Source organism: Anomaloglossus baeobatrachus, chromosome 7 (assembly GCF_048569485.1).
Source record: "Anomaloglossus baeobatrachus isolate aAnoBae1 chromosome 7, aAnoBae1.hap1, whole genome shotgun sequence".
In the NCBI taxonomy this organism is placed as follows: domain Eukaryota; kingdom Metazoa; phylum Chordata; class Amphibia; order Anura; family Aromobatidae; genus Anomaloglossus; species Anomaloglossus baeobatrachus.
The window spans coordinates 97,297,293-97,441,471 of NC_134359.1; positions in this window are offsets into that span (position 1 = coordinate 97,297,293).

Here is a 144,179-nt window from a genome sequence, read left to right on the forward strand (position 1 = left end):
AGGCTCTGGCCCTGGGAACTCTAGCTGTGGCGGTAGCTGTATTTCCCTTCACGGTTGAGCGGTTGCCTTCAGTCGGGTCTTTGGCTGCTGAGGAACCCCGAAGGTTCCCGTCGCTGACGGATTTGACCGGTTTAACGGTGACTCCAAGCCTGTTCAGGGTCCGTAGGCCCCGCCGAGTGGTGCTGGCGTTTCTTCGCTCCACCGCCCGTCCCCGGTCCTTACGGTTGTACGTCAATCGGCCTCGCCTGCAGACGGTCACCACTGTCTGCCAACCTTGCTGTCTGTGCCCGGGCCACGTATCCAGACACGGTCAGTCAGCTCCACGGTCAAACTAAACTGTGTCCTTTTCCCGCCTCCAGGGCTGTGAACTCTTCGATGGGTGGGGCCAACCGCCTGGCTCCGCCCCACCTGGTGTGGACATCAGCCCCTGGAGGAAGGCAACAAGGATTTGTGTGTGACTGGTGTGCCTAACCGGGGTGTGGGGTGTGTTGATGTAGCTTCTGTGACGTCCTGGCTTGTCCAGGGTGCCACATTATTACTAATATTTTTTATAGAAGATCATTAATTTACTCTAAAAAGCTCAATATTCTAAAAACATATTATAACAATTGCAAAAAAAAAAATGAATGGTGCAAAAAAGAAGAAACAATATTTACCAGATACGAGCTTAGAAATTATAAAGAGGAAAAGGAGTTGGCAGCTGAAGATGTGTAGACACGTAGATGATATGTTAGAATACTGATTGGGGGATTCTTTAGGTCAAGTAGTATGCTATGAAGAAGAAATAAGTTTTCAGTGAGCAATGAAAGTTTAGAGGGTTAGGGGTACTTTGCAAGCTGCGACATCGCTAGCCGATGATATCCCCCGCCCCCGTCGCACATGCGATATTTAGTGCGAGCTGCTGTAGCGAACATTATCGCTATGGCAGCTTCACACACACATACCTGGTCGGCGACGTCGCTGTGACTTCCGAAGAATCCCTCCTTCAAGGAGGCGGTGCGTTTGGCGTCACAGCGACGTCACTGCGACGTCACTAATTGGCCGGCCAATAGAAGCGGAGGGGCGGAGATGAGTGGGATGTAAACATCCCGCCCACCTTCTTCCTTCCGCATTGCCGGTGGACGGCGGGCGCAGGTAAGGAGATGTTTGTCGCTCCTGCGGCTTCACACACAGCGATGTGTGGAGCTGCAGGAACGACAAACAACATCGTACCTGCGGACGCACCAACATTATGAAAATGAACGACGTGACACAGATCACCGGTTTTTGACTGTTTCACGCTCGTTCATTTTCTCTTCTAGGCGTTGCCGGCGCCGGATGTGCGTCACTTTCGATTTGACCCCGACGATATCGCAGTAGCGATGTCGCAACGTGCAAAGTACCCCTTAGACTCTGGCATGGAATTCAAATTTTTAACAGGATATCTGTTTGTGTTAGGAAACCGCACCAAATTTAAAGGCATATTCATTTTGTTAACCACCCCCATTTTCACACACTTTTCTCAACCAAAAAAGTAATGGCAGTTAAAAGTAAAACCATTTTACCCCTCTAAAGCATGCTTTACACCTTACGATCCAGCATACGATATCATATGCGATCGTAACCGCCCCCATCGTATGTGCGACACGTTCAATTTGTTGAATGTGCCGCACATACGAGGAGGGATGTTCGGCGTCACAGCGACGTCTCGCGGCAGCCGGCCAATAGAGGCGGAGGGGCGGAGCTGAGCGGGATGTAAACATCCCGCCCACCTCCTTCCTTCCACATTACCGGTCGGGAGCCGCAGGACGCAGGTAAGATCTGTTCATAGTTCCCGGGGTGTCACACGCTGCGATGTGTGCTACCCCGGGTACGATGAACAATCTGACGTTCAATTGATGAGAAATGAACGACGTGCGTGCGATGAACGTTTTACCTTTCAATCGCAATCGCACGTAGCTGTTACACACAGCTACGTGCTGTGTAATGTGCAATGTACCTTACAATGCCGGGTGTGCGTCACTTACGACGTGACCTCGCCGACAAATCGTAAGATATATTGTAGTGTGTAAAGCGGGCTTTATCCTACTTATACCTTAATTTATAGTGTCATTGTCTCCTGTCAGGTCCACATTTTTCTAGTCACTGTCAGTCACTTCTTAGTATGGTGACTAGAGTTAAATGATTTTATAATTAGTACAGAAGGTGAAAAGATGACCTCTTGTTCATCTGCCACCTCAACTGTCTGCTTCACCTAATTTCTGACCTTAGCAGCGATGAACCAAATGAGTATGATACACCGCCACACTGTAACCAGACCACATATTACCACCACATAGTAACCAAATGAGACCACATACAAGGAACAAATACCACCAGACCATGACCGGACCACATATTACCATCACATGCTGACTAAATATTACCACATACAAAGGAGAAATACTGCCATACCATGACAAGACCACATATTACAACTGATAGTGATTGAATAGTATCATATACAAGGAGAAATATTGCAACACCATGACCAGACCACGTGCACACGTAGACCCATTAAAATCAATGGGTCTGCGCTCACGTGCATGTTTTGCCATGGACTGTGTGTCCGTGTGGAGCATACGTGTACCCGTGTGCTCCACACGTAGACATGTCCGTTTTTCTCCGGCATCACGGGTGTCACACGGACTGCACACAGATCGCACGGATGTGATCCGTGTGACACGCACCGGAGAAAACACACGTGTCTGTGAAATAAAAAGAATTTCTATACTCACCCTCTCCAGCCCTGCTGTCTCTGACACCGCTGTCACTTGCTTCCGACCCCCGCTTATTATGCTCATCGCATATTCACTCCACTGCGGGCCGGAAGCAGCAGCAGCGGGGAGTCGGCAGGACCGGAGACTGAAAATCAGCACCACGGACAGCAACGCCAGGGACAGGTGAGGAGAAAGTTCCCATTCTCCGTGTGTTATCACGGATAGCACACAAAGAACACAAGTGTGTCATAAACACGGCACACGGAGGGCAATACGCACCTTTGACACGTCCATGAAAAACGTGCGTGATTTTCACGGACATGTAAAAGAGGCCTAAAGAAGTACAGATAATCCAGTGACCACTGGTGACAATATATATACACAAAAGCTCTGTATATATTGTGTACAGGTAATACAGGGATCATCAGTGACATTGTACACAGGAGTGTTGCATATAGTGTATAGTGTACCGGTAAGACAGGGATCACCGGTGACATTACACACAGGAGCTCTATATATACTATACAGTGTATGAGTAGAGGTAATACAGTGACTTAGCAGTGATGTCTGTAGTTTAAGACATTAATCTTTGCATTTTTGCTTCATCTGGTGCAGACCGCTATCACGTCTTCCTACCGGGACTCGACTCTGCAGAAAATAACACATAGTTATCTATAATTGATAGCTTCTAAAAAACATTCTCACTTTTTTCACAACTTCTACACTGCACCATATGAAGAAAAAAGTGATATAGAGTTGGCCTGCAAAGTAACAGGACCTCCCTTTTATTCCCCCCCCCCCCATGGAACACAATATGCTCAACAGTAATAATGTCTCCTATTTGGTCCCTACAGTAATTATGTCCCCCGCTTGCCACCATAAAGCAATAATCTATGTTCCTTATTCTGCCCCCTACAGTAATTATGTCACCTATCCTGGCCCCTTTCTGTAATAATTTCTTGTTTTGGCCCTATTCTGTAATGATGTTCCCTATCCTTTAATAATGTATTCCATTCCAGCTTCTTACTGTAATAGTGTCCTAAACCTTGGGCCCCTTCCTGTGAAAATGTTCATTCAGGGAACCGGTTGCAGAGAACCAGCTGAATTTCACCTCTGGTTAGGCTATGTGCGCACAGTGCGTTTTTCGCGGCGTTTTTGCGCGTTTTTCGGGTGCGTTTTTGGCCTCAAAACTGTATGACTTTGCTTCCCCAGCAAAGTCTATGAGTTTTCATTTTTGCTGTCCGCACACAACTGTTTTTTTAAGCTGCGTTTTTGAGCTTGAAAAAAAAATGGACATGTCAATTCTTTCCTGCGTTTTTCTGCGTTTTCTGCCCATGCAATGCATTGGAAATACGCAGCAAAACGCAGAGATCAAAAACGCAGCAAAACGCAGCCAAAAACACACCAAATCGCGGTAAAAACGCAGGTGCGTTTTTGTGCGTTTTTAGCGGCCAAAAACGCACAAAAACGCAGCGTCAAAAAAACGCAGCCTGCGCAAATAGCCTTAGGCTTCAATCCCATGTAGCATTTCCCACACTAGAGATGCAGCATCAATGACACCATAATCATTGCGAAGAAGGAGCTTCATAGCAGCACATTTAACCCTTTGAAAAGTAAAGGTTGAAATTTGTATTTGCATCTGCAACCTAAATTGACATGCTGCAGATCTCAAAGTCACAGTTCCTGTCAATTTATTCATTGCAATGTGTACATGAAGGTTAAGATGTACTTAAATATTGTCCATTTTGCTGACAATCTAAAAAGCAGCAGATTTTCAGCAAGTGCATACATAAATGCATTGTTTTCTCACACCATGGTTTTTATAATGTTTGTAATATATATATATATATATATATATATATATATATATATATATATATATATAGATATATATATATATATCTATATATATATATATATATAGATATATATATATATATATATCTATATATAAAATATACAATGGGTACGGAAAGTTTCATTGCAGCCATTTGGTGAATTCAAAAAAGTTCATTATTTTTCTCATTAATGTACATCTGCACCCCATCTTGGCAGAAGTAATGTATAAATGTTTTCAAATTTATTAAACAAGACAAAATGAACTATCACATGGTCATAAGTATTCAACCCCTTTGCTCAGTATTGAGTACAGTAATGGCCAAAAACGTTTGAGAATGACACCAAAATTATATTTTCACATGATCGGTTGCCCTCTGGTTTTTAATTGTGTTTGTCTGATGTTTACATCACATACAGAAATATAATTGCAATCATATTATGAGTACCAAAAGGTTATATTGACAGTTAGAATGAGTTAATGCAGCAAGTCAATATTTGCAGTGTTGACCCTTCTTCTTCAGGACCTCTGCAATTCTCCCTGGCATGCTCTCAATCAACTTCTGGACCAAATCCTGACTGATAGCTGTCCAATCTTGCATAAGCAATGCTTGCATTTTGCCAGAATTTGTTGGTTTTTGTTTGTCCACCCGTCTCTTGATGATTGCCCACAAGTTCTCAATGGGATTAAGATCTGGGGAGTTTCCAGGCCATGGACCCAAAATCTCTATGTTTTGTTCCATGAGCCATTTAGTGATCACCTTTGCTTTATGGCAAGGTGCTCCATCATGCTGGTAAAGGCATTGTTGGGCGCCAAACTGCTCTTGGACAGTTGGGAGAAGTTGCTCTTGGAGGACATTCTGGTACCATTCTTTATTCATGGCTGTGTTTTTAGACAAGACTGTGAGTGAGCCGATTCCCTTGGCTGAGAAGCAACCCCACACATGAATCGTTTCAGGATGCTTAACAGTTGGCATGAGACAAGACTGGTGGTAGCGCTCACCTCTTCTTCTCCTAATAGGCTGTTTTCCAGATGTCCCAAACAATCGAAAAGGGGATTCATCTGAGAAAATGACTTTACCCCAGTCCTCAGCAGTCCACTCCCTGTACCTTTTGCAGAATATCAGTCGGTCCCTGATGTTTTTTCTGGAGAGAAGTGGCTTCTTTGCTGCCCTCCTTGAAACCAGGCCTTGCTTAAAGAGTCTCCGCCTCACAGTGCGTGCAGAAGCACTCACACCAGCCTGCTGCCATTGCTGAGCTAGCTCGGCGCTGCTGGTAGTCCGATCCCGCAGCTGGATCAGTTTTAAGATACGGTCCTGGCGTTTGATGGTCCTTCTTGGGCGCCCTGGAGCCTTTTTGGCAACAATGGAAGCTCTCTTCTTGAAGTTCTTGATGATGCGATAGATTGTTGACTGAGGTGCAATCTTTGTAGCTGCGATACTCTTCCCTGTTAGGCCATTTTTGTGCAGAGCAATGATGGCTGCACGTGTTTCTTTAGAGATAACCATGGTTAACTGAAGAGAAACAATGATACCAAGAACCAGTCTCCTTTTAAAGTGTCCAGTGGTGTCATTCTTACTTAATCATGACTGATTGATCGCCAGTCCTGTCCTCATCAACACCCACACCTGTGTTAATGGAACAATCACTAAAACAATGTTAGTGTGACGCCCTGGCAAAGCCAGGTTGGCACAGAAAGAGTTAATCCTCCTTGGTAATCTGATCTCACACCGGTGCAGCAGGACAAACTACAGCCCCCAGTGTAAGAGAAAAGCAGAGCAGAGGGGAGGGGCTGGAGCAGAGTGTTTGGAGAGACAGACAGAAGAGGAGTCTGGAGTTGTAGCTCCCAGGCTGATAGTGAAGCGTGCTCCGAAAGGGCCGGGACAGGCTGCAGTGAGGAAGGGGCCAGAGGTAGCCGGAGCAGGGAAGTGGCCCGACGGTACCTAGGGTGACCCGGATCACTGCAGGGGAGTGGATTCCCCGTTCCCGGCTGAGGAGAAAGAGGAAGAGAGTGGAAAGAAAGGCACCTGGCTGCAGGGAAAGAACAGGAGCTGCTGCACCGTGTGTGGGACACTAACACCCCCGTACTGAAGGCTGCGGACACCGGCAATTCCTAGTTTACCAGTGACTCTGTGTGAAATACTTGTGAGTACGCCCGTGCCCTCGGGCACCGCACCGCAGCACTGCGCCCTGCTCCCTGCTTACCCCATCACCGGGCCCCGGGACAACCAACCCCCTACCCACGGAGGGGAGAAATAACATCTAGCTGCTCCATATCATCACTCCCGGGATCCCCGTCCAGAGCAGCGGTGGTGTCCATACAATCACCACAACCGTGGGTGGCGTCACGGACAAGCTCCCTTACCAACCCCCTTTTACTGTGGAGCCTGGGATCACAGACCGGGTCACGCCACCGTGATACCCACAGAAGTGACCCCGTGGCCCGGATCTGAGTACCCCTGGTCCCCGGGCGACACATTAGCTGCTCCTTTTAAGGCAGGAATGCAATGATGTTGAAATGTGTTTTGGGGGTTAAAGTTCATTTTCTTAGCCAATATTGACTTTGCAAGTATTTGCTGTTAAGCTGATCACTCTTTATGACATTCTGGAGTATATGCAAATTGCCATTAGAAAAACTTAAGCAGTAGACTTTGTAAAAATTAATATTTGTAGCATTCTCAAAACTTTTGGCCATGACTGTACACGCACCCTTTTGAGCTAATACAGCCATGAGTCTTCTTGGGAATGATGCAACAAGTTTTTCCTACCTGGTTTTTGGCATCCTTTGCCATTCTTCCTTCCAGATCCTCTCCAGTTCTGTCAGGTTGGATGGTGAACGTTGGTGGACAGCCATTTTCAGGTCTCTCCAGAGATGCTCAATTGGGTTTAGGTCAGGGCTCTGGCTGGGCTAGTCAAGAATGGTCACAGAATTGTTGTGAAGTCACTCCTTTGTTATTTTAGCTGTGTGCGTAGGGTCATTGTCTTGTTGGAAGGTGAACTTTTGGCCAATTCTGAGGTCCAAAGCACTCTGGAAGAGGTTTTCTCCCAGGATATCTCTGTACTTGGCCGCATTCATCTTTCCTTCAATTGGAACCAGTCGTCCTGTCCCTGCACCTGAAACCCCCCCCATAGCATGATGCTGCCACCACCATGTTTCACTGTTGGGATTGTATTGGGCAGGTGATGAGCAGCGCCTGGTTTTCTCCACACATACCGCTTAGATTTATCACGAAAAAGTTCTATCTTTGTCTCATCAGACCAATAGGATCTTATTTCTCATAGTCTGGGAGTCCTTCATGTGTTTTTTGCAAACTCTTTGTGGACTTTCATATGTCTTGCACTGAGGAGAGGTTTCCGTCGGGCGATTCTGCCATAAAGGCCTGAATGGTGGAGGGCTGCAGTGATAGTTGAGTTTGTGCAACTTTCTCCCATCTCCCTACTGCATCTCTGGATCTCAGCCTCAGTGATCTTGGGGTTCTTCTTTACCTCTCTCACCAAGGCTCTTCTCCCATCATTACTCAGTTTGGCTTGTCAGCCAGGTCTAGGCTTAAAATGCAGGGCTGTGCACCGCATTCCGCCAGCATTCAACACTGATAGTGCAGACCGGTGGCCTGGACCCTACGTCACTCTTTTTATTTATTTATTTTTATACCAAGATAAATGCACATAACGCCTGTGATTGGAAGCAGTCAGCTGATACGCTGTAACTCAATCTGACTGCAACCAATCACAAGCACCGGTGGGTGGTGAAAGCAGTGCATATGCCATGAATGTAATGCGCGGTCCCAGAAGTGAGTGCGCAGCCTGTAAGCAGCGTACAGTTGAATCGGGGCCTCAGTAAGTACAATGTGGGGGCGCGTCTGACTGCAACCAATCACAGGCATCGGTGGGTGGGGAAAGCAGTGCATATGCCCTAAACACAATGCGCGGTCCCAGAAGTGAATGCGCGGCCTGGAAGCACCGTACAGTCTAATTGGTTCCGCAGTAAGCACAGAGCACTTTCTCTCATCCCTATATCCTTTCTACCACCATTTTAATTCCCCATATTCTGGTCCCCATAGACTTATATGCGGACCGGAATCCGACCCGGAACGGTATTTTAAAAACCAGATAACAAAGACCTGCCGCTCCCGTTTATCTGCGAGTCCACTCATCACTACACTTGTATCTTTTCCTCTCTACTATAATTTATTTAAATCCAATTTAATTAGGTTTTCATTTATTTGACTGTGGTGGACATATCATCTGAGGGAATATACAATCACCTTCTTTCTCTGTGAACTCATAACAAATCAAATTTCTTACGAATTTCTGGAAAATTTCAGATTCACCAAAATCAGAAATATTTTAGTTACTTTATTCTCATAAATCCAGCAATATGGAGACTCACTTTTCACCATATTGTGCTCTCATCATAGTTTTATAAAGCCCTGACAACCTTCTTGAGAAGATACAGCAGATAGAACCAAACATGTAAACCTTGTACTCACCACACCAAGGACCATGTTTCCACTATTCTGATGTCTGCTTTCTGTCTATCTTGACTCAGGCAAATTTTTGGAACCAATTCTACTATCAAGATGCAATTTATCAAATATTTTATGAACCATTGAAAATGTTCTGTCTTCTATGAAGCTTTCATCTAGACTCTTATCTGAGGTGAGGTTAATGGTTCCATGGCCCATGTTTCTAATTTGAACCATTTTTAATCAAAGTGCTTTATTGGTTTTGCAGTGTCACTTGAAGGAACTTTCAAAGTTATTGTAATTAAATTAATGATGAGCTGCCATTTATCTTTGCTAAATTGTTATTAAAGACCCATCCTACCTATGTCATAACACAACTAATTGGCATTTGGCTTTAATCAGTAAAGTAAATTAATAACTGTGTATCAACAACATCTTTCAATTTTGCTGAAACTTCAAATTAAACTCTATAGACATGTGTACCCCCTAATTACTAAAATAAAGTATCATATTCACCAAAGAGCTTTTCCCCAAAACAGAATATTTCACCTATTCACAGTATATGTGATAAATGCATGATTACTTGGTGGGGTCCAAGTGGTTATTGTCCAATCAGAAGAACAGGGGCCGCATGTCCCCTGCTTTATTGGAGCACTGGGGAGCTTGTGCAACCAAGACATTAGCTGTAATGAATCAGCAGGGGGAGCTGAACACCAGGCGAATGCTAGGTATGAATTCTCCACTAGATGGCACTAGACTTAACAAACTAGCAGGGGGAGCTAGAGCACCAGGAGAGTGCTACACAGAAACACTCCACTAGAGGGCACTAGTCTCCCTAGTGGAAGAAGTGGATGGTAATACGGGCAGGAGCCAGAGCCAGGATGTCGACGAGGTACCAGGGGTCAGACGGAGACAGAGCCTAGGGAGAGCCAAGTGAGAAAACCGAGAGAGAACGTCAAAGACCGGGGGAGTGTGGACAAACAGAGTTTAATAACAAGCCAAAGTCGGGAGCCGGGAGAGCAGGTAATAGCAGGGAGTACAGGAACATGGAACAACAGAGGATGGAGGATGGGTGTCAGAGAGGAACGGAGGTGGTCAGGATGGAAAGCAGGGAGGACGGAAAGTCAGGACAGGAAGTGGGGGGAACAGGCACAGTCAGGACGGGAGGCATTGGGGACAGACGTAGTCAGGATGGGAGGCAAGATCAGAAGTTACAGGGACCAGCGGCAGACTGCAGGGCAGAATTATAACTGGCACCGCATGAACGGAAGTGCCCAGAAGATAAGTCACCGTGATCCCGGGAACGAGGCACGGAGGGGGCCCTCCCCCCGGCCACACTCCAGGGAACACTGACAGCCGGGTTATGACATTAGCATTCTCTATATCAGAGGTCTCAGTAATAGAATCCACAGTGATCATATATTTATCATCTATCCTGTGGATAGATGATATACAATGTTCAACATAAATTAGTACACCTCATTTTAAAGCAAAGATTTTAATCAATATCTCACTGAACACAAGAACAATTTCAAAAATTTTGACTGAATTTTATACAAGATATTTTTATCCCATAACATGAAAGTAAGATTAATCATATAAGTTTCATTACAAAATCTTCAGTTTTACTCGTATTATTTGATGGAAATATGAATGTACCCCACATAAAAAAATATTACATCTAGTATTTTGTATGATCTCCATGATTTTAAAGACAGCACCAAGTCTTCTAGACATGGAATGAACAAGTTGGAGACAGTGCAAAATCCATCTTTTCCCTTTCTTCAAGAGCACCCTCTTTAGAGCCTGGGTGCTGGATGGAGAGTGATGATCAACTTGTCTCTTCAGTATTCTCCATAAGTGTTTGATTGGGCTCAGATCAGGAGACATACTTGGACACTGAATCAACTTCACCCTGTTCTTCATAAATGTAACAATGGCCTTAGATGTGTGTTTTGGATCATTGTCAGGTTGGAAACATGCACGTCTACCAAGCGCACAGAGTGATGGTAGAATCTTCACTTTCCATATAGAGCATGACATTTGCGAATTCATGATACCATCAATGAAATGTAACTTCCCGACAACCATGAGCTCATGCAGCCCCACATAAGGACATTTTCAACACCATGTTTCACTGTAGGCACTGTACATTTCACTTTGTACATACCATACATAAAACCATGCAGTTTTGAAGCCATCAATTCCAAAAACATTTCTCTTGGTATCATAAGTCCAGAGTGTAGAGTCCCAGTAGTTCTCATAATTTTCATCATCAGCTCTGCCAAATTGTAGGACTTTTTTGTGCATGGGCTTTAGGTGAGACTTCCTTCATGGATGATACCCATGCATGCCATTCCTCTGCAATGTATGCCAGGGGCATAATGATTGTGGTTGCAAAGGGTGTAACCTGGCCAAGGTGAGAGGGGGGCCAGCTGATGCCGGTAACTATTTCAGCAGGATGTATGTTAGAGGATGTACATTCAGCTGAGATGTTTGTGCCATTCAGACCCACCTGGTCCCTGCATTGCGGTACATGCTGCTGACCTATCAGAGTTTGTTAGTGTCTGTCAGTGTGCCAGTCACAGGTGGTGAACAGCAGTGATATCATGATGCCATGCTACATAGCAAGCACGCCAAAACCAGCTTCCGGCCTCTACGCTAGCTATAGAAGAGGATGCCGTATGTTGTAGGAGTTACAGAACAGTGGAAGAATGGGGAACATCATACTATGAAGGGACCCATTATGGGGAACATAACCAGAAAGGAACATTACACACGGGTGAAGGGCATTTTTACTGGAAGTGGCCCAGGATGGAGGACATTATACCAGGAAGGGGCTAGGATGAGGGACATTATTCTAGGGAAGAGCCAGGATGGGGTCTTTGTTGCAGTAAGGGGCCAGGATCAAGGACATTATTTTAGGGAGGGCCCCAAGATGGGGACATTATTGCAGGAAGGGGCCCAGGATATTGGACATTATTACTGTAAGGGGCCCAGTATGGGGAATATTATTCAATTTTATTATTAAATTTTTGTATATTTTTTCTACAGTATTCTGATTGATAAGAAAATCTTTGCTGACCTTCTTGTAGCCTTCATCTTTCGTGTGTAAAATGTTTTTCTTTCTCAGGTCTTCTGACATTTCTCTTTCATGTGGTGCCATTGCCGAGAGCATGAAATGAGAAGGGATTTTCTTTAAGTAACACTGTTTTATAGTCAACTCTTTGCTGGACACCTGATTAAAGAATAATTAGACTTACCTGTGATTGAATTCTTCTTAGACTTTTGTAGTCTAAATGCTAGCTTTGTTCTGAAGGTTTTTATTGGGGTGTACTTATTTTTGCAACATGGTCTTGAGTGAATTACTTGTTTGAGGTGTGATAAATAACAAATCTAATATATAAAGCTGAATGTGTGTATGTACGGTATGTATGTGTGTATGTCCGTGATTGGCATCTGCACCGTCGCAGCTACAGCCACAAAATTTTGCACACTCACACGTCTGGACCCCGAGAGCGTCATAGGCTATATTGTGAGCCAAAATTTTAACCCCGCACGTTCCAATTTACCAATCAATTTTGCCCCTATCTACATAATGGGGAAAAAGTGAAACGAAAAGTGTATCCGCACCGTCACAGTTACAATCACAAAGTTTTGCACAGACACCTCATGTGACCCAGGGAACATCGTAGACTATGTTTTTACAGGAAAATTTAACCCCGCGCTTTACAGTTACTCTCCAAAAAACATGCCTACATTAAAGTAAATGGAGCCTGGAACTACAGGTTATTAGTAGGAGCTGTGATTGGTTGCCATACGAACAAAAGACATTCATAGTATAAGAAGCTTATATGTGAGGTAATAAGATGTCGGTGGGGAGACGAATAGAGAGAGACAGACAGAGAGACAGACAGAGAGACAGACAGGGAAAGAGACAGAGAGATAGAGACAGACAGGGAAAGAGACAGACAGAGACAGATGGTGAAAGAGACAGATGGTGAAAGAGACAGACAGGCAGAAACAGACCTGGAAAGAGACAGACCTGGAAAGAGACAGACAGAGACAGAGCTGGAAAGAGACTGACCTGGAAAGAGACTGACCTGGAAAGAGACTGACCTGGAAAGAGACAAACCTGGAAAGATACAGATGGGGAAAAAGACAGATGGGGAAAGAGACAGACAGACAGGGAAGGAGGAGACAGCCAGAGAGACAGACAAAGATAGATGGGGAAAGACACAGACCTTGATAGAGACAGATGGGAAAAGAGACAGAGAAATAGAGACAGACAAGGAAAGAGACAGACAGAGACAGGCAGGCAGGGAAAGAGACAGACAGGAAAAGACACAGACAAAGAGACGGGGAGACAGACGGTGAAAGAGACAGACCTGGGAAAGAGACAGACCTAGAAAGAGACAGATGGGGAAAGAAACAGAGATAGAGACAGACAAAAAAAGAGACAGACAGAGACAGGCAGACGGGGAAAGAGACAGACGGGGAAAGAGACAGACGGGGAAAGAGACAGACCTGGAAAGAGACAGACCTGGAAGGAGACAGACGGAGCACATTACTTGGCCAATTTAGTTAAATCTGTGTGGAATATCTGTGGTGTTGAAATATACGGTATGTTGTAAAATGCTTCTATTAGCTTAGTTTTTGCCTTTTAATAATTACTTTTCTATCTATTTGTTTTGTGGTTTTTGTGTGCAGAATAAATTTTTGTTAATACATTCTATTTTGTTAACAACAGTTATTAACCCGGGCGAAGCCGGGTAGTACAGCTAGTCTTGTATAAGAAAAAAGAAAGCAAAAAGCTGCTCAGTGTGCAGCTTTTTCCTTTGTAAACTTTTCGTTTTTCTTATACTTCATTTTTTGCAGTTTTTTTTTATTGCACCCCTTGCTGATTTTTGCATTTGGGGTGTCTACTATACATTCTTTGTTCTTCTAAATAACAAATCTTGTTTGCAATTAATGGTCCACATTTTTTGGGAGTATTTTGTAGTATTGTATCCCATAGAAAATGTTGATTCTGAAAGGAAACTAAATGGTTTTCTGACACATCTGTTGTAGTGTCCTCATTGATGCTGAACATCTCTTATGAACAACTCCTTTAATATTGGTCTAAGAGACTAATTAAGAACTATTTAGATACGTGTCTAAATGGTAAGGAGAAACGTTCTCAGGTGTGTCCAAACATTTGGCTCCAAAGTTGGCTATACACATTAGGCCTGTTTCAGACGTTAGTGAATCTGTCTGGTACGTATGTGTTAATTTTAATACGTAATAGAATCAAGGACATACGCAGAGCCATTATAATCAATGGGTCTGCGCACACATCAGTGATATTTCACTGACCATGTCTCCTTGTGGCGTACACGCGTGTCCGTGATTACCACACGGAGACATGTCCGTTTTTTTCTGGCATCACTGATGTCCCATAGAATACACTATAGTGTGATCTGTGAAACACGTACCAGAAAAAACGTACATTGAAAATAAAAAACATTTTCAACTTACCCGTCTCCAGCGACGTTGTGTTCGGCCTCTGCTCTCTGCTTCTTCCGGGCCGGTTCATTACTGTCATGCATATTCAGTTATGCAGCCAGAGCCAACCCGGAAGTAGCTGCAGAGGTGAGAGACACAGAGGCCGGATGCTGCATCGTGGGACTCTTCAGCATCACGGACAGCAGGAATAGGACAGGTGAGTTTGTCGCCATGTGCAATCATGGAGTACAGATCATGTATCGCGGATTGCACATGGACAACCCACGTGTGCCGTGAATCACGGCACAAGGAGGGACATAGGCGTTTTTAACACGTCAGTGAAAAACATGTGTTTTTCACTGACGTGTGAAACAGGCCTTAGATGGTAATCGACAGAATGATGCTTCAGCCAATTGTTGGGCCGACAGCCATCTCAGCCGACTCTTCCATACACAGGAGAGCTCCTGTGTTCTCTATGAGAAAGCTGTTGACTGACATATCAGCCGGCTGCTTATCTCCAGGAGAACAACGTGTTTGGCAGTCCAAAATCGGACATGTGGGATCAATACCTTCTCCGGCCATCAGTCTGCCGTCATCCCCATACACATAACACTTTTGGCCGCACTCTATAAATTTGTATATCTGTAAATTTGGCCGACATTAGTCTAATATGTACAGGGGCATTTTCCTTAGTGTAGAATATCTTTCTTAGCATGTAACATTATATACTTTTGTAATTTCATCAAGATAGTGATATCATACTGGCCTATATACAAGTGGATGTAATGAATAGACAGTTTATTACATATTTTTCCAATCTGTTTAAACTAAAACATTAATGCCAATCATCTTAGAACAAAGTGTCCTATTTTTCATACTGTAGAGAAATAAAACCAATTGCCAACAATCAAAGGTAATTGAAAGTTCATGGCAAGCTTTGATGACGGCTTAGCCTCCTTAAATTGAGACCAGGTTTCTAAACCTATACATATAACCAGAAAATAAACAGGAGACATGTTGGCATGGCGTAAATTTTAATAGAATAACTTCATTACTTTCCTTGTACAGTTATGCTAGGATACAAAGTAGCCAAAAATGTTGGAATTATTGTGTTATTCACAAACCATGTTGCTCCTTATAATTGCTTGGGCACCGAAACAGGAGCATAATAAGATTTTCCATATATTCGTGTGAGTACATTGAGTTTTGCTATAAATGGTGTCATAATTTAATGTCACAAGGCATGACTAAGTTTTTTTTTACACCTAACAGTAAAAGCTTCCTTTGCTGTACACTTTCCACGTATGCCTCCTATCCGATTCGCCAAAAACCATAGAGATCCAGAAATATTTATACTATTCAGTTCTATTTTAAGTTTACTTGTCACGTCTTGCATACATCCTGTATGGCAAAGTCCTTTCTGTATTTTATAGGGTTGCACATGTTGGGTTATTTTATTGGTTTGGAAATGCACATTAGTGAAATGATCAAAATTGAAGAACCCATGAATGAAATGATAAAACAAATAGCCAAAACGGTTGTGTGCTAGCCATACTGTAACAATGAACCATGCTGATCGCTTACAGACCATTGGCTTCTGGATAAAAGTTTACAGTGTTTAACATTTTTTGATGAACACCAGCACTTGATTGGATTGTGGAAGGATCACTAGGACATTGCATGAAACATTAATTTCAGCCAGTGAGAGATCATTTGTCTTTTACATGTTACTTATCACTGAACAAATGTAGCTGGTTTCAATTTCTGTAAGGATCAAAATAGGCTAAAATGTGTATGGCTACATGAGCTGGAAAGAATCAATGAATGAAGGAATTTAATATAATTTAATATTTTCAAAGTGTATGCCGACATTTTGTCATGAGGGTACCATGACAGAGCGTGGGTCCTCCTATTTTTGGTGTCAGGAGATCACAGTGTTGGGCTTCATACACACTTTCTCAGGTTAATACTACTGGCTGTGCAAATTCTCCTTTATCCAGCGCTGCTAGGGTTAAGTAGATCATCTGGTCTCCTGAACTCTGAATAAAAGCTATAGTCAGCTGTTCTCTATTGCTAATTAGCTCTGCTATAAAGACTTCCCTCCTAGCTCAGGTAATCACTGGTGATAGTTTCTGCTTAGCTTGCCTCTAGAGGGAACTTGTGAGCTGTGGATGAGGAAGCCATTCAGAGAACATTTGCTATGTGATAGCTGTGTTGAGTTTTCCATTCCTTTGTCCTTTTTGGTTTTGCCCCTCTGGCCTGTTCTTCATTACTACATTGTCATTTGGAGTGCTTTGCATGATTGTTGCTTATTTTACATCTCTCTGTCTAATCCTCTCTGTGTCTTTAACCTAGAGCAGGACAAGTGTTCCTGCAGCCCTGTGCACTATACAGGGTTGAGTTTAGGGAAATACAGTGATAGGCACGTGATCGGTGATGGGCGAAAGAACCCGTATAGGGACATTAGGGAGTGCAGGGCTCATGTGAGTTTAGGAGGTGACCCTGCTCCCCTTTCCCTAGAGCCAGGGCCCATGTTGTATCGTGAACCCTGTGTGTTTGCGGTGTGGCGCCCCTGAGGCTTCAGTCGTAACCGAGGTACTACACCTCATCCAGAGGTGTGGTATTCCATCCTGGGTATGGAGGAGGTCATCTACCGATTCCCACAAAACACAACACTGTCCCTTAGCAACACCCCATCAAACATGGCAAGGGCGTGTTGAACCTGAAGCCAGGCCGGGGGGTGGAGTCTTAAGAGTGGGAACACATGGTAGTAGAGTGTGGAGAAAGTCGGAAAAGAGAGAAAGGAGCAGTGGAGGAGAAAAAACCTGTGGTCTGGAGCTGGCGCAGCTCGACCAAGGTGCAAGACAGAAGGGGCCCTAGAGACCACGGGAAGTGCAACATACTCCTGTGGCCTTGTTCCACATACAACCTTTGAGTGGAAGGACTTGGCCTCAAATTGGGGACTGGTCCCTAGGCTAGAGGAGAAGAACCTACATACTCCGCTAATAAAACCAGACACTGAGGTGACTGCATGCACCCAGGCCACATCCGCACACGAATTCACTGGCAGGTGACCTCAAAGGGCCAAGGGATAGAGCTTCATGCCACCCAAAAGGGTCTGTGGGCACCGGCTCAGGGCTCTGTGTGTACGGGCGCAAAGCAGGAAGGAGAAGCAAGCGCAGGAAGACGACCAGGGAAGGTATACATAAGAAAGGTGCACCAGACTCGACCTCCGAACTATCCGGGATCGGCTGGAGCCCATCACAGTGAAGCCCCAGCACTCCGAAGGTGGTCACTGACATGTCATTTTACCTTGGAACCTGCTGCAGTGAGTAAAAACCTTGATACTGCACCCTTGTGTCGCTCCATTATTCGCCTGTGGCCCTGCACCCCCGCCATCGCCTACTACTACCCCCATCCGCCCTGGGGCCCACCTCTGCCTGTGGAGAGCTGCACCAACCAAGCTGCGTCACCATCTGCCCCAGAGGCCCTCATCAGGCAACGGCAGCAGCCAACTTGCCGCAAACCAAAGGTGGCGTCACGAATAAACTGTCATCCCCTTCATATTTGTGCTGACACCGCCGAGGTCACGGAGTCGGGCCTCGTCACCGCGGGTTCCAGGAGCAGAACCGCGGCCTGGTAACAAGTCACCCCAGGCCCCGGTGCGGGCGTGTCAGCGGCACTCGCCGGGGGTTCCCATGTACCTGTCGGAACCTTGGTAGTTACTGTGTGACACATTTACTCTGTGAATTGTTCAACGATCATTACATTTATTGCTGTTTCTGTAAGAAGACATTAATGATCATCATAAAAGGGTTTTTTGGAGAGATGTTTCCCAAACAGTCATTTAGCTCATCGCTATCTCTCCCGACTCCCCCATACACAGGATTACTTTTCTGAGTGCTCCTATGTTTATTATGAAATAGCCACTGCCAAACTGTTCTGGGAGCGGCTTATCTCAGCGCTGAACAGAAGCAACAGTAATGTAAATTCAAAAAGCTGGATCTTTTCTTTTTCCCAACATCATGTGAAAAGGGAAAGGTCTCATACACATTAAATGGTCTGCCTATCCTGACGAACTTGGCAGGATTGACTGACTTTTATCTTATGTGTATGAGAGCCTTTAGGGTGGTCCTGTAATTCAATCTTTGAACAAAATGTATTACACAACTTGTAGAGAAATGATTGTTCTAATATAATAATAATGATGATAATAATAATAATCATAATAATATTAATAATAATTCCCTTATATAGCGCCATTAATTCCACAGCGCTTTACATACATCAGTAACATTGTCCCGATTGGTGTTCACAATCTAAATTCCCTGTCAGTATGTCTTTGGAGTGTGGGAGGAAACTGGAGAACCTGATGGAAACCCACACAAACACGAGGAGAACATACAAACTCATTGCAGTATCAGCAAGAGTTTAAAGGAGAACATTATAGGGGTAATTTAAAACTAACATTGATTTTAAGGCTAAGGAGACACAGCGAGAAAAATGGAGCCAGTGGAATGCGATAAAAAAAAAAAAAATCGCTTCCACCAGGACCCATTGGCCATTTTTTCACCCTCTCTAATCAGACCGACAAAACAATCGCAGCATGCTGCGGTTTGAACCCGATATGTTTTTACTCGCACCCATACAAGCCTATGGGTGCAAGAGAAACATCACATTGCACTCGCATTACACCGGTGCAGTGCCACTACTAGAGTAGCGTGACAGTGGCACAACTAAACTCAGCTGTGCTGCCTCTCTCTCACACAGACTCATGTAGGTTGTTAGACCAGAAGAGCAGGGCTCTATCATTACATCTCACGCACTGAGAAACCTTCTCTAAGCTATGGTGGGGTGTGTTGTTCTTTCCCTTTAGTGTTGCTACCTGCTTATGATTGCTCAGCTCCATACAGGGGAAAAAATACACGTCCCCAGGAAAAACTGTCTGATAACACCTACTTGGACTTAAAAAAAGTGAACTCATTAGGTACCAAATACTTTGATTGCTAACATCTGTGCAACACAGAGTAGCAAAATAGAAAAAAAATTACATTTTATTACGCTTTGTAGCCACTATTACATCAAGTGTACCGTTAAACGTGAAAATTTGGGTGAAAGCTGCTCAGACCTCTTCCTGCTGAAATTAATATACTTTCCACTTGGTTAGATAAATTATGTTTGTTGTATCATTTCTAAAACCTTATTCTAGGAATTTCATTTTTGTGGGTTTAATCCGGACATTTGTATTTCCACTTATCTTGCTTTTAGGTTTTGCGACCTTTATTAGCATTGTTATTACTTCTTATTAAGTCTTTAGGTGACATCTCAATTCTAAAAGTTGCTATATCTGACACTATTGTTACTAAAGACCAACTTTATTTGTCGTTGAAAATATAAAACCTCTCGTATGTGACCAATGGCAAACCAAACATCAGAAGCAGCAATCAACTTATCTACTTGTTCCATACATGATATTTGTAGTCAGTACATTAGAAACAGTATTTGACATTTAGGTTCACAATTCCAACACCTGATGGCACCCATGTCTTTTATTCAGGACAGAAAAATTCTATTTAAAACATCTGGAAATTTTGCAGGCGCCATGTGCCTTAGAATGAGGTCACTTTTTTTCTCCTCACATCTGGATGCCTTTGATGCATCCTTACTGCTTTTAAGATGCCAGAGTCCTCATCATCTTATTATTTAGGCTCTCTAAATCCTCTTTGTGATGATGGGTCATCTGCTCTCCATATGTGGTTCTGACATTTCTTTCGAATGATTTTGAAAAAGACGTGATGGACACACTTAAGTCCTTTCGGACATTATCTTTTTTTGCTGGATTTACTAACTCTATTACAGCATAGTCAGGTCCAGAGTCGCCAATATTACTAAAATATACTGAATCCACTGGAGAATGCTGAGAATTGTCAATAAAAAGAGCCTTGTTTTAATTAGCTTTTTCCGTGATTTAGAAATAGTGTAGATACAGAGGGTAAAAGAAACAAAATACAAAAAGTTTGATGGTAAGAGGTCAAAAGACGGAGTAAACAAAAATAAAAATATATGCCCTACACCTAGATAGAGGCTGAGTGCTTATTTGGTTGGAAGCTCGCTCTACCTGTTCTTCCACACACAGTAATAGATTGGCTACATGCTTGTGTGTCTTGTATGAGGAGAGTAGAATTAAGGTCTCCATATATATGTCAGGGCCGGGAAGACTGGTAGGCCCAGGAGGTGGATCCACTGGACCATGCACCCCACCGGAGGGCAGGGTACACGGCAGCCGGAGCACTGGCTTGGCAGGGACAAGTATAAGCAGGTCACCAGAGTCACAGAGTTCTTTAGAACAGTAAAGTAAACAGGCACAGGTACCAGGGAGCAAGGACAAGAAGTCAGCAGGACACGGCACCAGGGGACCTGAGCACCTAGCTCATAGGACTATGCTACAAGACACGTTGATCAGGCCCCGCCCATATGGAAAGACCAGTCTTATATACCCAGCACAGCCTCATATCATTTCCTGCTGCAGGTGTGCTGGGCCTATAAGACCAGGAGAGTGGGCGCGGCCCGGTCCTATACAGAACCATGTGGCTAAGACTCAGAGTCAGACTCCTGAGACCAGGAACAAGACTCAGGGGAGCAAGAGCGGGAGCGGCAGCCATGACTGGTGAACACGTGGACTGGATCAGTGGGTAAGGAGTGGTGCTGGGACACGGGGAGCGTGACAGTACCCCCCCTCTATGCCCCCCCTCAGTGCACAGTACCCCAGGGGCACCCCGGATCGAGTCACCGGACCAGGACCCAACGCAAAGGCGGGGAAGGACCGCTGACCCCGTACCGCCTTCTTGGCCGCACGACGCTTAGCCGAAGATCTACCAGCAGTGGCAACGGGAAGCGGGGGACAGACAGAAGCAGGACTGGGGTCGTGGACAACCGGATCGGGCGTCTCGGACTGGGTACAGGACAGTGTCCCATCCTCAGTAGCCGGTGGCATCAGAGTCTCAATTGTCAGGGACGGTGGAACGACGCTGGAGTGCGTCGTCTCTTCTGGTTCCGGTGGCACCACAGGCACAAGTGACAGGAGTTGTGGTACGGCACTGGACTGCGTCGTCACCTCTTCCTCTTCCTGCGGCAGAACAGGTTCAGGTGACAGGGGCCGAGGAACGGGCCGTAGGCAGTGGTCATGACACAAGGGCCCCCAGCGAGTAATAGCGCCTGAGCGCCAACTAATGGCAGGGTCATGGAGTTGAAGCCAGGGCAGACCCAGCAGGAGCTCAGGAGCCATTCTTGGGATGACATGTCTCTGTATGCACAGTGCCAACCTGGAGGTTCACGGGCTCGGTGGTATACCGGACAGGTTCGTAGAGCGGTTTGCCGTCCACTGAGGCGAACCAGAGAGGCTTCTTCAGCGGGGTGACAGGGACCTGGTATTTGTCTACCGTGGCCTGGTGAATAAAGTTGCCTGCTGCCCCGGAATCGATGTGGGCCTCAGCTGAAAACCGGGTCCCCTCTGTCGTCACCCGGACAGTCTGTTTAACTGGAACCAAAGGGATTTCGGTGGCAAGGGTGGCGGTTCCCACCATCCCTTGGACCTGGGGTCTACTTGGTCTCTCCGGGCAAGAACGGAGCATATGTGAACCGTCTCCGCAATAGAAGCACAGGCCCCGGGCGAGCCGTTCTGCACGGCGTTGCTTGGCTTGGGTCAGACGGTCTACTTGCATCGGTTCTGGCGATAAGTCACAGAAAGGCAGGGACGAGGGAGCGGTAGGTCTCTGCAGGGGCAAGGCATGGCAAGGTGGTCGCATCTCCCGGACTCTCTCTTTGGTACGCTCCTGAAAGCGGAGGTCAATCCGAGTGGCCAAGGAAATCAAAGCGTCCAAGGTTCGTGGAACGTCACAGCCGGCTAGTTCGTCTTTGATGTGGCCAGAGAGACCTTCCCAAAAGGCCGCCGTCAAGGCCTCATTGTTCCAGCCCAGCTCAGAGGCGAGCGTGCGGAATTGGATGGCGTATTGGCCGACGGTCAGGGTCCCTTGGCGTAGCCGGAGAAGCGAAGAGGTCACTGTGGTAGTTCGTCCGGGCTCGTCGAAGGTGCCCCTGAAGGCTTGCAGGAACTCCTGGATATCGGTGATCATCGGGTCCTCATTTTCCCACAGGGGGTTAATCCAGGCCAGGGCTTCACCTTCCAGGTGTGACATCAGGAACGCCACCTTGGCCTGGTCTGAGGCAAACAAGTGCGGGAGCAACTGGAAGTGCAGGGAGCACTGGTTCAGGAAACCGCGGCAGGACTTGGGATCCCCTGCATAGCGAGGCGGAGCAGCGAGGCGAAGTTGCGAGGCCGTGGAGGAAACTGGTTCGGACCTGGAGACTGGTTGCTGCGTGGACTCAGACGAGGCGGCGGTCTGCAGCGTATATAACCGATGGTCCACGGACGCCAAGAATTTCAGCATCCAGTTCAGGGTTCCATGCTGTTGCGCCAGCTCCTGGCGCAGCTCAGCCAGCTCTGATTTGTGTGCCTCAGCGGGATCCATGGCCTGTGCTCCAGCGGGATCCATGGCCTGATCAAACTGTCAGGGCCGGGAAGACTGGAAGGCCCAGGAGGTGGATCCACTGGACCATGCACCCCACCGGAGGGCAGGGTACACGGCAGCCGGAGCACTGGCGTGGCAGGGACAAGTATAAGCAGGTCACCAGAGTCACAGAGTTCTTTAGAACAGTAAAGTAAACAGGCACAGGTACCAGGGAGCAAGGACAAGAAGTCAGCAGGACACGGCACCAGGGGACCTGAGCACCTAGCTCATAGGACTATGCTACAAGACACGTTGATCAGGCCCCGCCCATATGGAAAGACCAGTCTTATATACCCAGCACAGCCTCATATCATTTCCTGCTGCAGGTGTGCTGGGCCTATAAGACCAGGAGAGTGGGCGCAGCCCGGTCCTATACAGAACCATGTGGCTAAGACTCAGAGTCAGACTCCTGAGACCAGGAACAGGACTCAGGGGAGCAAGAGCGGGAGCGGCAGCCATGACTGGTGAACACGTGGACTGGATCAGTGGGTAAGGATTGGTGCTGGGACACGGGGAGCGTGACAATATAGTAGAGTAACAGCAGCTGAATCTACCGATGTTAACAAGCTCAGCCGACAGTATAATGTGTGTGTGGGTCCCCTGAGCATCTCCTGATAGATGTCGGATAAGATGAGGCTCAGGCACTGCCGATCCTTTTGGTCTTTAAGAGATAAGCCACCACCAGAGATGTTTGGCAGTGGCTTTTCATCGAGATCATGTAGGATGTGGTTGCGGCCCCATACTGTTTTATGCTATTCTCCTGTGCTATGGAAGAGGTGTTTTTACACTAAGTATATTACTTATGTCATTGAATATGAAGTATGAGCCATCGATGTAGTAGAGCCAGGACCATGTAGCGATAGGCTAGATGTTAGATAAGATAAGGTAGAGTCTAGAACAGGAAGAGTGACAGGTGGCAAGTGGGTTTGCTAAGTGGAATGGCCCTTTTGGGATGACAGTTCTGAATACAGTTCAAGTAAGAGAAGATGTGGCTACGGTTTCAGGGCCAGTCAGGGAAGCCTGACATAACCTTGAGAGATCTGGAGCATACGGCTCCCCCTGACGGGCTCAGGGCATTCATACGACTACACAGCTGTCAGGACCAATAAGCAGACACGGTGAGAAGAAGAATGGAGAAACAGATACACAGCCTGGTATCCAAGATAGTGTGGATAGGTCGTGAGAGAGTACCCCAATATGCAGTAACAGCAGAACTGTGAGAAGTTGAGGCCATGTCTCTCATAGTGGTGAAAGGAATAAACAGTTCAACTTTCGTTTGTCAAGAGAACTCCAGTGTCACGTGTTTCACTACTTTGTCTACAACAGGGACCATCAGAGGGGTGATAGACACCAGCCTGAAGGAACCAGGAAGTGTTACAGACCCCACCCGAAGTAATACACACACTGACTCACTATGGCGAGGGAACGTGTGAAGCCCTTATGGCCCAGCGTCTGTGTCTTCCTTCAATCCCTTGAGTGCTTAGGAGAGCAGGAGAGTTTGGCAAACTAGCTGCTAGCTGAATAATCTAAAATGTATAGGGTGCTTAAGCCTCTGACAGAAACCACTATTTCTACAAGAGGAACAAAAGGATTATTCGTTTGAAGTCAAATCCTTATCACTCCCACACTATGTGTTGGTGGAGAATTGTGAGTCCCCCATACATTTTAGTCTGCTTGTCCATGTGTATCAGTAATAAGCATCAAAGCTTGTTAGTTTCCAAAATAACATCCAGAGTCTTTAGTGAAGTTTCAAAAGATCAAAAGTGACTAAACTAGAGTAGGATTTACAAGGATGACAATTTTATATGGGTCAATTGGTGGTAAAAATTTTGTATGCAACAAAAACTGAATGTTGAAATTTGCAATACAATGTAAGACGTGCTTCAAATAGAACAGGATCACTTATACCGGTATGTAAGTAAAAATTACAAATATGCAAATCGTCTTTTCAGCCACTTATTGGATGCAGCAATCCTAAAAGTCATTACAACCATTTATCAAACCTTGCCACATGTCTTAGGAAAAGAAGCCAAAGCAGATCCTGCATTTGCAGACATGTATTTTTTGGGGTGTTTGCCCCACATCAGTGCATATAGGAGATCTTATTTGGATGGGTGCGAGGCCTCTGGCAGGAAACTAAGGGGGGACGTTTCCATACCAATATGATGACTGTAGCTACATGATGATAATATACAATAGACAGATTGACAGCACAACTATAAGTACGACATTATTCATGGATTAAATATATTCATAAAATTGAGCAAAAATATTCATAGAACCGTGATTAAAAATGAGATTTGACTGTATTCATTAAGGAAGAAGCACTAGTTAATCACTATGTGTCACGCTCCCCGGGTCCTCACCCCCGTTCCCCGGCTCACCTGCCACGCTCTCCGCTCCCCAGTCACCGGATTCCGTCCGTCCCAGGGCTCCGGGCCCCCGATCCCGGCGCCCGACAGCTTCCCTGGACCTGGCCGGCTCCCCTGCGTCCTCCTCGCAGCCTCCTTCCCTGGCTTCTGGCACCCGGGCGGCGCGCATGCGCATTAGGGCGCGCGCGCGGTCACTGACCCTTTCTTAAAGGGCCAGCGTCCATTAACAGGAAATGAGGTTGCACAGGTACAGGGTATATAGGGGGTCATTGTCCAAGGGGGCGGGGCCTGATCTTCGTGTTCCCTGAGCTAGGAGTCAGGTCTCTTGGTGTTTATGTGCCTGTACTCACCTATCTGTCTTTGTAGAGCCGTACCTGCCTCGCCATCCAGTCTGCCGTGTCCTGATCCCCGCACGCTGTCCGTCTGCCATCTGACAGTCCGTACCATCCCGGATCCCTGCGGTGACCCGTCATCTTGCTCCAGAGGTTCCGGACCCCGCCTGATATCACCTCGGCCTCCGAACCTGAGCTACGTCACCAAGACCACCTTCTGTGACTCCGTGGTCCCTGGGACTCCTCCGCTGCCTTCTCTTGCACGGACTGTTCTACTGCCCATCAGTGCTTCAGCTGCCGGACTCCCTACCACCATCTCAGAGAGTTCGGTCCAGTGGATCCACCTCCTGGGTCTGCCCGACCGCCCGGCCGTGACAGTAAGATCAGGCCATGGATCCCGCTGCAGCACTAATGGCTCTGCAAGAGGAACTCCAACGCCAGCGTGAAGTCCAGACCCGCATGCTGCAATTCATGACCTCCGTGGACACCCGCCTGTACACATTACAAGCATCAATGACGCCTGCGGCACCCAGGTCCCCCGCCAGGCAAGCCATGGCCCCCGCACCAGTGGCAACCTCGTCAGATGCTTCCCGACTCCGTTTGGCGTCACCTCCTCGTTATGCTGGAGATCCCAAGACCTGCAGGGGCTTCATAAATCAATGTTCCCTTCATTTCACGCAGCTGCCACATCTGTTCGCCTCCGACCAAGCCAAGGTCGCCTTTATAATGTCCCACCTAGAGGGCGAGGCGCTGGCGTGGATGAACCCCTTGTGGGAGAAGGAGGACCCCATGACCAAGGATCTTCAACAGTTCCTGCAGGCATTCCGCAGCACCTTTGACGAGCCGGGACGCGCTTCTGCCTCTGCTTCATCACTCCTCCGCCTACGTCAAGGAACACTGACGGTGGGCCAATACGCCATCCGTTTTCGCACGTTGGCTTCAGAACTCGGGTGGAATAATGAGGCCCTAACAGCCGCCTTCTGGGAGGGACTCTCGAGTCGCATCAAGGATGAGTTGGCGGGTCGGGACGTGCCCTCCACCCTAGATGCCCTGATTGCCCTAGCAACTCGTGTGGACATACGTTTTCAGGAGCGCTCCAAAGAGCTATCTCGTGAGAGACGCCCGTTACGGCATTCATCTCCTCCTCAGAAGCCCTCCGTACCTCAGTCATCAACAGCTGGGAGTCCCGTCCACGAGCCCATGCAGATTGACCGAGTGCGTCAGTCTGCACAACGTAGAGCAGAGCGGCTTGCCCAGGGTCTCTGCTTTTACTGCGGTGAGGGCACACACCTCCTCCGTTCCTGTCCGGAAAGGCCGGGAAACTCCAAAGCCTAGGGTTGGTAGGAGAGGCCACCCTAGGTGCTGGGACTCTCTCTGATCCGGTCACATGGACCGTGCAAGTGACAACGGGAGAGACGCGGTTCACGGCTGAGGCCTATCTTGATTCCGGGGCAGCAGGCAATTTCATCCAGCAAGCCACCGTGGACAAATACCAGGTGCCTGTTATCCCACTCAACAAGCCCCTGGTGATTGCCTCTGTGGATGGGAGACCCCTTTCTGACACCATCTCCTGGACCACCAGGCCGGTTGAACTGCGCATCGGTGCTCTTCACACCGAGAACATCGCCTTCTACGTCCTTCCGCACATGTCCCATCAGATCCTGCTGGGCCTTCCATGGTTACGGACTCACGAACCATCAGTCAGCTGGGGCACTGGCGAAATCACCCGCTGGGGTGCTCCGTGTCATGAGAGATGCCTAAAATCCACACAACCCATCCGACGACCTCCGGTTCCTGAGAACCTACCGGGGCTGCCCTCGGCTTATTGGTCCTTTGCTGATGTCTTTGATAAAAAAGAATCCGAGGTACTGCCGCCACATCGCCCCTACGATTGTGCCATCGACCTGCTCCCTGGAACAACGCCACCACGAGGACGGATATATCCTTTATCTCCAGCCGAAACACGGGCTATGTCGACTTACATCTCAGAGAGCCTGGCTAGGGGATTCATTCGGAGATCCTCCTCTCCTGCTGGAGCAGGTTTCTTCTTTGTCAAGAAAAAAGAGGGCGATTTACGTCCCTGCATCGACTACCGGGGTCTGAATCAGATCACTGTTAAGAACAAGTACCCTCTGCCGCTCATCCCCGAATTGTTTGACCGGCTTAGAGGAGCTCGTCTGTTCACCAAGCTGGATCTTCGGGGTGCTTACAATCTGGTGCGCATCCGCTCTGGTGACGAATGGAAGACCGCGTTTAATACGCGCGATGGACATTATGAGTACTGCGTGATGCCCTTCGGCCTGTGTAACGCCCCTGCCGTCTTCCAAGAACTGGTGAACGACGTGTTCCGAGACCTCCTCTACACCTGTGTGGTAGTATATCTAGATGACATCCTTGTCTTCTCTCCGGACCTCCCAACCCACAGAGAGCACGTACAGCTGGTTCTACGACGACTAAGAGAGAACCGTCTGTACGCAAAGTATGAGAAGTGTGTCTTTGAGCAGTCTTCTCTCCCCTTTCTGGGGTACATCATCTCTGAGACTGGACTGCAGATGGATCCCAAGAAGGTCTCCGCCATTCTCAACTGGCCTCCCCCTTCTGGACTGAAGGCAATCCAACGCTTCCTGGGATTCGCCAACTACTACCGCCAATTCGTCCCTCACTTCTCTGCTCTGACTGCTCCACTTTCCGCTTTGACTAAGAAAGAGGCAAATCCAAAGGACTGGTCGCCTGCGGCCGACGCCGCGTTTGGCTCTTTGAAGCGGGCTTTTGCTTCCTCGCCTGTACTTCACCGTCCGGAGTTGAACCGCCAGTTCACCTTGGAGGTGGATGCCTCCTCCTCAGGAGCCGGAGCAGTGCTCATGCAGAAGTCCTCCTCCGGGAAGATGGTGACTTGCGGATTCTTCTCCAAGGGCTTCTCAGCGCCTGAACGCAACTATACCATCGGGGACCGAGAGCTCTTGGCAGTCAAACTGGCACTGGAGGAATGGCGCTACCTCCTGGAAGGTGCAGTGTATCCCGTGATCATCTACACGGACCACAAGAACCTAGAATACCTGCGGTCCGCTCAGCGACTGAACCCACGGCAAGCCAGGTGGTCCTTATTCTTTGCCAGGTTCGACTTTCAGCTTCACTTCCGACCCGCGGACAAGAATGTACGCGCTGATGCCTTGTCCAGGTCTTTCATGCCCATGGAGCAGGAGGAAGAGACTACCCAACCCATCATCTGTCCTAGCAACATCATTCCGGTGGCCCCTGTTACCCTAGCCCAGATACCGCCCGGGAAGACCTATGTCTCCGATACCGACAGGCAAAAAGTGTTACACTGGGGTCATGCCTCAAAAACAGCCGGGCATGCTGGTCAGAAGAGAACATGGGGTGCGATTGTACGCCATTACTGGTGGCCATCCCTTCGCACGGACGTCGCTGCTTTTGTCTCTGCCTGCTCCTCCTGTGCCAGGAACAAGACGCCCAAACACTTGCCCCATGGCCGTCTTCTGCCTTTACCGATACCCTCAGTCCCGTGGCAACACATAGCAATGGACTTTATTACGGACTTGCCATTATCCTCCGGGCACACAGTCATATGGGTCGTGGTTGATCGATTCTCCAAAATGGCCCACTTCGTTCCTATGGCCGGACTGCCCTCTGCTCAGGAACTCGCGGAAGCCTATATACATCACATCTTCCGCTTGCATGGCTTTCCATCCCACATAGTGTCCGACAGAGGAACTCAGTTCACCTCCCGCTTCTGGAGGGCTCTATGCAAACATCTGGGAGTGACTCTGGACTTTTCTTCTTCTTACCATCCTCAGTCTAACGGCCAAGTGGAGAGGGTCAATCAAATCGTGACCTCATACCTACGTCACTATGTCAACGCCCATCACGACGACTGGTCCTCGCTTCTGCCTTGGGCTGAATTCTCCCATAACCACCACGTCAGTGAGTCATCCTCCGAATCTCCCTTCCATGTTGTTTATGGACTCCAGCCCGCCGTCCCATTGCCTATATCCCCTTCATCGGATGTTCCGGCTGCTGATACTGCAGTTCGTGACTTTGCTACCATTTGGGACTCTGTCAAAGCGTCCCTTGGGCGCGCTTCCCAGCGGATGAAGAAACACGCTGACAAGAGACGTCTGGATCCTCCGTGTTTCTCTCCTGGTGACCTGGTCTGGCTTGCTTCCCAGTACATCCGATTGAAGATACCTTCCTACAAGCTGGGTCCTCGCTACATCGGGCCGTTTAAGGTCCTCAGCAAGATCAATGAGGTATCCTACAAGCTACAGCTCCCGGCCACGATGAGGATACCCAACTCCTTCCACGTCTCTCTGCTCAAGCCGGTTGTCCTTGGTCCCTTCTCCGCTGCTGCCAGTCCGGCCCCTCCTCCTATTGCCGATGATGACATCTATGCGGTAAGGGATATCGTGGCCATGAAGACCGTACGAGGTCGACAGTTCTTCCTGGTGGACTGGGAAGGGTATGGTCCTGAGGATAGGTCTTGGGAGCCCAGGGAGAACGTGGGCACTCCTCTTATCCGTGCCTTCATGTCCCGGTTGCGGGGAGGGGGGCGTGGGGGGGGGGGGTACTGTCACGCTCCCCGGGTCCTCACCCCCGTTCCCCGGCTCACCTGCCACGCTCTCCGCTCCCCAGTCACCGGATTCCGTCCGTCCCAGGGCTCCGGGCCCCCGATCCCGGCGCCCGACAGCTTCCCTGGACCTGGCCGGCTCCCCTGCGTCCTCCTCGCAGCCTCCTTCCCTGGCTTCTGGCACCCGGGCGGCGCGCATGCGCATTAGGGCGCGCGCGCGGTCACTGACCCTTTCTTAAAGGGCCAGCGTCCATTAACAGGAAATGAGGTTGCACAGGTACAGGGTATATAGGGGGTCATTGTCCAAGGGGGCGGGGCCTGATCTTCGTGTTCCCTGAGCTAGGAGTCAGGTCTCTTGGTGTTTATGTGCCTGTACTCACCTATCTGTCTTTGTAGAGCCGTACCTGCCTCGCCATCCAGTCTGCCGTGTCCTGATCCCCGCACGCTGTCCGTCTGCCATCTGACAGTCCGTACCATCCCGGATCCCTGCGGTGACCCGTCATCTTGCTCCAGAGGTTCCGGACCCCGCCTGATATCACCTCGGCCTCCGAACCTGAGCTACGTCACCAAGACCACCTTCTGTGACTCCGTGGTCCCTGGGACTCCTCCGCTGCCTTCTCTTGCACGGACTGTTCTACTGCCCATCAGTGCTTCAGCTGCCGGACTCCCTACCACCATCTCAGAGAGTTCGGTCCAGTGGATCCACCTCCTGGGTCTGCCCGACCGCCCGGCCGTGACACTATGTTCATATTGTTACTCTGCCTTTACTAATAGCAGAAACCTAGAGAATCACTTACCAGTATTGAAAGCACTGTCATTAGAAATTGTCTCTAGTATTTGGTTTTCCATTAACACAATGTACCAAAAAATCAATGCTATATCCACACTGTCCATACTGCAGCAAACTAACCTACGGTTCCGCGTCAATCAGCCTCTCCTGCAGACGGCCACCACCGTCTGCCAACCTTGCTCTCGGTACTCGGGCCACGTACCCGGACACGGTCAGTCTGCTCCTCTACTCCTTCTTACTCCTTCTCCTTCACTTTCCCTAACTTCTCTGCCTTCCTTTCCCGCCTCCAGGACTGTGAACTCCTCAGTGGGTGGGGCCAACCGCCTGGCTCCACCCCACCTGGTGTGGACATCAGCCCCTGGAGGGAGGCAGCAAGGATTTGTGTGTGACTGGTGTGCCTATCTCGGGGTGTGGGGTGTGTTGTTGCAGTACCTGTGACGACCTGGCTAGTCCAGGGCGCCACACACCGAGCGCCATAATTAGCGTGTTTGATTAAATGTCTCTTTCAGAACTGAAGCAATGATTATTAGAACTCTAAAGGTGTGATTTGTTACATGGGTTATGTCCCCTACAAGACTATGTGCCTGGTTAATACTGTCAGGTTGGGCTGACAGATTCCCTTTAAAGAGGATGTTCAGTGACTAGAAATTACTGGGGGTTTTTTTGCTTATGAATCATAAAACTGTTTAGCTTACTTTAGTGTCTTGATTTAATTTGCTTGGATTGAGCGATTTCTGGCTTCCTGTTCTGGTCCAAAAACCTCCACTTTTTGTTTCTTCCATCTTGGGCTGTGTTGTGATGTGATGAAGGGGGCTGGCTTCCAGGCTCAGCCCAATAACTAAGCCAGCCTCCATCATCACATCACCGACACAGCCTGTATTAAAATGACCGCAGAAGTGGAGGTGCCAAGACCAGGCAATGAGTTCAGAAATTAATGAGCCAAGCAGATTTGATAAATAAAATAAATCTAGAATCATCCCCTTTTTAGGCAACTTGTGAGATTACCCATGCTACTCAAACCACTTTGGGTGGGTTCCCACTGGCTTCTCTCAATTTAATAATTTATTTTACTCACTAAAGGCCCAGTCACACACAACGACTTACCAGCGATCCCGAAAACGATGCGACCTGATAGGGATCGCTGGTAAGTCGCTGGGAGGTGGCAGGTGAGATGTCACACAGTCAGACCTTACCAGCGATGCAGGAACAATACAGGTCGCAGTAGCGACCTGTACAACGATCTCAACAGTCACTGTGACCCTGTCACACAGTGTCAAACACAGCGATGTGTCTTGCCCAGCAGGACATCGCCTTTGAAGAAAATGGCCTGGATCATTCTGCAACAACTAGAGATCTCACAGCAGGGGCCTGATCGCTGGTAGGTGTCACACATAACATGATCGCTAACGGGATCGCTACTGCGTCACGGAAACCGTAACTCAGCTGCGATCTTGCTATGTGTGATGGTACCTTTACATAGCACTATTAATTCTTTACCAACATCATTATCACTGTCCTAATTAGGGCTCACAATTTAAATTCCTTATCAGTATGTCTTTGAAGTGTAGGAGGAAACCCGGAGGAAAGCCACGCAAACACGGGGAGAACATGCAAACGCGTGACAGATGTTGTCCTTGGTGGGATTTGAACCCAGGACCCAAGAGATGTAAAACTGCAGTGATAACCACTGAGCCACTGTGCTGCCCAAAGAGGTTTAGCTTGATTAACAGTGTCTCCCATTTGTATATAAGAAGATCAATCAAGAAAAGGCTGTAAATAAATTTTAAAACGTTGTGAAAACCAAAAAGGTTTTTTAAACATGTCTTATTGTGCCCTACTAAGCAATGTGATTAGTTGTTGTGTCTCTAATGGTTTTTAATAGTGATGGGCGAGCATGCTCTGCACTGCTCTATACTTGATCAAGCATCTGGGTGCTCGAGACTCTCGATAGTATCCTGGTATTCAGGCGCAATGCTTGAGTCCCCGTCCTGCGTGTCTTGTGGCTGATTTTCAGCCACTAAACAGGCACAGATTGCCTGCCAATCACAGTAATGCCGTAGCCATGTTATATAGGCTCAATGATACCATACACTGCTCACTATACCCGGAAATAGGGTAGGGAGAGTTTCTGCTGGAGAAGGGAGAGTGTCTTGTAGCATTACAGTACCTACTGGTGCAGCATTTACACCAACAGTCCTTATCTGGGCTAATTCAAATAGATTCTATTCTACAATAAATACTGTCTGTAAAGCTCTGTGGAATTAATGGTGCTATATAAGTGAATAACATAAATAAATAAATACCGCTCTTAGCTACAATTAGTGTACGGCCAGCTGCTGGAGGAGGTGTTTTTTTCTCTCTTTTTACATTTGCTTTATATACAAGTCATAATACAGGAAAGAATGTTTCCTAAAAAAAATTCCTCTAAAAACCATATTATCTTTGTGGCTTGGTATGTTTTATTGTCAGTCCGTAAAAATGACGTAATAGTCCAACAACATTGTTACGAGCAGTGACCTGGGAAGTAGAGATGTGTCCAGGCGTCTTCCCCATGCTGTGCACATTTCATTTGAGCACGTTTTCCATCAATTTCAACCATTTTACTGCCCCCCCAAACCTTCCCCTTGACTTCCATTATACATGTTACTCGAATCGAGGACCCGAGCAGTCCGATTTGCTCCATTCTAGGGCAGAGCATTTTCGTGCTCACTCATCACTAGTTGCAACAAGTTTCTTTTGACTTTAATATGGTGAATTTTTACAAGGCTGTGTAAGTAAACAGATTTGATTTTTTCATGTAAACAGAAACATAATGATGAAGAGTTTGGTGGAAGAATGAATAAACTGTTGCTAGCCTCGTAACATCACTGGAAACTATGTGACAGATCCGCGGTCCAAGGCTTTCCCCCATACACTACAGAGCTTTGTATTAAGAATCTGCAGGTGCCAGGAAAGATTTAATAGGTTTTGGGTGGGATCAAGGAGGGATTGTGACTCACATGTGCTTCCATATAACTCCTTCCATAGCTGTCAGGGAACAGGAAATATACTCATTGCTTGGGGTCTGAATTCCAAAAGAATAGCAGGTATGTTCATAAGGTTCCTCTTCATTATAGTGAGAAAAAAAAACCAAAACAGCAAAAAAACATCTTTTATATAAAGCCTCAGCTGTGGTTTCTTTGGATGTTATTTGTCGCTGTTCAATATACTGTACCTGCAGCACAACACATTTTCCCTGTGCATCTCCATGGTGAGGCTGAGTTTACTAATTTTCCACCTTTCTTCTTCGTTGTACAGATGGAAAAAATGTCTCAGTTCCTACTTCACTGAAGACACCATAGAGCCCAGCCCATTCAGGATCGCTTCTGGAACCATCTATACCAGGGGTGGGGAACCTTTTTTCTGCCGGGGGCCATTTGGAAATTTCTACCAACCTTCGGGCGCCGCATCAAATTATCCCCTTGAAAAGTACCCTAATGTATTTTGTCAAACAATTAATTAACTCACCTCTACACCCCTATTGTGGTGGCTAGAGCTGCTTCTCTTTGATGCGGCTGTGATGTTCGGCGATATTGATCATGTTACTTCTCACAACTGCTTTTCCAGGTTTATCTCGGTCTGGAGCGCAGTCAACAGATTGGTAAATCATATACATCACATAGGAGACACTGGAGGCACATACATCACAGGAGGGGCTGGGGCATATATACATCACAGGAGCGGTTGGGGGAATATATACATCATAGGAGGGGTTGGGGGCATATATACATCACGGGAGGGCCTGGGGGCATATAAACTCACAGGAGGGGTTGGGAGCATATATACATCACAGGAGAGGATGGGGGCATATATATTTCACAGGAGGGGCTGGGGTCATACACATACCTACAGGAGGGGTTGGAAGCATATATACATCACAGGAGGGGCTGGTGGCATATATACATCACAGGAGGGGCTGGGGGCATATATATATTTTTATATATATATATATATATATATGTATATATATATATATATATATATATATATATATATATACAGTGCCTACAAGTAGTATTCAGCCCCCTATAGATTTAGCAGGTTTGATAAGATGCAAATAAGTTAGAGCCTGCAAACTTCAAACAAGAGCAGGATTTATTAACAGATGTATAAATCTTACAAGCCAACAAGTTATGTTGCTCAGATAAAATTTTAATAAATTTTAAACATAAAAGTGTGGGTCAATTATTATTCAACCCCTAGGTTTAATATTTTGTGGAATAACCCTTGTTTGCAATTACAGGTAATAATCGTCTTTTATAAGACCTGATCAGGCCGGCACAGGTCTCTGGAGTTATCTTGGCCCACTCCTCCATGCAGATCTTCTCCAAGTTATCTAGGTTCTTTGGGTGTCTCATGTGGACTTTAATCTTGAGCTCCTTCTACAAGTTTTCAATTGGGTTAAGGTCAGGAGACTGACTAGGCCACTGCAACACCTTGATTTTTTTCCTCTTGAACCAGGCCTTGGTTTTCTTGGCTGTGTGCTTTGGGTCGTTGTCTTGTTGGAAGATGAAATGACGACCCATCTTAAGATCCTTGATGGAGGAGCGGAGGTTTTTGGCCAAAATCTCCAGGTAGGCCGTGGTATCCATCTTCCCATGGATGCGGACCAGATGGCCAGGCCCCTTGGCTGAGAAACAGCCCCACAGCATGATGCTGCCACCACCATGCTTGACTGTAGGGATGGTATTCTTGGGGTCGTATGCAGTGCCATCCAGTCTCCAAACGTCACGTGTGTGGTTTTTACCAAAGATCTCGATCTTGGTCTCATCAGACCAGAGAACCTTGAACCAGTCTGTCTCAGAGTCCTCAAAGTGATCATGAGCAAACTGTAGACGAGCCTTGACATGACGCTTTGAAAGTAAAGGTACCTTACGGGCTCGTCTGGAACGGAGACCATTGCGGTGGAGTATGTTACTTATGGTATTGACTGAAACCAATGTCCCCACTGCCATGATATCTTCCCGGAGCTCCTTCCTTGTTGTCCTTGGGTTAGCCTTGACTCTTCGGACAAGCCTGGCCTCGGCACGGGTGGAAACTTTCAAAGGCTGTCCAGGCCGTGGAAGGCTAACAGTAGTTCCATAAGCCTTCCACTTCCGGATGATGCTCCCAACAGTGGAGACAGGTAGGCCCAACTCCTTGGAAAGGGTTTTGTACCCCTTGCCAGCCTTGTGATCCTCCACGATCTTATCTCTGATGGCCTTGGAATGCTCCTTTGTCTTTCCCATGTTGACCAAGTATGAGTGCTGTTCACAAGTTTGGGGAGGGTCATAGTTAGTCAGAAAAGGCTGCAAAAAGAGATAATTAATCCAAACATGTGAAGCTCATTGTTCTTTGTGCCTGAAATACTTCTTAATACTTTAGGGGAACCAAACAGAATTCTGGTGGTTTGAGGGGTTGAATAATAAATGACCCTCTGAATAAACTTTTCACCATTTAAAAAAATAAATAAATAAAGAAATAACATTTTTTTTTGCTGCAGTGCATTTCACACTTCCAGGCTGATCTACAGTCCAAATGTCACAATGCCAAGTTAATTCCGAATGTGTAAACCTGCTAAATCTGCAGGGGGTTGAATACTACTTATAGGCACTGTATATATATATATCTATCACAGGAGGGGCTGGGGGCATATATACATCACAGGAGGGACTGGGGCAGCATATGTACATCACAAGAGGGACTGGGGACATATACACATCACAGGAGGAGCTGGGGACATATACACATCACAGGAGTAGCTGGGGGCAAATACACATAACAGGAGGGGTTGGGTCTCAGAAATCACTGGGGGGCACAGACAGTACTGCCAGGCTCGGACAGCACTGGCAGCAGCACGGACAGCACTAGAGGGGCATGAACAGGACTGGGGGACACAGACATCACCAAGGGGGCACACAGCACTGGGAGGTTGGCACACAGCACTGGGGGGGTGACACACAGCACTGGAAGAGGAGCACATAGCACTGGTACTAGTGGGGGGCACACAGCACTAGGTAGAGGGCTCACAGCAGCAGGAGGCTCACAGCAGTGGAGGCAGGGGGCTAACAGCACAGCGGGAGGCAGGAGTCACACAGCACAGCGGGAGGCAGGATTCACACAGCACTGCAGGAGGCAGGAGTCTTACAGCACCGCGGGAGGTAGGAGTCTCACAGCACCATGGGAGGCAGGAGGCTCACAGCACCGTGAGAGACAAGAGTCACACAGCACAGCGGGAGGCAGGATTCACACAGCACTGCAGGAGGCAGGAGTCTTACAGCACCGTGGGAGGTAAGAGTCTCGCAGCACCATGGGAGGCAGGAGGATCACAGCAATGCGGGAGGCAAGAGTCACACAGCACCGTGGAAAGCAGGAGGCTCACAGAACCGCGGGAGGTAGGAGGCTCACTTCACTGCGGGAGGCAGGAGACTCACGCAAAGTGGGAGGCATGAGGCTCACAGCACAGCGGGAGGCAGGAGGCTCTCAGCAGTGGGAGGCATCTACAAAAGGGAGGCCGGTAAACCTGATGCTTCCTCTTCTTCTGTGGGAAGGGAGCGCAGCGCATCCTACGCTTACTCCAACCACAAAGTACGTCCTCAGCAGGCTGGCACAGGCCAGCAGGCTGAGGGCCTAATGTTATGTGCATCACACATGGTGATTTAAAGGGCCAGCAGCCGACTAGACCGCAGCTGCCGCCCGACTACTGCAGTCCCAAAGAATGTGCCCAGGGGCCGCATAAAAAGTCATCGGGGGCCGCATATGGCCCGCGGGCCGGAGGTTCCCCACCCCTGATCTATACCATGGCTGCAGATTGATATTGTTAATAATATGTTTGTGACATATTTGACAAAGACCTATTAGTATTAAAAATATATATACATTATAAAGCTGCATAATATGACATCCTACCTTCCAACCAGTCCCCCCACACAGTTTGACACCCCTAGTCCCCCCACACCGTATAATGGACATAGTCTCCCACATAGTATGGCACCCCAGTCCCCCCCACACAATATGATGCTCCTGTCTCTCTACATAGTATAATGCACACAGTCTCTCAAACAGTATGATGCCTCAACAGTGCCTATCACACCCACTGTATGATGCCACCACCAGTGTGTCCCAAACACTGTATGATGCCCTCACAGTGCCCACTACATATACTGTATGACAATGCCATAAGAGTGCCACCATACCCAGATGATGCCACAACACAAATAATATCATGCTCACAATGCTCCACAGAGACTGTATTATGTCCCCCACAGTTTCCCCACATATTATAATATCCCCAGAGTCCTTCCTCAAAAGTATGATACCCAAATCCACTTATACAATATAATATCCAAAGGTCCATCCTCACGCAGTATAATTCCCCACAGTATGAATTCCTTAGTCATTCCAAATAGCATGTTGACCCCACAATGCCCACCCCACACACATTGTTTGTTGACACACAGTGCCAACCACAAACACTATCATGTTCAAAGTGACTCACTCACATTATGATGTTGCAGTCCACTGCGTATGAACTATGAGGATGTGACGCCCTGGACTAGCCAGGTAGTCACATACATACCAATATGCACACCCCCACCCTAGGCAGTTACAACAGTCAGACAAAAACCCTTGTTGCCTCCCTCCAGGGTCTGATGTCCACACCAGGTGGGGCGGAGCCAGGCGGTTGGACCCACCCACCGAGGAGTTCACAGGCCTGGACAGCACAACATCAACACTGCAGCCGGCTGCGGGACCCGTCCATCCGGCCGTTTTGGCTTACCAGAGACTTTGTCAGTGATTGTCTGAGTGAGTACACCAGTGCCGTCCGGCACCACGCCGCGCAGTCCCTGCACCCCAGCCATCCAGCCTCCCCATTACACCACCGGGCCCCGGGATCACCAAACCCCCTACCCACGGAGGGAACAACATCCCAGCTGCACCCCACCATCTCTCCCGGGATCCCCATTACCAGCAGCGGTGGTGCCATCATCACCACGTCCCGTGGGTGGCGTCACGAACAATCTCCCTAACCAAAACCACCGCCTTTTCACACACGGGCGAGGAGCGCTGCTCGAGTCCATGGGTCCGATCCACCGCTCGAGCCACCGAGCACCAGCAGCAGAAGCTCCGGACACGAGCGTGGTGAGCGCGTCCCCTGTGCCCGCGACAAGGACACTATACTGTATTGTGAGACTGGGGGGCATCATACTGGTGAGGGGATGGCAGACATCATACTGAGTGGTGGGAGGGAACCTGCAATGCTATTATACCATGTGAGGAAATGTTTAGGGGTATTACACTGTACATTGAGATGGTAAGGTCATCATATTATGGATCATGTGGGAATTAAGCATAATAGCATGTGTGTGTGATGGGCACTGTGGGGGCATCATACTATATAGCGGGACTTGGGGCATCAAGGTTTGTGGCGAAAGTGCTGGCATCATTCTGTGTGTGGGGAAATTGTTGGGGAATTAAACTGTGTCGGTACTGTGCACATAATATTGTGTTTGGTGAGCACTGTGGGTGCAAGATACAGTGTTTGGGGTGGGCACTGTGGTGGTATTATACTGTTAAAGGCATCTGGCAAATTCATAATTTGAAGGCATGAAACTAAACAACTAAACTGTGTGTGGTGGGCACTGTAAGGGCATCACAATTTGCGCGTGGACGATTGTGGGCATATTACAATGTGTGTGGCGGGTACTGTGGGGTATGATATTGTGTGTGATGGGTGGGACAACATGTTCTCTGTCAGTGCCTAGCATGGGTTAAGTTTCTTAAAATTCAGACAGACATGAAGATAGTTTGTTTATAGACAGGGTATAAGACCCTCATTGTTTCTACAAGACTCTTAGGAGTCTAGTGTTAAGGCCCCGTCACACACAACGTCATCTCTAACGAAATCGTTGCTGAGTCACAGTTTCTGTGACGTAGCAACGATCTTGCCATCGATCTCGCTATTTGTGACACCTACCAGCGATCAGGCCCCTGCTGTGAGATTACTAGTCGTTGCCGAATGGTCCGGACCATTTTCTTTAAAGGCGGTGTCCTGCTGGGCAGGACGCATCGCTGTGTTTGACGAATACCAACGACCTCCTAACAGGGTCCCAACGCCCCCCAAGATTGTTATACAGGTCGCTCATCGTTACTGTGTCGTTGGTAAGGTTTGACTGTTTGACAATTCACCAGCGACCTCCCAGTGACTTACCAGCGATCCTTATTAGGTTGTATCGTTGTCGGGATCACTAGTAAGTCGTTGTGTGTGACTGGGCCTTTACAGTTCTTGTTGACTCATGGAATTGCCTTAGCCAGTGAAGGTCATATACCCAGACAAATCAATTATGCAAACCTCCCATTGTATTACTATGTGTATTGCTAGATGCAATGTAACTTAGCTGTCTCTCCCCCGTCTCTGCCAGAGACCATTACTATTAGGAATATTTTGTATACGGCTTCAAATCTAGCCAATAAGAGCCCAGTCTTATCCACCAATTGTGAAGACCCCAATGGTCTGAATGGAGAGCTCAGGGGTTTAAGAAGGAGGTCTATCCATTGCCCAGCTCGACTCTTGCTACATGCTACCAATCTAGAACCTGCGGATCCGATTGGCAAGCTATAAACGAACCTGGATTATAATACTATATGGACTTCAGCATCGAATGCAAGGATTCGCCTGAGATATCAAAGACTACCCAAGGAAGGAATCCAGCTTGGAACAATCCAGTCACCTGACTACAGGCTTTGCGGTCCTCAACCAGCTTCCTAAATCTGGCGTTATTCCATTCTCGATGGGTACCCCCAGAAAGCGGGGTGCTGCTGGTTTGGATTAAGTAGCCCTGGAATCTCTGAGACACGGACATTCTAATCCCTGGTGAGCCGGCGGAAGGGTGAGGAACTGTTGCAGGTTACATTTTGTGGTTTTGCTGGTTATGTGCTATGTGCCGTTAATTGTTTGAGGAACCAATAAAGTCTTAATATTGTGATTCCCTCACCCTGTGTTGTCTGAGTAGTGTTCTGCCCACAGTTAAGAAGGTCGGGCGTTCAGTTGAGCCCTGGGCCATGCTGTCTTTCTAAAGGCAGCCGAGCCAGCAGACGAGAGCACCCACTGACCTCCATGTCTCCACAATGGGCACTTTGAGATTATCTTATAGTGTCTGGGAGGGACTGTGGTGGCTATATAGTTTTTGTGGTGGGCACTATCTGAGCATCATACAGTGTGTATGTGATGGGTAATCTTTGGGTCATCATACTGTGCATACTGTGGTGACTTCACACATTGTGTGGTGGGATCTATAGGCCATTATACTGTGTGGGGAGACTATGTTGGCATTATATTGTGTGGAAGGAATGGGGACATTATAATGTATGGCGTTACTGTGGGGTCATTATACTGTGTGGGGGTACTGTGCTGCTGTGACACCCTGGCAAAACCAAGTTGTCACAGAGGTTTTCCAAATCTCTCAGGTACAGGACTCTATCCTCCTTGGCGTACCAACACAAAACCCACAACCAGGTGCACAACACCAGCCAGTAAAGCCTAGTCACCCCCCATGACAATAGAGACACACCAGTGGGCGGGACCAGGCGGATGGGAGCACCCACCTAGGGTTCCTGAGGTGTCCTCGGAGGGAACAAGACAGTCTGAAAAGAGAGTTGAGTACTGACAGTTGAAGTGAGAGGAGTGGAGTGACAGCGGAGTCAGGGGTTGGGGCCCCTGGACTACCGGACTACTGACTAGGTGGCAGACGGCAAGCAGGACTACAGGCGACAGAGATCCGGTCATGGGAGACCTTAAGTGGACAGGGTTGTAGCCCACCGGTGCCGACAGCGGGAATCCAGTCCAGAGGCCATGCACAGTCCGGGTGCCTGGACCCTAGGGCGAGGAAGGTTTTAAGTCCCTTGTCAATTGACCTAACGGGGACAAGGTTTTAGGCCTTTTTCCACGATAAGCCCAGAGAGCGAAACGGAAGCCCAACGCAGGGGATAGGGTGTCCGCCAGAACCCACAGAGATCCCAAGGGTCAGATTTCGCGGGCCTCAGCTCCCAACATACAAAGTACCTGGAGCGGATGTGACGCCCTGGACTAACCAGGTAGTCACAAACACAACATCACACACCCCCTCCCCTGATTAGGCAACAACAGTCAAACAAAATCCTTGTTGCCACCCTCCAGGCTTGATGTCCACACTAGGTGGGGCGGAGCCAGGAGTTCACAGGCCTGGAGGTGGGAAAAAGCAGTGGAGTTCAGTTTGGAGTTGAAGTAGAAAGGAGGGAAACTGTTGGTGTCTGGGTAGGAGCCCAGGCACTGTCAGCAAGGTCGGCAGACGGTGGTGGCTGTCTGCAGGAGTTGGTGCAGGTCAGCGGAACCGTAGGACCGGGGACGGGCGGTGGCCCGCCGGTACTAAGCCGGGGAGCAGATCTGAACCAAGCACAGAGGCAGGGCCATCAGACCCCAACCAGGCTAGGAGCCGCCGACAACGGTCAAATCCGATAGTGACCGGGACCCCAGGGGTTCCCTCACACCCAAGACCCGACAGAAGGCAACCGTCCACACAGTGAGGATAAAAAGCCACCGCCATAGGCTAGAGATCCAAGGGCCAGCGCCTGCGGGCAAAACGGGCTCCTTCGGTACTTACACGTCGGGGAGCGGACTACCAGTGGGAAACCATCGGAGTCAATACTTTCTACAACGGTGCAGGGAAAGACAGCCACCATCAACCTGTCCGGGGAGAGCAAAGACACTGCAGCCGGCTGCGGGACCCGTCCATCCAGCCGTTTGGTTTACCAGAGACACTGTGAATCTGTGCCTGAGTGAGTACAACAGTGCCATCCGGCACCGCGCCGCGCTGCCCCACAACCCTGCACCCCGGCCTTCCTGGATCCCCGTACCACCACCGGGCCCCAGGATCACCAACCCCTACCCACGGAGGGGGAACCAACATCCTAGATGCTCCCTGCCATCGCTCCCGGGATCCCCGTCACCAGCAGCGGTGGTGCCCATTATCACCACGACCCGTGGGTGGCGTCACAAACTATCTCCCCAAACAAACCATCCCTTTTCACTCGTGGGTGAGGAGCGCTGCTCGAGTCCCCGGGTCCGGCCTACCGCTCGAGCCACCGAGCAGCAGCAGCCCCGGACCCGAGCGTAGCGCGCGCGGCCCCTCCGCCCGCGACATGGACTTCCCCGTTTCAAGCGGAGTTGTCCCACTGAAGAAGACACAAACACTGAGTGCAGGAGGAAGGGATCCCTGTTTGCTACATCAGGGTGTGGGACCCGAATACACCCGCCGGAGGCAACCGGTCACTGGCAATTTGGTTTACCACTGGACTCTGTGTGCAATTCTTTGGAACTGTGAGTACACCATCCATCCCCGGTCCAACCCTGCATGACACTCTCCGCGGCCATCGCTCCCGTTCATCTGGGCCCTGGGACTACACCTTGCTGCCCAACTCCATCAGACCCGGCGTCCCATAACAAGGCAGCGGCGGTGTCACCAACCCTCACCGCAACCCACGGGTGGCGTCACTGACAAACTATTCCCCTGTAAATACTCCCTTCCTACGGTTGTGAGGACGGACGGCTGCACGAGCCCGGGTCCGGCTGCCACTCGAGCCACAGTAACGAACCCCTATCCGAACACCCCCTTACAGTGGTCTGGCCCCCATCCGCAACACTGCCATTATACTGTATCGAAAAATTGTGGAGGCATTAGACTGTGTTGTGGTATTGTGGGGGCATGATAATGAGTGTGAGCAGGGACTGTAGGGGCATTTTACTGAGTGTTAGGACTGTAGACAAAATATTGTGTGGGGGCCACTGAGGAATATATACTGTGACTGGGCATTATACTAAATTGGTGAAGGACTGTGGAAGTATTATACTGTGTGTGCGCGCTCGGGGAATGTGGGGGTGTGGTGCCCTGGACAAGCCAGGTCGTCACAGTACTACACCAACACACCCCACACCCCGGTTAGGCACACCGAAGCCAAACACAAAATCCTTGTTGCCTTCCTCCAGGGGCTGATGTCCATACCAGGGGGTGGGCAGGCGGTTGGTCCCGCCCACCGAGGAGTTCACAGTCCTGGAGGCGGGAAAAGAAAGCAGATTAGTTTTGAGAGGAGTGGAGTGAGGAAGAAAAGTGGTAGAGGAGCAGTCTGAAGTTGGTCCGGGTGTGTGGCCCGGACGGATCAGCAAGGTTGGCAGACGGTGGTGACCGTCTGCAGGAGAGGCTAATTGGAGCAAACCGTAAGGACCGTGGACGGGCGGTGGCCTGGCGGTACCGGATCGGCGAGCAAAGAGAAGCCAGCACCATCCGGCAGGGCTTACGGACCCCGACAAGGCTAGGAGTCGCCGTTGAATTTGTCAAATCCGTTGGCGAAGGGAACCTCCGGGGTTTCCCAGCAGTCAAGACCTGATTGAAGGCGACAGCTCAAACCGTAAAGGGAAACACAGTCACCGCCAAGGCTACAGTTCCCAAGGCCAGAGCCTGCGGGCAAAAGGGGCTCCTTCAGCACCCATCCAAGCTGGGGAGCGGGTTACCGGTGGAAACCCATTGGAACCGTACACACTACAAAGGTGCAGGGAAAGGCAGTCACCATCAACCTGCCGGGAGGAAAAACACCGCAGCCATCTGTGGGACCCGTCCATCCAGCCGTTTGTTTTACCGGAGACTTTGCATTCATCATTGGCTGAGTGAGTACCACCGTGCCGTGCGGCACAGCGCTGCCCCCGCGACCCTGCACCTCATCAGGCCCCGTAGCCCGCCTGCCAACCATCCCTACCCCTCACCAGGGCCCCGGGACAACCAACCCCCTACCCACGGAGGGGAGAACCAACATCCAAGCTGCTCCCTGTCATCGCTCCCGGGATCCCCGTCCAGAGCAGCGGTGGTGTCACAACCTCACCACAACCGTGGGTGGCGTCACGGACAATATCCCTAAACCAAACTACCCCCCTTTTACTTACGGGCGAGGAACGCCGCTCGAGTCCCCGGGATCCGGCCCACCGCTCGAGCCACCACCGAGCAGCAGCAGCCGGACCCGAGCAGTGGGTGAGCGCAGCGTCCCCTCCTCCGCCCGCGACAGGGGCATTATACAGTGTGTGTGGTGGGCACTGTGATAACATCATACTGGGTGAGGAGACAGAGGGTATCATACTTTGTGAATGGATTGTGAGGGCATTATACTAATGTTGTATAATGTACCATAAGGCTCAGTCCTCTCACATAGCATAATATTCCCACAAGTCTTATCCACACAGTATGATCCCTCTAGTCCCTCCACACAGTATAATGCCCTCACAGTCTCCCCATGTAGTGTAATGCCCCTACACAGTATCCACCACATATACTGTTTGATACCACCACAGTCCTCCAAACATATTATTATGTTCCCATAGCTTTCCCAAACTGTATAATTCACCCCATCACACAATTTGAATTCCACACAGTGGCCCCACATAAACATTCCACTTGCCTGTGTGTCCTGATTTTTTGCTGCTCAGTCTCTGTCACGCTCCCCGGGTCCCCTGTCACGCTCCCCGGGTCCCCTGTCACACTCCCCGGCTCCCCTGCCTTGCTTACCGGCTCCCCTGCCGCGCTCCGCCGCTCCCGTGCCAGGCTTCCTGGTCCCCTGCTCCACAGCCTTCCTGCCCCATTGCCTGCGGTCCCCAGGCAGCCCGGTCCCCGCTCCCGGCGTCCGATGGCAACCCAGCTCCAGCCCGGCTCTCCTGCTTCCTCCTCACCGCTCCCTCCTCTGGCTTCTGGCACCCGGGCCGCACGCATGCGCATTAGGGCGCGCGCGCGGTCATTGACCCTCTCTTAAAGGGCCAGCGTCCACTGACAGGAAATTGAACACGCAGGTACAGGGTATAAAGGGGTTTAATGTCCAAGTGGGCGGGGCCTGTTCTTCGTGTTTCCCAAGCTAGGAGTCAGGTCTCCTTGTGTTCCTGTGAGATACTCACCTCTCTCTCTTCTAGAGCCGATCCTGCTTCGCCACCCGGTCCTGCCGAATCCTGAACCCCGAACGCTGTCCATCTGCCATCCTGACAGTCCGTTCCATCTCTGATCCCTGCGGTGACCCGTCTGCTCGCTCCATCGGTTCCGGACTCCGCCTGACAACATCTTGGCCTCCGAACCTGAGCTCCGTCACCCGGACTACCATCAGTGACTCCGTGGTCCCAGGGACTTCTGCATTCTCCTCTTGTACACGGACTGTTCTGCTACCTGTAGTGCTCCAGCTACCGGACCCCTTACCATCATCAAGGAGTTCGGCCCAGTGGATCCACCTCCTGGGTCTGCCCGTCCACCTGGCCCTAACAGTCTCATAATCTGAGAATGTCATGTAACCTAATGGTCCTTTCAGGTCACTTAAGCAGGCTTTGCACGCTGCGACATCGCAAGCCGATGCTGCGATGCAGTTGCGATATCCTTGTGATAGCTGCCGTAGCGAACATCATCGCTACGGCAGCTTCACATGGACTCACCCGCCCTGCGTGGGGGCGGGTCGTGCGGCGTCACTGCGACGTCACACGGCAGGCGGCCAATAGGAGCGGAGGGGCGGAGATGAGCGGGATGTAAACATCCCGCCCACCTCCTTCCTTTCGCATATCCTACGGAAGCCGCGGTGACGCCGGTAGGAGATGTACCTCGCTCCTGCGACTTCACACACAGCGATGTGTGCTGCCGCAGGAGCGAGGAACAACATCGGACCGTCGCGTCAGCGTAATTATGGATTACGCCGACGCTGCACCGATGATACAATTACGACGCGTTTGCGCTCGTTAATCGTATCATCTAGGCTTTACATACTACGATGTCGCATGCGATGCCGGATGTGCGTCACTTTCAATTTGACCCCACCGACATCGCAGGTGCGATGTCGTAGTGTGCAAAGCCCGCCTTAGTCTCTGTTAAGACAGAATGGTAGAGCCCAGATCTAATGGTTCCCTTCTTCACCGTTGTGTCCAATGGTATCTGTGTTCTTGGAACATGGATACAGTTGAATTGAGATTATATCCCCAATGTCACTCTGGAGACTATGATGTGACTGGATAGGGACCCCTAAGCTGGCCCTCAGAGTTGATAGGTGTTACGAACCAGGGTACGATGGGCTCCTAGTTTGTCTTCTGGAGCTGTTCCTCCCCGTACCCGAGGTCGCTCTGCTCGGTCTCCTGAGCCACGGATGGTGACCAGGACTTTTTGGAATTCTGACACTAAGGCTATGTTCGCACGTTGCGTTTTTTTCCGCGTTTCTGCAGCGTTTTTGGCTGCAGCGTTTTTGCGCAAAAACGCATGCGTTTTTGATTTCCAGCAAAGTCTATGGGAAAAGCAGAAATCCTGTCTGCACTTTGCTTTTTGTTCAGCAGCGTTTAATTTGCATATTTGTGGTCAAAAACCATGCTGAAAAAGAAGCAGCATGTCAGTTGTTTTTGCCATTTCTGCAGCGTTTCCTTAACATTGGAGTCAATGAGAAATGGCAAAACGCATGTTGAAGTGAATATTCTGCGTTTAATGTGCGTTTTACATGCTTTTTACCAGCGTTTTCCTGATCAAAAACGCAGGTGCAGTAGGGAAAGAACCCAGGCACAAACGTCATTACCTACATCACTTCCTTTTTACTATAAATACAGAGCTGAGTATGTTTCAGTGCCTGCTACTATTGTGATTTATCATAATATAAATACTTTGAGCTACTTAAATTTAAAATGGCTTGGTTCCAGCGAATGAAGATCGATGTGGCAAAATTAATTTCTATGGTAAGTACATGTTTTTTTTTCATTTTTATACATATTTATCTTTAAATATAGTTTTTAACTTATTGCTAAATGCCTTTAAAAATAAACTTAATATTCCTTGACAACTACACAAATTGTTGCAATCCTACAACTACAGTAAATTGTGTGTTTAACATGTTAGAAATACATACCTTCTTTAATTGTTGAATATGTGCTATGATGTTTGTTTCTTGATTTAGGTTCAAAAATGTTATAATGATAATGTCAAGCTTTATAATCTTATAAATTTAGTAATCACTTCATTACAATTTTTTAAAATTATGTAACAGGTTGAATCCATGCCATGCCTATGGGATCCTACATGCCCTGAATATATGCAAAAAAACAAGAGGATGGACTGTTGGGGAACAATCTGTGCAGAACTGTTCCCACAATGGCATGAGGCTGATGCAGCCTTACAACATAAAATTGGTATATTTGTTGTTTAAATTAATTATTTTATAATTTTACTCTAATTTTTAGAATTAATTTTTCATTTTTGTTTTTTTTTTCCTTGCAAAATTAAAATAGAGCTTGATGTGCGGAAAAGGTGGCGTTCTGTTAAGGACAGATTTCACAAGCTGAGGAATGAGGGCATGAAAAGTGGCAGTTCACCGAAAAAACCCAATTTCATCTATTATGATGAACTGTCATTTTTATGCACAAGTCGGAAAACTAGAGAGTAAGTATTCATGTTACAGTATGTTAACATTGTTTTATAAAAATAATATTATCATCACAATAAATTACATTGTATTTAATTGATTTTTATGTTTTCTTTCCCTTCAACAGAACTTCAGGAAATGTAGCAGCAGAAACACCTGTTGATGATGAAGAAGGGCAAGAGAGCCTTCATCAACAACAGCAGGAAGGGCCATCAGGCAATATAGATCAAATTTCATCTGAACATGAAGGGGAGATAGAAATTGGTAGTGTCCCAGAGAAATCCCCACCTAGACCTACACCAATTACCTCAGGTCCCACAAAATATATCAAGCCAAAAAACAAAAGAAAAAACACCAAAAATATACAATTAGAGGAGGAAGTTATTTGTAACGAAACATTAAAATTATTGAATACTAGTGCCCAAGAAGATGACATTGATCATTTTGGCATTAGTATTGCAGGTAGAATTAGAAAAATTAAAGATGTTAAGAAAAAAAATACATGCATGACAGCCATATGTGGGATGCTGACTTGCTATGAGGAAGAGGGTAGTTTCCCTTCATCAGGCTCAATTATTTCTAAAATTGAACAGATTTTTGACAAAGTCAAAAACCCACCAGCCCAAAAGAATACTGCAACTATTGCCCCAAACCCAATCTACCTACCAAAACCTTATTCTCTAAATCAAAATACCTATAATCAAAATGTGCACCAACAATATTTGCAACAAGCCATACAAACTCAAAAACCACAATCTAGCCAAATTAATATACAACCCCCGTTAAATGTAAATTTGCATTCACAACAACAACCTCATGGATATTTCAGCAGCCAATTATTTTCGGATCATTAATTTCATAATGTTCTAATCTTATTTTTCTGTGTGCTGTTTATAACAAATTATGTATTCTTCATACATATAAATTATATGTTGCATATATGTTGTAATGTGCTTAAAAATGGCTTTGACGTTAATAAAGCTTTGTAAAGAAATAAATTAATTTTTTGCACCAAAATCTGTGTTTGTATACTTTAATTTTGCTACATATGAAGTGTTTTCATGTTCAAACTTGATGATTTTAGAGTTATCATTGCTTCAGGAAATGACATCATAACAAATTAACATAAACTAGACAGGAAAGGCAGACATTTTTGTTTTTGAATCATTTAACTTTATTTTTGAGTTCAATGACATGACAAACGCATATGCGTTTTTTAGAAGAAAAACGCATGTAAAAAGCGCTAAAAACGCTAAAAAAACGCATGCGTTTTTAGCGCTAAAAAATGGTCAAAAGCCATTTGGTCAAAAACCAAGGGAAGGAAAACGTGCAGAATAAACTGCAGGTACTCCGACGCAACGTGCGCACATAGCCTAAGGGGTACTTTGCACACTACGACATCGAGCTGCGATGTCGGTGGGGTCAAATCGAAAGTGACGCACATCCGGTGTGTGTAAATTGTTTTTGATACGATTAACGAGCGCAAAAGCGTCGAAATCGTATCATCGGTGTAGTGTTGGTCATTTCCATAATGTCGTGGCAGCGACAGGTACGATGTTGTTCCTCGTTCCTGCCGCAGCACACATCGCTGTGTGAGAAGCCGCAGGAGCGAGGAACATCTCCTTACCTGCGTCCCGCGGCTCATGCCGGCTATGCGGAAGGACGGAGGTGGGCGGGATGTTTACTTCCCGCTTATCTCCGCCCCTCTGCTTCTATTGGCCGCCTGCCGTGTGTCGCAGGGCAGGTAAGTGCATGTGAAGCTGCCGTAGCGATTATGTTCGCTACGGCAGCTATCACAAGATATCGCATCTGCGACGGGGGCAGGGACTATCGCGCTCGGCATCGCTACCATCGGCTTGCGATGTCGTCGTGTGCAAAGTACCCCTTAATGTAAAAAAAAAGCCTACTGAGCATGTGCGGGAGTCCTAAGGGTCTTTTGTTATTATCTGAGCATGTCAGTGATGTGGCAAGCTTCTATTGGCCGCAGTGACATCATCAGTGACCTGGCAAGTTTCTATTGGCCATGATAACATCATTAGTGACGTGGCAAGTTTCTATTGGCTGCGGTGACATCATCAGTAATGTGTAAAGCTCTCATTAGCCAAAGGGGCTAGCTGCACGTGGTTCCTCCATCCTGTGGGTGGTACAGAGGTGATAAATAGCCCTGACACCCACATGGAGGTGCGCACTCGTCTTTGTGCATGCAACAACACACAACTTTCTTAGATAGGGATACGCGGCGAAGTCCTACCGGACTGATTGAGGTCCAGGAGGCAGGTTAGGGGGAGGCGTCGCAGTCACATCTAGACCGAGTTAGAGTCAGAAACCGGCTAGGCTTGGCTCCAGGGATATCAGGGTTGTGCCGCTAAGGTGGTTAATCGGCTATACCCTCTTACAACCCGATATAGGAGCAATACCCTACACGCTGCCCTCTGCATATACCCAGAGCATATACTAGTGGAACACGGGTAGTGTCCTACTTTTACATCCCTATCCATACTGTGTATGTTGTATATATCTACTTCTGGGAAGTCACAGGATAGCATAGCACCTCTTCTGGGCCTGTGAGTTAACAGGTCCAGTCCTTATTATATTATTTCTCATATCGGGCCGTGTGAAGCAACGGGGTTCTACTACATTATACTGCAGCTTCTGTGTGGACTAGAACACAGAGACTGTACATGCAGGTTGTTTCTCCTTACATAGAGTCTTTGTAAACCTGTGCATACACTTGTGTGACCTCTAACACAGGTGCCTATTTATATTCTGGGTTTTGTTGAATATCAGTACAGCCTTAGGCTATCAGCTGCAGTTCTCCACCACCGCACGGTGAACCCTGACCTCTGATATCGGTTTACTCTCACCTCTTACCATATCAGTAGGTTCATCCGTAACAATAACACCCTGAGCTGACTCTCAACCCAGAGATACATTTGATGGTAATGAGGTCTGGGCCCCCAGCATGTCCCTATATCCTTTTCAAGACCCTGATTTAACACCCTGCACACCCACCACCCAAGGGTCGAGCTGAGACCGTGGTCACAAAACCCTACCGACAAACAAAACAGACAGGGGGGCAACAAAACTTGTACACACCAAAAACAAACACCAGGGCAACTATAGGGAGGTGAATAGGGAGTAGATAAGGTTAGGGGAAGGTAACAAAACAACAGGGTAGATCCACACCAAACAACTGAAGGTGGCAGAGGAAGCAGCAGTGTGGCGCCCTGGACTAGCCAGGTCGTCACAGGTAAGACGCACACACACCCCCAACCCCCCCGGAGAGTTACATTAGCCAGACACAAAATCCTTGTTGCCTCCCTCCAGGGGCTGATGTCCACACCAGGTGGGGTGGAGCCAGGCAGTTGGCCCCACCCACTGAGGAGTTCACAGTCCTGGAGGCGGGAAAAGGAGTAGTTGAGTACAGGAGGTTGAAGTGACAGGGGGCTTAAAGTGGAGAGTGTCTGGGTTTGTGGCCCAGGGACCAACAGCAAGGTTGGCAGACGGTGGTGGCCGTCTGCAGGAGTGGTGGATCAACGCAGAACCGTAGGACTGGGGTGGGGCGGTGGCCCGCCGGTACCAAACCGGGGAGCGAAGTGAAGCTAGCACACACAGGCAGGGCCTTCGGACCCCGACCAGCCTTGGAGCCGCCGACAAAGGTCAAATCCGATAGTGACCGGAACCCCAGGGGTTTCCTAACAACCAAAGACCCGTTAGAAGGCAACCGTCTGCACCGTGAGGATATACAGCTACCGCCACAGGCTAGAGATCCAAGGGCAAGCGCCTGCGGGCAAAACGGGCTCCTCCGGCATCCATACACCAAGGAGCGGGCTACCGTTTGTAACCCATCGTAGTCAAGACAGTACACAAAGGTGCAGGGAAAGACAGCCGCCATCACCTGTCCGGGGAGAGACACTGCAGCCGGCTGCGGGACCCGTCCATCCAGCCGTTTGGTTTACCGGAGAGTTTGTGACTTTCTGTCTGAGTGAGTACAACAGTGCCATCCGGCGCCGCGCCGCGCTGTCCCTGCAACCCTGCACCTCACCAACCCTGTCTCCCCGTCACACCACCGGGCCCCGGGACCACCAACCCCTACCCACGGAGGGGGAAAACAACATCCCAGCTGCTCCCTACCATCGCTCCCGGGATCCCCGTCACCAGCAGCGGTGGTGCCCATCTTCACCACAACCCGTGGGTGGCGTCACGGACTAAATCCCCAAACAAACCATCCCCTTTTCACTCACGGGCGAGGAGCGCTGCTCGAGTCCCTGGATCCGGCCCACCGCTCGAGCCACCGAGCAGCAGCAGCGCCGGACCCGAGCGTTAGCAAGCGCAGCGCCCCGCCGCCCGCGACAACTTGGCGTCACGAACAGGATCCTACCCATCTACTTACCAGTAGAAGTGCGCCTTGTAGTCCCCGCCGGTGGTGTCCGGACGAAAAATTTGAAGTGCCGCCATCTTGGGCGCGAAGATTTTCCCGCTTGAGCGTCTCCTCTGAGCAGAGGAGGCGCGAAAAGCAAAGCCCCGCCCCTAAAGAGGGAGTGTCACGAAAATACCAAGGGAGGACGGATGGCGTCCGGCCGCATGTAACCAAGGCGATAAAAGCAGGGACGCCAGGACTCTGCAAACCATCTGGTTCCTGGAACATTGCTGCACAGAATGTCCCGTCCGTCCGTCACCGCTGAAACCCCAGAGCCTACGCCCGGAACAGCGCCGTGGGTGGAGGTCCGGACCGCGCGGATGTGAAGCCGCCTGCAGGCCCAAGTGGAGTCCTTCTTTCAAGGCTGGGTGGCCGAAATGGCGGAGATGGCGGCGGCCGTGCGGAGACGCGAGGTGGAGACCGAATTGGAGGAGCGGGTAAGCGACCCACGCCCCTGTGTCCAAGCTGGACCGGCCGCTGCGGCTGAAGGGCCCGGTCTGCGCCTGCTCGCCCTGCTGCCTCCCCCGCTACCCGTGCCGGTTGCTGCTGCCTCGCCACAAGGCCAGATACCCTTACCACCGGTAGCGGAGATCCGCTTGCCCGCCCTGGAAGGCCCGCCTGCTAGCATTGTCCGCAGACGACCCGCACCGTTACCGTGGAAGATCCAGCGGGAGGTACCCGTCCGCGAGGAGAAGCCGTCGGCACCGGAAGTGGCCGCACCCAAGACCGTCCCGGCTCCGGTAGTCCGTCCAGTCCAGAAGGAGGCGGAGGCCCAGCCGGTGAGGACCCCTGTTCCCACACCCCAGGTCTCGGCTGAGGCTGCGCTGGGTCGCCGCTGTGAGGCAGCGCCCCGGGCCATGTCATCGCGGGACCTTCCAAAAAGGGCGCCAGTTGTGGGCAGCATGAAGGAAGTCCCGCGGGGCCCGACCCATGCGCGGGGGCATGCAGACGCCCCTTATTGGGACAGGGAGCCGACCCCGCTGGGCCGAGAGATTGCCGAGAGGGAACGACAAAGAGCCGAAGTGGTGGCCCGCACCATCCGCGAGAAGGACAACCTCCGCCATGCTACATTCCGGGTACGGGGCCCGGTGTATGAAGGTCAGGTCCGGAGATTTGATCCCCACCGAGGATACGGCTTCATTTACGAGCCGGGCCTGGAGGCCGAGGTGTTCGTGGCTCGCCGGGACGTGCATGCCCATCTGCCGACGGGCCACCCAGGCCGAGACCTGCTGCCAGGTGACCTTGTGTCCTACACTCGACACTGTGGGGAGAGGGGCTGGTTTGCCCTCGATGTGAAGGTGAGGGAAGGCTGCAGTTTCCAGGCAGAGTCCCAGTCCCCTCCCCCACCAAGCCAGCAGGATGTCCAGGTGGAGCAGGTCTATGAGGAAGTCAACCTAAAGTAAAGGCAGTGGACCACCGTTGCACACCGTTGTCCCCGTTGGGACCCCCAGCACCGTTGTTTAAGTGAATGAAAAATAATCCAACCGAAAAGTAACCTGATTACCGTCCGAGAAGAAGAGCCATCCCCGTTGGGACTGGAGTTGTCCCTGTTCTTCAGTTAACCCCTTCCATGCCCACATGAGAAACTCCTCATGAACATGGCTGAGAACTTGCAGGCCACCCACGAACTTGTGGGTTTGTAAATATGTTGTGGGATGGATACCGTTGCCGCCTCCGGAGAGGCTGATTTGGAGGATGGGCCTGGAGGAAAGTGATGGCCCAGGCCTGCCACTACCGTAACCGGTGGCGATCCTCCGGGGGTCAGGGGTCCCCCTTGGACGTGGGGTCCCCTGAAGTGACAGTCGGGTGCGAGTTACCGTACCTGTTCCCGCTCGGGCAGCCTGAACCTGGACTGGGGTCAAGGGGTGCTGCCCACTTCTTAGGGGCAGCATCAGGGCTAGGTTGCTTGGGTGGGAGAGCGGAAGACATCCATCCATCCGTCTGTGATTAAAAATGTTTATATGTGCAACGTTAAAGTGACCAGAAAAATGCTTATGTTTGATATGTTTACCGTTTTACATGTTATTTATATTTTTACAGTTTTGAAAATAATATAACCGGTGATGGACGGGCAGCCCGCGGACGGTCTGCATTTTACCCCCATTTTAAGGGGGAATGTGGCGCCCAGGTCGTCACAGGTAAGACGCACACACACCCCCACCCCCCGGAGAGTTACATTAGCCAGACACAAAATCCTTGTTGCTTACCCTCCAGGGGCTGATGTCTACACCAGGTGGGGTGGAGCCAGGCGGTTGGCCCCACCCACTGAGGAGTTCACAGTCCTGGAGGCGGGAAAAGGAGTAGTTGAGTACAGGAGGTTGAAGTGACAGGAGGAAAGTGGAGAGTCACTACTAACCAAGGAAAGTCCCAGTGGTCAAAAACACCAGTAGATAGGATGGGAGGAAGACCACTGGTAAAAGAAGAGACCAAGAACAAGTACTTAGTGAAATACAAAATCCATTTTTAATTAAAGTGCACGTGACACAAGGACAGACAGTAATGACAAAAAGATCTAAAATTCGTCAGACACACAGAATTGCACAAACACCACCAGCAGATATAGTGAAGCTGCTAGAGCCAAAGGGTTCATAACAAAAACCAGAGGCAAGGCAGATAGGGAAAGCATGTAATTAAGAGTAGACAAATAGTAGTCCCCAATGTGTTTACTCTCCCTTTGCAAGCGCTAGGGTGACATGTCAACTAGATATACAGTTTAAGGGAAATTACCTTGAGACATGATTAGAAATACTAGCAGGCAGGCAGGCTGGTGGCGGTGGGCGTGGCCTCGACACGCGTTTCACCGGGCGTGGCTTCGTCAGGAGGCTTAAAGTGGAGAGTGTCTGGGCTTGTGGCCCAGGCACTGATAGCAAGGTTGGCAGACGGTGGTGGCCGTCTGCAGGAGTGGTGGATCATCGCGGAACCGTAGGACCGGCTTCGGGCGGTGGCCCACCGGTACCAAACCGGGGAGCGAAGTGAAGCTAGCACACACAGGCAGGGCCTTCGGACCCCGACCAGGCTTGGAGCCATCGACAAAGGTCAAATCCGATAGTGACCGGAACCCCAGGGGTTTGCTAACAACCAAAGACCCGTTAGAAGGTAACCATCCGTACCGTGAGGATATACAGCTACCGCCACAGGCTAGAGATCCAAGGGCAAGCGCCTGCGGGCAAAACGGGCTCCACCGGCATCCAGACACTGGGGAGCGGGCTACCGTTGGGAACCCATCGTAGTCAAGACAGTACACAAAGGTGCAGGGAAAGATAGCCGCCATCACCTGTCCGGGGAGAGACACTGCAGCCGCCTGCGGGACCCGTCCATCCAGCCGTTTGGTTTATCGGAGACTTTGTGACTTTCTGTCTGAGTGAGTGCAACAGTGCTATCCGGCGCCGCGCCGCGCTGTCCCTGCAACCCTGCACCTCACCAAACCTGTCTCCCTGTCCCACCACCAAGCCCCGGGACCACCAACCCCTACCCATGGAGGGGGAAAACAACATCCCAGCTGCTCCCTACCATCGCTCCCGGGATCCCCGTCACCAGCAGCGGTGGTGCCCATCTTCACCACAACCCGTGGGTGGCGTCACGGACTAAATCCCCAAACAAACCATCCCCTTTTCACTCACGGGCGAGGAGCGCCGCTCGAGTCCCTGGATCCGGCCCGCCGCTCGAGCCACCGAGCAGCAGCGCCGGACCCGAGCATTAGCGAGCGCAGCGCCCCACCGCCCGTGACAGCAGCAGCAGACACCTCCTTTCAGCTCAAGACCAAGCTCCAAAATGAATTCTGAATAATCAGCAGAAACACCTGAGCAAGGGTAATGAAATTGCTGCTAGCAAGAAAACTGACATTAACCCCGTGCATGCCAACAGGAAAAAAACACATTTACTGTGAAGAGACTCAGATGGTAATAAGAGACTCTGAGTCTGTCAAAGGGAGATGACCGTGACACCCAACCTCCTGGGACAGTGGGACAGCTCCAAAAATTTAGGACTGTACTGCTTGATCTAGAATGGTTTGGAAGTATGTGTTATTATTAGTGATGAGTGCATATATTAAGCACTATTAGTTACTCGCGCAAACATTAAGGTATTCGCAATATCGTTTACTCGCCGACTATTTTGGGATTCACCTTGTGAGATTTGAGACCTCTCCCCAGCATGTTTGGCATCTGATTTTCAGCTTCTAAACATGCTGGCATTGCCTTCCAATCACAGTAATGGTGTAGTCAGCTTTGCTACTGGCATTACTGTGATTGGGAGATGCAGTGGAAAAAAAAAAAAAACTTATTAAGATTCCCTGCGGTTGTCACAGTACTTCCGGGTACGCTCATTAGATCTCATACATATGCACTGCTTTTCTCACCCACCATCTTTGCCGGCGACTGTGATTGGCTGCAGTCAGACTGCCAGTGTGCTGATGTCTCTCATTGGCTGCCCTCACAGAGGCTGTCTGAATCCCCTAATGGGGTGTAAAAATAAATAAACAAATGAAAATGTTGCAGGGTCTACCGAATATTGATAGCCAGCACAGATAAACCATACGGCTACAGGCTGCAGCTCCCAGCCTTCTGTGTTATCTTGGCTGTATATCAAAATAAGAGCAACCGTGTGCGGCTTTTTAAAAAATTATTTCAATAAATAGATTAAAAAAAAGAGTGTGGTCTCCCCAATTTTTATTCCCAGCCAAGATAAAGCTGACAGCTGAGCGCTGGTATTCTCAGTATTCTCAGACTGGCGAGGCCCATGATTATTGGCACCCACAGGCTAAAAATATCAGCCCTATAATTGTCATCTCTTAGATACAACAATTCCGGCGCTTTACTCGGCTCATCCCGATTGCCCTGGTGCGGTGGCAATCGGGATAATAAAAGGGTTAATGACAGCTGTGTTTTGGCAAAAATCACAGCTGCCACTAAACCCTGGATTAGTAATGGGAATGGGTCTATGAGATCCCCCTATTGCTAACCCTGTAAGTAAAAAAAACACAACAACCCTGTGAAATCCTTTATCTTAAATAAAAAAAACCACACCCTCTTTCACCAATTTAGTAACCTCCCAAACTCTCCCGCTGGTCCGTTGTAATCCACACGAGGTCCCATGACTATCTTGTCTCTGCTACATCCAGAGTCTGCGGTGGCCGATAACATGACCAAACACTGCTGACTCCGGGAAACACTAATGGCAGCCCGGGGTTACTCGGCGGTGAGAAATGGTGACAACAGTCAGGTCAGCGGAGTCACACTTGGAGCTCCCCGCTGCTCTCAGTGAAAGTAGAACCCGCTGCTGAATTGTCGTGCAGCTCTGTCCCACAAAGCAAGTTCCGCTTTCACTGAGAGCAGCGGGAAGCCCCAGTGTGACCTCTGCTGACCTTACTGCTGGATTATCAGACTGTTGTGGTGCCATGTCCCGCAATGCAGCAGTCTGGCAGCTGTGAGGCACGTAACCTTCAAATGAGCCTTTAAGAGAGCCTTTAAGTTTTTTGGGGTTCCCAGCTTTCAAACTTGAAGGCTGTGAACTCTGGTAACAGATCACAGCCTCCAGATGTCCCAGCAACTGGGAACTCAAGGAACATTAAAGCATCTCTTAAAGGCTATCTTAAAGACTTCTTTAAGGTTTTTGAGCCTCACAACTGCTGGGAGACTTGGTGGCTGTGAGCTCCGGTACTCTTAGGTTATCAGAGCTCGCAGCCACAGGGTCTTGCGGCAGCTGTCAACCCAGTAACTTTAAGGGAGCCTTTAAGAGAGCCTTTAATTTTTTTGGCGTTCCTAGCTGCTGTAGTAACTGGAGGCTGTGAACTCTGGTAACAGATCATAGGCTCCAGGTGTCCCAGCAGCTGGGATCTCAAGGAATGTTAAAGGCTCTCTTGAAGGATCTTTTGTTTGTGCCTATAAGAGAATGGATCTTTTCCTGTGTACTTATATTGTGTGTTGCTGTGCAGTAGCATAACTAGAGTCCAATGGGTCCTGGTGCAAGATGTAGAATAGGACACCCCCCCCCCCCCCCGAATATTAGTCAGATGTACAGTATGAGCTCTTGTAGCATTCTAAATGCTATAAACACATGTGTTGTCCCTAGTCCCATTATGTAGTATCACCTTGTTGTTGGTTACTGGGCTCAGATGCATTGGCCAATACATAAGCTAAGTATCTCTTTTTTCAAATATTCCTATAGCGGTAATGCTAAACCAGAGTTCCCTTATTCAATGTTAGCATTCTAGAGTGCAGCTGTATGTATTTTTATAGTTATACCGTATGCAATACCATACACCGGATGAGTGATAAATGTCTCTTTGCTGGAGCCCTCACTACTTGGACTGTAATCAATCTTTAGAACAGCCATCCTGTGTCCTTTGTTTCTTCTTAATTCCTGACCACAGTTAGGAAGGCTTTGACTTGAGTGGTGGTCAACCATGCCGAGTGCTGGTCCATTCACAGTCTATGGAACGTAAAAGCACTCTAACGATCTGGAGGTTCCCATTGGCAGGGCACTGAGTGGTCCAAGATTTATCACCTATTCTGTGGCTATTTGATAATTGGCCACTGTGATGTATTTCATCATATAGAAATCCAGAACCTTGATGATGTATAGTAAACACCAAATATATGCACAATAGAACAATCCAACAAGAGTTACAAGTATGAATTTAAGAACTGAACTTTTGTGATATTACACAATAATACAAAATGAGATGAAATATATTCAGGTCCAATTACAATAAAAATAGTTTATTTTATGTGCTACATGTCCTGGTAAAAGTAACTTATCACGTTATGCCTGGCAGCTATTGATCCGAGATCATCCAGTAGTGAAGGTTCAGGACAAATATATTCTCTCTGCTTTACGATGATGTGTCTGGCTGTTTTTCTTGAAGAGGAAATCATGTCTCCTCCCAATTGAAAAGTTTGTGTTTGTCTCTTCCAAGTTCTGAGATGGCAAACTCTCTACATAAACACTACCAAAAAATGCTTCATTTCCTATTAGGAAATACTGCTGAGAATCCATCTAAGGACATAATTATGTCCTACTCAGTATATGGTCAATGAATGTTAATAAGGGTTGTTGATATTATTGCATGAAATTCCCTCAGCTATCTCATATAGATATGACATTTTTTAGAATGGCTCATGCTAATATTAAATAAAAAAAAAAAATAGATATTCAGCATCTCAGATCCTGTCTCAACATGTTGGGAATAGCAAGAAATAGATGTTCGGGCAATTAACGATTGCAGGGGTGTACTACCTCAGCCAAATATGGGCTAAGAGGGCATTTCCTGCAAGTTAATCCAAAATCCTAAAGAATAGACCATAGGGAATCACCATATGAAGCAGGGATCCAGTGGGATTAACATGGGAAACAGAGACCCAAGGGACTCAATGTACGTAGCAGAGACCCTAAAGGATCAGTGTAGGAAGTAGAGACCAAATGAGATCATGATAAGAAGCAGAGACCCAAGGGGCTCAATGTACGTAGCAGAGACTCAAAGGGATCAGTATAGGAAGCAGATACCAAAGAAGATCATCATAAGAAGCAGAGACCCATAGGGTTCAGTGTAGGAAGCAGAGACTCAAGTGAATCAACATAAGCAGCAGAGACCGCCTGGGAAGCAGAGACAAAAGGGGATCAGTGTAGGAAGCAGAGACCCATAGGGATCAGAATAATAAGCAAAGACCAAAAGGGATCAGCATAATAAGCAAAGACCAAAAAGAATCAGTGTAGGAAGTAGAGATCCATGGGGAACAGTGTAGGATGCAGAGACCCACAGGGATCAGAATAATAAGCAAAGACCACAAAGTATCAGTGTAGGAAGTAGAGATCCATGGGGAACAGTGTAGGATGCAGATATCCAAAAGGATCAGGGTATGAAGCAGAGACCAAAAAGGATCAGCATAATAAGCAGAGCTCAAAAAGGGATCAGCGTAGGAAGCAGAGACCCATGGGGAACACAGTAGGAAGCAGAGACCCAAGGGGAAACCGTGTAGGAAGCAGAGGTCCAAGGTGATGAGCATAGAAAGAGCTTCGGTAGATCAGTGAAAGTATTATTTCTTTTCTCACTTTTTACTACTCTATGCCTTTTTAAAAGTATTTTGTCCCAATAGACATGGGACAAAATGAGGGGCCTAGAGCTTATTTTACAGACAGCAAACTGTAAGTAGAAGGTGTCAGGAATCTGGGAAAGTTAGATCAAGCTTGAATGACAGAATGATGTTGAGTGTTGGATGCTGAGTCCTTGGATTGGCCATGTGTAAAAATATTTCTATGTTGTACAAGTTGTATCTGCACTGCCTCGCTCATAAACCTCAGCTGCCTACAGTGGATTCAATCATGTGTGACTCTACTCTGTTTTTGCTGTGGGGCCCCATGAATTCTGTTACATCCCAGACCTCGAGCACACTGTCATGTGTTATTATCCACCTGTTTGTCCAGTTTAGTCCAGGATGCTGTTCGGAGCAAGCGAGCCTGGAAAATTATATGTAGAGATACTTCTGTTTTTAGTCATATCAGACTGATATATCCCTAAGAACAGGGCTAAGGGCCGGGAGGGGTGTGAACATCAGGGTTTTGGCTTCATACAGTTTCCTGCTTGAAATGTCCCTAAATCCCAAACATATAATGAACCAGTGTACTTACAAACATGTGTCCAAGAGAAGGATTAACCCATTCCACTGCTAGTGGAGTCAAGCATAATGGGGCAGATTTACTAACTCTAACTAATTTTTTGACTATAAACGTAGACTAGACTGTCTTGAAATGTATCACAGTGGTTCTTCTTTGATTCCTTAGATTGCCTAGTCTATGGGGCTGATTTATCCGTAATGGCGCTAGGGCTGAAGAAGACTGTGCACTATAAATTGGTGGCATCTTCCGGATACTCATCCGCCACGATCTGAAATCCGTTAGCGGAGAGCGTGAGCACAAGGTAGGAGAACAGGGAATCTAAGCTCTGAGCACAATAGTCTCTCAACCACTTATCTGTAAGAATTATCCCATGGCTACCAGTATTCTCCAAAAAAAAAGGGAAACAAGCCAGTCGAAAAAGGTGTTTACAAGCAATGGGATGTTAAAGTGGTAGAGTAACCCTCATTATACCGTGTTCATGAACTCCAGTTCCTCCCAAGGGTGCAGCTATCTTCCTTCACCTCCCCCCCTTTCTTTCACTATGTGTCAGTTTGATGTTTTGCAGCTGGCTGCTGGACCCAAGCCATCGGCCGCTCCAGAACCTTGCGGATGGAAACTGAGACCATAGAGGAGGATGGGGGAGACACTGGGGGCGGACTAAACATTCCAAATCTTTCTAATGTCTTGAGATGAATAATGGACTTCAAGGGGACCTGGACACTATGAGTCATCCCGAAATGAAATAATTTAGTAACAAGTTTGGATTATCTGCAATGTTTTTGTTAGTTGTTAACCACTTATGTGCCCCAAAGCAATGGTAATGTCATATTTTATTGATTTGACTTTGATTAATCTGCGCTCTAAATCTCCAATTTATTCCATTTTGGCTTTGTGGTTTTTTAAGTCAATTAGTTTTTGCCAGAATTGTGGAGTAAAAATGCTTGAAATGTAAATGGAAAAAAATAATGTCATAAATTACGACACAACTGTACATCCTCCCCTGACTTCAGTACATTTTTGGCAGTTGATTGATGTGCTAAATTCACTAAAGAGGTGCACACATCTTAATTAATTTGTCAGATCTTATTACGGTATTGCAGTACATAGTAAGAATCATGGGCTTCTATGAACACCAGTTACAGGCTGGTCTTCACATGGGTAACAATTTGGCAAGCACATTTGCTTATGCAGGCCAGCAGCTGCAATGGCAACCCATCAGCAGCCTATGATTGCATTGTAGGGGGCCGAAATTTTCCTGGAACAGTGCGCCCCCCAATTTGCACCCTTTAGATATAGTTGTCAGAAATTGACGGAGGCATTTAAGGGGTTAATAGCAACAGATGTCTTCTGTCACTGCATTTAGAGTCAGATGATGGCTCTGCAGCACAGCCTGTGTCTGCTGGTAGATGGGGACCCAGTAGATGATGTACCAGTATGTCATATATTAGGAAAGGGTTAAATACTAGTTTTCAGAACTCAGTTTTAATGTTCCAACTGTTTAATGAGACTCTAAAGCCCCAATTAATTAAGACGGGCATTTTGATGGCCAGTTTTAATGAATAAAGTGCTGGAGAAACATGCACCAAGTTCCTTTTTAAGGCTGAGACCGCACTTTGCGTTTCCACCTGCGTTTCAGCTGCTTTTTAGGTCCGTTTTGAGAAGCACCTTTTTCGTTTTGATTTTCCAGCAAAGTCAATGGAAAATGGTGATTTTCAGACCGCACTTTGCGTTTCTAAACGCTGCGTTTAATTTGCATATTTTTTGGCAAAAACCATGCGTTCAAAGAAGCAGCATGTCAGTTGTTTTTGCCATTTTGGCTGCGTTCTACACCCATTGAAATCAATAAGTTGTAGAAAATCGCTGCCAAAATGTTAAGCAGTGCACTTGCATTGCATTATTATTGCAAGCCACATGTTTTTTTTAACATAACAAAGGCACTTCTTTCGTCTTTCTCTCTCTATCGGTCGGTCTGTCGGTCGGTCTCTCTCTCTCTATGCCTCCATCTCTCTCTCAGTCCATGTCTGTCTCTCCCTCCCACCCCCTCTCTCATACTCACCGATCCACGATCACCGGCGCGGCGCTGCACGGCGTTCTCACTGTGGCGGCTTCTTCTCTTTTGAAAACGCTCATTAATCCATCACGTATTCCCTGCTTTCCCCGCCCACCAGTGCCTATGATTGGTTGCAGTCAGACACGCCCCCACGCTGAGTGACAGCTGTCTCACTGCAACCAATCACAGCCACCGGTGGGCGTGTCTATATCGAGCAGTAAAAAAAATAGATAAATAAATGAAAAAAAACGACGTGCGGTCCCCCCCCCTTTGGATACCAGCCAGGGTAAAGCCACACGGCTGAAGGCTGGTATTCTCAGGATGGGAAGCTCCACATTATGGGGAGCTCCCCAGCCTAACAATATCAGCCAGCAGCCGCCCGGAATTGCCGCATGCATTGCCCTGGTGCGGTGGCAAACGGGGTAATAAGGAGTTAATGGCAGCAGCCCATAGCTGCCACTAAGTCCTAGGTTAATCATGGCAGGCGTCTCCCCGAGATACCTTCCATGATGAACCTGTAAGTTAAAGTAAATAAACACACACATACAAAAAATCATTTATTTGTAATGAAAGACAAAAAAACACCCTCTTTCACCACTTTATTAACCCCTCAGAAACACCTCCAGGTCCAACGTAATCCACGCAAGGTCCCCCGACGCTTCCAGCTCTGCTACATCGGAAGCTCACAGGAGCGGCAGTAGAACACCGCCGCTCCTGTGAGCTGAATGCAGCAACTGAAGTGAGTCGCGCGATCAGCTGTGCTGTCAGTGAGGTTACTCGCGGCCACCGCTCTCCGGTGGAGGACTGCAGCTGTGGCCGCGAGTAACATGAGTGAAAGCACAGCTGATCGCGCGTCTCACTGCAGTCACTCAGGGGATTTGCGATCACAGGTGAGTCCTTCACGTGTGACTGCAAATCAAGCCGCAGCACACGCACAGAGCCACGCGATCACAATGAAGTCGGGTGAAGTTCATCCGAGTTCATTCTGATCACGCGGCACTGTCCGCAGCCAGCCATGACAGTGACAGTGCAGTCCCACTCGGCTCTGCTGCAAGTCTATGGGGATGCTGCAGAGCCGAGTGGGTGTGTTTTGTGAAAAATGTGCATTCTGGATGCTTTTCCCATTCTGTCTATGGCAGAGAAAGCATCCAGAACGCATGAATTCTCACCAGGAATGTCCGCACTTTGCGTTCTGCCAAATGCGTCTCAGAACGCAGCTTTTTCGGCTGCGTTCTGAGACGCACACGCAGTGACTTTTTCACTGCAGAATAGAACGCAAAGTGCGGTCTTAGCCTAAGGGTCTCACAATTTACATCTTAAATAAAGGCAGGGACAGTTTTAGTCAAAATGTGGCTCTGGGCAAAAGATAAAAGTGGGGCCCCAAATACTACCATTTTGTATCCTCACACAAAACATTTATGGTACAGTTGCACATACTGATCTTCAAACCAGGTGAGCAACTATATTCAAGTTGTTCGGGGACAGAACGATCACTAATAGATCAATCTGTTCTCATACATATCTAAAATAAATATTATGTTATCAGCAGCACATTTCCTATTTACAATGATTGCTGTAATATGCAGCCGCATATGTGACGCCCTGGACTAGCCAGGGGTCACAGGTAACAACACACACACACCCCCACCCCCAGCAGTTCACAGCAGTCATCCCCAGTGAGACCTGATTTCTTCCCTCGGGTTCAGACAGACACACCAGGTGGGCGGAGTCAGGCAGATGGGCACGCCCACCGAGGAGTCTAGCTGGCCTGAGGCAGAAAACAAGTTCAGACAAGTCCAGGCAGAGGAAGAGAGAGGAGGTGTGCAGAAAGGCAGACGCAGACTGGGGCCTAGGTTGGAGCCTAGGGCCCTCGTGTAACCAGTCAGGCAAACGGTAGTGGCCATCTGCAGGAGCCGGGAAGACAGTCTTGGTGGAACTGTAGGTAGCCGGGACAGGGTGGTGGCCCGTTCGGTACCGAACCGGGGAGCCAGCTGGAAACCGGAGCACAGGAGGAGCGTACAAGCAGGTGCAGGAAACGACTCACAATACCAACCCGGGGTCAGGGGAAAAACACTGCAGCCGGCTGCGGGACCCGTCCATCCAGCCCTTTGGTTTACCAGAGACTCTGTCATTGACTGCCTGAGTGAGTACACCAATGCCATCGGCACCGCGCCGCGCTGCCCCTGCAACTCTGCACCCCAGCCATCCAGCCTCCCCGTATCACCACCGGGCCCCGGGACCACCAACCCCTACCCACAGAGGGGACAACATCCTAGCTGCTCCCTACCATCGCTCCCGGGATCCCAGTCACCAGCAGCGGTGGTGCCATCATCACCACGTCCCGTGGGTGGCGTCACGAACTATCTCCCCAAACAAACCACCCCCTTTTCACTCACGGGTGAGGAGCGCTGCTCCCTCCGCCCGCAACACATACACACTCCAACTACCGGATGAATGCACATCATTTTGCTTGTCTGTAGGATGATTGCAGACATGTATGTCGCGGGCGGAGGAGGGGACGCTGCGCTCTCCCACTGCTCGGGTCCGGCGCTGCTGCTCGGTGGCTCGAGCGATAGGCCGGATCCCGGGGACTCGAGCGGCGCTCCTCGCCCGTGAGTGAAAAGGGGAATGGTTGTTTGGGTTTAGGGATATTGTCCGTGACGCCACCCACGGTTGTGATGATTTTTGGTAACACCACCGCTGCTCTGTATGGGGATCCCGGGAGCGATGACAGGGAGCAGCAAAGTTGTTAGTTCTCCCCTCCGTGGGTAGGGGGTGGTTGTCCCGGGGCCCAGTGATAGGGTGGAGGATGAGGGATGGCAGGCCCGGTGCAGGGCTTGGTGAGGTGCAGGGTCGCAGGGGCAGCGCTGTGCCTCACGGCACGGTGGTACCCACTCAGCCTGAGACGATGACACTGTTCTCGATAAAACACACGGCTGGAAAGACGGTTCCCACGGACGGCTGCTGTTGCTTTTCCCCGGTAGGTAACGGTGACTGTCTCTTTCCCTGCACCTATGTTCAATGTTGGTAGCGATGGATTCCCACCGGTAACCCACTCCCCGACTTGGATATGGGCCGGAGGAGCCCCTCTTTGCCCGCACGCGCTGGCCCTGAGAAACTGGTGCCTTGGCGGTGGCAGTGTCTCTCTCATACGGTTGGACGGTTGCCTTCAATCGGGACTTAGTTGTTTGGAGACCCGGAGGTCCCCTTCACGCACGGATTTGGCAAATTCACGGCGACTCCTAGCCTTGCCGGGATCCGAAAGGCCCCTGCCTGTCCGGTACCGCCGGGTCACCACCCATCCACGGTCCTCACGGCACCTCCGATAGGCCACTCCTGCAGACGGTCACCGCCGTCTGCTAACCTTGCTGTCTCAGTCCGGGGCACACACCCGGACCAACTTCAGGCTTTCAAACTGTCACTTTTTCTCTTTCACTACTTTCCCTCCTTCTACTTCAAACTCCAAACCTAATCTGCCTGGTTTTCCCGCCTCCAGGACTGTGAACTCCTTGGTGGGCGGAGACCAACTGCCTGGCTCCACCCCCTGGTGTGGACATCAGCCCCTGGAGGAAGGCAACAAGGATTTCAGGTCTAGCTTAGGTGTGCCTAACCGGGGTGTAGGGTGTGGTGATGTCATTACCTGTGACCACTGGCTTGTCCAGGGCATCACATGTACACACCTATGATCTCTCATCTGTGCTGCCGGTATTTATAAATGTGAATGCCACAAACATACACATGACACAAACTGTCACACACACACACCAGTATATCACACATACACACAAAAATATCAATATAGAACATATATCACATCATTATATAACATACATCAAATGCTCACACACGTCTGTATACACAAAGCACATATGTACACTGGCGCAAAAAAAGTGAGTTACACCCTTCATATTTTTGTAAATATTTTATTATTTCTTTTCATGGGACAACACTGAAGACGTGACACTTTGATGCAATGTAAAATAGTGTCCAGCTTGTATAACAGTGTAAATTCGTGTCCTCTAAATAACTTAACACACAGCCAATTATGTCTACACCACTGACAACAAAAGTGAGTACTTCCCTAAGTGAAAATGGCCAAATTGCGACTAATTAGCCATTTTCCCTCCCTAGTGTCATGTGACTCATTAGTGTTACAACATCCCAGGTGTGAATGATGAGCAAGTGTGTTACATTTGGTGTTATCTCTCACACACTCTCTCATACTAGTCACTGGAAAGTCAATATGGCCCCTCATGGCAAAGAATTCTCTGAGGATCTAAAAAAAAAAAGATATTGATGCTGTACATAAAGATAGCCTAGGCTATAAGAAAATTGCCAACATTCTGAACCTGAGCTGCAGCACTGTGGCCAAGACAGGGTTCACTTAGAACAGGCCTCACCATGGTTGACCAAAGAAGTTGAGTGCACATGTTCAGCAACATATCCAAAAGTTGTCTTTTCAAAATAGACGTATGAATGCTGCCAGCATTGCTGCAGAGGTAAAAGTGGTGGGAGGTCAGCCTGTCATTGCTCAGACCACATGCCACAAACAGCATTAAATTGGTCGGCATGGCTGTTGTCCGAGATGGAAGCCTCTTCTAAATGTAGGAGGTGGTCGATTCGCTCCCACTCCCACAATACAGTGCTGTGATGTAAATATGTTTAATGCTGAATGTACATTAATACGGCTGCTGGCGATGTAGCAGAGGCGACTGCTAAGTTATAGTGTTTTATTGAATGAGCTATATCAAACAGGAGGCACAGTTTGGGTGTCATAGGAAGAATAGTGTATAGAGTGTAACTTGTTTTATATAACGTTTTTATTACAGGGAATATTGTAATGTTTATTATGTAAAGTACAAGAAGAATAATAAGAATATTTTAGATAAGGTTTATTGCAACATAGGGACAAGTGTGCAGGAGGGGAAGTTAGTAGCAGATAGAGTGTTAGCAATACTAAATGCAGGTTCAACAGACTAGAAATTGATACACTAGTAGCCTAGGAGACAGCAGTGGGTGAGTAAAGAGCGAGTTGATAAGGCAGAGAGAGCAAGGAAAGGAAGTCAGTTGAGTTTAGTTAAGTGAAGATGCAGTAGTGTTCTGCACAGGAGGTCCTGGGACCACGAGCTCTGTATCAGGATTTGCTCAAGCTTCTGGAGGTATTCTCCATTGTGTCCTACAGGCACGGGTGAAGAGATGGGGACTATAAGGCTATGTGCGCACGTTGCGTACTGGCCCTGCAGAAATTTCTGCAGCGATTTAAAGAGCACACGTGCGCTTCAAATTGCTGCAGAAACAAAAGCCGATTTCATGCGCTCTGCATGTAGCCCCTCCCAGCCCCTGCCATAGACAGAGCAGGGACTTCATGCACAGCGCACAAAAGAAGTCACTTCTTAGAACGCGCGCTTCTGGCAGCAGCCGAAGCGCTGCGCTCTAATACGCCACGTGCGCACGGCTCCTGCACAATCTCCATAGATTATGCAGGGGACGCAGGACGCATGCAGTTACGCTGCGGTGCAGATCGCAGCGTAACTGCATGCAATTACGCAACGTGCGCACATAGCTTAAATGTCAGACTCAGCTGCTAGAGGATAGTACCCAGGGGAGGGCTGGACAGAAGGTACTCTGTTGAGCAGCAGCAGCAGAACGGTAACAGAGGAGAAAGTGGCTTGTCTGTCCTAGGAAGGTTATTGTGAAAGTGTTTATTAAGATGATTGAAAAGTTTATTGTCAAGATGTCTCTTATGAAGAACGAATGCTGAATAAAGAAGTAAAAGTGTGAGGTAAAGAAAATAATAATAATAATAATCTTTATTTCTATAGCGCCAACATATTCCGCAACGCTTTACAATTCAGAAGGATCATATACAAACAAGTAACAGTTATAGAAAATACAATATTTAGAGGGAAAAAGACAACCCTGCTCGTAAGAGCTTACAATCTACAATGAGATGGGGGGGACAAGTACGACAAGTGCTTATTTACAATGACAATCCAGCCATCTCAAGGAAATGGGGGATAGATAATGGCTGCCTGGGCCAGTTGGTTAGAACCTTGAGTTGCATTTGGGTGCAATGGAGTTTGACGTGGGGTTATGTTCTGAGAAGTTTTGAAGGGACTATGTGAGTTTAGTTTGGCTAGGGAGTGTGATAGGCCACCCTAAAAAGATGCGTTTTTAGGGTCCGTCTAAAGCTGAGTAAGTTGTGATTCATACTAACTTCTTGGGGTAGAGCGTTCCAGAGGATTGGTGCAGCTCGGAAGAAGCCTTGGATCTGGGAGTGGGAGGTTCAAATCAGTGTGGATGTTAGTCGAAAGTCATTTGCAGAGCGTAGAGAACGTGTGGGGTGATAGACAGAGATGAGGGCGGAGATGTAGGGGCGTGCCACACTGTGGAGAGCTTTGTGAGTGAGACAAGCAGTTTGAATTGGATCCTGTGATATATGGGCAGCCAGTGCAATGACTGGCACAGAACAGAGGCATCCAAGTAGCGGTTAGCCATATAGGTGACCCTGGCTGCTGCATTAAGGATGGACTGTAGGGGAGAGAGTCTAGTTAGTGGGAGACCAATTAATAGAGAGTTGCAGTAGTCAAGGCGAGAGTGGATCAGGGCCACGGTGAGGGTTTTTGTCGTTTCCATTGTGAGAAACGGGAGGATTCTAGAGATGTTCTTCAGTTGCAAGCGGCAGGAGCGGGCAAGAGATTGTATGTGGGAGGTCATTGGTCACTTTGACAAGGGCAGTTTCTGTTGAGTGTAAAGGGCGGAAGCCAGACTGTAAAGGATCTAGAAGACAGTGAGAAGAGAGGTAGCGGGTGAGGCGGGAATAGACCAGGCGCTCCAAGAGTTTGGAGATGAAAGGGAGATTGGAGACTGGTCTGTAGTTGCTTGTGCAGGACGGATCGAGAGAAGGTTTTTTTTAATAATGGAGTAATGATAGAGTTTTTGTGAGGGAGGAAGAGAAGATGCCAGAAGAGTGAGAGAGAGATTGAAAATTTTAGTTAGGTGAGTAGTGAAAACCGGAGAGAGGGGCTGGAGTAGGTGTGAGGGAAAGGGATCAGTAGGGTAAGTGGTAGGACGAGAAGAGAGGAGCCTAGAGACTTCCTCCTCTGTGACTGGGTCAAATATGGAAAGTGAGCTAGATGGGATGTGTGGAGGGATGGGATTCACAATGCTTGGTGGCTGGGAGCTGATCTCTCGGCGGATGTTTTCTATTTTCTCTGTGAAATACGAGGTCAGGTCATCAGCATGAAGGTCTGTGATAGGGGTCTGTACTTTGGGACTGAGGAGGGAGTGAAAGGTGTCAAAGAGTATTTTTGGATTGTTGGATAGTGAGGAAATAAGGGTGGTGAAGTAGGTCTGTTTGGCGATGTGAAGGGAAGAGTTGTAGGTCCTTAATATGAACTTGTAGTGGATAAAGTTTTTTGGTGTGCGGGTTTTCCTCCATAGACGTTCGGCACTCCTAGAGCATCGCTGAAGAAATCGAGTTTGGAATGTGAGCCAAGGCTGTTTTACTCTGTGTTTGGAGGTTCTGAGGGTGAGGGGTGCTACCTGGTCCAGGGTTCTTCTGAATATGTCATTGTAGTGCTTTACAGCCAGATCAGGACAGGAAAGAGAGGAGATAGGGGACAGTGATGAGTGTAAAGAGTCTGTAAGTGTCTGAGAGTCAATGGCCTGTAGGTTTCTGAAAGTGTGATAGGTGGGAGTGTGCTGGGGTGAACGAGGGTCTGTGAGCTTGAAGGAGAGGATGTTGTGGTCAGAGAGGGGAAGAGGTGAGATGTCAAAGTGAGAGATTGAGCAGAGGCGGGTAAAGAACAGGTCAAGGGTGTTACCATCTTCATGTGTCTCAGAGGATGAGAGCTGTGAGAGAAAATGGTTTCTGTGATGTGTTGCCCAAATACGATGTCTACAACAGTGACCGGCGACGGGGCGGCAGACGAGCCATTGAAGATGCAAGTAAGTGTTGCACCCCCCAGCTGGGGCGGAACACATGCACAACACCCATTTGATGAAGCAGAGGGAAGCAATGCCAGCCATCACTCGGCTTCCCTCTTCATAAAGATGATTCAGAAAGCCCACAAACAGTTTGCTTAAGACAAGCAGACTAAGGACATGGATTTCTGGAACCATGTCCTGTGGTCTTTTGAAACCATTATAATTTATTTGGTTCAGATGATGCCAAGTGGGTGTGGTGGCAACCAGATGAGGAGTACAAAGATAGATGTAGATAGGGATAGCATGGCACTTCTGGCTGGGTGATGCAAAAGTAGGTTCCACACCCATATAATACGTGTGCATACACCGCCTATCACACCAGTGGTGGATGCTGTGGTCTGAACACAGCAGTCAGTCATCCTGATGCCAGTGATATTTAAACATGTCTGCACACTGATAAAGGTCACTTTGACCGAAACGTTTGTGCCTGTTTAATTTCTAGATATTTAATATAAATTGAACAAAATCACCAGTTGAGTGCCAAGTATTACTTGATACAAAGACAAGTGTGTCTTGCCTACAGTCAAGCATGGTGGCGGGAGTGTCATGGCTTGGGGCTGCATGAGTGTTGCCGGCTGTGGGAAGCTACAGTTCATTGAAAAAGTCATGAATGCCAACATGTACTGTGACTTACTGAAGCAGAGCATGAGCCCTTTGCTTTGGAAACTCGGCCACAGGGCAGTATTCCAAAATGGTAACTACCCCAATCACACCTCCAAGATGACCACTGCCTTGCTTTAAACAAAATTATGGGTAAAGGTGCTGGACTGTCAAGCATGTCTCCACATCTCAACCCTATTGAGCTTCTTTTGGGAATCTTCAAATGGAAGGTGGAGGAGCTCAAGGTCAGTGAGCAAACATACTATTGGATATATACATATGTTTATATTATCCTTCTATTGCAATCATACAGGTCCTTATCAACTTTTATTCCTAATATATTAAAAAAACACAATTAGGTGACATGTAACCAAAAGCTCCTTAGTGTTCAGACATCTCAAATGATACCATATGTTGATAAATATGATGACTAAGGAGCCTAAAGATATAACAAACTAAACAAAAAAAAAACACAACAAAATCAAATAATAATTGAGTTGATTTATTTAACTCAAGGGGACAGTGGTCCACATAGTGAGTACTAAAAAATAATCAAAAAAACTCAATATAAACAACAAAGATATTATACACTGGTCCTCAGAGGAGAAACTGACAGTATGTATATAAATACTTCAGATGAGAATAAAGAAGAACGATCTCACCCATATTAAGTAGCTTGGGGTACATCAGGGTTTCCTCTGTGTGGGTCCTTCCATTTTCATGTTCTCACTGGCCCTACACATCCCTAGGGAAACTGGCTTTACCTGTTACCCACAAGCTTCTGCCCTAACAAGGGCAGACCACAGCTGACCCTCACTTAATACCCCTATACCGTTCCTAGCCTTGTCCCGACGCATTTCATCGTATAGGAATCATCATGAAACTCCGGTGTTGTGGTAGAGGTCAGAGGTCCTATGCACAAGCTCCCAAAAGACACAATGGAACCAAGGAGGACTGCTGTCTCAATTCCTTTTGGAAAACAGCGGAATCCGTTAATGGATTCCGCTGTTTCCCATAGACTTGTATGGATGACGGAATGTGCCAAAAGTACCTGCGTTGCTTTTGCTGGCCGACGCTGCGTTGCGTCCGCCAGGCGGAAGGAACGCAGCATGTAACGTTTTTTGAGCGGCGGAATCCTCTATTTTTCACTGCGCATGCTCATCTTTTTTTTTAATCACAGAAACTTTATTTTGTCTCTCGGTGACCGAACGTTCCGCTGAGCACCCGGCAGCCGGCATGTGAGAGCTCTCAGCTGAGCGCCCGGCCGCCGGCATGTGAGAGCTCTCAGCTGAGCGCCCGGCCACCGGCATGTGAGAGCGATCAGCTGAGCGCCCGGCAGCCGGCATGTGAGAGCGATCAGCTGAGCGCCCAGCCGCCGGCATGTGAGAGCGCTCAGATGAGCGCCCGGCCGCCGGCATGTGAGAGCTCTCAGCTGAGCGCCCAGCCGCCGGCATGTGAGAGCTCTCAGCTGAGCGCCCGGCCGCCGGCATGTGAGAGCTCTCAGCTGAGCGCCCGGCCGCCGGCATGTGAGAGCAATCAGCTGAGCGCCCGGCCGCCGGCATGTGAGAGCTCTCAGCTGAGCGCCCGGCCGCCGGCATGTGAGAGCAATCAGCTGAGTGCCTGGCCGCCGGCATGTGAGAGCTCTCAGGTGATCAGGTGACCGTTCACAATAGTCTGCTGCCTGTAAAACTGTAAAGAATAAAAAAAAAATAAAAAAATAAAAAAAAAAGCTTTCCGTTGTTTTGTACGATCCGTTGCATCCGTTGTGCCATTATATGCAACGCATCCGTCACGCAACGCAATGCAACGGATGCCGTTCAACGCAAGTGTGAAACTAGCCTTAACAAGGTAGAAGTTATTTAGTGAGGCTGCTTTCACACTACGTTTTTTTAACATGCCTTATGAACGCTTTTTTGCTGCAAAAGCGGATCCTGTTTTTCCAAAGAGAAACGCATGCAAACGCATGTGTTATTTTACAGGATCCTGTCACTTGAAGTTTATGGGCGGGCATTTGGGTCATGTGATCGGGAGTGAGGGGAACTGAACGTGACAGACTGGAAATTCAGACGCTGCTGAGGCAAAAGAGAGAGGAGGGAGAAAGAGAGGAGAGAGAAGAGAGGAGAAGAGAGGAGCGAAAGGAGAAAAAGGAGAGAGAGGAGAGAGGAAAAGAGAGGAGAGAGGAGAGGAGGAGAGAGGAGAGAAGAGGAGAGGGCAGAGAGAAGAGAGGAGAGAGAAAAGAGGAGAGAGGTGAGAGAAAAGAGGAGAGAGGGGGAGAAGAGAGGAGAGAGAGAAGAGAGGAGAGGAAAGAGAAGAGAGAGGAGAGAGAGAACTGAAAGAGAGGAGAGAGGAAAGAGGAGAGAGAGAGAGAGAGACTGATCACGCCAGGCTGGTTTCTGGCCAAACAGGATCTTGTTTATCAGCATGCCAGCGGTCACATGCGTTTGCATGCTGTTTAGTCAGGATCCAGCAACTTGCAGTATTTGGACGCAGCTCAAAAACGCTACAAGTAGCGTTTTGAGAAAAGAAAAAAAACTGCAAGTCGCTGGATCCTGACTAAAACGCACACAAACGCATGTGAACGCATGTTGACGCGAGTCCATTGCAAATGCATTGAAATTAAAACGCATTTGCACTAGATCCATTTTTGCATTAAAAAAACGCTCAGGACGCATGTTAAAAAAACGTAGTGTGAAAGTAGCCTTAACTGGAAGTTGTCCTGCAATCAAAGCTAGTGGCATAATTAGAATTTAATGGGCTGCAATGCAAAGTTTGACCTGGTACCCCACCTTTATTTTGGTCCTTGTAGTGTTCTAAATCCTATGTGTTTACTCCCCTTCCTCCCACAATGTAGTAATGTCCCATCTTGGACCCTTTCCTGGTACAATATCCTCCATCCTAGGCCACTTATGATAATAATATGCCCTTCCAGCAATAATTTCCCCTATCCCAGGACAATTGCAGTAATAGTGCCCAACTGTGCCCCTTCCAGTAAAAATATCCAACATCCCAAGACTCTTCCTGATATTATGTCCCCTTTTCTGGGCCACTTCTATTAATATGTGTCCCACATCCTGGGCCTCTTCGAGTAATAATGTTCTCCATGCTGATGTAATGTCCCCATCCTGGTGCCTTCTAGTGATATGTGTCCCCCATAATGGACCCCATCCTGCTATAATGTCCTCCATCATAGTGTCATATCCCCATCCTAGTCTCTTCCAGTAATGTAAGTCTCCCATCCTGGGCTACTTCTTGGTATAATGTCCCCCATCCTAGTCCTTTTCCAGAATAATGTCCCCCATCCAGGGCCACTTCTTGGTATAATGTCCCCCATCCTGGTCCTCTTCCAGTAATAATGTCCCCATCTTAGTCATGTTCCAGTAATATTTTCCCCATCCTGGGCCCCCTACTGGTACAATCTGTTCTATTCTGGCCCCTTCCTGGCATAAAGTTCCACATTCTGCACCCTTTCCAGATATAAGAATCTCCATTTTGGGCCCCTACTATTAATAATGTATAGTGTCCCCGTCCAGTAATAATGTCGCTCCTCCTGGGCCCATTCTGTAATATCATTCCCCATTCTCCCATTGTTCTCTAACACATTTAAAAAAATAAAATAAAATGATTCTCACCTTCCTCCACTCCCACAATACTCGGTATCCTCTTCTATAGATGGTGCAGAGGCCGGAAGCTGAAGTCTTTGGCATACCTGCTATGAGTGACACATGAGATCCTCCTCCTGCTTGGGCCCAGTCACAGTCACATTCTCTGCAACTGCGATTGTTACACCCCTGATTAATGAGTTGAGCGATTGATTAAAAAATATAGAATATACTGTATACAATTTGTCTCTGTGTGATTTCAAGATCATAATGTGTCACCCCCGTGGGAGCAGCCGAGCTGCTCGGATCCGGATTCTCAGTAGCTCGAGGGTCTCCGGACCCGGGGATCATGCGGCCACTCAAATGAAGGGGGTATTTACAAGGGATAATAGAGTTCATGACGCCACCCGTGGTGCGCGGTAACTGGGGTGGATACTGCCGCTGCCGTTGGGGAGTACCTGGTATGATAACGGGGGTAGCCAGGTGTTGTGACCCTCCACGGGTAGGGGGAATGCCCCGGGACATGGTGTGGGGATAAGGTCGGGGAATGCAGGGGTCACTCTTGTACTCACTCAGTCCATTAAGCAGACACCAACAACCGGGTAAACCAAGTCTCTGGACACCGCTGCTGCTGAGGGGAGCTAGTTCGGGTCCCATCCCCAATGGTGCTGCCTGGTGATCCGTGACCTGCCTCCTGGCACTAAGTTTACTTCTCTGCTGGTCCCGGTAGTGTGAAACTTGCCGGGTCCCACTCCCCACTGTGGCTAAGTGTGGGAGCTTGCTCTCAGGGCTCACGCTTGTCATTTTCTGGACCGTTTTTGGATGGAAAGTCCTATCCCCCTCGTTGCGCTAGTGCCCCGATTTTGGAGCGGTTGGGAACGAATCTTGAAGGCTCCATTCTCCACGGGTAAATTATCGGGTTGCATGCAGCTACTCCCCGACCTAGGGTCCATGTACCCTGTCGTGCCTCAGTCCCGGACCGGTGATGGTTCAAGGCCACCGGCTGTCCTGCTCGACAGATGCAAGCCCCTTGCCACGATCCCCTGCGACTGGGGGTCCGACTCTTCTAGGCCCAGACCACCATCTGCAACCTAGACAGTTTCTTTAAGGGAATCACCGCTCCCGACCTCCTCAGAGCTACTCACAGCTCGAGGGCTACTCTCTCACCACCACTCACTACTACTGACTACTCACTGACTACACTCCTCACCTCCCCTCCCTGACCCCCCAGGAGGGCGACTCTATTCCACTCAAGCCGTCCACTGGTGTGTCTGGTGGGTGTGGTGCAGGGTGTATCTAGGATTTGATATGCTGTTGTAGGCAACACCATTTGGTTAGGGACCCATAACCAAGAGGGAGGTGGATACTGCATGGGAGGGTAGGTTGTGCGATACCCTGTGACGACCTGATAGTCCAGGGCGTAACAATAATACATGACCTCATACTTAATGCAAAGATGGCTGCTCATCTCGAAGGGATTTCACTGTTTACATCCTTCTGTTTTCGTCCTCTCGAACTGACCAAACAGCTTGAGGTAATTAGCACATAACTACAAGAAAAGACTATACACAAGCAAACATGGAGACGTAAGTTTGCATAAGATGTGTATAGTCAAAACAATAAAATATTTTTTTCATCATAAGTATTTGCAAAGCATTTAAGTGGAAACAAACTGTATTTTCTACAAACTTTGCAGAAATCAATGGTAGGGCCGAATATAAGAAACTTTGTAATATTTCTTATGGGAGAAATCTGCTTACTTCCCACTTATGAGGAACTTCTACCCCTCTACTTATCTCACCATTCATTCTGCTAAGGCATCCCAATTCCCTCTTGTTCAACATAAGTTAAACTTCCAGCACAGCGAGGTGTCAGGGCACACCTCCTATTATACTCTATGGAGAGGGGAGGGAGGAAAAGGAGTAAAGAGCAGAGTGAGCAAACAGATGGAGATCCAAAAAGCCTCTTAACAAGTCATTTACCTCACTCCAGAGCTTGTTTCACATCCAGATAGCTTAATACAGCTGTAAATATTGTCTGTGTGCTAAAAAAGGAATGAAAAGCAGGAATCCATCTCTGTATATGGGACAGATCATCATAGCAACTAGTGTCATCCCACCAGCTCAGAGTCAACTGTAAATTAAAGGGACTCTGTCACCAGGATTTTGACACCTAATCTGAGAGCAGCAAAACGTAGGGGCAGAGATCTTGATTCCAGCGGTGTGTCACTTGCTGAGGTGTTTAGTGTAGTTTTGATAAAATCACTATTTAACCCCTTCACAACCTAGGACGTATAAGTACGTCTTAAATCACGATGAGATGATCACCGCTGGCTTCTGCGGTGAGCCAACGGAGATCCCCGCATATGTCTGCTGATTTGAATAGCAGACATGCGCCTCACAAGCGCGGATGGATCCGCAATGCACCTGCGCCTGTTAAACCCAAAAATCACACTGTCAAAAGGTGACAGTGCGATTTAAATGACCACAGTGGGAAAATCGCCTTTCCCCACCGCCATCGGAGGCGACCACGGGGGGACGATCATTGTTATGGTAGTGAGGGTTCATTTGATGACTCCTGTCACTATCATGATGTAGTTCCTGTTACATCTGACAGAGCAGCGTCTGTAACAAGAACGCAGCATTTCTGCTGATGAGAGCAGTGCTGCACTGATTAGCAAAAATGAATGAGCGATCAGACTGCTGATCCTTATAGTCCCCTAGGGGAACTAGTAATGCCAAACGTGGATGATACGCAACTACAGTTTAGGCACACTTAAAAAAGGAAAAAGGAAGGGGGAGGAGGGAGAGAAAAGCGATCAAAGGCCCAAAAAAATATAGTAATCAGATATTATCAAAATTGATTTAATTATATTTTTATTTTCATTTTAAAGTTTAGGCACACTGTGGGGTTCATCAGAGATGGGGGTATTTTGATTTGGGTTTGCAGATATCGCTGGATTTCCTTTTATGGGGAGGAGCCATAGACCTTTTCCAGAGTCTTTGTGCTACCACTAATTTGGAATTCCCCTATAGTTCCATTAACAGCTGACAGACATGCGTGTTTGTTTGGGGTCTAGTTGAAGATTTTCTTGGTAACATTTTGATGCATAGTATTTTGGTTCCCTTTTAAGGCTTGTTTCACATTGATCCTGTGCTTTAAGCTGATTACTAAGCGTCTGACCACTTGTGTGGGGGGTGAACTGTCCTTAATTAGGCCACATATATTGTTCCTTTGTTTCTTAAATTAAGAAAAGTTAGCAATTGCCTCAAGTCAGACTGATCAGAGCCCTATTGTCTGTTAAATGTACATTGTCTGTTACATATATATTATTTCAGCCGCTTTGACTACATAATTCAGAGGAAAATTATGCAGTCAGATTGAACTAGCAACCAATGAGAAAGAAGCCATCTCCACCAATCCTGTAAGCCACAATACATTGAAATGAGAGCTGAGGGGTATAAAAGGGCTTTGCTTCTATCACTAGGTGAATATTCTACATGACCTCAGCTTAGGAGCTATGGTTCCAGCTGTAAGACCACAGAACTGCTTCAAGATTCATTCTACAGGATTTCAGCCTAGGATGCACAGTTCCAGCTGAAGGATCACAGAACTGCTTCACTGCTAAACGCTGAGCCCACAAATTTGCTTGGAGAACCCAGGTCGAGACAACTCTGTTGCCTGGCTACATATTGTGGTGTGCTCGGTCAGCTTCCTAAGCGTGCTGCTATCTCCTCTCAATGAGTGCCTGACAAACTTCTAATCCCTGGTAGGCCAGCAGAAAGGTGAGACTCTGTTGCTTGTAACATCTTGTCTTCTTGCTGAGAATGTACGATATGTATTGCCTGTTAGTAAACCAATATGGTCTTACCACTGTGTGGTTCCCTCACCCTGTGCTGTTTGAGTAGTGTTCTGCCCATGGTGAAGGAGTGCTGGCATTCAGTGGGAGGAGCCCTAGTTTGTGCGGTCTTTCTGAATACAACCAGGCCAGTGAACGAGAGCACCTACCAACCCTCATGTCTCCACACTTACATCTTGGTTTCCATGTAAATTTCTGAAATAAGGGATTCAGGCAGAACCCCTGACAGATTCATTCACTATAATGGGACTCTATCTAGCCTCGGTGAGCACAAAATTGCACTGAACCGCGATTTTTTTACATACCTAAAATAGACAGACACTGCTGAATCAAAGGTTTCGTCTGAATTATGTGTTTTGGAGATTTAGATGAAAACCCCAGGTGTAAGGGGGGCTTTAAACGTTGCGACATCTCTAGCAATTACTAGCGATGTCCAGCGCGATAGCACCTGCCTCCGTCGCACATGCGATATGTGGTGATTGCTGCCGTAGCGAACATTATCGCTACAGCAGCTTCACACGCACATACCTGCTCGGCGACGTCGCTGTGACTGCCAAACAATCCCTCCTTCAAGGGGGAGGTGCGTTCGGCTTCACAGCGACGTCACCGCGACATCACTAATCAGCTGCCCAATAGAAGCGGAGGGGCAGAGATGAGCGGGACGTAACATCCCGCCCACCTTCTCCCTTCTGCATTGCCGTCAGGACGCAGGTAAGGAGGAGATGTTTGTCGCTCCTGCGGGTTTACACACAACGATGTGTGCTGCCACAGGAACGACAAACAACATCGTACCTGCAGTCGAACTGACATTATGGAAATGAACGACGTGACACAGATTAGCGATATTGTACGCTTCTGTGCTCATTCATCGTCGCACCTAGGATTTACACGTTGCGATGTCACTACTGGCGCCGGATGTGTGTCACTAACGACGTGACCCCGACGATATATCGGTAGCGATGTCGCAACGTGTAAAGCCCCCATTAGTGCTCAGTGTAGCGCACATAGTAAATGTGAGTTGAGCCTTATTGCTTATTATCTTTGGAAGGAATAATGAACAAATCAACAGCTGTTCAAAAATTGGTATTTTTATTTTTTGCGCCACTCACTGTGCAGCTTAGTGATAAGATGGCTTTATTCTTTGGGTCAGTATAATTACAGCAATACCAGATTTAAATCAGATCTTTAGATTTTGCTATAATCTCACAAAACAATTTTTTTTCTAAAAAAAACAAGTACTTTTGAAGCTGTGTATTTTTAGAGCTATTATATTTCTATTTTTTGACAAATATAGTCATGTGAGAGCTTCGTTTTTGCAGTATTAGGAAAAGTATTTCTTGGTACCATTTTGTGGTGCATATGTGCAGCCCCGGCACAAACCGCCGGATTAAGGCTATGTGCCCACGCTGCGGAAAATGTGCGGATTTTGCCGCGGATTTCTCGTGGAAAAGCCGTGGATTTTCCAGAAATCTGCAGCACAGCTACTCCCCAGCCATTTCTATGGCATTTGGGAAATGCTGTGCCCACGCGGCGGATTTTTTCACAGCGGAAATCGTGCGGATTTTCGTGCGGAAAAATCTGCAGCATGTCAACTATTGTTGCGGATTTTCGTGCAGATTTTTCCTATTCAATTGAATTAAAAAAAAAAATTGCAAAATCCGCAACAAAATCCGCGTCAAATCCGCATCAAATCCGCATGAATCCCTTTTCATAGGTGCGGATTCTGGGGGAAAGCTGCGGATTTTGATGCAGAAAAATCCGCAGATACAGAGTCCCGTGGGCACATACCTAAGGGTGGTCGTGGCTCGAGGGGTCCGGACCCGGGCTCAGCACTCGCTCTGATCCTTGAAAGGGAATTATTTACAGGGGAGAGGTTCGTGACGCCACCTGCGGGTTGCGGTAATGGGAGTACCGCCTCTGCTGGAAGGAGTACCGGGGCAGATGGTGTAGGGCAGCAAGGTGTCAGTCCCTCCACAGGTAGGGAAGACCCTGGCCTCTGGGGTTTTTGGTGGATTATTTGGGAGCGCAGAGTGCAGGGGACCAGAGTACTCACGGTGGGTAGTCGTGGTGCTGGATGAGGGGATTATAAAGTAGACACTCATACTGAAGATAAACCAAAGTCTCTGTGCATTACAGTAACTACGGGGAGCCCATCCAGGTGTCCGCTCCCACCGGTGTCACTTGGTAATCCAGAGCCGCCTCCGTGCACAATTTAGTTCTCTGTTGTGGCCCCTCGGCTTGAAGCTGTTGGGGCCCCGCTCACAATATTTAGTGTAGCTGTGCTCTTGATGGCTGGCACTTGGGATTTTAGTGGGTCGCTTTACTGGAAAGCCCTATCCCCCGCGGTGTGCTGATGCCTTAAATCTCTGAGCTCTTAGGGAAGTTCATAAATTAACCCTCCCAGGTTATCAGGACGTTGAATCGGCTCCTGACCTAGAGTCCTGTACCCCGTCGTGCTCGGTACCGAGCAGTTCTTTTGGGATTCTGATGCCGACAGTCCTCCTAGACTATGTCTGTCACACCCTTTCCAATGTAACTGCCACTGGTCCCCGACTCCTCTGGTCCCGGACCACTGTCTGCGACCCAAACTCGGTCTAGCTCCCCAGGAGCTACCACTCCAGCTCCTCACTCTTTGAGGGCTCTTACTCGACTGCCTCTACTTCCTCCCTCCCACCAGTCTGCCGAACCCCTAGGTGGTTGGCCCTATTCCAGCTTAACCAACCCACTGGTGTGTCTGACAGGTCATGATGTGAAGTGTGATTGTGATTTGTGGTGCTGATGGTAGTGACACTGGTTTCTTAGGAACCTGGAACCATGGGGGGTAGGCCCTGCACCCTGGGTAAGGATTGCAGTACCCTGTGGCACCCTGATATATTCAGGGGTGCCACACATAACATGTTTTGATCATTCTTTTTTTCCGATTTTTGGGAAGGCAGAAATAATAAAAGACCTAATTCAGGAATTTATTATTTTGCTTGTTTTTTTTCCACTGTGCGGTAAAAGTGATAAGATAGCTTTATTCATTGGGTCAGTATAATTACAGTGATACCCCATTTATATATATATATATATATATATATATATATATATATGTATATATATATATACACATATATATACTAGCTGTACTACCAGGCTTCGCCCGGGTTAATAACTGCTGTTAACAAAATAAAATGTATTAACAACAATGTTTTTTGTCGTTTCACTTTTTCCCCATTATGTAGATAGCGGCAAAATTGATTGGTAAATTGGAACGCGCGGGGTTAAAATTTCTCGGGGTCCAGACGTGTGAGTGTGCAAAATTTTGTGATTGTAAATGCGACGGTGCAGATGCCAATCCCGGACATACATACACACACAGATACACACATACATACATACATTCAGCTTTATATATTAGACTAGCTGTACTATCCGGCTTCGCCCGGGTTAATAACTGCTGTTAACAAAATAGAATGTATTAACAAAAATGTATTGTGCACACAAAAACCACAAAACAAATAGATAGAAATGTAATTATTAAATTGTTGCTTATATTAACCAATCAGAGCTCAGATTAATTAACTGTAGCAAAATAGAAGCTAAGCTGTGATTGGTAACCCTCACTTACTCTAAAATATACAAAGGAGAGCAATACCTGAAGGTATTACACATTTTTACCTGCATATTTCCTAATCCTCTTCCCTAATCCTCCTTCCTAATCCTCGATCCTATGCTGACTATATGAGATTTTTTTCTTTAATTATTAAAATCATCAATGATATTTGTTGAAGCATATGATAAAAACCCATATACAAAACAACTATATAGCCATTTAATTTCAGTAGAGATGGATATTTTATTGCTTGTTTATCTCATGTTATCTCATTTAGTGCCTTAAAATCTGTTCTAGAAATTCCTTTTGCACTTACCATGACTTAACATATGGGGAAACCATTATCAAAAACGTACATTAAATCCTTTAAAAAAAATATGTTAACTTGCACATATTGTATATTTATTAGTGATGAGCGAGTACTAAAAAGCTCGGGTGCTCGAAGCTCGGGCCGAGCCTCCCAAGATACTCGTGTACTCGGCCCGAGCACCGAGCCCAATGTTATCCTATGGGAGACCCGAGTATTTTTGTGAAATGACCACCGGCAGCATGTAGAAACCCTAAAAATGGCACAAAAGTCTCCGAAGAGTGCTCAAATGACATGGCAACAGCATGGGGAAGACCCCTTGAAGCATTTATCACTCAAAAGTCACAGCTGTGAACAATTTTGTCCGCGTTTTACGCCATTTTTACGGACTCACCAGAAAACCTTCCAAAATGACACCAAAATGATTTTTCATGGCGGAAATGTTAAGGGCACATACCCAATAGTGAGATAGAGCTAATGTATGTTACTTTTTGAGATCAATACATGAAAGATTTTACGTAAAACATTGTGTGGCACTCCGATGTCCCTGAGAAGAGACGTACATGAAGGCCTCTGAGTCTAATGTGCCCATTTTGAGGAACTGAGTCTTTGTAGTATTTTCCTTTGCCAGGGCAGTCCAAAATTTTGAGGTTCACCAATGACCCTGCATACAGACGTGCATGATGGCCTGTAAACCTGAAGTGCCCATTGGAAGGAAGTGGGTCTATTGTAGTATAGCCCTTAGGCAGGGCAGCCAAAAATTGGGAGGCTCTACGTTGTCCCTGGATAGAGACGTGCATGAGGGCCTGTAAACCTGAAGTGCCCATTGGAAGGAAGTGGGTCTATTGTAGTATAGCCCTTAGGCAGGGCAGCCAAAAATTGGGAGGCTCCACGTTGTCCCTGGATAGAGACGTGCCTGAGGGCCTGTAAACCTGAAGTGCCCATTGGAAGGAAGTGGGTCTATTGTAGTATAGCCCTTAGGCAGGGCAGCCAAAAATTGGGAGGCTCCACGTTGTCCCTGGATAGAGACGTGCATGAGGGCCTGTAAACCTGAAGTGCCCATTGGAAGGAAGTGGGTCTATTGTAGTATAGCCCTTAGGCAGGGCAGCCAAAAATTGGGAGGCTCCACGTTGTCCCTGGATAGAGACCTGTTAGGTTCTTAGTGCCTCCGTGCTTGCATTTAAAAACCGCACGTGTGTGCCTGTTGGTGGCAGCTTTCCGCTGCATTTGTGTGAGTTTTGCAAAAACTTGGATATAACGCACAAGTCTAGTGAATACACATCAGCACAGCATTGCAAAATGCGCAAGGGCGTTGTCAACGAACAAGGAAGTGGACGTGATGGTGGTGCAGGCAGAGACCGAGGTTGTGTGCAAGCTCTAATTTCGCCACAACAAAGGGCCACATCTACTTGCTCGCACGTCCTGTACCAAATTCTTGGGGACCACAGCAGTACACCGCTCTTGAACCAAGACCAGTGTCAACAGGTTGTTAGTTGGATAGCGGATAATGCTTCCAGTCAGATTGGCACCACCACAAACACTCTGTCTTCCACACGGTCAAGTGTCAGTAGCCGTGATACTGCACCGCACATTTCAGAACCTGATCCTCCTTCCTACCACCAGGCCGAGTACACGTCCACGGACATTACTGATCCCACACTTGGACACTCGGAAGAGCTGTTCGTTCACGTTTCCATTCACACATTCTGGCCTCTCACCAGCTCCTGTTGAAGTGGGCCATGACGAGATTGTATGTACAGATGCCCAAATATTTGAGCAGCCACGTTCTCACGAAGTTGGCAACGTGTCTCAACAAGGGGTGGACGATGATGAGACACAATTGTCAGGAAGTCAGGAGGAGGAGCAGGGTGCGGAAGAGGAAGACGACGTGGTGGATGATCCAGTAACTGACCCAACCTGGCAGGAGGATATGCAGAGCGAGGACAGCAGTGCACAGGGGGAGGGAGGCGTAGCATCCCAACAGGCAGTAAGAAGCAGAGTGGTGGCCCCAGGCAGACGTCAGGCAACTGTTCCCTGGAACAACACGACACAAGGTGCCTGTACAAATGTTAGGTCTTCCCGAGTCTGGCTGTAATACTATTGTATGTATTGAGGATTTCGATTGCGTTAGGGCAATGACAACCAGAGACGAGTTCTTGGTGCAAGACGTTTATAATATGCAACCAGCAAATATGTACATAAACGGAACAAAAACACAGTAGAACATAAATACAGGAAATACCTTCCATGGACGGAGCGAAAGGGAATTCACGGGACCGCGCACCGGACTCCCCCAGGGAGACCACCAAGAGCGAACCCCTATACAGGGACTGTCTGGCAATCACCCCAGAAGGCCTAAATGCGCAGCAGCCGGGACACAAAAGGGCAATAGGTAAGTCCAAAAATGTCCGTACGTGATGTGAGTCCAGAGTGGTATTAAACGGAAGGAACCGGGCAGAAGTGCCGACCAAAGACGGCAAACGGAGTCCGGGCACAGCTAGATGATACCAGATGAAGTCCAGAGTCGGTGTCGGTTGTTTTCCAAGAGGATCCGAATAACAATCAGGAACCAAAAGCAGCAGGGCAGGAGCACACAGGAAGCAGTATACTCAGGCACTGGACTAAGCTTTAGGGGCGGCTTTTAAACAGATGGACAGGAAGTAGGGCAACAGAACAGAAAACTCCATGTTAACAAAGGGCAAGCTCTTTCAAAAGAAAACTGGAAAACCAGGAACTCTGACACTGGCAGTTTTTTAAGTTGGCTCCAGATGATTCTAAAAAGGCCATTTGCAACACCTGCCATGCCAGCATCAGCAGGGGTACCAAAACTAGCAGCCTGACCACCACCAGCATGATCAGGCACATGTCAGCCAAGCACCCGACTTTGTGGGAAGTACAACAGAGTCGAGGAGCAGTGCTTGCTGATGTCACTGCTACGTCTTCGCTGGTTGTGCATGCGAGCCAATACCCTGTCCATGCTGCCTGCGAACAAGCCTCCTCCGGCCCTGCACCTGCAGTTACCCACGCAGAAATAACACCATCATCAAGCACGTCCTTGTCCCAGCGCAGCGTTCAGTTATCCATTCAGCAAACCTTTGAACGCAGGTGCAAATACACTGCCAACGCCCCACATGCCACACTTCTAAATGCTAACTTTTCGCGACTGCTTGCGCTGGAAATGTTGCCTTTTAGGCTGGTTGAGACAGAAGCATTCCGCGACCTGATGGTGACAGCTGTCCCACGTTACTCGGTCCCCAGCCGCCAGTATTTCTCCCGGTGTGCCGTCCCCGCATTGCATAACCATTAACCACGTGTCACAAAACATCACACGTGCCCTGAACAACGCTGTTTCAGCCAAAGTCCACCTAACCACAGACACGTGGACAAGTGCATGTGGGCAAGGCCGCTACATCTCGTTGACGTCACACTGGGTTAATATTGTGGAAGCTGGGACCCAGTCTGAGCGAGGGACGGAACACGTCCTTCACACACCACGTTTTGCAGGCCCTACCTCAGTCAGGGTTTCACCCACACTCTACAGCTCCGGAATGTCATGCTCCTCAGCCTCCTCCTCCTCCTGCGCATCCTGATCCACTTTACCCTCCACACCAGACCCAAGCTGGAAGTGTCGCGGGCGGAGGAGGGGACGGTGCGCTCTCCCACTGCTCGGGTCCGGCTGCCGCTGCTCTACGGCTGCTGCTGCTCGTTGGCTCGAGCGATGGCCGGATCCCGGGGACTCGAGCGGCGCTACTCGCCCGTGAGTGAAAAGGGGTGGTTTGGGTTTTGGGGATATTGTCCGTGACGCCACCCACGGTTGTGGTGATTGTGTGGACACCACCGCTGCTCTGGACGGGGATCCCGGGAGCCTGTGACAGGGAGCAGCTTTGTTGTTATTTCTCCCCTCCGTGGGTAGGGGGGTTGGTTGTCCCGGGGCCCGGTGATGGGGTAGAGATGGATGACAGGCGGGTTGCGGGGCCTGATGAGGTGCAGGGTCGCAGGGTCAGCGCTGTGCCGCACGGCACGGAGGTACTCACTCAGCCCAATGATGATGACACAGTTCACGGTAAAACAAGTGGCTGGATGGACGGGTCCCTCGGACGGCTGCGGTTGTTCCTCCCTGCAGGTTAGTGATGACTGTCTCTCCCTGCACCTAAGTTCAGTGTTGGTAGTGATGGTTTCCCACCGGTAACCCGCTCCCCGACCTGGATATGGGCCGGAGGAGCCCCTTTTGCCCACAGGCGCTGGCCCTGGGAGACGGTTGCCCTTGGCGGTGGCGGTGTCTCCCCTTCACGGTTGGACGGTTGCCTTCTATCGGGACTTGGCTGTTTGGAAACCCTGAGGTCCCCTTCACTAACGGATTTGGCAAATTCACGGCGACACCAAGCCTTGCCGGGATCCGAAAGTCCTCTGCCAATGGTGCTGGCTTCTCTTTGTATACCGGTCCGGTACGGCCGGGTCACCACCCGTCCACGGTCTTTACGGCAGACTCCAATCGGCCTCCACTGCAGACGGTCACCACATCCTGCCAACCTTGCTGTCCTGTCCGGGCCACACACCCGGACCAACTTCAGGCTCTTTGCTGTCACTTTTCTCCTCTCTACTACTTTCCTCCTTCCACTTCCTTAGCTTAACTCTCACTGCCTGTGTTTTCCCTCCTCCTTGGTGGGTGGAGACCAACCGCCTGGCTCCACACCCTGGTGTGGACAACAGCCCCTGGGGAAGGCAACAAGGATTTTGTGTTTTGACTATGAAATGCCTGCAGGGAGTGTGGGGTGTTTAAGTGTTGTGCTCTGTGGCCCCTGGCTTGTCCAGGGCGACACAGAAGCACTGCAGCACTGCCTCGGCGAAGCGGCAACAGGCAGTGCTGAAGCTAATCTGCATAGGTGACAAACCCCACAATGCAGAAGAGGTGTGGACAGCTCTGAAACAGCAGGCAGATCACTGGCTCACAACTCTGAACCTAAAGCCAGGAAAGGTCGTGTGTGACAATGGCCAGAACCTGGTGGCGGCTTTGAGGCGAGGCCAGCTGACACATGTTCCATGCGTGGCCCATGTGCTCAACCTCGTGGTTCAGCGGTTTCTAAAGTCATACCCAGAGCTGTCTGATCTGCTGGTAAAAGTTCGCCGCCTGTCTGCACATTTTTGAAAGTCACCTACTGCTTCAGCCGGCCTTGCCGGCTTTCAGCGCCGTTTGCATCTTCCGGCTCACAGACTGCTGTGTGATGTCCCCACGCGTTGGAATTCAACTCTGCACAAGTTGGTCAGGATATGTGAGCAGAAGAGGGCAGTTGTTGAGTACCTGCATCACCTAAGCCGTCGGGAAATGGGTCAAACTCCACACATAACACCTGAGGAGTGGAGATGGATGTCCGACCTATGTACCATCCGCCAAAACTTTGAGGACTCCACCAAGATGGTGAGCGGCGATGACGACATTATTAGCGTCACCATACCGCTTCTCTGCCTTCTAAAATGGTCTCTGCTCAAAAAACAACCATGATGCATTGCAGGCGGAGCGCGATGAGTTTGAGCAAGAAACAGTAGTGGGTGTGGGTGATAACACACAGCCCAGCCTCGTCTCATCACAACGTGCAGTGGAGGACTATGACGAGGAGGAGGATGAAGACATGGAGCAACTCTCTGGCCAAATTGAGGATATGACATGCAGTCATATCCTCGGTTCAGCGTGGCTGGCCAGAGGACAGGGTAGATGATGAGGAGGAGGAGGAGGACAGCATGTTCAGTCATCGTGTTGGTCAGGATACTGAAGTGATGGCTGTTAAGAGTCTGGCACACATGGCTGACTTTATGGTAAGCTGCCTGTCTCGTGACCCTCGCGTTAAGAACATCTTGGCCGACAATCATTACTGGTTGGTAACACTGTTAGACCCACGCTAAAAGGAGAAATTTATGTCTCTTATTCCCGAGGCGGAGAGGTCAGGCAAAATGCAGCAGTTCCAGAAGGCCATAGTCACCGAAGTAGGCAAAGCATTCCCCTCACAAAACGCTAGCGGCATAGGTCAGGAATCAGTGGACAACCAAGGCGTACAGCCGAGAGGGGCACAAGTCCAATCCGCCAGAGGTAGGGGAACAGTCTTTAAGATGTGGGACAGTTTTCTCAGCCCCTCACATACCACAGCCCCTGAGGTGAGGGGTAGTGCCACAAGAAATCCTAAGTTTGCCCAGATGCTCAAGGAGTACCTTGCAGATCAAACAACTGTACTCCGACATTCCTCTGTGCCTTACAATTAATGGGTATCCAAGCTGGACACGTGGCATGAATTGGCTCTCTACGCCTTGGAAGTCCTGGCCTGCTCTGCCGCTAGCGTTTTGTCAGAGCGTGTTTTTAGTGCCGCAGGTGGAATCATTACAGATAAACGCACCCGCCTGTCAACTGTAAATGCTGACAGGCTGACTCTGATCAAGATGAACAAGGGTTGGATTGGGCCAGACTTCACCACACCACCAGCAAATGACAGCGGAATTTAAAGTTTGTAACGGGAATTTGCCATGTACCTCCACTCACCCATGGTAACACACTTCTGGACTTTGGCTAATCGCTGGACTGCTCCTCCTTCTCCTCATGCGCCATCATGATGACCGTTACAATAGTTAAGCCGTTGTTTCAGGTATACCCCCAGTGGTAAATTTTTTCGCCCATTCTTTCAGAATGGGCATTACAACGACAGGAGACCCGCTCCTTTGCAATGGGAACAATGTTTTGAGGCCCTCATGCACATCTCTATCCAGGGACAATGTGGAGCCTCCAAATTTTTGGCTGCCCTGCCTAAGGGCTATACTACAATAGACCCACTTCCTTACAATGGGCACTTCATGTTTACAGGCCATCATGCACGTCTCTATCCAGGGACAATATGGAGCCTGACGCTGCCACCGACTGCCACACACGTGCGGTTTTTAAATGCAAGCACGGACGCAATAAGAACCTAACAGGTTTTTAGGAGCGACAATTACTGAGAAGTCTGACACTATCAGCCACTGCTGACTGACGTGTATTATACACTAGACTTGTGCGTTATATAATAGTTTGTGAAAAACGCACACAAGTGCACCTGTACGCTGCCACCGACAGGCACACACGTGCAGTTTTTAAATGCAAGCACGGACGCAATAAGAACCTAACAGGTTTTTAGGAGCGACAATTACTGAGAAGTCTGACACTATCAGGCACTGCTGACTGACGTGTATTATACACTAGACTTGTGCGTTATTTAATAGTTTGTGAAAAACGCACACAAGTGCACCTGTACGCTGCCACCGACAGGCACACACGTGCGGTTTTTAAATGCAAGCACGGACGCAATAAGAACCTAACAGGTTTTTAGGAGCGACAATTACTGAGAAGTCTGACACTATCAGCCACTGCTGACTGACGTGTATTATACACTAGACTTGTGCGTTATATAATAGTTTGTGAAAAACGCACACAAGTGCACCTGTACGCTGCCACCGACAGGCACACACGTGCGGTTTTTAAATGCAAGCACGGACGCAATAAGAACCTAACAGGTTTTTAGGAGCGACAATTACTGAGAAGTCTGACACTATCAGGCACTGCTGACTGACATGTATTATACACTAGACTTGTGCGTTATTTAATAGTTTGTGAAAAACGCACACAAGTGCACCTGTACGCTGCCACCGACAGGCACACACGTGCGGTTTTTAAATGCAAGCACGGACGCAATAAGAACCTAACAGGTTTTTAGGAGCGACAATTACTGAGAAGTCTGACACTATCAGGACTGTTTTAGACTGTGTACACCAGCCCCAGATATGATGAAGGCTGGTATACGGTTACCACTAGGAATGGCTATACACCCTGCCTGCCTGCCTGTATACTGCTACAATAATCCTGACAAGGACTCTTTTGGTCACTAGCCTGTATTCCGACCTGGCTATACCCTGCCTGTATACAGCAACAATAGTCCTGAGAAGGACTCTGCTACTGTACTCCGACCTGGCTATACCCTGCCTGCCTGTATACAACTAGAATAGTCCTGAGAAGGACTTTTGGTCACACTGTTTGCAGCCCTGCTACGGAAATAGCTATAAAGGGCCGCAAACCTTTCCCTGAAGCAGCGACCCTCTCCCTGCACTGACTGTCTGGATAGCTGTGAGCAGAGCACAGCGCGCCCGCCGGTATAAAGGCTCGGTCACGCTGTGCAGGCCGGCCAATCACTGCAATTCCACAACTAACAGGGCTGTGGCATTGCAGTGGTCTGCCAGCCAATCCCTGCATGAGGGCTGGCTCTCAAAAGAGCGCCAACATGCAGAAATGAAGACCACGAGTACAGCACGAGTATCGCGAGATTACTCGGTCTCCGCCGAGTAGACCGAGTACAGTGATACTCGTGCGAGTACCGAGTAGTAACAAGCATGCTCGCTCATCACTAATATTTATGTATATATTTGTAAATATGTATGAGTGTATTTATGTACTCAAAGCTTTTTTTTTTTCTTTTCCTTCTTAGCGACTACGTGAACAAGGCTATTATTAGCCGAAACGTAGGAATTGGTCGCAATAAGCTTAATGATCTCTCCTATGTAAATTAATATATTTCACTTGCAAAATTTCACCTCACAATATAGCCTATGACGCTCTCGGGGTCCAGACGTGTGAGTGTGCAAAATTTTGTGATTGTAAATGCGACGGTGCAGATGCCAATCCCCGACATACATACACACACAAATACACACATACATACATACATTTGTGTCGCCCTGGACAAGCCAGGGGCCACAGAGCACAACACCTACACACCCCACACTCCCTGCAGGCACATCAAGGTCAGACACAAAACCCTTGTTGCCTTCCCCAGGAGCTGATGTCCACACCAGGGGGTGGAGCCAGGCGGTTGGTCTCCACCCACCAAGGAGTTCACAGTCCTGGAGGAGGGAAAACACAGGCAGATAGAGTTTGGAGGAGGAAGTGGAAGGAGGAAAGTAGTAGAGAGGAGAAAAGTGACAGAAAAAGAGCCTGAAGTTGGTCCGGGTGTGTGGTCCGGACAGAACAGCAAGGTTGGCAGACGGTGGTGACCGTCTGCAGGAGTGGCCGATTGGAGTCTACCGTAAGGACCGTGGACGGGCGGTGGCCCGGCGGTACCGGACCGGTACACAAAGAGAAGCCAGCACCAGTGGCAGGGGCTTTTCGGACCCCGGCAAGGCTAGGAGTCGCCGTGAAGTTGCCGAATCCGTTAGTGAAGGGGACCTCCGGGTTTCCAAACAGTCAAGTCCCGACAGAAGGCAACCGTCCAACCGTGAGGGGGAGACACCGCCACCGCCAAGGGCAACCATTTGCCAGGGCCAGCGCCTGCGGGCAAAAGGGGCTCCTCCGGCCCACATCCAGTTCGGGGAGCGGGTTACCGGTGGGAACCCATCGGAATCAACATAGAACATAGGTGCAGGGAGAGACAGTCATCGCTAACCTGCAGGGAACAACAACACCGCAGCCGTCCGAGGGACCCGTCCATCCAGCCGCTTGTTTTACCGTGAACTGTGTCATCATCATTGGGCTGAGTGAGTACCTCCATGCAGTGCGGCACAGCGCTGCCCCTGCGACCCTGCACCTCACCAGGCCCCGCAACCCGCCTGCCATCCACTCCTACCCCATCACCGGGCCCCGGGACAACCAACCCCCTACCCACGGAGGGGAGAAATAACAACAAAGCTGCTCCCTGTCACCGCTCCCTGGATCCCTGTCCAGAGCAGCGGTGGTGTCCACACAATCACCACAAGGTTGTGGGTGACGTCACGGACAATATCCCCAAAACCAAACCACCCCTTTTCACTCACGGGCGAGGAGCGCCGCTCGAGTCCCCGGGATCCGGCCCATCGCTCGAGCCACCGAGCAGCAGCAGCCGCGGAGCAGCGGCAGCCGGACCCGAGCAGTGGGAGAGCGCAGCGTCCCCTCCTCCGCCCGCGACACATTCAGCTTTATATATTAGACTAGCTGTACTACCCGGCTTCGCCCGGGTTAATAACTGCTGTTAACAAAATAGAATGTATTAACAAAAATGTATTGTGCACACAAAAACCACAAAACAAATAGATAGAAATGTAATTATTAAATTGTTGCTTATATTAACCAATCAGAGCTCAGATTAATTAACTGTAGCAAAATAGAAGCTAAGCTGTGATTGGTTGCTATTGGCAGCCTGATAAATCTCCAGGCAACAGAAAGCCCTCCCCCTGACAGTATATATTAGCTCACACATACACATAATAGACAGGTCATGTGACTGACAGCTGCCGTATTTCCTATGTGGTACATTTGTTGTTCTTGTAGTTTGGCTGCTTATTAATCAGATTTTTATTTTTGAAGGATAATACCAGACTTGTGTGTGGTTTAGGGCGATTATGTGGCGAGGTTGGTGTATGTGTGGTCAGATGTGTGCTGAGGGTGGTATATGTGTTCAAGCACGTGGTAGTGTGTAGCACATTTTGTGTGTGTGTGTTCATATCCCCGAGTGTGGTGAGTATCCCATGTCGGGGCCCCACCTTAGCAACTATACGGTATATACTCTTTGGCGCCATCGCTCTCATTCTTTAAGTCCCCCTTGTTCACACCTGGCAGCTGTCAATTTGCCCCCACACAATTCGTTTCACTTTTTCCCCATTATGTAGATAGGGGCAAAATTGATTGGTAAATTGGAACGTGCGGGGTTAAAATTTCACCTCACAACATAGCACCCGGCGCTGCCCGGGATAGTAACTGTCTCTCTGTTTCTCTCCCATTCTCTGTCTGTCTCCCCCTCTGTATATATCTCTCTGTCTCTCTCTCTTTGTCTGTCTGTCTCTTTCTCCGTCTGTCTGTCTCTTTCTCCGTCTGTCTCAATCTCTTTCCCTGTCTGTCTATCTATCTCTGTCTCTTTCCCTGTCTGTCTCCCTGTCTGTCTCTTTCCCTCTCTGTCTCTTTCCCTGTCTTTCCCTGTCTGTCTCTTTCCCTCTCTTTCCCTCTCTTGGCAGATCTAAAGGTCATAATTTGACCTCCGGGTGCCATGAGAACCAATGGCTTCCCGGAAAATGCGTTGCAGAGGTGCCGATGAAGTGAGAGACAGAGAGCTCTTTCTCCTGTCACAACCTTCTAAATGCTGTGATCACTATTGATTGTGGCATTTAGAAGGTTAAGCAGCCAGTATTCCAGACCCAATCTGCATGACTATGCATCATAAAATTATGATGCCACTATGCAAAGCCCAGCAAGTGGCGATGTATATTTACCATCAGCGGTGGTGAAAGGGTTTATATTCTTTCATACTCGATATTGAATATAACCTAAAAAAGAGGTTACCCCTAGATGTAAACCAAACCAGTGCATAGGGTGAAACCCGAGAAATACCACAATTAGATGAATAAAGTGAAATAATTTATTGAAAAAATTACATAGAAGTGAAGCAGCAGTAAAAGTGGGGGTGGCAAAGATGAAAAAAGCCACCAAAAGAAACAGAGTAAAAAACACCAACTCAACCTCCAAATAGCACCCAGTATACAGTATAATAAATCAGTTACAGCCAATGAGAGTGTAATAAATGACAATACCACAGCATGCAGAGTACCAAATAAGGAAACAAATTAGCAGGTAAATCATACAAAGTCACTGTCTTAGAATCATGCCCAAAAATATATAACATGCAGTAAAAAGCTGAAGAATATGCATGCAAGGCAATAAGACCAAGGATTCTTGTAGCGAACAAATATGCAGAGTGACTCAGTCAAATGGACAGTCTGTATCTGCCAGCTGTGTGTACACTGGAACAGGACAGCAAGATAATAGCTGCTGACAGAAATAAACCAAAGGGGCAAGTAGTTTAAAGCCCAAAATTACCTTGAGTCATGCTGAGTAAATAAACCCAGGACAAGGAGGCTGGATGCACCTCGACGTACGTTTCACCTGAGCGGCTTTGTCAGGAGGCATGACTTGGGTTTTATCCTATTCACTGGTTTGGTTTACATCTAGGGGTAACCTCTTTTTTAGGCCTTATGTTTATGCCTTTTAGAACAGTTCTTCCTTCTAGTTATATTTTTGTAGGTTTTGTCAATATTGAATAAATGTAGAGGCTTAGAACAACTTGTTTCCTTTTTATCATTTGCATCATTAATATGTCTATCCAGCCTGTGATTTTCATAATTCTACGACTTTACCTTATTGGTGTTGCAATTTAACTGTTGAGGAGTGTACTTACATGTAAACTACAGTAGGGCGTCTGCTTCCAATTAGCAAACAGATAATAATTATTTGTGCCATATGCTTTGAAGTTAGTCCTACTGTAAAGTATACTTTGCTAAGCCTAATAAACATTTTATTGATTTTTAAACCAGCTTTTAAGATTCAAGTTGTCTTGCAAAAGTTAGCATTGATATATTATAATAAATGTAAGCCATATGGGATTAGATATAATTCAGTAGTTCTTCATCAAATGTCATCCAAGCTTTCTAGATGTCTAGATATAGAATGTGTTTGACATATGTTTCAATGAAAAGTAAAATTTCATTTTTAGTTTTGAGGTTACTTTAAAGAATATGTGTGTTAAATATACAGGTTAATGTATAATAAGATAGGATTGTACTCTGCTCATTCCTTGTTGTTTACCCATGTAGTGACATGCATGTGCATGTGCTCGATACTGCACATGTACATCTGCGTTTGAGTCTCCATTGGGAGGCTCAGTCACAGGTTCCAGAATTTCTGTCACAATATGATTGTAGGATAGCGAGGGACAGGGCGCTCCTATACTGTCCCTCGCCCCAGGGGACCCTAGATTATCCTTAACCTACGGATTATCCTTGATGTTGGAGATGCTGGAGTCCCATGCCATACTATTCTCTTGACCAGAACTAAACTGTTCTCCCCTTGGAAGGAAAGTGCAGGAGTGTGATGGCAATTCAGATAAAGAAAGACAGGGGAAAAAAACAAAACTCAGACACACTGCAAACTCACAGGAACAAACAGTAAGGAATTAAGGAGAAAAGCAAAAAAAGTAAGGCAGCAACATAAGGACAAGACAGTTAACATGACAACTGCTCACAGCAATGAAGTACTACAACTACCATTAAGTCTGGATCACAACACCTCACCAGACTAGTATAGACAAGCTATAGCTGGCAATAATGGAAGTGTCCAGCCAGCATATATAGGAGGGGAGCCAAAGTGACTGGCTTCTCCACAGCATGTGATCAAAGGAGACTTACAAGCAACCCAGCAGAAATTAACTCCTGCTAGCCTGCCTATGAACTACAACTCTGTGGGTCGACACCCGAATCTGCCTGTGCTGATCAGACATCAGAGAAATTACCAGATACAGTGTCAGAATCTGTAGTCTCCACAAATGCTGATGCTGCCATGACAGTCATCAATGTTTGTAAAAACTTCCTTGTGACAGTTTCACAATTTTTGTGGGGTAAAATTATCCCCTAATGGAAACCAAAAAGACCTCACTAAAGTCAATGAAGATGATTCATCAAGACTGACATAGCGTGAGTCATGCTAGAGTACACAGTGATCAATTCATTAAGAGGTGCACGTCACTTAATAAAATCGGCGCGTGTGCTTTTGAGCCCCCGCCAGAAAAATTACTCCAGTCTAGCATTACTGATGTACAAATTAATTTGATTGAGGACATGACCATACCCTGTCCAGGCTCCTCTCCAGCTTCACTCATTTCGGCTGAACTGATTCAAACTGGCATGGAGATGTCAAAAATCACAATTTTTTTGCATAACTCAATGTTACACAAATTGTCTCTCCAGGGAGGAAGGAGACAAACTCTAGTGCCACCTATTGGAAGTAGCAATCCTAAAAGTCAAAAGTGGCTTTTTAACAAGCCTTTTCATATGACTAAGGATTTATGCCAGACCAGAACCCCAATTTGCAGACACAGTGTTTCGGGGTGATTGCCTCTTGTCAGTGCAAAGTATGGATATCTTATCTGGCTTATGAGATGCTATAGTGGGGACCAGACCTGGCAAACCAGTTTGGCTGTTAGTGAGGGGATTGCTTCAATGCCCCCCTGGGAAATATTCAAATTGTCTCTCCAGGGAGGATGGAGACAAACATTTTGGGGACACAATATGCAACTGGGTAAGGAATTGGCTAAAAGATAGGAAACAAAGAGTAGTCATAAATGGTACACTCTCTAAATGGGCTATAGTCAGCAGTGGGGTGCCGCAGGGATCTGTGCTTGGACCGATTCTTTTTAATCTCTTTATTAATGACCTTGTGGATGGGATTGATAGTACAGTGTCAGTCTTTGCCCATGACACCAAACTATGTAGGATATTAAAAACTGACCTGGATAGTACAATATTACAAAAAGATCTGGATAAGATGTCAGAATGGGCAGATACTTGGCAAATGAGATTTAATGTTGATAAATGTAAAGTAATGCACCTAGGACGGAGTAATCCTATAGCTGCATATACATTAAATGGAAGTAAACTCGGGACTACAGAACAGGAGAAGGACTTGGGTATTCTCATTACAAATAAGCTGAGCAGCAGCACTCAATGTCAAGCAGCAGCTGCTAAAGCAAACAAGATTTTAGGGTGTATAAAAAGAGAGATTAGATCCCGTGATCCCAACGTATTGTTACCCCTCTATAAATCACTTGTAAGGCCACATCTGGAATACGGGATCCAGTTTTGGGCTCCACATTTTAAAAAGGACATTCAGAAGTTAGAGTCAGTTCAAAGGCGGGCAACTAGACTATTACAAGGAATGGAAGGCCTCCCATATGACGACAGGTTGAAAAAGTTAGATATGTTTAGCTTAGAAAAAAGACGTCTCAGAGGAGATCTCATTTATATGTATAAATACATGTGTGGTCAATATAAAGGATTGGCACATGACTTATTTCTTCCAAAGACAGTACTAAGGACCAGGGGGCACTCACTGCGAGTGGAAGAAAAGCGATTCCGACACCTAAATAGGAAAGGGTTCTTTACAGTTAGAGCAGTCAGACTGTGGAATACACTACCACAAGAGGTAGTAATGGCCGATACTATAACAGCTTTTAAAAAAGGGCTGGATGATTTCCTCAGTACACAAAACATTGTTGGTTATAAATGACTTAGTGACTAAATGTAGAACTGGTGGAGGAAGGTTGAACTAGATGGACCTAGGTCTTTTTTCAACCTAAGTAACTATGTAACTTTTCAAAGCTTTGATGCCACGTTTCTGGTTTAAAAGATTCACTGAATTGGCCCTAAAGTAGTATGTTGGGTGCCGTTTGAGTAATGGTTCTGTTTTCTGAATAGCTTTCATGTTTCTGTTCCTAAATATAACACAAAATACAATTCGAAATACAGATGTGAACCTATCCATTCCTAACCCATTCAGGTGAGCAGGGCTGAGCTGCAGTATCAGGTGTAGTTTCACCCATAAGTACAATGCTGTGAATGGATGAACACAAACGCATCTGCAAATCTCCAGCTCTTCTATAGCACCTTTATGTTTTTGATTAGTGGGGTTACTATGATTGGGTTTGTGCTGGTGATAACATCCCAAGAATAGGTCCAAAAACCCTTTAAAATATTTGATGGATTTCTATAAATGAGTCGTTTTGCTGAATAGAAACAATGCTCACAGTTTACATTTTGATTGGATTTCCAGCAACTTCTTATGGTCATAGTCTGGTTTTAATTTCCAAAGATTTATTTCAGGAATTTGATACCTTCTGTAAGCAATTAGCGTGCATTCTCTGAATGTTGAGAAGAAAAAGTTATGAAAAAGTTTCAGCTTCAACAAAACCAAATAACATGGAAATACACCATGGGACAGTCTCCGTCTCACCACTCCCATATGGCTGTTCTCAATCTTAGGTCGGTTTCAGACGTCCGTGTTTCATCAGGTACAAACAACACACATGGTTATGGTCATACGTGTGTCATACGTGTGTCACAGATGTGACATCTGTGTTTGCATATGTGTGACACGTACCGGAGAAAACACAGATCTTAATAATATAAAGATTTCCTATAATCACCTGTATCGGCTCTGCTGTCTCCCACTTCTGATCGCCGCTCATTATATTCATTGATTATTCACTGCACTGAGGAGCTGGAAGACGGAGCATCGCGGGGCAGGATCACGGGGACAGCATCACGGGGACAGGTGAGTATTCTGCAAGCAGTGTGTGTGCAGTGACGTCCAGGAGGTCATCGGATTTCCAAATCAACTCTGATAACATCCTGATGAAAATCAAGCGAAACCCGTGCTACAGCGGGTGTCACCACGGTGACTTCACGGGGGTCATCATTCATTGGGAACTCCAATGACCTCCTGGACATCACTGCACACACACTGCTTCCTGAATACTCACCTGTCCTCGTGATGCTGTCCTCGGCGATGCTGTCCCCCAGCGATGCTGTCCTCGGCGATCCTGTCCACAGCGCTGTCTCTGCGATGCTCCGGCTTTCAGTTGTCCAGTGCAGTGAATAATCAATGAATATAATGAGCGCGGGTCAGAAGCGGGAGGTAGCTGAGACGAAGAAAACATCTCTGTTGTAACGTCCTGGATGTGGATTCACTGGGCCGTGCACCGGACTTCCCCAGTGAGGCAACCCAGAGCTAACTCCTATATAGGGACTGTCCGGTCACCCGCCAGGGGGCCTAAATGCACGGTAGCCAGAACACAGGAGGTACGAAGTCTAAGTCCTATAGAAGACTGCAAGAGTCCAAAGGGAACTGAAGGCAGGACGGATGACTGGAACCGGGTTCAGGTGCTGGGTAGGAACAGCAGGCGGGGTCCGGATCCAGCAAGACGTGCAGGAGGATGTACCAGGTAGAGTCGGGGTTCGGTGACGGGTGCAGGCTGACAGAAGATGGCGGATCCTCAGCAGACGGTCACCGGGACACTTCCTGGAGAACCAATAGTCAGGACCAGCGGACGGACACTGCAGACGAGACAGTGTTAATAACGAGACAAGCACAAGGGGACCTAAGCACCTAGCAATAGAAACACGTTGATCAGTCGCCGCCCACATGGAAAGGGGAATCTTATATACCCTGTCCCTGTAACATGTCATATCCTGTTTCAGGAGTGCTGGGCCTATAAGACTAGGTGAGTGGACGCGGCCCCGCCCTATACACATGCAGGGCCGGATTATAGGCGGGGCAGGCGGGGCTGGAGCCCAGGGGCCCCCACCAAAAGAGCTTCGAAGGGGGCCCCCACCATACTTGGCACTAGGCACCTGTCAGCATTTTTTTTTTTCACACCCTCTCCCCCTCCGTAAAGACAGTCTAATAAATCAGCTGTGTTTTCGGGAGGGGGGGGCACGCTATTTATTTGCATCTGCGTCTTTAAGACGCAAAAACAAACTGCGGGCACAGGACGCTGATTGACCTTGGAAGTACCAGCGGCCGCTTGCACTACCGGGGTCAGAGGTGTGCTAATGCTCCCTGCTATGTGCTGCGGCCGTACCCAGCGAGGGGCGGCAGCTGCCCCCCCTAGAAGCAGGGGCACGGTGTGGTGGGCCGCTGTCTGCTGTCCCCGCTGCGCTCCTCTACACTGTGTACATGCCAGGCACACTAGCAGGAGCAGGAGGCAGCGCGCTGTGCCGGCTCTGCTGTGTGCCGGCATGTACACTGCAGAGGAGCGCAGCAGAGCCGATGACCGCAGCTTCCTCTTTCCGTTCCTAGTCAAATGTATTTGCGTCTTTCAGATGTAAATACATTTGAACAGCGCGCCGGGACCCGGCCCCACCCCCGACGTGCAGCAACGTGATGAGATCAGCACCTTGCCGACGTCATCACAGTGCTGCGGGCGCCACACAGGGGGACATGAGGAAGCGAGCGCTCCATGAAGGAGCTGAAGAGACAGGTTTAATTAATGGGGATGAGTGAGGAGCGGCAGAGGACACATAACGGGGAACATTTGTGAAGGAACACAGCTCTGTGACAGGCAGAGGAGGAGTACTGTATTCCGAGGGAGGGGGGGAGGCAGGAGTGTGTAGGGATGGGGCAGTGTAATTTGTGTGTGTAGGGGGTGATGAGGGTTGTATTGTATCTGTGTGGGGGGAGGGGTAATGGAGGGTGCATTGTATTGTGTGTGGGGGGAGGGGTAATGGAGGGTGCACTGTATTGTGTGTAGGGGGAGGGGTAATGGAGGGTGTATTGTGTGTGGGGGGAGAGGTCATGAGGGGTGCCTTGTATTGTGTGTGTGGGGAGAGGTAATGAGGGGTGCATTGTATTGTGTGTGTGGGGAGAGGTAATGAGGGGTGCATTGTATTGTGTGTGTGGGGAGGGGTAATGAGGGGTGCATTGTATTGTGTGTGTGGGGAGAGGTAATGAGGGGTGCATTGTATTGTGTGTGTGGGGAGGGGTAATGAGGGGTGCATTGTATTGTGTGTGTGGGGAGGGGTAATGAGGAGTGCATTGTATTGTGTGTGGGGGGAGGGGTAATGGGGGGTGCATTGTATTGTGTGTGGGGGAAGGGGTAATGGGGGGTGCATTGTATTGTATGTGGGGGGAGGGGTAATGGGGGGTGCATTGTATTGTGTGTGGGGGGAGGGGTAATGGGGGGTGCATTGTATTGTGTGTGGGGGGAGGGGTAATGGGGGGTGCATTGTATTGTGTGTGGGGGGAGGGGTAATGGGGGGGCATTGTATTGTGTGTGGGGGGAGGGGTAATGGGGGGTGCATTGTATTGTGTGTGGGGGGAGGCGTAATGGGGGGTGCATTGTATTGTGTGTGGGGGGAGGGGTAATGGGGGGTGCATTGCATTGTGTGTGGTGGGGGAGGGGTAATGGGGGGTGCATTGTATTGTGTGTGGGGGGAGGGGTAATGGGGGTGCATTGTATTGTGCGTGGGGGAAGGGGTAATGGGGGGTGCATTGTATTGTGTGTGTGTGTGTGTGTGGGGAGGGGTAATGGGGGGTGCATTGTATTGTGTGTGTATGTGTAGGGGGTGATGGGGGGTGCATTGTAGTGTGTGTGTGTGTGTGTGTGTGTGTGTGTCAGAGCTGTGTGTGTAAGAAGCAGTACTGTGTGTGTATATATGAATTAGAGCAGTCTGTGCGCCCACCCCCCCAGAACTATATGGGTTCCCCAGAGCGCTATGTCACCCATCCCAGTAATGAGTACACCACCAGAGCTGTTAGCCACTCCAGTAACGTCTATGCCCCCTGCCCCTCCTGTAATGTATATATTGTAGCCCCCAGCCCCTCCTGTGATGTATATACAGCAGTGCTGTCAGTGTGCAGTCATGTGAGTTAGTGACAGCCATCGTGAAACAGCCACATGTCCTGAAGGAGCTGGACGGAAACAAGCGGGAGAGGTGAGTGAGGCTGCTGGCGACTTCCCCATATTAATACCTGTAAGGGCTCATGCGCACGTAACTGCTGAATATTCTGCAGCGATTTGACAGCACATGTGCGCGTCAAATCGCTGCAGAAACACTGCATAATGGATGCAGTTTTTCTGTACAAAAAAGCCGATTTCCTGCGCTCTGGCTGCTTCCCCCACCATAGACAGAGCGGGAGCTGCATCCATAGCGCACGGAATAATTGACATGCTCATTTTATGAACGCACGGATTTGGGTCAACATTTTAGCACCCAAATCGCTGCGTTCATAAAAGCAACGTGTGCACGTATCATGCATAATCTACATAGATTGTGCAGGGGACGCAGGACGCATGCATTTACACTGCAGTGCTATACGCAGCGTAAATGCATGGAATTACGCAACGTGCGCACGAGCCCTAATGCGTCTGTGTCTGCATGTATGTCAGTGTATATGACTGTGCATATATTTGTCTGTTTATATGTATTTTTCTGAATTTGTCTTCAAATATGTATATACGTATGCCTGTATGTGTATGTGCATGTCTGTTTGTGGAGACTCCACTGAGACTCTTTTACCCGGAGGCCACAAAAACCTGGAGCCGGCCCTGGCTGCCTTAACATTGGGATCAATAAAAAATATGTGACAAAAGCGGGCTTTACACGCTACAATATATCTAACGATGTGTCGGAGGGGTCACGTCGTAAGTGACGCACATCCGGCATCATTAGTGATATTGTAGTGTGTGACAGCTACGTGCGACCCTGATTGTGCGTTAAAACGTTGATCGCATACACGTCGTTCATTTTCTAAAAATTGAACGTCCGGTTGTTCATCGTTCTTGAAGCAGCACACGTCGCACCGTGTGACACCCCGGGAACGATAAACACAGCTTACCTGCGTCTCGCCGGCAATGCGGAAGGAAGGAGGTGGGCGGGATGTTTACGTCCTGCTCATCTCCGCCCCTCCGCTTCTATTGGCTGGCCGCTGTGTGATGTCGCTGTGGCGCCAAACGTCCCTCCCCCTTCAGGAAGTATATGTTCGCCGCCCACAGCGAGGTCATTTGCAACAAATTGCCTGTTCCGCACATACGATGGGAGCGTGTGCAATCGCATACGAGATCGAAATGTGTAAAGCAGCCTTAACTCTACTTTCCATGTATAAGTGACGGCTGTGAGTGATCCTGGACTGTGTCTGTATTGTAGTACTGTAAATCTGAATGTGGCAGAACAGGATAAGATAACTGTTCATTGGATTTATATCTAAATGCTACAGTTCGTGCTCTACTGTTATGGCTAAAAATAAACGTTATGGGGCCCCCACCAGATTTTCTGCCCAGGGGCCCCCACCAACCTTAATCTGGCCCTGTACACATGCATGGGCCTAAGAATCAGAGTCAGACACAAGAGACCAGGAACAGGACGCAGGAGAGCACGAGCGGGAGCGGCAGCCGTGACCGGTGGGCACATGGACTGGATCAGTGGGTAAGGAGCGGTGCCGTGATGGTGAGACCAGATCAGTGGGTATGGAGTGGTGCCGTGACACCGGGAGCATGACAGCTGTATACAGGTGAATATAGAAAATCTTTTTATTTCAAAGTGTTTTCTCCGATACATGTCCCACTGATGTCACACGAATCACATCAGTGTGTGGTCCGTGTGACACTCGTGCTGCCGAAGAAAAAAACGGACATGTCTCCATGTGCGCGTGTGGGGCCATGAGTGGTCACACGTTCTATGTGAAAACACTGCTGTGTGAGTAACAGCATAAAATAACATGGATACGTGGGGCATCCATGTTAAAAACAGATGTCACACGTACCTAAAACACGGATGTCTGAAACCGGTCTTTGTTATTTCTTTAAAAGACAGTACTGTTTAAATGGACGTTAGAGTTATAGCAATACAGATTTTTCATTTTATATGATTAAAACTTATATTTTGCTCTGGATTTGCTGTGAATGTGCTCCGACTGTGCAGCAGATCCACACAATGTGTTTTAATGGGGCTACTCATTGGGTTCTGCATGTGGAATCTACATCTATAAGTAGCATGCAACTTATTTAGGCCCCTTTCACACGTCAGTGATTCTGGGACGTTTGTGCTTTTTTTTAAACGTACCAGAATCACTGACATACGCAGACACATTATAATGAATGGGTCTGCTCACACGTCAGTGATTTTTCACTGCACCTGTCTCCGTGCGGCGTACCCGCGTGTGCGTGATTGCCGCACGGAGACATGTCCATTTTTTTCTGGCATCACTGATGTTCCATGGACCACGCAGTGGTGTGATCCGTGAAACACGTGCCAGAAAAAAACGTGCTTTTAAAATAAAAATCATTTTTACTCACCCGGCATCCAGCGATGTCCTCTGCAGTCCGTTCTCCCTGCTGCTTCTGAGCCGGCTCATTATTGTCGCGCATATTCATTATGCGCGACACAGCCGAATCGGAAGCAGCTACTGCAGGGGTCACCGCCGGCCGGATGCTGCACCGCGGGAGCGATCAGCACCATGGAGAGCGGGAGCGCGCACAGGTGAGTTAATCTCTAAGTGCAATCACGGGCCACGGAGAACGGAGCCCGGATTGCACTTAGACAACCCACGTGTGCCGTGAATCACGGCACACGGAGGGACATGTGCGTGTTTTACACGCCAGTGAAAAACATCACTGTTTTTCACTGATGTGTGAAAAGGGCCTTAAGCAGCTGATTTTCTCCACACTGCTGCCAGATATCTGCTCTGAGTCCTAAACCCAATTCACCTGCATGGTATTCATTAAATTACACTCATATATCTGCATGGAATTTGCTGTACAATCTGTGTCAAATATGACATGTATTCCAAACACCTTAAACACCTTTTAAATAACACATACCATAAATAATGAGAACTGTAAATAAATGGTACAGAATGTATATTAGAAAATGTAATAACTATAACTTGTAAAAATACTATTATTTTCTGGAAAATGTAATATCTATAACTGAAAAATTATAACTATTTTTTCAGCTACAAATCTTAAAAAAACCCTCTACAATAACACTTGACTGCTGTTTGAAAAGAAATCAGACATCAATATAATATTTCAATGAATTTAATATTAATATACTTTTCTATTCTGCTGGATGCTAGAAATCTAAGCAGAAAAACAAACTCAAGTTCCAAAAGATATATAAATGGTTTGCAATAGTTCTGTTTATGCACTTAAAATAGGCTTAAAAAATTGTTGTCGCAATGAATTAAAACTGTTGCAGGAGGGAACTTGTTTTTTGCTCTTCCTGACTTTATGTCTGATGCAGATTTCAGCTTTCAGCAGAATCATTCAGCACTCAGACATTATGGAATTAAGAAGTGTTTTAACTGGGGCATCCAGGAATTACACACATATCAGAAAGATGTACGGCTATGTGCCCACGTTGCGTTTTTACATGCGTTTCCGCAGCGTTTTAACTGCAGCGTTTTAATGCCAAAATGCAAGCGTTTTGATTTCCAAGCAAAGTCTATGAGAAATAGGGATTTCTTGTGCACACCATGCTGTTCAAAACGCTGCTTTTAATTTGCATATTTTTGGGCAAAAACTCAGCATTTAAAGAAGCAGCATGTCAATTGTTTTTGCCATTTGAGCTGCGTTTTGATAACATTAGAGTCAATGAGAAGATGCAAAACGCATTCTACATCAAAATTCTAGCCTTTTACATGCTTTTTGGATGCGGAAAACAAGCGTTTTTAACAATTTTATTGCCTGCGTTTTTGACATTATATTAAAGGCATGATATGTCCCTTTACACACACACATAGTCCGACAATTAAAATTAAGAAAAACATTAATTTAACGTTATTTTATACATAAATATTAACAAACATTTATCATTTTAATAAAATCAGCTATGTTGTTTATGATTATAATCTTGATATTTATCTTTTTTTTCCATTTTTTCATAGTGTTTGGATGTTAAAACTTTATTTAGCAGTGTATTTGTCAACAAAACTTAATGCATGAGACAGAAGTAAGGTGACTAACTTGTGACGAGGTTAAAGACAGATACAGGGTGAGACCATTCCAAACCATCCAATTTAGTCAGATCAGGTTGGGAGTATTATCTAAATTAGGGAACATCACTAAAGAGTACGGGGCTAACCACCTAGACACAATCATAATGAGAGAATCAAATGATATAAATATTTCCACCCTATATAAGGATCTGAAGGATATACAGTTAGGTCCAGAAATATTTGGACAGTGACACAAGTTTTGTTATTTTGGCTGTTTACAAAAACATGTTCAGAAATACAATTATATATATAATATGGGCTGAAAGTGCACACTCCCAGCTGCAATATGAGAGTTTTCACATCCAAATCGGAGAAAGGGTTTAAGAATCATAGCTCTGTAATGCATAGATTGTACAAGGGACTCTAAGGGCTGCAATTAACTCTGAAGGCGTCTCCCTCGTTAACCTGTAATCAATGAAGTAGTTAAAAGGTCTGGGGTTGATTACAGGTGTGTGGTTTTGCATTTGGAAGCTGTTGCTGTGACCAGACAACATGCGGTCTAAGGAACTCTCAATTGAGGTGAAGCAGAACATCCTGAGGCTGAAAAAAAAGAAAAAATCCATCAGAGAGATAGCAGACATGCTTGGAGTAGCAAAATCAACAGTCGGGTACATTCTGAGAAAAAAGGAATTGACTGGTGAGCTTGGGAACTCAAAAAGGCCTGGGCGTCCACGGATGACAACAGTGGTGGATGATCGCCGCATACTTTCTTTGGTGAAGAAGAACCCGTTCACAACATCAACTGAAGTCCAGAACACTCTCAGTGAAGTAGGTGTATCTGTCTCTAAGTCAACAGTAAAGAGAAGACTACATGAAAGTAAATACAAAGGGTTCACATCTAGATGCAAACCATTCATCAATTCCAAAAATAGACAGGCCAGAGTTAAATTTGCTGAAAAACACCTCATGAAGCCAGCTCAGTTCTGGAAAAGTATTCTATGGACAGATGAGACAAAGATCAACCTGTACCAGAATGATGGGAAGAAAAAAGTTTGGAGAAGAAAGGGAACGGCACATGATCCAAGGCACACCACATCCTCTATAAAACATGGTGGAGGCAACGTGATGGCATGGGCATGCATGGCTTTCAATGGCACTGGGTCACTTGTGTTTATTGATGACATAACAGCAAACAAGAGTAGCCGGATGAATTCTGAAGTGTACCGGGATATACTTTCAGCCCAGATTCAGCCAAATGCCGCAAAGTTGATCGGACGGCGCTTCATAGTACAGATGGACAATGACCCCAAGCATACAGCCAAAGCTACCCAGGAGTTCATGAGTGCAAAAAAGTGGAACATTCTGCAATGGCCAAGTCAATCACCAGATCTTAACCCAATTGAGCATGCATTTAACTTGCTCAAATCCAGACTTAAGACGGAAAGACCCACAAACAAGCAAGACCTGAGGCTGCAGCTGTAAAGGCCTGGCAAAGCATTAAGAAGGAGGAAACCCAGCGTTTGGTGATGTCCATGGGTTCCAGACTTAAGGCAGTGATTGCCTCCAAAGGATTCGCAACAAAATATTGAAAATAAAAATATTTTGTTTGGGTTTGGTTTATTTGTCCAATTACTTTTGACCTCCTAAAATGTGGAGTGTTTGTAAAGAAATGTGTACAATTCCTACAATTTCTATCAGATATTTTTGTTCAAACCTTCAAATTAAACGTTACAATCTGCACTTCAATTCTGTTGTAGAGGTTTCATTTCAAATCCAATGTGGTGGCATGCAGAGCCCAACTCGCGAAAATTGTGTCACTGTCCAAATATTTCTGGACCTAACTGTATTAATCCCTAACGTCCCAGGCAAGACATTTGGAACATAGGCCCAGCAGTTAGGAGACCAGGAAGGAGAGGAGAAGATTTTGTCAGGGTGGATGGAGCTAAGGAAGTATGTTGTTAATGAAAGTTGAAGAGCTACCAAGTTCTGTTTAATGCATAGAGCTATTTATGGATTTAACATTCCTAATGCAAAACGCCCGGACAAATTACTTTGTTGCCCAAAATGAAAAGTGGAAAAGACGGATTTGTTCCACGGGATATGGCAATGCAATGCAAGGAAATTCAGAAGTTTTGGGTACAGATTCAGACGTTAATTTGGGACATATGGAAGCTGAGGTTGGAGTTAGATCCGATCTTATGGATATTTCACTATGAAAGGCAGGAAGGGGAAGAAGAAGGACGAATGCTTAAAATGAAAAAACCTATCATATTTCACTGCTTAGCGATGTTGAGCAACAAAGTAATTTTACAAAAATGGCTAGTGGGAGAAAGTAGTAAAGAAGTTAAAAAATTTGCTTTACTTGGAAAAATTGGGGGTGGAAAGAGATAAAGACAAACAGGCAAAACATTTTTTGGCGAAATGGAGAGCATTCATTGTAAGATTTTGCTCGGAGGAAGAGATTAGTCAGGTGGTTGCTCCATTTGTACATACAGAATGGTACCTTACAGAAGATCTTACAGGTTCCTTAGGTAAATTAAAAATTCAGGAGAGACATGGGGGCAACAACTTAGATATTGGTATTGATAAGTCTGAGAGAAAGTCTGGAAGTGCTGCACCTAAAAGGGGTAGGGATTGTATGTTGGGGATTTTGCTAAGGGGGGAGGGGGTGGGAAGGGAGGCAGAGTTAATTCCAAGGTTGGGGAGATTGTGAAAAAGGTGAGGAAGAGAAATTGAGAGGCCTTCCCTCCTGATTTGATTTATATATTTATGTCCCTAATCATATTTTTTTATTCTGTATACTGAGAAAATTTTCAATAAACAATATGTTTACAAAAAAACCATGCAACACCAGAGTTCAGTTAGCCAACCAGTTTCTGTTTACTTTTATTCTTCAAACCATTATGACACACATGGCCTTCCTTCTTCTCTCTGTGGGGTACTACTCTTCGTTCTGTCCCCTATCTTGGACCACATCCTCAATACTCTGGGGTCTATGCCTCCTTCCCCATAATACTGTTCACCTTCGTCCAATTCTGGGCCGTGGTGGCTCTCTAGCCAGACAACTCTCTAAGCCCGCTGGGGTGAGCCCTAGGCTTTGGACTTCCAGTATTTACTTGTCTTCTCACTTTGAACCCACTTCTTGACTAGACATCCTCTGGAGCTCCTTTTCCCAATCATCCATCCTGTTATTTCTCACTCCTCCCTCAAGTACTGTAACCATATCTTACCTAACACCTTCTCTATACTTGCTCTACCACCAGCTAACTCGAAGACTGAAAGAACCTCTGGCAACCGGTTAATCCTAGCTCTGATACATCCTAACGGTATGCTTTCTTAAAACACTTAAATAACCCCATTTACATTTAAAATATACCACAGCAAATACATAAAACATAGCATATTCACATCATGGGGCACTGCCCACCTATTACATAGAAAGATGTAGCAGGGAAGGTGTCCATAGTAAAAGTGTTCATGCCAACATATTTTGTATGCCAAGTATCTGAGTTCAGTTCAAAATGTACCACTTGACACTCGTTGTTTTCCAATGAAAAGTGAAGTCTTTTTAATGGATGTAACTGTAAGGCTATGTTCACACACTGCATCTTTTCTAACCACAAAGATGCAGCGTTTTTGGCCCCAAAGAATGCACAAAAAATGCACCAGCAGCAAAAACGTTTTTGACGTTTTTTTACTGCATTTTGCCCATTGCGTTTTTTTAAATCAAATCTATTGATTGGAAGGGCTTAAAAACGCTGGAAAACGCAATAAGTATTGACATGCTGCATCTTCAAAAATGCAGCCAAGATGCAGACAAAAAAAGATGCACAGCAAAATGGAAATCTCATAGATTTTTCTGGGGGAACGAAATGCATGCATTTTGGGGCATCTTTATGACCTCAAAAATGCACCAAAAATGCAGTAAAAGATGCAGTGTGTTAACATAGCCTAACTGTAATTGTTGGCTATCTGAACATGAAACATAGTTACAAAATGGAGACAGTGGCACTCTATAGTGCTAAGATATGTGAATACAGAGTGCAACTAGCTCCTTTTTATTAATATGTTTCATATTCAATTTGCACTTTTTCACATTAGAAAGGTAGAATGTGCCATCAGTCTTTTTCTTAGATTGCAGGGTCTTCTGATTGAGCACTCCTGCTCTTCAGCCTCAGATTATTTTAATTTTCCATTTGCAGGTGTCTGTCCGCCCATAAATTGGAGGATTTTTAACCAAAAGAGAGGTATTAGTGTTTCATAGAGACACAACAAAGCCTTACTGCTGGCTGTTGGGCTCACATAAAACTGGCCATTTTTGTGTGCTAAGTATCCCAATTTTTACATGTTTTTTTCAAAGCAGTAATGTTGACTGTTCTACAGGTCTTAGCACTGCAGTGAGCAACTGTTTCCTTTTTGTTAGTCCTTGGCATTGACCACACATGTATTTTTACATATAAATAAGATCTCTCCTGAGACATATTTTTTTCTATGCTAAACAACCCCAATTTGTCCAAATTCTTATCATATGGGAGGCCTTCCATCCCGTGTAAGGCTATGTGTGCAGGTTGCGTATTAGCCCTGCAGAAATTTCTGCAACGATTTGAACAGCAGACGTGCGCTTCAAATCGCTGCAGAAACAAAAGCCGATTTCATGCCCTCTGCATGTAGCCTCTCCCAGCCCCTCCCATAGACAGAGCAGGGACTGCATGCAGAGCGCACGAGAGACGTGACATGTCACTTCTTAGAACGCGCGCTTCGGGCAGCAGCCGAAGCGCTGCTCTCTAATATGCCACGTGCGCACGGCCCCTGCACAATCTCCATAGATTATGCAGGGGACACAGGACGCATGCAGTTACGCTGTGGTGCAGATCGCAGCGTAACTGCATGCAATTACGCAACGTGCGCACATAGCCTAATAATCTCCTTTCCAAATATCTGTTGCTTTTATTACTTGTGCATAGGAGATGAGGCTCTCTGGAAGATTCAGTCTGTCCGCCAAGCTGTGCTCTTTCTGTGTCAGTCTGCGCCCATCCCATTACATGCTGCAGATTTCAGTTTTCAGCAGGATCATTCAGCACTTATAGTGGAAGAAATAAGTATTTTACTTGGAACATACAATATTTGTATTTAATCAGCATTTTCTTATTTTAAGATAATAATTTCGGTGCTTTGGAATTAACCATTTATTTTAATAGTGTTATGGTTTTAAATTATTATGTTTTCAACTTACAATGTTGGAAGGATTATTGTTTTACTTACCCTGAGGGACCCCTGAAGTGTGAAGTTGTAGATAGCGCGGTAACCTGCATGTCCCTGACAGAGGTTTTATGTCGAAAAAAGTCCTTTAGTACCTTTATTGTGGATTTATACATGTGTGAAGCCTGTACTTAAAATTATTATTAGTGATAATGATAATTGAATATAGCACAATATAGAATATGTATACCTTAAGGCCCCATTTACACATCCATGCAGTAAGGCACGTGTGTGACAGTCCACGGTCCAGGTCCATATGGCCATCCGTGTGTCCCTCTATGTGTTGTCTGTGTGCTATTGTACTGCCCCCGTGGAAGCAGCCGAGCTGCTCGGATCCGGGTTCACTGTGGCTCGAAGGTCTCTGGACCCGGGGGTCGTGCGGCCACTCGAAAGAAAAGGGGGGGAGTATTTACAGGGGAGTTATAGTTTGTGACGCCACCCGTGGTGTGTGGTAATTAGGAGTACCACCGCTGCTGTTGGGAGTACCCGGAGATGATAGAACGGGGCAGCAAGGTGTTGGAACCCTCCACGGGTAGGGGATGCCCCGGGACTCGGTGAAATGAGGGAAGTGCCGTGGGGATGAAGGGGTCACTCTCGTACTCACTCAGTTCATAAGCAGACACCGACAACCGGGTAAACCAAGTCTCTAGGTACCACTCCTGCTGAGGGGAGCTCATCCGGGTCCCGTCACAAAGTGGTGCTGGCTGGTGGTCCGTGACCTGCCTCCTGGCACTTAGTTTAGACTTCAACTTGATGGCTCGGTAGCTTGGAACTAGCCGGGCCCCACTCCCTACTATGGCTAAGTATGGGAGCTTGTTCTCAGGGCTCACGCTTGGGATTTTCTGGACCGTTTTTGGTTGGAAAGTCCTATCCCCCTCGTTGCGCTAATGCCCCGATTCTGGAGCGGGTGGGAACAGATCGTGAAGGCTCCGTTCTCCTCAGGTGAATTGTCAAGTTGCCTGAAGCTACTCCCCGAGCTAGGGTCCGTGTACCCCGTCATGCCTTCGGTCCCGGACCAGTGATAGGGCCAGGCTGCTGGCCGCACTCCTCGACAGGTCCGAGCACCTTGCCACGATCCCCTGCGACTGAGGGTCCGACTCCTCTAGGCCCAGACCACTGTCTGCAACCTAGGCAGTTACTTCGAGAGTCCCACTCCCGACTTCCTCTGAGCTCCTCTCAGCTCGAGGGCTACTTCCAACCTCCTTCTCCACTCACTGACTCTACTTGACTCACTACACACCTCACCTCCCCTCCCTGACCCCAAGGTGGGTGACTCTATTCCTCTCAAGCTGTCCACTGGTGTGTCAGGTGGATGTGGTGCAGGGTGTCTCTAGGACTTTGATTCGCTGATGGAGGCAACACCACTTAAGTAGGGACCCAGAACCAAGAGGGAGGCGGAATACTGCATGGAAGGGCAGCCTGTGCAGTACCCTGTGACGACCTAATAGTCCAGGGGCGTTACACTATCTGTGTGACATCTGAGTAACACACGGACAGCATGAACTTATATACTTACCTGTCTCCAGCGCTGCTGTCCCACTTGCTTCTGGGTCAGCAGTCAGTGCAGTGAATATTTGTGAGGCATAATGAGCGGGACCCGGAAGCAACAGCAGCACCACAGACAGCAGCGCTGGAGACAGGTAAGTATAAAAACACATTTAGTTTAAGTGGATGGGTGTCCTCCAGTACATGTCACATTGATGTCACACAGATCACATTAGTATGTAGTCTATGTGACATCCAGGTTGCAAGCCAAAAATGGACATGTTGCCATGTGGCGCACACGGACACATGTGTGCCTCACACGGATGCATGTACCGCCCCGTGCTCGGCAGCCGTGCCGCTCGATCTGGACCTTCAGTAGGTGGCTCGAGGGTCCCCAGACCCAGGGGTCTAGCGGTCACTTCAAATGAAAGGGAGGTTGTGGTTTGGGGACGTAGATGTATGGCCTGAGTCGTGTTAAGTTCGTGACGCCACCCACGGGATGTGGTGAAGGTGGACACCACCGCTGCAGTTACGGGGCACCTGGGGGAGATGTTTGGCAGCAAGTTGTTAACCCCTCCATGGGCAGGGATGGTGGCCCCGGGACCCGTTGGGGGTGTTTGGCGGTGCAGGGAGATGGGCGACCGGTGGGTGCTGTTGTACTCACTATTAGTAAACACACGAGTCTCTAGTAAACCAAGGTGATGGTGGTCGGTGCCTGCAGCCGGCTGAAGTCTAGTCCCCCACCCGGCTGGTGGTCTCTTCTTTCTCCCACACCTGTGTTGGATGGTGGACTGCCTGTGCTTGCAACTTCAGGAGTCCGCCTAAGGAGCCCTTTACCCGCAGACGCTGGCCCGTGGGATCTCTGAGCCGTGGCGGTGGCTGCTTATCCCCCTCGTTGGGCTGTTGCCTTCAGTCGGGACTTTGGGTGGGACAGGACCTCTAGTCCTGGCCACAATCAGTTAATTAGCTAGCCCAGTAGCTTCTGGACCTAGCTTCAGGGTCTGAGTACCCCCCTTTGTGCTCCGGTTTCCGAGTTGGTTCCCTGGTTCCACCGCGCCGTCTTCCCGGCTCCTGCAGACAGAGGCCTCCGTCTGCTTCCTAGCCAAAGGTACCAGGGCTCCTACCCTGGCACCTGCTCAAATTGGTTTCTCTCTTCTGCTGGAGCCACACACAGCTCCAGCCCACACACCTCTCCAACTTGAACTCAGAAACTGAACTCTACTGTTTACTTTCCCGCCCTAGGCTCTCTGAACTCCTCGGTGGGCGTCTTCCAACCGCCTGGTTCCGCCCCCTGGTGTGTCCATCAAGCCCTGAGGGGGGTGACTAGGGTTTTAATGTTTGGCTGTGTGTTACCTATGAGGGACAGGTGTAATGCAGGGCCCTATTTGTGACTACCTGGCCCGGCTAGGGCATCACACTCCCCCTTGGTTAACCACAGACCGTCCGCGGGCTGTCTGACCACCACCGGTTTATTTTGCTTTTGAACTGAAAAAGATAAAACACATGTACAATTATACTAACATATTTACATTCATGAAGGCTTTGTTTCATCCCTGTGATGGGAGGCAGTTTGCTTAAACGTTACATAATAAAAACATTTTTATTAACCAGGAACGGGACGGGACCGGGCCCTTTTCACTTTTGCCCACCCAAGCAAACCTAGCCCTGATGCTGCCTCTAAAAACCAGGTCAGCACCCCTTTTCCCCAGTCCAGGAAACGGGTTCGGGTCTGGGTGTTGCCCACACGGGCCGGGTAATACGTTTCTTACCCGGCAGTCTCTCTCAGAGGCCCCACGTCCAGGTGACCCCTGACCCGGAGGGTTGTCACCAGTATCAGTAGTGACAAGACCTCGGCCTACAATTTCCCGCAGGCCCTTCCTCCAACCAGCCTCTCCGGAGACTGCAGGACAGTGAAAGGGTGGTCCAGGGACTATTTACAAGGCCCAAAAGTTTTTGGGTTGGCCTGCAAGTTCTCAGCCATGTCATTATTTAACTTTAAAACATCGTGAACATCAACAAAGTCCCAACGGGGACGGGCAGAAAAGTAGCCGGGAACCGCTATCACTTAACACTCTGAATCTGGTGAGAATTTCGGTTAATTGGCATTCATTCACACATCTATTTACACAATCAACATACAACACCCCTAGATTGCGGTCTCCCTGTATCTGAGTGGGGGCTGACTGTAGTTAGGACGTGTGGACCTTCTGACCCCAATACTCTCATGTGGGGCAGATGGAGGAGACGGGATGGCAGGTCCCTCTTCTTGAGTGTCAGGTATGGCTGGCAGAGACCTGCGGGGGCGTGGTGTAGGTGCATCCTTGGGCGCTCGTTCTGGTAGCTCGCTGACGGACCTCTCTGGCTCTATTTCTTCCACGGGTTGTGGGAACATTATAACGGGAACAATCACCGAGCCATTCTGCATAGGCCAATTAGCTGGAAAATCACCCATCACTGTGTGGATCACCTCTTTTTTCTTTTCCACGCTTGGCGTGGGGACAGGAATCTTGTCCATCAGCTTCAGGGGCCCTGGGCATCTCTTCAGGTGGTCTCTGGGAACAGTGGCCATGGTCTTCCCCTGGTCGCGACTAATCAGATAGGTCTTCTTGTCCTCCCATCCGGTAGGCTGTATGACGTAGGGGGTCCTCTCCCACTGATCATCAAGCTTGTGCGTCCTCCTTTTACGCTTCAGCACCACATCTCCGGGTCCAAAAGGTGCAGCCGTTTGTTGAAACGTTGTTCCTGCCTCTCCCGGCTTTGACGGAGATTCCTTTCCACATACTCCTGGATTTGTCGGTACTGCTTCTGTCGCTTGGCATCCCAGTTGGCAGTGGGGGGAAGAGTTTCAGGCACCTCTATGTCCAATTCTAGGTCCACTGGCAGCCGTCCCGGCCGAGCTCTCATCAGGTACGCAGGTGTGCACTTGGTGGAGCTGCAGGGGATGTTATTGTACATGTCCACCAAGTCGGGCAACTTCTCGGGCCACAAATTCCGCTCTTCCAGGGGCAGTGTCTTGAGGAGATTAAGGACCAGATGGTTCATATTCTCACACATCCCATTAGTCTGGGCATGGTAGGCCGTGGTCCGGATCTTCTTGCACCCGTACAGGTTGCAGAACTAATGAAACACCTCCGCTTCAAAAGACGGGCCCTGAGCCGTGAGCACCTTCTCCGGGTAGCCATGCGGCCGGCAGAAGTAGGCCTGAAAGGCTCTGGCTGCAGTACGGCCTGTTAAATCCTTGACGGGGACAACCACCATGAATCTTGAGTAGTGGTCTACGATGGTCAGAGCATGAGTGTATCCACTCCGGCTAGGCGTGAGTTTGACATGGTCAAGAGTGACCAACTCCAGCAGCTGGTGGGTGATAATCGGCTGCAGCGGAGCCTTCTGACTGGCTTTGTCCTGTCTTCTCAGTGCACAGGGACCACACTCTCGGCACCAGGCCTCCACAGACTCCCGGATCCCGCGCTCCCTCAGCAGCATCTCCAGCTTCTTCCAGCCAAAGTGCCCTGCGCTGTCATGGTAGGCTTGCAGGACCTTGGGCACACAAACCTGGTGTACCACCAACTGGCGAACCTTTTCATGTGTTTTCGGGTTAATCAACCCCCTATACAGCTTGCCTTGATGCAGGTAGAGGCGGTCCCTCTCTTTCCACAACCACTGAGCTTCAGAGGGAGCTGTAGGGTCCAGCCTGGAAGCACCTTGGGCAATCATCATTTTGACGAGCTGGACTGCGGGCTCCTGATCCTGAGCTTCCTGCCACCCCTGGCTGGGCATCAGGTAAAGGTTTGCTTGCTGCTGCCCAACACAGGGTTTTTCGTACTTTGGCTGATGAAATGCGGGCAGCTCGATCTCCTCCAGACCGTCTTCCTCTATCCCTTCATCGGGCAGGTGTGGCATTTGAGACAGGGCATCTGCCTTGGTGTTCTTACGGCCAGCCCCGTACTTAATGGTGAAGTCGTAGTTGGATAGTCGGGCCACCCATCGCTGCTCCAAGGCACCCAGTTTGGTACAAATGGGTCAACGGGTTGTTGTCCGTGTAAGCAGTAAACGTCGCTGACGCCAGGTAATGTTTAAACCTTTCCGTTATCGCCTAGATGAGGGCCAGGAACTCCAGCTTAAAGTAGCTGTAATTCTCGGGATTTCTCTCTGTCGGCCAGAGCTTCCTGCTTGCATAGGCGATCACCTTCTCCCTTCCATCTTGCATCTGGGACAGGACCACACCTAAGCCCACATTGCTGGCATCAGTGTAAAGAATGAACGGGAAGCCATAGTCGGGATAAGCCAAGATTTCTTCCCCTGTCAAGGCCGACTTCAGCTGCTGGAAGGACTCCTCATGCTTCTCACCCCAAACAAACGGGGGTCCGGGAGCTCTGCCATTCTTGGTCTGTCCCACGAGTAGGTCTTGCATGGGCGCGGCCATCTTCATGTATCCCTTGATAAAGCGACGGTAGTAGCCCACCAGGCCCAGGAATTGCCTCACCTCTCTTACTGTGGTAGGTTGCGGCCAACTCTGGATAGCAGTGATTTTCTCAGGATCCGGGGCCACGCCCTCTGCACTCACCACATGCCCGAGGTACTGCACTTTGAGTTTTAACAGGTGGCACTTAGAGGGCTTCAACCTCATCCCACACTTGGAGAGGGCCGCGAACATTCTGCCAGGTACTCCAGGTGGGCTTCATACGTTTTGGAATAAACGATCCCATCATCCAGATACAGCAGAACAGTCTTGAATTTGAGATGCCCCAAGCAGCATTCCATGAGCCCCTGGAAGGTTCCCGGGGCGTTGCACAGCCCAAACGGCATACTGTTGAACTCGCAGAGTCCCACCGGAGTAGCGAATGCAGTCTTCTCATGGTCCTTTCTTGCAACCGCCACCTGCCAGTAGCCACTAGTAAGGTCAAGGGTAGAGAAATAATTAGCAGTCTTCAGCACAGCCAACGACTCTTCAATGCATGGGAGAGGGTATGCATCCTTATGCGTTATCTGATTACTCTTCCAGTAATCCAGACACATTGTCATGGTACCATCCTTCTTCTTCACCAGCACCAACGGAGCTGCCCAGAGACTACAACTATCCCGGATGACCCCAAAATGTGTCATCCAGGGATAGGGGTACTCAGAACCTGGCCAATGGGGTCGCTTTTAGAGGTATCACGGTGGCATGACCCGGTCTGTGATCCCAGGCTCCACAACAAAGAAAAAGGGGAATATGTACAGGGGACATTGTCTGTGATGCCACCCGTGGGTTGCGGTGATGAGATGGTGGCACCGCCGCTGCCTCTGGGGACCGTGCCCGGGACTGATGGTGTGGGGCAGCAAGGTGGGATCCCCTCCACGGGTAGGGTAGTTGTAGTCCCGGGGCCCAATTGGGAGTTGTGGTGGTGGCAGGGCTTGCAGGGATCAGCACACTTACAGTTCGGTTGTCATGGTGTTGGATGAGGCTGCTTTCATGTGTAGGATCAGGAAACACAGAGTCTGTTTTGTCAACCAACTTGCCAAATGGCCGGTCACATTTGGCGGGTGTCTTCGGGTCCCACACCCAGATGTACAGCCAGGGCCCTTCTTTCCACACTCTGTCTGTCTCTTTCTTGTCTGGACTAGTCTGTTTGCACGGCCTCCGGCTCAGGTCCCTCTCCCAGCTCCGGCGGGCTACAACCCTGTCCCGGTCACCTCAGGATCCCCATGACCGGATCTCTGTCGCCTGTGGCCCTCACTGCCACCTAGTCCGGTAGTCCAGGGCCCCAACCCTGGCTACCACCTTCTCCCAGGGAGCTCCAAGCTTCCCCTGTCAGTGCTCTAGTGACTACTGCACAACTAAAACTTGACTCCTCTCTCTCTCCCTTAGCTCCTCTCGCCCCCTCTCTTTTACCTGGGGACAGGGTGAGTAGGGCCTGATTGGCTGGTGTACATCTGCGTGGGGATTGTGTAGCTGCCGAGGAGGATTAACTCTTTCTGTGACTACCTGGTTTGCGTCACACGCACAGTCCGGGTTAAATCACGGATGTGTGAGCAAACCCATTGATTTTCATGGGTCTATGTGTGTCCATGTCTCCACTACTTGTGTAAAAAGACGTCACACGTACCAGAAACACGTATGTCTTAAGGGGGCCTATGGGAGTTTTCCAGTTTTAAACCCTTGTGCCAACTGTTTCCAGTCTTGTTTGCAGTGTTTACAGCACATCGACAACGCTGCAGCCAATTAGTGAGATGAGCGGCTCTCAGCAGAGACTCAGCTTTGGAGCTGACAAAGATCTGTAAATCACAGTTTGCTTTTTTACAAACAAACTGTGCCTGGGGCAGGTTTTATGAAACTGGAAAACCCCTTTAAGTTCTTATATGTAAGAAAAACTCTTCTACATTTTCCAAAGAAGTTCTTTAATTTAGACAAAATGTAATTACAGATTAACAAATCTGACAAAATTAGAATTTGGCAGAGTTACTTAAATTTATCTGAGAAATCTGATATGTCTTGAATTTATTTGATGCAAATCGAATAAACTCTGTTCACCTAAAAAGTAAACAAAACAGTTAAAAAGAGCTCTGAGGTCTCCAGAATCCAAAGAATAATAAAGTATGGCAAAGAGAAGGGTTAAAAACTCTAAAACATCATACACAACTCATCCGTCATCTCATCCAGGCTTATATGAATCCAGCGAAATGGTGGTTGGCGTCAAACTATTTTGCTGGATTGGCACAAATTAAGCTATGAGACTTCAGACCTCCCCCACGCTTGTTTTTGCTTTTTTGACTGAATTTGAGAACTGCAACGTTTTTTTAAATCTGCAACATTTTCATTTTTTCAGCGTTTTTACCGCATTTTTTCGCCAACAGAAAGAAAGTTGAAAGCAAATAAATGCTAAAAAAATGCAACAAATGTTTTTGCAGCTTATTTGGTGAACTTTAAACATTACTGTAATTAAATAACATATATGTAATCCACACCCAAAAATACTGGGGGGGGAGGGGGGGGGAAGAGTGGCAAAAATGTCGCAAAAAATGCAGCAAAATTCGTGTTTTGCAACGTTTTCACTGCCAACAGTGCAGGCTCTGTCTGCAGAAAAAAAATACTGAATATGAACATCGCTTTGGAATCGATTTGCTCATTGTTAAACAGAATAGTAAATTCCACAGGCATCAAAAATATATTATTATAAAGAGTGAATACCTGCAATTTAAAGACATGACACAGGCTGAAATTCAATATCATGTCTATACTAGTAGGAAATAATTAAATGAAATGTACTTTGTAGTCACTAAGTCTGTTTCTACAGTACATGCTGTGATGTTACGGAAAGATTCAATATGAGCTCAGAACGCTGCATTACTGTACATTATGATACGACATATCTTGTTCTTGTCATCTGCTCCACACTAGGCCACCACATGGTTCCACTTAGCCACTCTTGCCATCCACACTTTCACTGGCGTTATGCTTGAATTAGGACAGATGTTTTCAGCATTTATTGCAATGAACCATCTTCCAGCATCCTTCTCCGGGCAATAGTATGTGCTTGATTTAATCTTCACAGTGAAAGTAGAATCTAAGATACAATGAACATGGAAAGACTGCTGTAAGAATTGTCAAATCTTCCTATCCAAGCCTAAATAATCAATTCGAAAAAATCATAATGGTTCTATGACATGGTCATTTCCGTTGACATACTTGTCTGGTGTATTTAGACTCTGCTGCCAGTACACATCTTTGTTAGGCCCCCTTCACACGTCAGTGAAAAACACTGACGTTCTTCACTGACGTGTAAAACACGCACAGGTCCCTCCGTGTTCCGTGATTCACGCACACGTGGGTTGTCCATGTGCAATCCGTGATCCATGATCTGTGATCCGTGATTGCAAATGGACATTACTCACCTGCCTTTACTCACCTGCCATGGTGCTGAACTCCTCGGCTCTGCAGCGTCTGCCCTCCGCTCTCTGCAGCTACTTTCGGGTCGGCTGTTCCTGCTTTCATGAATATTCATGAGCCGGGCAGGAGCTGCAGAGAGCGGAGGCTGCACAGCGCGTCGCTGGAAGGTTAGTTGAAAATGTTTATTATTTTATATGTCAGTGTTTTTCTGGTACGTGTTTCACGGATCACACCGTAGTGTGGTCCGTGGGTCATCAGTGCTGCAAGAAAAAAATGGACTCGTCTCCGTGCAGAATCACGGACATGCGTGTACGCTGCACAGAGACACGTTCACTGAAAAATCACTAATGTGTGAGCAGACCCATTGATTATAATGGGTCTGCGTATGTCAGTGATTCTGGTACGTATAAAAAAAAGCACAAACGTACCAGAATCACTGACGTGTGAAGGGGGCCTTAGGCAGATACCGCCTGGAACCTTTGCAGAGAAAGAGCTTAATAGACTTTAACCCCTTCACCTCCGGGCGATTTTTCCATTTTTAATTTTTGTTTTTTGCTCCCTTTCTTCCGAGAGCTGGAAATTGTTTATTTTTCCATCAATCTTTCCATATGAGGGCTTTTTTTGGCAGGCCGAGTTTTACTTTAAAATGAAACCGTGATTTTTACCATACAGTGTACAAGCTAAATTCCAAGTGCAGAAAAATTGCAAAAAAAGTGCCATTGTATGATTGTTTTGGGGGTATTTTATTCACCATGTTTACTACATGGTAAAACTGATGTGTCGATGTGATGCCTCAGGTTGTTACGAATTCGGAATGTATTGGTTTACTTTTATCTAAGGGGTTAAAAAAAATTAGAAGCTTGTCCAAAAAAAAGTAGCACATTTTTTGCGACATTTTCCGCAACCCATAGGGTTCATATTTATCAGGATATGGGTCTCAGTGATGGCTTATTTTTTTGCGTCTCCATCTAAAGTTTTTAATGGTACCATTTTGGTGGAGATGCTACGTTTTGATTGTCTGTTATTGCATTTTGTGCAACATTTGCAATGACCAAAAAATGTAATTTGACGTTTGGAATTTTTTTCCCGCTATGTCATTTACTGATCAGATTAATTGATTTTATATTTTGATAGATCGGGCATTTATGAACTCAGTGATACCAAATATTTGTATATTTTTTATTTTTTTAACCATCTAATTTTCAATGGGGTGAGTGGGGGGTGATTTGAAGTTTTATGATTTTTTTTTTTTTTAATTTTAAAACTTATTTTTATTTTTTTTATTTACTAGTCCCCCTAGGGGACTATAAGGATCAACAGTTTGATCGCTCATTCATTTCTGATGATCAGAGCTGCAGAGCCCTGATCAGCAGAAATGATGTGTTCCTATTAGAGCTTCTGCTCTGTTGGCTTTAAGGCCCGTTTCACACGTCAGTGAAAAACACTGACGTTTTTCACTGGCGTGTAAAACACGCACATGTCTCTCCGTGTGCCGTGAATCACGGCACACGTGGGTTGTCTAAGTGCAATCCGGGCTCCGTTCTCCGTGGCCCGTGATTGCACTTAGAGATTAACTCACCTGTGCGCGCTCCCGCTCTCCATGGTGCTGATCGCTCTTGCGGTGCAGCATCCGGCCGGCGCTGACCCCTGCAGCAGCTGCTTCCGGGTCGGCTGTGTCGTGCATCATGAATATGCGCGACAGTAATGAGCCGGCTCAGAAGCAGCAGGCTGCACGGGCTACAGAGGACATCGCTGGAGCCGGGTGAGTAAAAATGATTTTTATTTTAAAAGCACGTTTTTTTCTGGCACGTGTTTCACGGACCACACCACTGCGTGGTCCATGGGACATCAGTGATGCCAGAAAAAAATGGACATGTCTCCGCAATCACGGACACGCGGGTACGCCGCACGGAGACACGTGCAGTGAAAAATCACTGATGTGTGAGCAGACCCATTCATTATAATGGGTCTGCGTATGTCAGTGATTCTGGTACGTTTAAAAAAAAGCACAAACGTACCAGAATCACTGACGTGTGAAAGGGGCCTAACAAGAACTATGCCATGATAGTGACAGGAGTCATCACATGATCCGTCGCTACTGTGGCAACCATCAGCTCCTCGTAATCGCGTCATGGGGTTTCCGATGGTGGCGAGGAAAGGAGCGTTCCCTGCTGCGGCCATTTAAATCATGCTGTTACATTTTCACAGCACGATTTAAGGGATTAATAGGCACAGGTGGATCGCGGATCCACCTGCGCCTGTTAGCTGCACATGTCTACCATGCCAGCAGCTGGGGCTGCTCGGATCCAGATGTACAGTACGGCTCGAGGGGTCCTCCGGACCCGGGGGTCGCGCGTACACTCCGAATAAAGTGGGGGGCGTATTTATACGGGATTGGTTGTAAAATGTCTGTGACTCCACCCACGATGTGTGGTGAGATTCAGCACCACTGCTGCTGTTGCGGGGCTCCCGGGGATGTTGGGCTGGCAGCTGGATGTTAACCCCTCCGTGGGTAGGGATAGATATCCCGGGGCCCAGTGTCTCTATGCTGAGGATGGTGATTGCAGGGGCCGGCGCGCCCGGCCAGGTCGGGGATGTTACTCATGGTCGAATAAAGCCCACAAGTCCTGTGATAAACCAAGGTGATGGTGGCCGGCTGCCGCAGACGGGTGTATCTGATCCCACAACCGGGTTGGTAGTCAAAGTCTCCCCCCTCTGCACTCAGTGTGTTGTAGATAGGACTTCCCGGTGTGAAACATGGGAGTCCGCTTCCGGTCCTTTGCTTGGGAGCCATGCTCGTCTGACGCTGACCCTTGGGATCTACAGACCCTGGCGGTTGCCCTAACCCTCTCGGTGGGTGGTTGTCTACTTTTTGGGACTTAGGTTGGGACAGGACCTAAAATCCTGCCCTCAATTGGTTAATTAGCTAGGCCGTCGGTGCCAGTCCTGGCTTCAGGGTCCAAGTACCCCCTCTGTGTACACGGTTTCTGGGTCGGTTCTCCGGTGTCGGTACCGGCGGGCTCCAACCCTGTCCCGGTCCACCTCGGATCTCCGGCTGCCATCTTCCCGTCTCCTGCAAACTCTGGCTATTGTCTGCCAACTAGCCAAGGTGTCAGGGCTCCGACCCTGGCACCTGTCAGCTTCACCTCCACTCCAACTCGAACTTCAAAGTAAACTTAACTGACTGTTTTCCCGCCCCGGGCTCTCCAGACCCCTAGGTGGGCGTTTCCTAACCGCCTGGTCCCACCCACTGGTGTGTCTGTCCTTCCCTGAGGGGGGTGACTAGGGTTTCAGGTCGGCTGATTTAACCCTTTGTGGGATAGGTGTTATGCGGGAGCCTACATGTGCATCTACCTGGTTTTAACAGGGTGTTACATGTCTGCCATTCAAATCAGCAGACATGTGCAGGGATCACCGCCGGCTCACTGCAGCGGTGATGATTACCCCTTCATGATTTAGGACATACCGGTACGTCCTCGGTCATGAAGGAGTTAAAAAATAATGAGCATATGCACTGCAATGTCAAAATGCCTTGCTGTGCATTTGTTCTGTCTTCTGTATCTTCTTTTACCCACTCAGGTTTCAAAAGATGTGAAGTGGCTAAAATAACTGATGACTACTGTTCTAGTGGCTTTCAATTGGAAGCTGCCACTATTTTAGTTACAGAATTGAAAGACCCTGGCAGCAAAGACACTCCAAAAACGACTGAAAAAGACATTGTATACACATTATCTTAGTCCCATTGGTTTAATACATAGCTGTGAGGCCCATCACAGCCCCGGTTGACTTGTCCCATCATGGCTTGTCGTTGAGACAGTTTATAAGTGTTGGAGCAGGGGGAGATTAGGAAACAATTTACATGGTAAGGGGATTTGTGACGCCCTGGACTATTCAGGTCATCACAGGGTTCTACACAATCTGCCCTTCCCGTGCAGGACTCAAACCCCCATGGTTCTGGGAACCTAACCTGCAGTACTGACTCCACCAGCATTCACAAATCCTAGATACATCTTGCACCACACCTATCAGGCACACCAGTGGGCTGCTTAAGCTGGAATAGGGCCGCCCAGCCAGGGGTCAGACAGGGAGGTGGGAGGTGTTAGTTCAGTGGAGTAGTAACCCTTGAGCTGTGAGGAGCTCTGAGGAATCTGGGAGTTGTAGCTCCCAGGGGAGAAGCAGACTAGGTCACAGACGGTGGTCTGGACCTAGAAGAGTCAGACCCCTGGTCGCAGGGGATTGAGGCTAGGTGCCTGGAACCAGTCAAGGAGGATGGTCAGCAGCCTCGTCCTATCACCGGTCCGGGACCAAAGGCACGTTGGGGTACACGGACCCTAGGTCGGGGAGAAGCTTCAGGTGACCCGGCAATTAATATGCGGAGGACAGGGCCTTTATGGACTGTTCCCACGAAGCTCAGAGATCGGGGGCACTAGCGCAACGAGGGGGATAGGGCTTTCCTAGCAAGCGGCCCACTGAAATCCCAAGCCATAAACAATGATTAAGGACTAGAATCTTCTGAAACGCGTCTGTTTTATGACATCGTGGCTGTCTGATATTTATTTTTTGTACTACTATTTCTGTGAATTTTTTAATTCTATAAATAAAAAATTGAAGTTTTAGAAGATCGGTTGCTGGAAATTCCTCTATTCTACTGATTAATCCTCTGTCCAGCATTGCAGCATCCGTGCAACAGATCTTCATGTGGGTGGGTAAGGTGAGCTGAACAAACTTTGTCTCTTCGTCTTGTATTTTTTCAAATAAACTATTTTTTGTGTGTGTTTTTTGCTTTTTACTTACCGAGTTAGCAATGGAAGTGTCTGATAGACACCTCTCCAGTACTAACACCAAGGCTTGATGACAGCTGATACTACATCGCTGACATCAACCCAAACTACCATTACCCCGATTGCCAATGCACCAGGGCAATCGGGAAGAGCACAGGCAAAGGGATCTAATATGATGCTCTACTACTGAGGGGGCTGCAAGCTAGTATTGTTAAGCTGGGAAGTGGCCAATAGCCATGGACCTTCCAAGCTTGATAATATCAGCCTGCAGCTGTCTATTTTACCTTGGCTGGCTATCAAGAATAGGGGAGACCTCACATCACTTTTTTTTTGCCACGTGAACATCACTAAAGGGTGCAAGTTTATAATATGTAGGGGTTTTGGGACATTATCTGCAGGATATCTATCTATCGATCAATCTATCTATTTATCTATCTATCTATCTATCTATCTAGCTAGCTAGCTATCTATTTTTATATTTTATTGCTTTATTATTTCTGTCAGCTACTACGGTAGTAAGAATTTACATGGAGTTTTCTAGGATGTAAAAGTTGATGTAAAAAACACATTGCACATAGGTGGCATACGCATGTCATATGGATGCTAGGGGGAAAAAAACCACACACTTGCATGACATATGCAATAACATACGTATGATACTTGTCCCGCTTTTCTGGATGAGTATTGCAGTGATTTTTTTATACGGTAGTGGGAATGAGTCCTAAATCACAGAAATTCAAGGTAGTCAGCAACAACCAGAATGATACATACATTAGTTCTTCATAAGAGCTGCATGCATAAAATAGTAGGTTTTTCATGAATAGTATTTGATGTATGTATTTGGTAGTTTAGATACATTGAATAAATAGAATACTGATTGTGAAGGTGGACAAACGCTCACACGTGTCCCTCCCAGTTAACAGTAATTCCTTCCATGTTAACTAGAAATAGCCACAGCGATTACTCACCCAGTTTCCAAACTTGGGGACACAGAATTTTGCTAGAGACGGATTAAACGGTTTAAATGAATAACTGTCTTTGTTGCCCACGGTAACCAGTCACTACTGGCTTTTAGTTCATTTTTTTTAAAAAAAGAGAGAAATCAGCACTGTGATTGGTTGCATTGAAAACAAAAACAGTTTACTTTCATATTGTTTTCAAAATTGATGTATATTTCAAGAATTTAGGGTGTCTTCACAGGAGTTTTTCATGAGTTTTTAAAGCAGTAATGTTCTAACTCCTCATGGTGTCTGGAGAGTTTCTGCTAACAAAAAACCTGGGGAAAAAAATCCCATTTTGAACACACTCTCTTACCATGTTGAGCTTTTGCTGAGTTTTTGATGTTGCAGAATTTCTGCACCTATTATGTAAATGAGCTTATATGCGTTTTTGATGCTTCAGTTTTTGTCTCTTTTTGATATATCATGTTTTAAACAAAGCTGCTTTATTTTTGATACTCCCTGATGTTTGGCTTTGACAAAACTTTATTGATATATGTACACTGGAGATCAGAATTAGAGAACAATGTATGATCACTTGCTTTTTGCAGAAATAATGTAATCTACTTTGATCAACATTTGAAGTTTTTTTTGTAAGGGGTACACCATACCACTTTAGCAGCGTTTTACAAAAGATCCAAAGTTTATCAACATAAAATCTTTATTTTGCCCAAAACGTGATGATGATCATAGGTAAATTTTCTGAAGGTAACAACATTCACCAATCAGTAGGACGTGTACAGGCCTTTGCTTTGAATGACTTGAGCACATCTGCAGCCACAGGACATCGCTAGTCTCTCACACTGCTCTGGTGAGATTTGGGTCCACTCGTCTTCCAGTCTCTTTCACAGTTCTTTGACTTTTGTAGATTTCTTGGCAATTATTTTGTCACCAGGGATTTTCCAGAGGTTTTCTATTGGGTTTAGATTAGGACTCTGGGCTGGCCATTTCATTGTTTCAATGTTTTCTGTTTCAAGGAACTGCTTTACCTGTTTTGTTGTGTGACAGGGGGCATTGTTCTGCATAAAAATTGCTGGCTGATTGAGTGATGAATGCAAGTAAGGAGTTAACATGTTGTTGTAGAAGGTTCTGATACACACTTGCATTCACTCTGTCTTGTAGCTGTATGAGAGGTCCAGCTCCTGCTGCAGAAAACATTCCCCAAACCATGACACTTCCTCCACCTTTCACTGACTTCTTAACACATTTTGGGTTCAGTCTTTCCCCAGTTTGTTGATGAACATAATGTTTCCCATCAGACCTAAATAAATTAAACTTGTTGTCATCACTAAAATAAACTGTGGACCACTTATCCTCTGTCCACACAACATGCTCCTCACTAATGGTGAATATAGCATTTTGATTCTTTCTGCTAATGAGAGGTTTGGTCACTGCAGTCGGCTTTCAGTCCAAATGCTCTTAAACATTGTGACACTGTATGACGAGATAGATCCTTACCCTGTTCAGTGCTGAACTGCCAAGGAATTCCAGCTGCAGTGTTGAAACGATTACCCATGGAGACTCTTCTCATTATCCTGTCCTCTCTTACATTTGTCTTTGGAGGTCGACCAGTCTTCTTGGGGGACTTGAAATATTTTATGATGTTGTAAAGATGCAATATTCTCGAAATCACAGACTTGGAACAACCAACTTTTCTTTCTATGGCTGATAGGGCAACTCCTTTGGCTTTCATCTGGACAGCCTGCTGCCGGAGAGTTTCAGTTATTTTGGAATGGCACACCATTTTTGCAAAGTCAGTGGAAACTGGAAAGTTAGGCTGCCAGTTAAGTAGGGTTTGTCAGATAATTAAATTTGTTGTTCTCTAATTTTGTTTTCCGTTGTATGTGAGGATTACAAGCATTTCCACAGTGAAAATGCATTAAAAATGGTTATGTGTTTTTTACATGTGGATTTTCATTATCCAATTTAAGTCTATGAAAAAAATCTATACAGAAAACTCAGCATACCCTTAAGAGAAATTGACATATTGGGGACTTGAAACCTGCATCGCAAGTCAGATAACTGAATAAAAAAGAAGCGCAATGGCCGGGAGATTTCCATCAATTCTATACACTTTGCTAGAACTGTAAGAGGCTGCATTTCTGATGCTACAAGAATACACAGCGTCAAAAACTCACCAAAAGATTATCATGGGCATTCAGCCTTAAGGCCCTGTCACACACAGAGATAAATCTTTGGCAGATCTGTGGTTGCAGTGAAATTGTGGACAATCAGTGCCAGGTTTGTGGCTGTGTACAAATGGAACAATATGTCCATGATTTCACTGCAACCACAGATCTGCCAAAGATTTATCTCTGTGTGTGACGGGGCCTTTAGGCCTCTGCCACACTCACGTGAAATTCACGCACGTGCCGAGAGACACGTATTTTCCCTGCGTGTTGCGTGCAGGTAAGTACGTGTCTCTGGTACGTGCGTGACACGAGTGTTCTACGTGTGCTATCCGCGATAGCACACGTAGAATCAGTAATTATTATACTCACCTGGTCCTTCCTGATGTCCGCGCTGCTGTCCGTGGTGCTGATCCTCGGTCTCCAGCTCTCCCGTCTCCCCGCTGCTGCTGCTGCCAGGCAGTGAAGTGAATATTCAATGAGAATAATGAGCGGCGGTCGGCAGCAAGAGGCAGCAGCGGCAGAGACAGGAGGGCTGGAGAAGGTGAGTTAATGTTTTTTTTTTTTTCCACTGACATGTGTGTTTTCTCCGGCGCGTGTCACACGGGACCGCATCCACACTACACCCGTGTGGTACGGGTGCGGGCCGTGTGACACCCGTGCTGCCGGCGAAAAACCGGACATGTCAGCGCTTTGAAAATCGCACACACGTACAAACGCACACGGACACACGTTCCGTGTGGTTTTACGTGTGTGTGCCTGCTACAATAGGGTAGCATTGGTTAAAGTGTCTCCGTGCCGCCGGTACGTGTAAAAAATGACAAACACGTGCCGGAGGCACGGATGTGTGGCGCAGGCCTTACACAGTCTTTTTTTCTGCATTTCATTTTTATTAACTGATATAATCAAGGTGATGCCATAGATATCACTGTCTAAACCTTGATGATGCTATAATAGAATGTAACATAGTGCTTTTACCTGGATCCCTTTTAAAGGGGTGGTTCACCCATTTTTTTTATTTTCTGTAGGAGTTCTACTTACCTTTCTAGGCGTTTTCTCCATTGGCTTCTGTTTCCAGTTCTGGCACTGAGCAGCGCTATGCTGCACGCTCAGTGCCGGTCACATGACCCCCTGGAGCTGTGGCCGCCAGCATACTCTGACGTCCCGGCATTTCCGGGCTCTCAAACAAGACGGGTACGTCACAGGATGCTGGCACCACTCAGATTGAGTGACAGGGCTGTGGGCGGTGACTACCGCACATCACAGCCCAGTATCGAGGGGAGGATCCGGAGGACGTCAGTGTGGAGCCGGCGTCCTGCAGATGGTGAGGCACGGGGCGCCAGTGTGCAGTACAGGGGGGGGGTTCTTCAGCTGAATCCCCCCTGCACGTAAGTATGTGCTCACACTCTCCACCCGCCCGCTCTGCTGCGATGTCAGGAGAGCGGCCGGTGTCGGGCAGTGTGATCATCTGCTCCTCCCAGCAGCAAGACACTGACAGGCATGTCACCGCTGTGCTCTGCCACCTGTCCTGCTGCATGGGACCAACTGTCTGCACTCTGTCACCTGCACCACAAGTCACAGAGTGGAGACAGTTGGTGACAGAGCACCTCTGCCCCCCCTTCTTTCCCCACTCTCTTCTCTCCCCCCACTCTTCTCTGCCATCCCCCTCTCTTCCCTCGCTCTCTAACCCCCCTCGCTCTCTTCCCCCTCCCCTCGCTCTCTCCCCCCTCGCTCTCTCCCCCCCTCGCTCTCTCCCCCCCTCGCTCTCTTCCCCCCCTCGCTCTGTTCCCCCTCCCCTTGCTCTCCCCCCCTCGCTCTCTTCCCCCTCCCCTCGCTCTCTCCCCCCACCTCGCTCACCCCCCTTGCTCTCTCCCCCCCTCGCTCTCTTCCCACCTCGCTCTCTTCCCCCCCTCGCTCTTCCCCCCCCGCGCTCTCTTCCCCCCTCGCTCTCTCCCCCCCCTCGCTCTCTCCCCCCTCGCTCTCCCCCTTCTCGCTCTCTTCCCACCCTCGCTCTCTTCCCCCCCTCGCTCTCTTCCCCCCGCGCTCTCTTTTCCTCCCCCCCCGCACTCTCTTTTCCTCCCCCCCTCGCTCTCTTTTCTTCCCCCCCTCGCTCTCTTTTCCTCCCCCCCTCGCTCTCTTTCCCCCCTCGCTCTCTTTTCCTCCCCCCTCGCTCTCTTTTCCTCCCCCCTGCTCTCTTTTCCTCCCCCCCGCTCTCTTTTCCTCCCCCCTCGCTCTCTTTCCCCCTCCCACTCTCTTTTCCTCCCCCCCTCGCTCTCTCTCTCTTTTCCCTCGCTCTCTCCTGGCATGGTCAGTACAGAAATCTCTCCATCGTGGAGGGGTGAAAGGGAGTAATAAACATGGAGTCCATACTGTGTCTGTGTATGTATTTCTAATAAAGTTTTTTTCTCTGTGTGGTCTTTTTTTTTTTTAAACCCTTTATTGGAGATTCTTAATGGCCAGGTCAAACTTGGCCTGACATTAAGAATCTCGGGCTTTATACCAGCTGGTAAAACATAGCTGGTATTAACCCCTTATTACCCAGCGTGCCACCTGCCACCAGGGCCACTGGAAGAGTTGGATACAGCGCCAGAAGATGGCGCTTCTATGAAAGCGCCATTTTCTGGGGCGGCTGTGGACTGCAATTCGCAGCGGGGGACCCAGAAAGTTTGGGGACCCTTCACTGCGGATTCCAATCCCCAGCTGCATAGTTGTACCTGGCTGGACTCAAAAATTCGGCGAAGCCCATGTCATTTTTTTTTTTAATTATTTCATGAAATTCATGAAATAAAAAAAAAAAAAAGGGCTTCTCTATATTTTTGGTTTCCAGCCGGGTAGAAATAGGCAGCTGGGGGTTGGGGGCATCCCGTAGCTGCCTGCTGTACCTGGCTAGCATACAAAAATATGGCGAAGCCCACTTCATTTTTTTAAAAAAGTTTTCAGGCAAAAACCTTTATAAAAAAAAAATGCTTCCCTGGATTTCTATTGCCAGTGAAAGTAACACCAAGCAGCTGGGGTTAGCAGCCAGTAGCTGCTTGGGTTACCCTTAACAATAGAAAATGCAGCGGGAGCCCACAAACAATGTGATTTTTTTTTTTTATTTTTTATTTTTAATGAAGTTTTAAAAAAAAAAAAATCGACATGGGCTTTGCCCATCGAGCACCAGAGCATTTTACTGCTCAATTCATCCCAAGTAATCAGATGACTGCAGTGTCTGCCAATTACTTGTTCTGTGTCCCCCTGCATCCATTGCAGCGTGTACGGGCTGTGAGGTCAGCGGAGTTCACTCCAGCACTGGAGTCAGCTGATCTAAACTCAGCTGAACTCCAGCCTGCACACGCTGCGATGGATGCAGGGGGACATAGAACAAGTAAGGTCTAAGCCACACGGCGAGAAAAACAGTGCGAGTGGAGTGCGATCAAATATCGCATTCCACTCGGACCAATATTAGCCTGTGTGTCAGCACACGAGCGATTATTTTCTCCGCCCTAATTGGACCGAGAAAACAATCGCAGCATGCTACAACTGTAATGCAAGACTCTCTCTTTTACCCATTCAAGTGTATGTGGTGAGAGAAAAATCGCACTGCACTTGCGGTACATCGGTGGACTACGGAGGAGAGAGGGAGAGAAATCCCTCCCACCCCTCCTCAGTGCTGGCCCACCCCTCGAGTGCCGGTCTGCCCCCGCAGCTGAGGTCTGCTCGCAGAGTCGGACCTCAGTCGCAGGGACACACGCATGACACTCAGCTCTGCTGTACTGAGCGTGAGCCGAGTGTAATGCGAGGGGATCGCAGTAATCCCCGTGTGGCCCCAGCCTAATCGGCCGACATTTGAGTCAGCTGATCTGAACTCAGCTGAAGTCCTGTACACACAGCCCGCACACGGTCACATGTGACCGGCAGCAGGCAGCGACTGCTGTTAAGGCTACATTCACATGACCGTTCCGTTTTTGCGGGCCACAAAAAACGGTCCTTTTTTTCATGGATGCATCCTAGTGGCATCCGTGTGACATCTGCGTGCCTTCCGTTTTTTTTGCGGACCGCAAAAAATGGAAGCAGCAAGAAAGATAAATAGATGAGTAGATATAGAGATGAATAGATAGATATAGAGACAGAGGGATAGAGGGATAGAGGGATGAATGAATGAATGAATGAATGTATAGATAGATAGATAGATAGATAGATATAGATAGATAAGAAATACATATATAATGTCTTACCCCCTGCATATTCTAAGCTGACACCCTTTTGTGACTTTCATGTGGCACTAAGGGGTGCTTAGCCTTGTATTTAGCCAAAAAATAAATAAATAATAAAAAAAAATGACATGTGGTCCCCCTATCTTTTGTAGCCAGCTAGGGTAAAGCAAACGGCTGCAGCCTGCAAACCACAGCTGGCAGCTTCACCTTGGCTGGTAATCCAAAACAGAGGGCACCCCACGCTGTTATTTTAAATTAAATAAATAATTTAAAACAACAAACACGGGGTCCCCCAAAATTGGATCACCAGCCAAGGTAAAGCGGACAGCTGTGGTCTGGTATTCTCAGACTAGGGAGGTTCACAGTTATTGGACACTCCCCAGCCTAAAAATAGCAGGCTGCAGCTGCCCCAGAACTAGCGCATCCATTAAATGTGCCAGTCCTGGTGCTTCGCGCCATCTCATCCCGTTGCCCTGGTGCGGTGGCAAACGGGGTAATATATGGGGATAATACCAGATGTGTAATGTCACCTGGCATCAAGCCCTGGAGTTAGTGATGTCAGGCGTGTATCAGATACCCGACATCACCAACCCAGGCAGTAATAAAAAAAAAAAGACAACAAACACATTTTTATTTGAAAAAACACTCCCCAACACATTCCGTCTTTCACCAATTTATTAGAAAGAAAAACAAATCCAGGTCTGGTGTAATCCAAGGGGGTCCCACGATGATCCATACCATAGTCAATGTCCCAGTCAATGAAGAACAGAATGTTCCCTATTTGCTGGGAGAGCCGTGCAGTGACCTGAGCTAACATCAATAGGTCAGCCCAGGTCACTGCAGGGCATGACGAGTGCTGCTATCAGGAGGTTAGCGAGGTATATTACCTGCGCTGATCGCTGAACTCCTGACAGCAGCGTTGTCACTGAGTTCAATGACCGCTGCCTTCACAAACCAAGTATCGCAAGCGGCCCGTGTCGTCACCACTAGTCACAGTATTGGGTCGACAGCGAGAGGTGATGTGACAAGCGGCGGGCATAGAAGGCAGTGACGACCGCTGACGTCAGGAGTGCAGGACTTCATCACCGTAGGTAATGAAATTACTAACCTCTTGACGGTAGCGCTGGTCATCCCCGCGGCTGCTGACACTGCAGTGCGGGCCGCTGCTGACACTGCTGAGCGGGCAGCCGCGGGGCTGGGGCTGGAGCGTGACACTGACTGCACGGACACCCGACGGAAGTCACATGGAAGTGCTTCCGTGTTGCTTCCGGGAATTTTGCGGACCCATTGACTTGTATTGAGTCACGGTTCGTTATTACGGAACAGAATAGGACATGTTCCATAATAACGGAGCGGACATACGGCATCCGATGTGTTTTTTTTTGTAGGATCGGATGCACATGGAAGTGCTACCGTGTGCCATCCGATCCTACACAAAAGACATTGAAAATATGGTCCTGTCTGTGGGGCCGCAAAAAAACAGGAACTGACCAGGACACATGGAACGGTCATGTGAATGAGCCCACCTGCAGCCATTGCAGCGTGTGCGGGCTGTGAGATCAGGAGTCAGCTGACTCCAGCGCCGGACGATAAATTCTGTGTCCCGCTGCAGAAGGATCCGGTAAAATAACGGTTGCATGCGGTGCACATTTAATCCACAGGATCCGGTCACATGCGGTTTGCGGATGATACGGACGACACACAGACTAGGCAAGAGGGAAAAAAGCAATCTCATCACCCCCTCACTTTTTTTTCCCCAATTATTTTTTTCACATGTTGCGCAGACTAATAATCATAATTTCTGTACATACACACACTATACACTCACACACAAACACTCACAAACACACTCACACTATACACACACACACACACACACACACACACACACTGTATATACGCACACACACACTTTCTTCCCCTGGCTGTGTAGAGCTGCTGCTGTATCTGTGATTTCTCTCAGTGCACATCCACTGGGAAGAGGCAGGGAGGAGGGTTTGGGTGGGTGCAGAGTGGGTGTATTAGACACAATGGGTGTGTTAGATAAGCCAGACACCGCCCTAGAGCCACAAAGAGTTCTGGGACTTGTAGGAACTGAACACAGGAAGTCAGAGGAGAGATTAACCCCATCAGAGCTGGAGCCAGCAATGAGCATGTGCTGCTAGTGCACAATAAAAGGTAATTTTGCTGAAAAAACATAATAGATGTGTTGAGGGGCACATATTAGCAAGATTTATCAGAAAAAAAAAATCAGTTTTGGTAACTGGACAACTTCTTTAAGTAAGAAGATAATCACCTAATAAAGTCAGACTGCCAGGACCCCAACAAATCCTCCCCCTCCCCTTTAAGAGACACCACGACACAATTTTCATTTGAAAACAAAACTTTTTATTTAACTTTTTCTTTGGAGAGTCAAAGGAAAACAATGCTCTCATCTTTTGGGATAAAATTATGGTCACAGCTCTCCAAAACAGGCGTTAAAACCAGCCAAATATACCAGGGGTTTAGGTAAAGTACCGCCACTCGGCCGTCCGGTGCGGGTGTTTCACCTCCATTTCTCCTTAATTCCGACCCCTTCCGCTGCTGTGACTTGATAATACCAAACAACCGAAAAAACTCACATCTCCTTTCAACCAAAAACCTTAAAAAGAGGGGAGGGTGGGCGGGAAACTGGTCCGGGTCCTCAGAGAGAGTGGCCAGGAAAACTCCCTTGATCCTGTGCAGCAAGCTGCGGAGGGAGGAACCAATGACGTTTTAATGGGAGGAGTGACAGAGTCGAGAGGTCTCTTAAAGGGGGATCACCTATTTTCACAGGAAGGGGCCAGCAGTCAGGGGGCAGCATCCACATTCGGGCTGCAGTGCCCTACAGACTGCCAGGACCCCAACAAATCCTCCCCCTCCCCTTTAAGAGACACCACGACACAATTTTCATTTGAAAACAAAACTTTTTATTTAACTTTTTCTTTGGAGAGTCAAAGGAAAACAATGCTCTCATCTTTTGGGATAAAATTATGGTCACAGCTCTCCAAAACAGGCGTTAAAACCAGCCAAATATACCAGGGGTTTAGGTAAAGTACCGCCACTCGGCCGTCCGGTGCGGGTGTTTCACCTCCATTTCTCCTTAATTCCGACCCCTTCCGCCAAGGAGCAGCAAATCAACGAGCTGCGACCCCACCCACCATGGACTGGAGTGCTTGCACGACACCCTCACGGATTCCTGCCAAGAACAACTCCTGACCACTATCATTCAGATGCACTCCATCCGCCCGCAGGTAAGCCGTATTATCACCCTCCAGCTGGTGATGGCGGACGACCACCCCGTTTTTGAACCGTATAAATTTTGAGATACGCTGATTCAGCGTACGCCGGGTTCGTTCCATGGCGAAACCTTCCTTAGCGCCATGCCAAACAAGCCGCGGAATCACCTCGGACCAAACCAGCTTCATTTGAGGGAAGAAACAGGGGAATTTGTCCATATCAGACCGCATAAGGGTCAGTAACTCAGCCAACGGAAACGAAACCAGGTCGTTACCCCCGGCGTGTATCACCAAAACCACTGGGGAGGAGACCATCCTTGCTATCTTGACCACTTCTGGTAAAACCTGCGGCCAGGACAGGCCCCTGATACCTCTCCAGTTAACGTCGGTGTCAAGTAATCCCAAGGACCGGCCACCAGGTCAGGAGTCCGCTCTCCGAGCCGCCCAGTACACAAACGAATGACCTAGGATCCACACACTCGGACGGCTTGTATCTGAAAAGAAAACAATGTCAAACCACAGACAAAAACAGATGAACAGGTACCTTCACCCTTCCAATGCTCCCGCTAACCCCATCCCGCAAGAACGACTCATGAGCTCCCAAACCACACCGGCGTGCTCCAGTTACAACACCTAATCCAAGTCGAAGGCCTGCTCTGCAGTGCCTGCGTTTAAGACCAGCTCAGGGCGAATGTATCTCATGAAGCACCTGGAACGCCATCTTCCAACCCGCTGGATTTCCGAATCTTGCATACCTGCCCGTGAAGCCTCCGTGGCAGCCCCGATACGGAAAGAATGAGTCCCGAATTCAGACGCTGGCAGGCCAAGATGGGTAAGAATGCGCCGCAAAAAATTTAAAAACTGCCCCGCTAATAGGGGGGAACCGTCCTCATGTGTAAAAAATTGCGGCCCATCGGTTCTGATCGCTAGAAAAGACCTAACAAGAGCTCCAGGGCACACTGGGCCTGGGATAGAAAACAGGGGAAACCATGTTCCCCTGCTTTCCTGATCCATCTTAGATTTACGCAAGCGTACTCGCAACCCGTCGCCACATACTAAAACATCGTCCCGTTGTAAGCCACCTAAGTCTCCCCGTGCCTTCGGTACAAGTTCCCCGACCCGAAGGGCCCCGAAAAATGCGGTTCCAAAAGCCGCTGCAAACAAAGTGAATTCGTATGAAGAATTACATAAAACCTTTGCCCCATCGATTAATTCAGCCAACAGATGAAAAGAGATGGGCCTTCTACGGTCAATCCTAATGTCACTTCTCCTCCAGCCCTTCAGAACTTGGTGCACCAAAAAGGACTTTGTAACATCTGGCCAGTTCCTGAGTTTAAAGTTAAACGCTATGCCCGATAGCCGGTTACGTGTAACCGCCCCGGATGCCCGCCGGTTGTGCAGGGACACCAAATACTTCAGTGTAAGCTGTAATAAAGTGTCGCCCGAAGGCGCACCAGAAATTTCCCCCACCGACTCGCACCAATCGTTCCATGCCTTACCGTAGGCTCTCCAAGTCGACGGGGCCACTGAGGAATGGATCATCGGGATCAGCTGAGCGGGACATCCCACATCCCTGCTGGGCACACCAAACCTTGAACCTCTGCTGATGGATGCAAATCCCGGAATCTCTGAAATTGAAAACGCGACAGGGCGTCCGCCATGTTATTTTTGCAACCAGGAACATGCTTCGCTTTAAAACAAACGTTTATTGATAAGCATTTTAAAACTAAAAATCTGATCAGGCTGATGACTGGGGGGGAAGAGGCGGACAAGTGGTTGATGGCATGCACCACGCTGGCATTATCGCACCAAAAAATGATCCGCTTATTCCTCAATGCCTCCCCCCAAATTTCGACCGCGACCGCTATAGGGAAAAGTTCAAGCAGGGTAAGGTTCCCGGTCCACGCCCACTGTGCCCAGGTTTCCGGCCATTTTTCGGCACACCACTGCGTGCCAAAAATGACCCCGAATCCAATGGCTCCTGCAGCGTCCGAAAAAAGTTCTACCTCCGAGTTTGTCCGGTCCGCCTCTTGAAAGCAAGTGCGGCCGTTGTATGTACTCAAAAATTTTTGCCACACAAACAAGTCGTTCTTTAGGGATGTTGTTATACGAATTCGATGGTGTGGAAGCCGTACCCCACAAGTAGCCAATGACAGGCGCCTGGAAAAAATCCTGCCCATGGGCATGACCTTGCAGGCAAAATTGAGTGAACCCAATAGTGACTGCATTTGGAACAAGGTGACTTTTCCCACGGAAATGACCGCCGAAATAAGGTCAAGCAGGCCTCGGATTTTTTCCGGGGGAAGCCTGAACTCCATAGCTTCGGTATCAATGATTATACCCAGGAAAGACAAGACCGTGACAGGGCCAATGGTTTTTTCTTTTGAAAGGGGGACACCAAACCGTCCCATGAGGGACTGAAAACAGTCCAATACGGATTGGCACAACGGAGAGGCAGCGGGGCCGACGAATAAGAAATCGTCCAAATAGTGAGTTATCCCCTCGGAACCTGTCTCCCGGCGGGCAACCCATTCTAAAAAGGAGCTGAACATTTCAAAATACTGGCAAGAAATGGAACAACCCATGGGGAGACAGGTGTCGAAATAATACTCACCGTCCAGCATTGCACCCAGCAGGTGATGACAGTCCGGATGTACCGGCAAGAGGCGGAAGGCCGACTCTATGTCGGATTTTGCCAAGAGAGCACCCCTACCAGCAAGCCTGACCAATTCAACTGCCCTATCGAAAGACACATAATGAACCGACGAGTCTTCCTCAGGTATACCGTCATTCACCGATCTACCCTTGGGATAGGACAGGTGATGAATGAGCCGGAATTGTCCATGTTCCTTTTTGGGAACCACCCCCAAGTGTGACACCCGCAGGTTACTGAAAGGTGGGGCCTTAAACGGACCTTGAAAACGCCCTAAGGCCACTTCCTTAACCAGTTTGGAACGGATGACTTCCGGGTTTTCCCTTGCTGATTTCAAATTGGGGGATGATGAGGGGAGCCTAGAAAAAAGGAAAGGTATGAAAAAACCGAACGAAAAACCGAATCTGATTTGGGCTGCAGCCCGTCTATTGGGGTACCTGCTTAGCCACGGCTCCATCATGGTGACGCTCACTGGGGTCACGGTTTTCCTGAGTCCCGGGTTTAGCCCCGTGGGCTTTTTGAGCGGGCTTGTTGCATTTGGAGGCAGTGTGAGGCCCCCCGCACACCGAGCACTCGTGCTTGTACTTGCACAGGGTGTGGTATTTACAGAATCCGTCGTTAAATAACCAACATGTTCCCGGGCGGCGGATGGCCACCGCGCCCGTGTGAGATCCGGGCACGGCAGCCCCCCCGGGAAAAGGCTGTATAACCCTCTGAGCCATCATCAGGCGGAGCCAAGAGTCAGTGGCCTTGACTCCCCAACCCAGGTGGGGCTGAAGGTCCAAACGGCGACGGAAGTCCTCATCGTACTTCCACCACGCCGAACCTCCATGGGCCTTGTACGAGCTGTAGATGCTGTCCAGGTAAATAAACAATTCTGAGCACCTTTCCGGGTGCCGTTGACCCATAACACATCCCAGAACGGCGAACGCCTGCAACCAATTATTTATGGTCTTGGCAACCTTAGGCTTACGGTCATAAAACTTCTCGCCCGGCCGCCGTTCCCGATCAACCGAATGCTGGTCTGTCGATATTAATGACCAGATGTCGACGTAACTGTTGGCCCAGATTAACTCTTTCACCTGCACGTCAAGGTGGGAACCCAAGGGAGGGACCCCACAAAACAGACCACCTTTGTAAAGGTCCGGGCCAGGAGGGGTTACTTTTGACCCCTCTGGCACCTGTAACAATTTGGGGTTCACGAATACTTTTTGAACCTGAGCCGGGTCCCTAGGCGCAGCCCCGGTAGACCCAACCCCACTCCAGACCCCCACGTAAGGGTACTCACCGTGCGTCGAAGAAATTGTGTTTCCCATATCCTGGAACTGGTCCACGGATGTTGGACCCACATCGCCACGCTGCACAGTTGTAGCGGTTGGTGTCCTCCTTCTTCTGCGTGACCTCTCTGAGGATTCGTCTGAGGAAGAGGGGGAGCGCCAGCGCGAGGACCTGGAACGCCGACTACGCCGCCTAGACCGAGATCTGCCACGGCGACGGCTGCTGATACGTCGCCTGCTGCGCCTACGCGCGCGCTGCTCGTCAGATGATGATGAGGAAGCACGCCCACGTTGGCTGCCCGCACCACCCGCAATAGCCGTGGCCGGGGTCCCAGCACGTGACCGTGAAATGCTCTGATACCCTCCGCTACTCACCCCCGCCCTCATCTGTAGGAGGCTATTCTGCAGGCCAAGTGGCGAACTGGCCCCCTCCCCCCTTACATAGGGAGCCAGTTGGTGAGGTACAATTACACTGGGAGGATTAAGCTGTGAGACTAAACCAGTACCTAGTGGGGCAATAAGTAAAGGCTGGCTCAACTGTGATGGTGGCGGCGTCTGATCAGGTGGGGGCCACAGGACCAACTGTCCATCCACCTGTGGAATATTTATGGGCCCATTTCCCCCCTCCCTTTGGGCTAGAGGTGCCGACTCAAGCGGTGCTCTCATATCAGCAGAAGCACCGCTAGAACCAGAGGAACTCTGGCATGTATTGTTTCCTCCCATTGCAACTAAGGGGAGGACGTTTGGAGCAATGCTGCTCAGGGCAATCTGATGTAAATCGGCTCCCCTTAACCCCGTGCAGCTGCCTGCTGCTTGTAACGAGGGGCCGTGGACCTGCGCTGACTCCCTGTCCCCTGGAGCGTCCCTCACAATGGCGCCGGCAGCCGAGCTAAGGATGGTGGGCGGGGGTAAGCGCTGGGAGCGCGAAGAACTTTTCTTCGCGCTCCTTTTTGAATTCTGTGGCGGGCTCAAGCGGGCCGGCGGGCGGGTATGTCTCTTAGACCTCCGCTCGCCGGCACCGCTCGCTTGAACCTCGGCAGAGAGGAAGCTGCCCACAGGTAACAGCCCTGTGAGCCATCCGCTCCCCTCCCTGCCGATGCGCTCTCTCACCGCCTCCATGAGCGGGTCCATCATACCGGCAGTCCAAACTGGTCCGGGTCCTCAGAGAGAGTGGCCAGGAAAACTCCCTTGATCCTGTGCAGCAAGCTGCGGAGGGAGGAACCAATGACGTTTTAATGGGAGGAGTGACAGAGTCGAGAGGTCTCTTAAAGGGGGATCACCTATTTTCACAGGAAGGGGCCAGCAGTCAGGGGGCAGCATCCACATTCGGGCTGCAGTGCCCTACAATCTGGAACATTTTTACTGGTTTCAGGTCTCCACTACAGTTACGCTGGCATCCACAATAGTTATACCCGTGACCCTTTTCTCTTCATAAGAAGCCACATCGGCTGTGTGGTACTTCATCTTCAGTCTTGATGTCTCACGTTCTGTGTGTTGCTCAGTGGTGGCCGTTTTCAGTCGTCCTTACCTCGAACGTGTCTCTGAGCACTGAACATCTTGCACTTCTGGGCTCTCCATGGAGGCTGCAGTTCTAGAATATGACAGCTCTGGAGGAAATTGGTTCCTGGTCTCTTCATGTTTCATTCTTTTTAAACATTGACAGCAAATGTTTTGTCTTTTTTTTTCTCAACATGTTTTTTGCCACTCTGGTGACTATTTGCAATAAAACTTTTGATATTTCTGAGATTACGCCCCCATATCTTAGCAAATTCAAGAGTGCTGCATCTTTCTGTAAGACATGTAATAATTGTTGACTATTCAGAGTTTGATAAAACTCTTTTTTGGGCCATTTTGTCTAAGGAAAAATATGCATAACACTAATAATGCTGAACAAAGTGTATAGGGCTATATAGCTGTAATAGAGACCCTGCTTTACAGGGCCATGTTTCTGTCATTGACCACATTTCTCGGGGATTCAGTCTCAGACCACTATTCAGGGCTGTCCCAAACATTCTGATACTGACAGTAAAGGTACCGTCACACTAAGCGACGCTCCAGCGATCCCACCAGCAACCTGACCTGGCAGGGATCATTGGAGCATTGCTACACGGGTTGCTGGTGAGCTGTCACACAGGCAGATCTCACCAGCAACCAGTGACCAGCCCACAGCCAGCAGCGACGCGTGGAAGCGATGCTGCGCTGGGTAACTAAGGTAAATATCGGGTAACCAACCCGATATTTACCTTGGTTACCAGCGCACACCACTTAGCGCTGGCTCCCTGCACTCCTAGCCACAGTACACATTGGGTTAATTACCCGATGTGTAGTCTGGCTATGTGTGCAGGGAGCAGGGAGCAGCCGGCACTGACAGCTGAGAGCGGCGGACGCTGGTAACGAAGGTAAATATCGGGTAACCAAGGAAAGGGCTTCTTGGTTACCCGAAATTTACATTGGTTACCAGCGTCCGCAGAAGCCGGCTCTCTGCTCACTGCACAATCAGTTATTGCTCTGTCGCTGTCACACACAGCGATGTGTGCTTCACAGCGGGAGAGCAACAACTAAAAAATGGTCTGGGACATTCAGCAACAACCAGCGACCTCACAGCAGGGGCCAGGTTGTTGCTGGATGTCGCACACAGCAACATCGCTAGCAAGTTGTGCCTCAGCCGCGATGTTGCTAGCGATGTTGCTTAGTGTGATGGTACCTTAAGGGTTCCTCTCCACTTGTGTACCGCTTCCCATGCGAGAGCATTAGAAGTGATATGCTAATGACCCTCTACTGCGGGTGTCAGCTGAGGTCGCGTGACTGGGATGCAATCTTGCAATCTTATCACAGCTGCAGAGAAGAGGGAGGGAGCACTTTCTCCCCATCTCCTCCGCTGCCTGTCTCTGTGTTCCTCGCACTGCACTTGGAATACATGCGAGTGCAATGCGATGTTTCACACGCTCCTATAGACTTGTATGGGGGTGCGTGAGCCAAGACTCGCTGCCAAACACAACATGCTGCAATTGCACCGAGAGTGTCACGGGCGGAGGAGGGGACGCCGCGCTCTCCCACTGCTCGGGTCCGGCTGCCGCTGCTGCTGCGGCCTCTGCTGCTCGGTGGCTCGAGCGATGGGCCGGATCCCGGGGACTCGAGCGGCGCTCCTCGCCCGTGAGTGAAAAGGGGATTGGTTTTGGGGATTTATTGTCCGTGACGCCACCCGGCTTGGATATGGGCCGGAGGAGCCCCTCTTTGCCCGCAGGCGCTGGCCCTGAGAAACTGGTGTCTCTCTCCTACGGTTGGACTGTTGCCTTCAATCGGGACTTAGTTGTTGGGA